General features: G+C 43.3%; 5 protein-coding genes across 5 annotated transcripts in view; all 5 read right to left on the minus strand.

Moving 5' to 3' along the window:
* Positions 1-4,906, minus strand: part of skap1 (src kinase associated phosphoprotein 1) — a 59,738-nt gene extending 54,832 nt beyond the window's left edge. The window contains exons 1-2 of the mRNA XM_084323046.1: positions 4,829-4,906; positions 2,909-3,014 (exon numbers count right to left, since the gene is read on the minus strand). Coding sequence (XP_084179172.1) covers positions 2,909-3,014; positions 4,829-4,868 — 146 coding nt within the window. The 5' untranslated portion in view covers positions 4,869-4,906. The remainder of the gene's footprint in view (positions 1-2,908; positions 3,015-4,828) is intronic.
* A 27,770-nt stretch (positions 4,907-32,676) lies between these two features.
* On the minus strand, positions 32,677-39,041 carry hoxb1b (homeobox B1b; the record flags this gene model as incomplete). The annotated part of the gene is made up of 4 exons (XM_084323047.1): positions 32,677-33,276; positions 35,878-36,036; positions 37,902-38,155; positions 38,483-39,041. 4 exons carry the CDS (start codon positions 39,039-39,041, stop codon positions 32,677-32,679), a joined length of 1,572 nt encoding a protein of 523 aa, XP_084179173.1.
* Positions 39,042-49,769: 10,728 nt separating this feature from the next.
* hoxb5b (homeobox B5b) lies at positions 49,770-51,184 on the minus strand (the record flags this gene model as incomplete). The annotated part of the gene is made up of 2 exons (XM_084322685.1): positions 50,561-51,184; positions 49,770-50,017 (listed from the first exon to the last, which is right to left on the minus strand). The coding sequence occupies exons 1-2, from the start codon at positions 51,138-51,140 to the stop codon at positions 49,770-49,772; spliced, it is 828 nt and encodes a 275-aa protein (XP_084178811.1). The 5' UTR covers positions 51,141-51,184.
* A 1,372-nt stretch (positions 51,185-52,556) lies between these two features.
* On the minus strand, positions 52,557-53,980 carry hoxb6b (homeobox B6b; the record flags this gene model as incomplete). Its single annotated transcript, XM_084323338.1, has 2 exons — positions 52,557-52,816; positions 53,530-53,980. The coding sequence occupies 2 exons, from the start codon at positions 53,978-53,980 to the stop codon at positions 52,557-52,559; spliced, it is 711 nt and encodes a 236-aa protein (XP_084179464.1).
* Positions 53,981-59,929: 5,949 nt separating this feature from the next.
* On the minus strand, positions 59,930-119,352 carry ttll6 (tubulin tyrosine ligase-like family, member 6). Its single transcript, XM_084323900.1, is given in 16 exon segments — positions 59,930-60,604; positions 62,402-62,597; positions 64,766-64,999; positions 72,318-72,480; positions 84,980-85,168; positions 86,174-86,352; positions 94,103-94,322; positions 94,583-94,668; positions 96,961-97,104; positions 99,101-99,257; positions 109,875-110,005; positions 113,500-113,618; positions 116,839-116,875; position 116,879; positions 117,471-117,671; positions 119,255-119,352. Coding segments are annotated over 16 exon segments (2,706 nt in total). The 5' UTR covers positions 119,311-119,352; the 3' UTR covers positions 59,930-60,011.
* Positions 119,353-126,458: the final 7,106 nt, after the last annotated feature.

Raw genomic sequence — 126,458 nt, forward strand, 5'->3', positions numbered from 1 at the left:
TTGGATGATACGAAATTGGGATGGGAGAAAATATAGAAAAATGGGAGAAAAAGTGGATAAAAAAAAAAAAGAGAATCTGCATGCATGAAATGGGCCATGGAGCGCGGCGCTCCCCCCTCCCCTCCTGCACCCAACGGTAAACAGCCACACACAGCACACACAGATAGCTTCAATCGCGGGAGAAAGAAATATCAGATCAACGCAAGATTGGATATATAGAGTCCTTCCCTGGTCTCTGATGTAATGCAAAAAAAATTATCCAATTATGTGATCGCCATTCCAGTTATCCACAGCGATCCTGTCTCTTTATTGGGCATTGCACATGAACGGGCGGGCGGAGACGGTTGTCCAAGCCATCCCTACAAGCGCATGTTTTGCCGGAGTGTTTAGGACCCGCCACCCACGCCGCAGATCGGTAGAGAAAATAAACGACAGTTTCTAATGGAGTGCAATAGCGGCCGAAGGCGTTAAGAGGGCGGTATAAGACCGTCTGCTAGCTCAGACACATTCAGAACAGTATGCACAAGGTGCCCCGCTGAATTATGAATGGCAATAGCGAATAAAAGAAATACCGTGAGAAAAACTTAGATCTACTTTTCCGGCACTCAACCGTCGGGCGACAGAAACATAGTTCTACGTGACCGGCACCCAAAGGGTTAAGCTAAATTAGTTCCTTTCATACTGTGTCGTTTTTAAGAACGCAACAAATGGCCAAGATAAGATCACCTACTATGAGGAATAAGAATTGTGTTAATAACATGTTGTGTATAAAGCTGCATTTTAAATAGGAAAGTAGGAATAGTCAGTGACATCACAGGAGTCAAGACATTGGTGTGAGAATTCTTACCAATCAGGTCAATGTTTTCCATCTCCTTTAAGCCTCTTTGTGTTCTGCTCCCAGAGGTCAAAACATAGCCTACCCAGTAGGGCTATCCTTGACTAAAGAAGTTCGACAAAAAATCGACAAATCTGTAAAACGAGTTTCCCCCACATAGGATCATGCAAAAATAACCTCCTTAAATGTTGTGTTAATTTACCAGAGCGGTGCTAAATGAATGAATGAATGAAAACTTTATTTAACAGATTGCAGAATGGGTACAATACAGTACGGCTCAATACACACAATTGTTAAGGGGATGCAGACCAGAGAAAGACGTGTGTCTTGTTTACATCAGGGTCCCCCATTTTCAATTCATAGTGATAGTCAAACATTAAAAATTATTAATCAACAGTAAAAGGTTTACTTGACTAGGACCAAAACCACTGATAAGTTAAGAGGGGTAAGGGTCAGCCCTTCTACCTACATTGGACCCCTCTGAGGTTGTTCAGTAGGACATCCCATTGTCACCACTGTTCTCCTGTTACCATATTTACACAGCAGCCATTTTGTGGAAAGGAACCCAACCTGAGCATGACACTGAGCAAAATGGCCACCGTGTGAATATGATCAATAGCCTACCTGGTAGTGCTCGTGTGAATATGGTCAATAGCCTACCTGGTAGTGCCCGTGTGAATATGGTCAATAGCCTATACCTGGTATAGTGCTCAGAGGTATACTGGATATGAACATAATGGGTGTGTCCCCGACTAAGGATTTAGATAAGTCAACTATGATTGGCCAAAATTTGCCATCAGTCGACTATTAGTCGACTAAAAGAAATGTGTAATTTTTTTTTTTTTTTTTTTTTATCATTCCATTTGGGCTGTGGGGGGTGCTTAATGTCTGAAGGAGTCGATTGGTCCACTGATGGATACATCTTGATATTTGTCTAGTCTAGTGTGTTCATTAGATGGGTGAAATCCTCTTTCAGTGCCTCTGTGCCTGTTTTCTTAGGCAGTTAGCCTCTGGTATGCGTGCCATTAGCGTTAGCCACGCTTCTAGGCCTCTTTTCTTTTGGAAAGAAAAAAATTTGTTTTTAATTCATTATAAAAAAAAATTTATTCAACTAAGAGGTTGGCAGTCGACTACGGCTCCTTTCGACCGATTAGTCGGCTAATCGACTAATAGGGGTCAGCCCTGTAACTGTTCTTGTGGCTCAATGAGACATTTTCATTCAAGTTCCATCTGGATATTCTTGCTTCCAAGCTGCGACAGAAAATTGGCTTCCTGTACAGAAATAGATCCAGCTTTCCTGTGATTAGTAGAAAGACTCTTAAACTCTTAAACCACTGGACTCCACCATCACTCTGCCCTCAGATTTATTACTGGTGACACATATGATACCCACCACTGTGTCCTTTATGAAAAGGTTGGATGGCCTTCTCTGGTTGAAAGGCATAACTATCATTGGTATTTGTTTATTTTTAAAGCCCTTATTGGTAAACTTCCCCCTTACATCATAACACTGTTGGAATTAAATCTATTCTACACTTTCAAATTACTGTTGGTTCTTTGCTCGGAACTAGGAAAAACTGCTTTTTCCTTTGATGCTTCCAACGCCTGGAATGCCCTTCAACTGACTCTGAAGGTTGTTCCCATTTGCTGCATTTAAAGGTATCATCTCCGACCACTGTGTGTCAATTTGTCTTATTTTTTTATTAATTATTCTTATTTATTGTGCCTATATGTATGAAATTGCTGATAAATTTATTTTGTAAGCTCATCGTTGCTGTAAATCAGGGTAGCCTCAGTGTCTTACGAGTTGAAATAAAGGTTTGAAATTAAATAAAAAATGTATCAAAAACCCAGCCTTGCAGTAAAAGAAAAAGTGAAAAAAATACTGAAATACATAAAAAGGTTTTTAATTTGTACTGAAAAACATATACCATCAAATTTGAGAAAATAATATTGTGATATGCGATATGAATATTGTGATATTATATTTTGCTACCTACAATGGACTGAAGTTATTCAGTAAGGCGTCCCCTGTGCCACCACTGTTCCTGGAGGTCAAAACAGAGCCTATACCTGGAGTGGACCACTCTGAAGTTGTTCAGTAGGACGGCCCGTGTCTCTCTGGCCTGTTCACTTAGGTTCTCATCCTGGAGGATTTCTGATACAAACAGCTCACAGTCTGAGGGGGAGATAAGACAAGATAAGATAAGATATTCCTTTATACCGTCAGCACAGCAATTCTGAGACCATTTGGACCTGTAACTTTTGACCAGTACATGTGACCAAGCCAGAGAACACGTGTCCTTGCTAGGCTACATTTTTATCGCTGGCCTAAATATTAGAGATGCATGCTTGTGAACGGAAGCAGCGGCATCGCCAGACCCTTTTTGAAGCCCACCTTTAAATTATTTTAGCCCCCCTAAAAAGATTTTCCCCATTAGCCGACTTCCCTGTTAGCCAACCTTTTATAAGCTAGCACGGCAAGGTAGTGGTATCATATGAACCTAGACAACCTAAAAGGAGTCCAGCACGTCATGCTAGCTTATTATTATATTAGCCTATTTATATAATACTGCAATTTTGAGACTGTAAAAAGATATGTGTAAACTATAGACTCATCAGTCGCAGTCAACCAGTACCTGCTAAGTTCTAATGGGTCGGACCCTTTAGGTCAACTGGTTGACGCGGCTGTTGCGGAGCAAGAGCTCACGAGTTCAAATATCTCGGTTACATTGGTGGCAGCGGTGGGATTCTGCTTCCTGGTAGTGGGATTGTAGTAGCATGTGAAACCATGAACTAGCAGTGTCACATGGAAGGGGTGGGATCTCAGTGCCTTAACCCCTGGGATGGTGGGCATGGGGACGAAAGATTATCTGGGGGGGGATGTATGTAAACTATAGAATAATCAGTCGCAGTCAACCAGTACCTGCTAACGGGTCGGACCCTTTAGCTCAACTGGTTGACACGGCTGTTGAAGAGCAAGAGCTCACGAGTTCAAATCTCTCGGGTTACATATGTAATGTTTGTAAACATTAGAGTAAAGCGGACCTATTTTCTCATTTACAATGAGATAATAAAGTTCCAAAAAGCTTATTTCTAATCTCCAAATCAGAGTCTAAATTTGTATGACCAAATATTTTCCAATTGGGGCTTTAAATCATCAAGAATGCGGCATTCATTGGCGACAAACCTTTATGATTAGTAACTTTCACCATGACAATTAAATGCTAGGTTACTCACGTCAAAGGGGGGTATTCCGAACTACTGTTGGGCCTGTTTTCAGGATGCCATGGGTGAAACACGTTAGCCTGCCAGTACATCGCTTGCGCTATCCAATTACATTTCTTTATGTCCTGATATTACACAATGCAATGACACATGCAAATATTTGTCCAAAGGTTCGGTCTGACGTCCTGGTGCGACATGCAAATGCTCACATCAGTCTCCATGTGCCTTCGACAGTTTGTCTCGGCACGCCACGGTGAGTGAGATGGCAATCTATGGAAATGTGGTATTCTGTTTGTTATGTTCCCTGTGGTAAAGCCCAAAATGTTCCTCCCATGTAACAAAGACTTCTGTACAGGCTTTGACAGAAGACAGCTTGTTTTCCGGTCTATAGATGTATTTGTGACCCACAACATCAGACACACCAACCACATGTAGTGCATTTACACGTCTGTTTCTGCTGTTCATTTATATACCTTAACCTCCCAGGCCACCCACCACAAATAACCTACCGACTTGTGGGAAACACCAGAAGATATAGGTTTGACTATATTCACAGAGAACGCAGAAAAACAAGGCAAATGTGACAAAGTCAACGGAGGAAAATACATTCAAAAACATTCTCAGCTGACACTATGACCCTTAATATTGGAATCATGTCCTTCCTGGAATTTCTATACTTGTACATGTACAATGACAATGTTAAACTAAAATCACATTATATTGCAGTAACAATAAAAAGGTAAGAGAGAGAAATAGTAACATTACCATCCAAAAGTCTCCTGATGTCATCCGAGATTGTCCCCATGCTGAGTTTGTCCCCTGTATAAAGTTCTGATTTATTACCCAGACATCTGATATTTAAAGTTTTCCGATATTCCAACCTCTTCTCACTTCGTTTTTACACTTAGTGGAGTTGGATGAGGTCGGGCAGACTACACAAACATGACCCCAGTTCTCCTATTGTCAGAGAGCTCACTGTCAGAAAATAAAAGCTGGGCTTCACACAGCACCTGTGTGACCTAGTACTGTTCTAAATCTAAACGTCCGTGTGTGTATCTACATTTGCACAAAATGGGGAGGAGCAGGTGCAAAGATGACAGCTTCCTCAGAGCTTTGCTTTCACTATGACCTGTCTGACGACGGTTTTTAGATTGACAGGAGAGGAAACCCCACTGCCTGAACCACCAGGGTCCCACCACGTAGAGCTGGGTGGCGTGGCCAAAATATAATTTCAACGGTATTTAGGTTTCCAGAACAAAATACAATGTGATATGACTTTCTTTTAAGTCTTTATCTTGTAATACAAGTTGTCATGGTGCCATTTAATTCAAAATTGGCTATTTTTATTTACATTTTTTATAAATACTGCTGGAAAACCTTTTCAATTAACTTAAAAAGATACAGTATGTATTTATTTCTTCTTTTTTATTACAATATGTATATATACAGTATATATATCTTGGACAACGGTACAGTATAAATCTATATCTTTACAAGGATCCATGACATATACTATACCTTCATATTCGGCATACCTCCCAGCCATGGCCATCAACCACGCTACAGGCCGTGATATCATACACAGCAGGTACGTTCTTTACACAGTGGAGATGGACAACATACAGTCCATCTCCAGCAGCAGGAATGGAAATCAGTGACTTGGACATAGATCATAAAATAAGATCATAAAAGCATCATAGAAATACTGCTGGTTATAGCTCGCTATCTACATTGTCTTAAAATTGCAGCTCCTTAATTGAAGAGTCCCTCAATTAAACCCGAGTAATAAATAAACAGTAGAGTTCCATTTATAATACTAATGTATGTGCTATGTATACAACAGATATAAATATAAAACACCTGAGAGGTATTTTTAGAGAATCTTTTGTATGTCTGTGTGGTATTTGTGTTAGAGATAACCTAGTCTCCTATGTGAACAACATTGATGGCCTGCTGGTAGGAGAGTATACTGTAATCCTATTCTTCTATGTAGGGATGCACAATATATTGGTGACCATATCGGTATCAGCTGATGATAGTGCTTTTTTCATACATCGGTATCGGTCTGATGAGCAAAACTGGGCAGATGTATATCAGCAAATATATATATATCAGCTGGTGATAGTGATTTTTGTATTGATTGCATCGGTCCGAGGAGCAAAACTGAGCCGATGTGGACAACTGATGATTATTTCTCTGTCTAGCTGCCGTTGTGTGTGTTTAAATTTTTTTGGCCACGTAGTTTGTTTGGGTAACATCACTTACATGAGACAATGATTGTGGGCTAACATTGTTTCAGAATGGACAAAATTGTATGATCATAGAAAGGTGTTTTATTTATACAGATCATAACGACATTGGTAATATCTGTTATCGGCCATAACAGAAATAGTTATTGGTTAATATCGGTTATCTGTATCGGCCAACATTTTCATATCAGTGCATCACTACTTCTATGTATTTCAGTAGTTTAGATTGTCATGTGACTATGATCATCCATTACACGAGAAACCAAATATCTTACCCACAACTCTTTTAAGATGTCACCGGGATATAGGACTACAATCTGGGGCTACTCCATAAACTTCACCTCATTTGGTTGTAAGAGCACACAAAAACATTTTATAGGCCAATATTCATGATTCACTTCATTGTCTATGGAGTAAAGTCTATGGCATAGACAATGAAGTGGATAGTGAATATGTTTTGTGAGCCCTTACATCCAAATGAGGTCATGTCACAAGATACACTATACGACCAAGGTACCCATGTACATGTCAAAATACTTCCCAAAGGTCAGTGAATACCACGACCACAACACCAGAGGAAGTTCAACAAATCATGTTAAACCCAGATTCGGCTCAAACAAGGGACTAAACACGTTTCGCAATTATGCCACATCAATGTGGAACGCCCTACCCAAAGCTGTAAAGGAATGTGAATCCCTACCCACATTCAAAACCGCTCTTAAAGAGCACCTACGGGAGGCTGCAATTCGAAACTGGCCACCGTAAATGTCCAAACCCCCCACCCCCTCCTAATAGATAGTCTCCTCCCCACCGCATGTATATATTCTCTCCCCGCCGTATGGATATTTCTCTCCCACCCACCCCCTCCAAATGTACAGTCTCCTCCCCCACACACCCACCCCCTCCAAATGTACAGTCTCCTCCCCCACCCACCCACCCCCTCCAAATGTACAGTCTCCTCCCCACCGTATGTATATTTCTCTCCCACCCACCCACCCCCTCCTAATGTACAGTCCCCTCCCCATCATATGTATATACTCTGTCAGGATCTATGAGTAACAGTACTGTATATTTGAATACCGTTTATGTCACAAATGTATCAGTACTAAATACCTGTATGTCCCTATGCCATAAATGTCATGTATGTTGTGTATGTCATTGTAGTGGATGTCCCTTACGGGCATCCATAGCTGTTGCTGTAAGGCGTGGCGCAGGCGCAGTTGTGTTAGATGAATAAAGACGTTACTTGAAATGGCCACGCTGTCTGAAGGCGCTCCCATAGTCCAGCAGACTGTACACAGAGCAGACTCCGCGGAGGTCCGCGCGGACTCTTGAGCTTTGATCTCAGCGGACAGCAGACCCACAGGTGGGAAGCTCCTATTTTCTGACGCGCGGACATCCGCGCCGCTGACTTGGTGTCACACAAAACGCTGCTCAGCGTTTTGGTTGACATCGAACTGCATTTAATGTGACGCCGATCTGCATTTTACTCTGAACACTCGCTCTGTGCCAAGAGAGATGTTTGAATGGCTTTTCTAAATGAAGTGTGTAAAATTGCCAGTTTTATTTCGAAATATTGGAAACGGAGATAACATAGAATGTTATCTCCGTTTCCAATATTTTGAAATAAAACTGGTGCTTTTATTTCATGCAATGCGTGTCTTTTCAGCACCACGCGCTGTCCACCTCAAGCCTATACATTGCATCTCGCTGCCTATATACCTGTTATTCAAGTGCGTAAAACTGCCCGTTTTATTATCGAAATATTGGAAACGGAGATAACATACTCTTTATTTTGACATCGGATGACGACGACATGACAGAAGTTGAACAGCGTGGGGACAATTGTGTAAACTGCCGCGTGACATGTAGGAAATTGGTCCGCGGAGGTCCGCTCGACTATGAAGGCTCAAAGAGTCCGCGCGGACCTCCGCGGGGTCTGCTCTGTGTACAGTCTGCTCGACTATGGGAGCACCTTGAGTCCTTGATATGAAACACCACCTAAGCTTTACCACATGGTGTCAGAAGTGTTCAACTAGAGATGTTCCGATACCATTTTTCCCTTTCCGATCCGATTCCGATACCTAAGCTTTGGGTATCGGCCGATACCGATATTTATCCGATACCAGTGCATAAAAAAAAATTAAAAAAAAATTATATAAATTATACCTTTTTTTTTTTTTTTTTTTCAGATACTGTTATACTGTTTTTTAGTAATAACTAGAACGTATGGTATTTATTCAACAACAGGTGATTGTATAGATTTGTATTAGTATCATTAATCAATGAGTATGGGCTGCAGCACTGCAGATATACCCTACTCCAATGATCCACACGGACATTAAACGGTGTTGCACTCGCTACTCAGTGGCTCTGCAGATATACCCTATTCAGTCTGTAAACTAGTGGCAGATAGAACGTTCATGTTGTGGTTTTTGATGCAAAATAAATATTCAACATTCTCTTTTGAAACTCCGCCTCAGACTCTTATCCTTTGGCACTTGCTGTACTTTGCTTGCAGGTCTGCAGCCATTATTGCTGGATTATGTGAATAGCACCAACTTTAGACACGGTAACGTTATCAAGCTAAGCTAACTGACCTAGCTCGCCTTCCCGCATCGACATTAAGATAACGTTAGTAATAGTCAGCTAACGCTAGTCCGTAGCTACTTAACTTAAATACAATTCACCGTGGGTGCATTATTGTAGATAGACGGTCACGGACAGTGTTAGGTCCTGGAGAAAGGACAGGCGATCATCTGATTTGATGTAACGTTAAAAGCGGATGTTGTTCCAACTAGCTATCTTTCCAGCTAATGCTATCATAACACCAGCCAAACACATCCCGATTCCCGTCCGAGCTCCCCGTCACACCGCACTGTCGGGGACAATGGAATTTAAGAAAGTGTATCTGCTGTTAAAATGACACAGCATCACACTTTAAAACATGTTCATTTTATAATCCTCACTCTCCGCAGGACTCGGCAGGAGATAAATTACATCATGGGATCGGAGGCTAGAATTTACGTGTACTCGCCGATACCGATACTAGCATTTTAGGCAGTATCGGCGGCATTTCCGATACTAGTATCGGTATCGGAACAACTCTATGTTCAACCCATGTCAGAAGGGTTAACCCGTTACCTAGGAGACGAAGAGAAGAGACTGGTCAAGCGGCGAGAGAGATATTACAGGCTATTACAAGAGATAGCACAACATCTAACGTTAGCTAACTATGTCGGACGGCGAAGGGGCACCAGCACCGGCAGCAGGTCGCGCGCAGACGGACAGTTTCCATGTCAGCGCACCGGAGAAGTTTGACTGCACAGACGGCAAGAACTGGCCGAGATGGATCCGGAGGTTTGACAGATATCGTGTCGCATCGGGACTGGAGAGGAAGGGAGAGGCTTTCCAAGTCAATACGCTGATATACTTCATGGGAGATGAAGCGGAGGACATTCTAAATGCTACTCAGCTGAGTGCACAGGAAAGGCTTGTATATGCAACTGTGGTTACGTGTTTGGAAGAACATTTCGTAGGGCGACATAACGTCATATTCGAGCGTGCGCAGTTTAATGTACGTAAACAAGAGCCAGGGGAAGCCGCGGATAGCTTCATAACGGCAGTGCATAAACTCGCAGAACACTGTAACTTTGGGGTGTTGAGGGAGGAGTTAATCCGGGATCGCATTATTGTCGGGATAAAATACCTGGCCCTTTCAGAGAAACTGCAGCTAGACGCTGACATGACATTGAACAAGGCTATCAGTCAAGTGAAACAGCAGGAAACGGTGAAGCAGCAACAGACTGTGATGCGGGGCGGGGCTACACACACAGAGGAAAGGAGAGAGGTGGATGCGATCTCTCGTCCATTCAAAAAGAAAGAGGCATATGGTCACAAACAAACAGGGTATACCAGAACAAGACAGACAGAGACAGTCAAAAACACAGAGAAATGTCAGAAATGTGGTCGATTTTCCCCCCATAGCTGGAGAGAATGTCCAGCTAGCAATGCAGAATGTAGAAAGTGCCACAAGACAGGGCATTTCGCTGCAGTGTGCCGTTTCGCACAGCCAGTGTATGAGATGCTAGAGGAGGGAGAGTTACAACAGGACACCCTTTTTCTAGGAGAAGTGAAGGATCATGTCTCTGGCTGGCACACAGACATAGAACTCAATGGAGAAGTGATCTCTTTTAAAATAGACACAGGAGCAGCAGTCACTGCTATCGCCACCAGACTATATAAATATAGCAGAGACGGCCCCTTGATGGCAACAGATAAGAAGCTATATGGGCCCAATAACATGGTGCTGCAGGTAGCAGGGCAAGTCATATGCCAGCTCAAGAGCAAAAGTGGAACGGTTGCCCAGTCGGTATTTGTAGTAGATTCTTTAGTCAGACCCTTATTAGGTCTGCCAGCAGTTGAAGCCTTGCGACTGGTAGAGCGGGTTGATGAACTGGAGGACCCAGGGGACTTTTTCAGGCGTAAATTCCCCACAGTGTTCGCAGGCCTGGGGAGGCTAGAGGGGGATTACTGCATTCGCCTGAAGGAGGATGCAGTACCATACGCACTCACTACTCCACGCAGAGTGCCTATACCAATAGCAGACAAAGTTAAGGAGGAGTTGGAGAGAATGGAAAAAATGGGAGTAATTTCAAGGATAGAAAGGCCAACGCCGTGGTGTGCGGGTATGGTACCCGTGATGAAGCCCAACAAGACAGACATCAGGATCTGCGTGGATCTGACTAGACTCAATGAGGCGGTATGTAGAGAACGACACATACTACCATCGGTAGAGCAGTCATTGGCTCAATTGAATGGGGCAAAGATCTTCACTAAGCTAGACGCACGCTCAGGGTTCTGGCAGATTCCCCTATCAGAAGAATGCAGAGAGCTCACCACATTTGTTACTCCATGTGGCCGCTTCTGTTTCAATGTCCTGCCGTTCGGGATCAGCTCTGGTCCAGAACATTTTCAGAGGCGCATGTCGCAGCTCTTGGACGGGCTGACGGGCATAATATGCCACGCAGATGATGTGCTGGTATGTGGCGTAGATAGGACCCAGCATGATGAGAGGCTCACTGCGGTCCTGTCCAGGCTTCAGGAAGCCGGCCTGACCCTAAATGAAAAGTGCATGTTCGCACAGACAGAGTTGGTGTTCGTGGGCCACAAAGTCAGTGCAGGGGGCATAGCGCCAGACCCAGAGAAAGTGAGGGCAATAGTAGACATGCCCGCTCCACAAAATGTTGCAGACGTGAGACGGTTCCTGGGCATGGCCACATACATGGGAAAGTTTGTACCTCTTTTCACAGACACTACCAAACCACTACGGGATTTACTGGTGAAAGAGAATGCCTGGGTGTGGGGAGAGGTGCAGCAGACAGCCTTTGAAAAGGTGAAGTCTGATCTGGCCTCAGATAGGGTGCTAGGACAGTACAGGCCAAATGCTAAGACAAGAGTGTCTGCAGATGCATCATCTTTTGGAGTGGGAGCAGTCCTCACCCAAATGCAGGACAACAAGGAGTGGCGCCCGATAGCCTATATCTCACGCAGTCTCTCTGACACAGAGCAGAGATATGCCCAGGTGGAGAAGGAGGCGCTGGCAGTAACATGGGCATGCGAAAGGCTCAGCTCGTATATAATAGGCCTTCAATTTACCATAGAGACCGACCACAAGCCACTGTTGGCTCTGTTAGGTACGAAGGCACTAGATGACTTACCCCCAAGAATCCAGCGCTTTAGGCTTAGGCTACTGAGATATACATACCACATAGTATATGTCCCAGGGAAAGCGTTGATAACGGCAGATGCATTATCAAGGGCCCCAATCGTGCGCACACTGACAGAGGAGGAAAGAGAGCTGGAAGGAGAAGCACAGGTGTTTGTTGAGGCAGTACAGCAGGGCCTACCAGCGTCTAAGGCAAAGCTGCAACAGATTGCTGAGGAACAGCAAAAGGACTCTGTCTGCAGACAGCTTATACAGCAGTGCAAAAAGGGGTGGCCAAGACAGGAGGAACTGCCACAGCAGCTAAATCCCTACTGGATCTACCAGAGTGAGCTATACTGTGCAGGAGGCCTTTTAATGAAAGGACGGAGGATAGTAGTACCAGAGACTTTGCAAACAGAAATGCTGGCACGTTTACATGAGGGACACATGGGGATATCTAAGTGCAGAGCGAGAGCAGAGCAGTCAGTGTGGTGGATGGGCTTAAGTAGTCAGATCGCTAAGGTAGTAACACAGTGTGAAACATGTGTGAAGAGTCAGACACGCCATCCAGAGCCAATGATACCATCGGCATTGCCTCAGCGGCCGTGGCAAAAGGTAGGGGTGGATATGTTTTACCTAAAGGGCACCACCTACCTGTTAGCAGTAGACTACTATTCAAGGTACATTGAAATAGAGAAAACCCCCATTACCACAACTAAAGGAGTGATCGAGGCGTTAAAGGCCATGTACTCCAGACACGGGGTCCCAGAGGTCCTACGGAGTGATAATGGTCCACAGTTTGCGTCAGCGGAGTTTGCCGCCTTTGCCACAGATTATGACTTTGCTCATGTGACAAGTAGCCCGTACTTTGCCCAGAGCAATGGAGAGGCAGAGAGAGCTGTCAAGACGGCTAAGTCACTGTTGAGTAAGAATGAAGACCCACACAGGGCACTGTTAGCGTACACAGTCACACCATTGCAGCATGGACCATCACCTGCTGAGCTCCTGATGGGCAGGAAGCTTTGCTCCCCACTGCCACAGGCGCCGGCCCACCTGAAACCACAATGGCCCAAAACGAAGGCCTTTCAGGAAAAGGACTACCAACTGAAACTGAGACAGACGCAGAACTTTAATGAGAGACACCGGGCCACACAGAGGCCGGAACTGAGACCGGGTCAATCGGTGTGGATCTCCACCTCAAAACGGCCAGCTACGGTGCTCAGGAAGGCTGACACGCCACGCTCCTATGTGGTCCGGGCAGGAGAAGAGGTGGTGAGGAGGAACAGGGCTCATCTGCAAGCTCTCCCTGAGCCACAAGAGACACCGACTCCACAGGAGGAGCAAACAACAGAGGAGGAAATAGTGCCAAGCGCCCTGACTAGAGAGAGAGAGAGTACAGAGACTAAAGTGAGAGACGTTCCGAGACAGCAGATAAAGCTGCCAGAATGGCTCAAGGACTACGTTCAGTAAAAAAAGAAAAAAAAAAAAAAAATGAGTGCTTCACCTTACAGCTAGAAGGCACTTACCTGTATTATCTGTGCAGGGATGTTATGTAATGTTACATCATTATGGTTCTCTTTAGAGTATTTCAACATATACTTGAGGATGTTAGGTCTTTTCCTGGGAGAAGGAGAGATGTAATGGATGTCTGTAGTAGATGTCTGAATATACTGGAGGATGTTTATACTTGAGGAGGTTAGGTTTATTCCTGGGAGTGAATGAATGAATGAATGAAAACTTTATTTAACAGATTGCAGAATGGGTACAATACAGTACGGCTCAATACATACAATTGTTAAGGGGATGCAGACCTGAGAAAGACGTTTGTCTTGTTTCCATCAGGGTCCCCCATTTTCAATTCATATAGACATATATGACATACATGACATACAGATAGTCAGTACTGCTACATCTATACATTCATGACATACCAGATTTGCAAATACAGTACTGTTTGTGATACAGAAGGAGTCAAGAAAAGGGAGTATATACATTTGACGTAGAAACTGTACATTGGAGGAGGTTGGGTGGGGGGGGTTGGGTACATTGGGATATTGACAACCATACTGGGTAATTTACATTGGAGGTGGTTGGGGGGGGGGGGGGGCGGGGGGCACACTGTATAAACAAGTAACACTGTACATTGAGGGGGGGGGGAGGAGACACTGTACAAACAAACACAATTGTACATTGAACTATTGACAAAACCATACTAGGTAAATGACTGTACATTGGAGGGGGTTGGGTTAGGATATTTACAGGGGCCAGTGTTGAATTGCAGTCTCCCGTAGGTGTCCCTTGAGAGAGGTTTTGAAAGTGGGTAGTGATCCACATTCCTTTACAGCTTTGGGTAGGGCGTTCCACATTGATGTGGCATAATTGCGAAACGTGTTTAGTCCCTTATTTGAGCCGAATCTGGGTTTAACATGATTTGTGGAGCTCCCTCTGGTGTTGTGATCGTGGTATTCACTGACCTTTGGGAAGTATTTTGACATGTACATGGGTACCTTGGTCGTGTAGTGTATCTTGTAGACCAGGCCCATTGCAAGTTGTTGTACTCTGTCGTCTACTCTAAGCCATCCTAGGTTGTCGAAGTGGGCAGGGGTGAGGTGGGTTCTAGGAGTAAGGTCAAGCAGTAGTCTGACCAGTTTGTTTTGAGATGTTTGTAATTTTGTTTTTAGCGCCTTTGAGGTGCTTTGGTACCATGAGGTGCAAGCATAGTCGTAGTACCCCTGAATGAGTGCTCCTGCCAGAGTCTTCAGGGTGTTCTTGTTTACCAGAGAGGAGATCCGGTACAAGAATCGAGTTCGTTGGTTGACTTTTTTTATTACATTGGATGCCATTTTGTCACAGGAGAGATTAGCCTCTAGGATGGAACCCAGGTAGGTAATTTCATCTTTCCTTGTGACAATATTGTCACCCACTGTAACTGAGAAGCCGTCGGTCTTGCTGAGTTTGTTATTTGAACCGAAGAGAATGGACTCTGTTTTGCCCATGTGTAATGATAGTTTGTTATCAGCGAGCCATATGCAGATTCTGCCTAGTTCCGAGCTGAGGGTTTTTTCAACCTGTAACTTGTTCTTGTCAGAGACCAGCAGGGCTGAGTCGTCCGCAAACAGGAACAAGTTGCAGTCACAAGCTGACGACATGTAATTTGCATAAATTAGGAACAGTAGCGGTCCTAGTATGCTTCCTTGTGGAACACCACAGCTCACTGTGAGGGGGGGGGATAGGGTACCGTTTACCTCCACCATCTGTTCCCTCCCCTCAAGGTAGGATTGCATCCAGCTCACTGATAGACTATCAAAACCAATTGCTTTTAGCTTGTCAATCAGAATGGAGTGATTGACCGTGTCAAAGGCCTTTTGTAGGTCCAGCATGACCATGCCGCAGTATTTGCCTGCGTCCACCTCTTGTTTGATGTGGTCATTCAAATAGAGAAGGCATGTGTCAGTGGAGTGGGATGTTCTGAAGCCAGATTGGAATTCGTAGATTAGATTTTTTTCCGCTAGGTACTTTTCGACCTGTTCGTAGACTATTTTTTCCATGACTTTCGAGATGGAGGTGAGAATAGAAACAGGGCGGTAGTTGCCTGGGTCTAATTTGCTGCCCTTTTTGTGCAGAGGGGTCACCCTCGCAATTTTGAAGTCCTTGGGGACGTGTCCCTGTTTTATGGAGAGGTTTATTATGTGTGTGATGATTGGTGTGATGGCGGCTGCTGAGTCTCTGAGGAATTTGGAGGGGATGTTGTCATGGCCAGTGGCCTTGTTAGGTTGGAGGGCGCTCAGTTTATTGAGTACCTCATCTGTTGTTACCATTTCCAGCTTGAAGTCGTCCTTGCGGACCCCTAGGTTTTTGTAGTAAGCTACTATGTGTTCTACCCCATAAAGCCCTGAGTGGGAGGGTAGTTTGTTTACCAGTGTTGTGGCTATGTTTGTGAAGAAAATGTTTAAGTAATTGGCTACATCCAGCTTGTCTGTGATGAGCGTGTTGTCAGTTTTTATGTTTATGTTTGAGAATCTGGTTTTAAGTTTTTTACTGCATCCTAGTTGATTATTGAGTAATTTCCAAAGTTCACGTGGTTTGTTTTTGTTTTCCTCAGTTTTGTCATTGATGAAATTCTTTTTTGCAGTTTTGATCATGGAGTTTACGTCGTTTCTTAGTCTGTTTCTTTCTAGTTTGAGTTCAGTCACGTGGGCTTGGAGTTCACTGCTCGTGCTTTTAGTAAGCTTTGACTGACTTTTACGAAACTCAGAGCATTTTTTGTCTCTGGTTTTCATAGCGGCCAGTATTTCGGAGTGCATCCACGGCTCAGCGCGATTTTTTACCCTGGTGGTTCTTAGGGGGGCCATGTCGTTTAGTATTGCTGAGAATTTGGTTTTGAAACCAAGCCATGTTTCGTCAACCAGTGTACCATTGAGTTCATCTGACCAGTCCAGACTCTCCAGTTCAAGGTTGAAGGCCTCGCTAGAGTAGGTTTTGAGGTCTCTAGATGTGACTGTTTTGTGGCAGCCAGCCTTTTGTTTTAGTTTTTTTCGGGTACAGAATATCATATAATGATCACTTAACCCACATGCTATAACCCCTTTATTTGAGATCTTGGACTTGTCGGAGAAGGGGAGATGTAGTGGATGTCCCTTACGGTAAGGCGTGGCGCAGGCGCAGTTGTGTTAGATGAATAAAGACGTTACTTGAAATGGCCACGCTGTCTGAGTCCTTATATGAAACACCACCTAAGCTTTACCACAGTCATAAATGTCAATATGAATTGAAAATGAGGGACCCTGATGTAAACAAGACAAACGTCTTTCTCTGGTCTGCATCCCCTTAACAATTGTGTGTATTGAGCCATACTGTATTGTACCCATTCTGCAATCTGTTAAATAAAGTTTTCATTCATTCATTCATTCATGTCTAAATTATGGTTAAAACCATAGCAATACTATACAATAAACCTAATTTGGCTGTGAGAACTCAATTTAACATGTTATGTCTCCACAAAGTCAGTGCTCCTTTGGAGCAACCCCAGATGTAACCTCCAGGGCCCCGTTCCATGTACCGGGATAACCGAGTTAGCCGGATAACTTTATCAGGCTAACTGTGTTAGCCTGACTTTCCGATTTCATGTACCTGGATTTCCCAAATCACCATGACAACATATCCAAAAGTTTGAGCCTGCTCGAAAGCAGAGTTCAAGTTCAAGTTAGCCTGAACTATCGCCACGCCCCCGCAAAGAAGTGACAGCCCGTTTCCTGAAACTATTCCCACAGTCTACGATCTGCATTATACCATTCTGAATTACGTTTTTGTGCTCCATTCTTCCAGAGGGGGCTTTTGAAATGTAAAATAGACCCAAAATGCTGATATTAAATTCACTTTGTCCTAAATAATGCACGTTATATATACCGTGGCGACGGTGGCGCTCGCTCGTGCGATGTACACATGATGTGGTTATTTTAATTGTAACTGGGATTAAGATGTCTGATGAGATGCGCTGTTTGACGGATTTGAGAAATTGAATGAGCCGTTGACGTCACATTAATGAATGAGTATAAAGAGATAAACTTCATTCAAAACAACGGATATTCTAAACACGGGTCTCTCGTTCATTAATGTATAAACAATGAATTTATCCCATCTGGCCCAGTGGCCCAGCGGTAGTGCTCATCCCTGCCAGTTCAGCGACCGGGGTTCAAATCCCCGTGTTTCCAATATGATTTTTTTGAATATAATATTAATGATTATACGCCAAAGTAGCCTGGTTTTAAGTTAAAATATTATAAATCTACATGCATTGAGGATGTCATTCTTTATATAGCTCTCAACGTGCACCAAATTGAATTATTCCTATATTGCAAAAAGAAGGAAAAGACTAGGGCCTTGAACCCCGGTCGTCCGTGTGAAAGTCAAAAGAAGAACCCGTTACACCACAGAGAAGATAAGTAAAAGATTGACTATACATCAATCAATGGGTAAGAGAGCCGTATCGTAATTCTGTATAACAGTTAACTAATAATATTCGCTAGCAAGATCTCATTTGATTATTCAATCCAGCAGGCAAGTTTAAAGAAATATAATCTGATTGATTGAGGTAATGAGGGACTTAGAATTAGCCTATAGATAACGCATTTAACTTGTCGGCGAGGCGATTGAGCCTATTGCAATCTGTCAATAAAGTCTTAAATCAATTAATCAATCAATGCCGTTGAGAATCAGGGTCTCTGCCATCGATACGTGCTGGCTTTCCACCTAAAACGGGAGCGCGCATCTAGCCTGACTTGAGCCTGACTCTCAAGTCTGGCTTGAGTTAACGAGACTGAATCCTCCTTTGTGAAACAGGAAAATCCCGGCTTTGAACATCGGGTTAACTGAAGCTGGATAATGGACATGTTGATCGACTTAGTTGAACCACGTACATGGAACGGGGCCCTGGTGCATGGTACCATCACAAACTGTAGGGTTCCTTCTTGATTTATATATTTTAGGAGTGGTGCGTGTTAACTGAAAAGATTCACACACACACTGTGAATTATTCAAATGGTTGACATCCCCGATCCCCCTCACACGAATGCTCACCACGATAAAGACTTGGTTTCCCTTTTGAGTGTCGTTCCAGGTCGACCTAAGCTTACTCACCTGCATGTCATTTGTGGAAATGTTACAGTCGCTTTCACATAGAGTTTTGGAGGACTCGGTGCGGTTCTGGGGGTGAAGTTGCAACATTGTTGCATTCTTCATTTGGTTCGCCTGCGTTCACATAGAGAAATCTGTCAGCGCACCGAGACCTTCTGAACAATGTCACGCGGTCGAAAAGGGCGCTTGTCTATTGGACAGTGGAAATGTGTGTGTGGCTGCAAGCCTGTGTGTGCGTGTGTGTGTGTGTGTCTGTGTGGACTACGAGTCCTCCAGATCAGCGGAGCCGAGTTTTGACATGGCATTGATCCATTGTTCTATTGAAATTTGAAGCACATTACCACCATCCTCTCGCTAAACAACTTGTAGACCAATAATAATAATAATAATAATAATAATAATAATAATAATAATAATAATAATAATAATAATAATAATAATAATAATAATAATAGTATTGACGTGGCATTGATCCATTATTAATGCCGTGCGCCTCTGTAATAATAATAAGCCGCGTTTTTCTTCCTTCTTCCCAAGATGCACACTTAGATATATAGATAGATAGATAGATAGATAGATAGATAGATAGATAGATAGATAGATAGATAGATAGATAGATAGATAGATAGATAGATAGATAGATAGATAGATAGATAGATAGATAGATAGATAGATAGATAGATAGATAGATAGATAGATAGATAGATAGATAGATAGATAGATAGATAGATAGATAGATTAGATAGATAGATAGATAGATAGATAGATAGATAGATAGATAGATAGATAGATAGATAGATAGATAGATAGATAGATAGATAGATAGATAGATAGATAGATAGATAGATAGATAGATAGATAGATAGATAGATAGAGAGATTAGATGCAGTGTGCTTGTTTTGCAGTGAGTGCTGCAAGCAGTGGTAATAATAATCACTTCCTATATTTGGTCCGCTGAAGCCGAACCGAGACCTACGTTTTCAGGCGGACCAGAGTTCGCCTGTTTGGTCCGCGGACCGAGTTCGACGCGCATTCACACAGACCCGAAAAACCGGACTATCGAATTCTGGTCCGAAAGTCCGGACCAAACAGCCCCTATGTGAAAGCGACCCGACCTCCAAATAATTAAGCTATCCAACATTCAACCTACCAACAAAAAAAACATTGAGGACGCACATCTGAGATTGTAGTAATAATGTAGCGGCTTTTAGTAAACAGGGCGCCATTAAAGTGTACTAATACTAACTAAAACAGACTAATACCCAACCGTCCAAAGGAAACAGTCATTTACCACAACTCCTGGGTTCTGCACGTCACGTGTAACATCTGGTGACAGCATGAAAACATCATCCTGAGTGAGTTCTTCCTTCACCGTGTCTCGGTTCCATGTGATCTGGCTACTTGATTGCTAAAGGCAAATCCACCCTAAATCAGAATGTACATTGTGCTATTCCAATTATCTTGGACAGTTTAGTTATAATAGACAACTGTCTCCCTAATATGTAAATAAGAGCAGAACATATCATCTGTGATGTCATCAAGTGACTTTTTGGAGTTTGTCTTTTCATGAATGAATGAATGAATGAAAACTTTATTTAACAGATTGCAGAATGGGTACAATACAGTACGGCTCAATACATACAATTGTTAAGGGGATGCAGACCTGAGAAAGACGTTTGTCTTGTTTCCATCAGGGTCCCCCATTTTCAATTCATATAGATTCTATATTCATCAAAATGTTAAATAACATTCTTACCGCTCTGAATCAGAAAAGGTGCCCATGCCCCAGTAAAATCATCATGGGTAGGTTACCGTAGGTAGGTAGCCCCCACTGACACTGTCATGTCCTAGCCTAGTAGTTGTTCCGCCATTCATTGTCTATGGCGCAGCTCCAGGATTTGTCTTTTTGGTGTTCATCATCTTAAGGAGAGACACACACATCGAAACTGAGTACAGTAGTATAGAACATTATATCATTTATATTTTGGGGTGGATTATTCCTTTAATTCTAGAAGTGCGTGCATTGATAGACCTACTGCCAGTAGGGGGCAAACATCCACAGGTTAGGGTCTGCTTTTTGTTTGCAGCAGTTAAAATGACTTCATGTCCAATCATTGATTGATTGATTGAAAAGTTTATTAACAGATTGCAGAATGGGTACAGTACAGTACAGCTCAATACATACAATTGTTAAGAGGATGCAGACCTGAGAAAGACTTTCGTCTTGTTTCCATCAGGGTCCTCCATTTTCAATTCATCATATGACACACACGACATACAGATAGACAGTACTGCTACATCTATACATTTATGACATACCAGATTTTCAAATACAGTACGGTTTGTGATACTAAAAAAATCCAGAAAAAGAGTGTATATACATTTGACATAGAAACTGTGCATTGGGGGAGGTTGGGTAGGTGGGGTGGGGCTGTACATTGGAGGGGGGGGACACACTGTACATTGGAATACTGACCTACATTTGACATAGAAACTGTACATTGGAGGAGGTTGGGTAGGTGGGGTGGGGTTGGGTGGGGCTGTACATTGGAGGTGGGGGGGGGGGGGTTGGGTACTGTTACATTGGAATACTGACAAAGCCATGCTTGGTATTATTTTTTTTTGATCCACTGATTCTACTGCGCAGGCGCACCAACCGACTTGTAGGAGTCGCTTGTTCACAATGCCCGATCCCCACCCTTCAGTTTACCTCCCCGTAATACGGCCAATGTGTATTACTGCGGACGACCAGCTAAACTGAAAACAATGTGGAGAGCTGGATTCGAACACGCGAATCCTAGCGTCTCCACACTGGTGGCGAGTGCCTTGCCCACTACACCACCTAGCCGCCCGAAGCCATGCTTGGTCTTTATTGTACAACTGGGTTAGGACATTTGTAGGGGCCAGTTTAGAATTGCAGTCTCCCGTAGGTGTTCTTTGAGAGTGTTTTTGAAGGTGGGTAGTGATTCACATTCCTTTACAGCAGGGGTCAGCAACCTTTTTGACATGGAGTGCCTGTTTGAAATATAGTTGTAACTAGTGTGCCTCAACAATATTCCATGCATCGTAAAAATTTGTTCTCATAATCAGGTCTTTTTAATGATCATTTTTACATTATTACATCATTATTGTTATTGTTATTATTAACAATATTATTATGATGGTTGTATCAACCCTAAATCTGAGTTGGGGGGGGGGGGATGCAATGCAGACAAACAGCTGCATACAGTGCGACCATTTCACTCACATTTGCCCATTCATTTTTGGACACATCACACACCATTGGTGTGTGCACTGTACGTGTGCTGTCATAGCTCCACCTACAGGCCTAATGGAGAACACCAGGATGTGAATGGAGGGTGAATGTGAGGTATATCGTGCAAATAAGTTTTGATTGATCGCAAGACTACACTGTAAAAAGAAATATAATAATAAGTTACCAGAACTTAAAAATATTGAGTTCAGTTACTGTGCATTAAGGTTTTCAGTTTTCAATCCATAATAAGTTAACAGAAAAATAAGTACACAACCACATTATTTCAACCTAATAAAACTATGTTTATTGTCATTGTTTTAAGAACACAAGTTGACTTGGTAATACTCACATTTTGAGTAAAAAAAGTGGCTTTTAACATGTGCAATGTTCAATGAAATAGAAAAATAAATAATACAATTAGTTGATTAATCCCACTGGTCACAATGGTGACCGTAATAATGTTTTTGTTATAAGGCTCTGCAAATGTTACTGAATGATGTAGCAATGTATTTCCAGCTAAATTGAAATAATAAACAAATAAAGGGTCTCAATTAAATATGTGGTAGTAGAAAGAACCTGTGGGAGGATTTCAACAAGATAAATGTGACAACAGTGCAAAATATTTCACTATAATATAAAAAAAAAAAAAAAAAAAATGTTAATGCTGCCCCCTGTGCCTATGCAAATGCCCCCGCGTGCCTATGCAGGCACGCGTGCCTAGGGTTGCCTACCCCTGCTTTACAGCTTTGGGTAGGGCATTCCACATTGTTGTGGCATAATTGCGAAACGTGTTTAGTCCCTTGTTTGAGCCGAATCTGGGTTTTACATGATTTGTGGAGCTCCCTCTGGTGTTGTGATCGTGGTATTCACTGACCTTTGGGAAGTATTTTGACATGTACATGGGTACCTTGGTCGTGTAGTGTATCTTGTAGACCAGGCCCATTGCAAGTTGCTGTACTCTGTCGTCTACTCTAAGCCATCCTAGGTTGGCAAAGTGTGCAGGGGTGAGGTGGGTTCTAGGAGTCAGGTCAAGCAGTAGTCTGACTAGTTTGTTTTGAGATGTTTGTAATTTGGTTTTTAGTGCCTTTGATTATTATTTACATCATATTATTTACATCAACCTCCTCTTGCCAAACTCGCGTATCTGTGGTGTATGCAAGCTAGCAAGTGATTGTAGTTCATGTCATACATTGATTGATTGAATTGATTGAAAACTTTATTAACAGATTGCAGAATGGGTACAATACAGTACAGCTCAATACACACAATTGTTAAGGGGATGCAGACCAGAGAAAGACTTTCGTCTTGTTTACATCAGGGTCCCCCATTTTCAATTCATCAGGACATATATGACATACATGACATACAGATAGACAGTACTGCTACATCTATACATTTATGACATACCAGATTTGCAAATACAGTACTGTTTGTGATACAAAAAGAGTCCAGAAAAGAGAGTAGTACATACTAGGTAAGGCGAGAGAGAGAGAGCGGATTTATGTTGTACAGGATGACAGGCCTGGGTATTCTGACAGAAGTGGCTCTTAATACAACATTTGAAATTGCATTTAAATCTAAAGAAAATGAAAGACTGGTTTATATGTGTCATGTCTGTCTTCTTGACCCCGCCATTTTCATCTGCCATTGACCTCACATTATTGGATTATATCTCCCGGGTCTGCTGCTTGCTTTTGTGCCTTTAGGCCGACAGGAAATGGGCAATTTGCACACTGGGGTCACTTTTCATAACCAGCGCATATAAACCAGCCTCAAAGACATTAAAGGAAAAAAATAGAAATGTAGAAAATGTAGTTTTTAAGTATTCTAAATCATTCATTGATTTCTCACTGTTTTATATATATATATATATATATATATATATATATATATATATATATATATATATATATATATATATATATATATATATATATATATATATATATATATATATATATATATATATATATATATATATATATTTACTAGAGCTAAAATGGGGAGAGAGAAAAATCAATTAATGTGTGTGTGTGTGTGTGTGTGTGTGTGTGTGTGTGTGTGTGTGTGTGTGTGTGTGTGTGTGTGTGTGTGTGTGTGTGTGTGTGTGTGTGTGTGTGTGTGTGTGTGTGTGTGTGAGTGTGAGTGAGTGTGTGTGTGTGTAATGCATGCTATAATTGACCCCAAATGTCCACTTTACATTTTTTTATTTTTTTTAATTAATTACAGTATATTTGCTATTTTATAGTTGTGTGTTTCATGTGACATGGTATTTCATAATGGTGTCCCTCCCTGCCAATCCCCCCACAGGAAGCCAACGGGGTCAGGGCGAGTTGAATCCCATGTCAAGATTGTCCTCACGTTGACCTGTGCCTGACTGCCCTCCCAGCTAAAAAAGCCCCTGTGAAGGTAAGAGGAACTGGGGGTCCCCTCCCCTGGAACTGGGGTCCCCTCCCCTTGACAGCTTCACAGAGCCCCAGCCACCTGCCCTGCTGGGCTGTCCCCATATGAAAAGGGAAGCCCTTTGTAATCCAGCAGGGATTACACCGCCCAACAATACAGCACTGAAAGAGCGACAAAAGCCCTGTATCAAACGGCGCTGACGGGGGAGCACGGCTATGATCTCCCCCTACTACTAACTGTTGACTCCTCCGCCACCTCTCATCTCCCAGAGCCCCCCCCCCCCTTAGCATTCACTCCCTCTGTCCTCCTTCTCCCCTCTCATCTCTAGGATCTGGCCTTTTATCAGTGCATTCCTTTTCATTTGCATTGCAGCGTGGGGAGGGACAGAGGGTCCCTCTGATCTGATAGAGTTAGCACAGAGAGCCAGGAGATACCCGAGGGCATGGTGTGTGTGTGTTTGTGTGTGTGTGTGTGTGTGTGTGTGTGTGTGTGTGTGTGTGTGTGTGTGTGTGTGTGTGTGTGTGTGTGTGTGTGTGTGTGTGTGTGTGTGTGTGTGTGTGTGTGTGTACGTGTGTGCGTGTGTACGTGTGTGCGTGTACGTGTGTGTGTACGTGTGTGTGTGTGTGTGTGTGTGTGTGTGTGTGTGTGTGTGTGTGTGTGTGTGTGTGTGTGTGCACGGTGACATGCACACACTTTACACTACAATGCATTCTCAAGAAGGCCCTTTTTGCAGTTCAGAGGGGTGGATTCAGAAGTATCCTGTATTTCAGGCTCTCTAAAGCCTAAAGCCGCCTGCTTATAGCTATCACTGCTATAGGAATGAATGTATTTTAATCTCAGATCTAGCAAAGAGGGTGAAGAGCTATAGTCGAGGCACAAGCCTGTGTTTTATTTGCTCAATCTGTCCTCCCTAATTTAAACACTTAACCTGGCCTTGATGGAAAGGTGTTTGAACGGATACGGTCTGCTGTAAATGTTTGTGCTGCTCGAGCAGATAAAAAACAGGTAGTTTACTTTTGGGATTTCCTAGAGGGATCATTGTATTCCACACCCTCCCCGTTGCTCAAACATATGTCAGAGAGGGAAGGTGGGGGGTGGTCTTGGCAAGGTAAAAAAAAAGTGATGATGAATTGAGGAGACAAAAGACAGAAGAGCAAATGTGAAGTGTTAAAACCCTCTGTCAGTTTAGACACTGGACTAGGGGGTACCTGGCCTTGGCTCGCACTCACACACAAATGTGCTTTCTCAATGCACAGAATTGAAAAGCTTTTTTTCTAATAGCTTTACGCTAGAATATATGAGCTGTCTCAAAATATTAATTCAGTATTATTCGAGTTGTCTGTTTTAAAGATAGCAGTTACGACCAGCGGTGTCGTTGATTCGACTGAGCGATCCCATACCTCTATTATAGATGATGTATGGGCTTATGAGAAGGACCTATTCTTCATTACCAAGACATTGTCCCCAGGGGGGCTTTTCTTTTTTTTAAGAAGAATCTACAAATTATCCCCCGTGGAACAACCCTTGTCAGGAGTTGAGGAGTGAAGGAAAAGAGAGGGGAGGGGAGGGAAGAGAAAGAGAGAGAGAGAGCATAGCAATGCAATGCACTAGAGTATTGACAGTAGAGGGATGGAGACAGCGCCAGAAGAATGTGTCTCTGCCTTCGCCTGTGATCCTGAATATCGCCGCTCTCTCTCTCTCTCTCTCTCTCTCTCTCTCTCTCTCTCTCTCTCTCGCTCTCTCTCTCTTTCTCTCTCCTCTCTCTCCTCTCTCTCTCTGTCCAGTTAATTGGAATACAAAGCAGAGCTAGGTCGATGAGGGAGCCGGGATGTGGTGGGGGTGGGGGGGGAGCTGCTGCTGTCTGTCTTACAGCCAACACTCAACCTTCACTGCTCGCTGGGAATTGACTGGGGAAGCAGCAAGCGAGACCGACACACTGTCAGTGGTAGAATGAACTGTCACCTCGCATTTCTCAACCCTCTGGCAGCATCGAATTGGCTGCTTTGAACCATGTGACGTGACACTGATTGAGTTCTGGATCGCCCCCACCATACCCCCCCACACCTCCCTGGGCTCTAAGGAATGAGCCAGTTTAATTTCAAGTGTACGGCCTACCCATGCAAAGTACCAAGCTACAGCGGCTGATGAGTTCAGCATCTTCGTCCGTGCTCCACACACACACACACACACACACACACACACACACACACACACACACACACACACACACACACACACACACACACACACACACACACACACACACACACACACACACACACACACACACCGAAATCTTTCACAGGCGTCATACTCTTCTCTTCCTCAGCTCCCCCCCCCCCCCCCCCCCCCCCTCCTCATCATTTCATTACGCTGCTTCGTTACTCTGCCTCTCAGCTGCTCTTGTTTTTCTTACGCCACGCCGTCATGGCGGTCTGACAGCCGCACAGAGGAGGAAAACTATTAGGGGCAGCCATTTGGATCCTGGAGGCAATCCCGGGGAGTATTAAGACGTTAACCCTGGCCAAGTCACTTGTCTCTCTCGGTTACCATGCTGATGGGGAAGCGGGGAAGGATGCAGGAGGACCCCAGAGGCTCTGCTTCCAGGTTGGCCGGCGCTTCCAGATCCAATAGAGCCTGACTCTGGTGGGGGGATGGTTTGTCACCAAACTCCCGGCCGTGGCTAAGAGGAGCCTCTCTGCCATAACAAAGGAATGAGGAAGCATACCACCACGCACAACTAGGTAGCATTTCTCACCCAGGCCTCGCTGAACAGTAACCGTGGACGTGCCACAAATTGAAGTCATCTTCTCCTCCCCGCCGCCACCCCCTGCCCTGAAATTATATTAATTTTGTGACATTGAAACCCTGTGTTTCAGCGTAGCAATCATACAAATTAATCCGATTTTTATCTGTTTAATATCCCACCTTGTTGCAGTTTCACGTTTCCTGTCGTTGAGTCAGTACGTATGGTGTATCTTGAGTTAATATCAAGAGCACGGTTAGAAATCTGTCAATAAAGAAAATTTGAATCTCCTCTCCTTAGATCACCCCCCCCCCCCCCCCCGCTCATTCTCCTCCTCCTCTTCCTCCTCATGCCATGAATACTGTATCTGATGTTCCTTTGAAGCCTGGGGTCCCTGCAGAGTGACATGTGACAGGGGAACTGGTAGAAAAACCAAGGAAGTGAGCCTGTCAATAGACCTGCAAAAGAGCCTGCAACAGCATGGGGGCACAAACAGCACCGGGTTGACCTCCAGTGGAAAGGTGCAGTGGAATGGCCATGCAGCTCAAAGGATACCTAGGACATCTTAAGAGAAGAGTTGTGCATGCTATAGGGCTTGGGAAGCGGACGTCACATTTCTGGGGCAAACTGCCATTTGTAGTGGATCACTCCGGTTGACTGTGTGTGTTGAGAGATGGAGTTGTGTGTTAAAAGATGGTTTAGAAGTCTTGAAAAGCTGCAGCAGAAAATCTCATGACCGTCACGGGAGAAACTATAACCCCACTTTTTCTCCATTCCTACCTCCTGTTTTTTTTGTGACATTTCTCAAATTAATAAGTATGAGTGATCCAACAAAGGTGGTGGCCAGCATCCATAGTGACACATAGCAACCATCTAACTTCCCACCCACTTACTAAGCCCTATTACCATCACCTTATCGCGGTGGAGAGGTTTGCGTGTCCTTAGGATCCTGAGAGCTATGTTGTCTGGAGCCTGGTGCTCCTGGTAGGGTCACCCATGGCAAACTGGTCTCAGGTGAGGGAACAGACGAAGAATGGTTCAACCACTGCCCGGTGGGCCTGAGAGGGCAAAGGGCTAAGGGAGCACTACCCTTAGCCCTCTGGGTAGGCCAATCCCCCGCTCAGAGGTTAACTTTTGATTACGAAAACACTGACAGATAACTTGAGCGCAAGGTCTCCCGGTGGTGGATCCTAAATGGAAAATATGACGTCTGCTAGCCAAAGCCTCTGGGAAGCTAGGAGATCGAATGTCCTCCCAACCAGGAAACCTACAAAGATTGGAACATGGAACGTGCGCACCATGTACGAAGCAGGGAAAGCTGCCAACATTGCAAAGGAGATGCAAAGTTACGGCTTACACATGATTGGTTGATTGATTGAAAACTTTATTAACAGATTGCAGAATGGGTACAATACAGTACAGCTCAATACACACAATTGTTAAGGGGATGCAGACCAGAGAAAGACTTTCGTCTTGTTTACATCAGGGTCCCCCATTTTCAATTAATCAGGACATATATGACATACATGACATACAGATAGTCAGTACTGCTACATCTATACATTTATGACATACCAGATTTGCAAATACAGTACTGTTTGTGATACAGAAGGAGTCAAGAAAAGGGAGTATATACATTTGACGTAGAAACTGTACATTGGAGGAGGTTGGGTGGGGGGGGTTGGGTGCATTGGGATATTGACAACCATACTGGGTCATTTACATTGGAGGTGGTTGGGGGGAGACACACTGTATAAACAAGCAAAACTGTACATTGAGGGGGGGGGAGGAGACACTGTACAAACAAACAAAATTGTACATTGGACTATTGTCAAAACCATACTAGGTAAATGACTGTACATTGGAGGGGGTTGGGTTAGGATATTTACAGGGGCCAGTTTTGAATTGCAGTCTCCCGTAGGTGTCCCTTGAGAGAGGTTTTGAAAGTGGGTAGTGATCCACATTCCTTTACAGCTTTGGGTAGGGCGTTCCACATTGATGTGGCATAATTGCGAAACGTGTTTAGTCCCTTATTTGAGCCGAATCTGGGTTTAACATGATTTGTGGAGCTCCCTCTGGTGTTGTGATCGTGGTATTCACTGACCTTTGGGAAGTATTTTGACATGTACATGGGTACCTTGGTCGTGTAGTGTATCTTGTAGACCAGGCCCATTGCAAGTTGCTGTACTCTGTCGTCTACTCTAAGCCATCCTAGGTTGTCAAAGTGGGCAGGGGTGAGGTGGGTTCTAGGAGTAAGGTCAAGCAGTAGTCTGACCAGTTTGTTTTGATGTTTGATGTTTAAATGAAACAAGATGGATAGGTTCAGGAGAGAGCAGATTAGCATCCGGAAAACAGATACTGTACTCTGGACATGAAGAAGAAGGCGCCCCCCACACACAGGGGGTAGGCATCATGCTCTCAACACAGGCGGAGAAGGCTCTCATTGGATGGGAACCAGTCTCCTCTAGACTCATCACAGCAAAGTTCAGAACGTCTCATCCAAGAATCACACTCAGGATCATTGTGGCATACGCACCAACCAACGATGCCACAGAAGAGTCAAAGGAGGAGTTCTATGGAAAACTACAGAACACACTACTCAAAGCAACGGAAATGGAGGTGGTTATACTGATGGGCGACATGAACGCCAAAGTGGGAAAAGAAAACAACGGATACGTACCAGTCATGGGACAGCAAGGAGTGAGCTGCAGAAACGAAAATGGGCAGATGTTTTTGGACTTCTGTGCAGACAACAGCCTGGTAATTGGTGGAACCTTTTTCCCACATAAAGAAACTCACAAGACCACATGGGTGTCCCCTGATCAGAAAACATGCAACCAAATCGATCACATATGCATCAGGAAGCAGTTCAGACGATCTCTGCTCGATGTGCGAACAAAGAGAGGTGCAGATGTGGGATCAGACCACCACTTAGTCATAGCAAAGGTACAACTGAAGCTGAAAAGGGGGACCCCAGGAAACAGAATAACAAAGTATGACACCAAGAAACTGGAAGAAAAACTACACCAGAAGCACTTCCAGATCACACTGAGGAACAAGTTCCAGGCCCTGGCTGAAATGGGCAGTGGGGAAGAAGAAATCGACGAAAGCTGGGAGAAGATCAAAAACGTGTGGCAAACAACCTGCGAGGAAAGTCTGGGAAGAAGAAAGAAAGAAAACAAAATGTGGATCACCCAAAGAACATTGGACAGCATGGAGGAGAGGAAAGAGGCAAAGGACCACCTCAACAATGCCAGGACGAGAGCAGCCAAGGAGAAGCACACAAAGGAATACAACAGGATCCATAAAGAAATAAAGAAAAAGGTCAGGGCGGACAAGAGATGCTACTATGAAGAGCTTGCTACACAAGCAGAAGAAGCAGCGGGACAGAGAAACATGAGAGAGGTATACAACATCACCAGGAAGCTCTCGGGGAGAAGGATGAGATCAGAGAAGCCCATAAAAGACAAGGCAGGAAACACACTATCCACAAAGGAAGAACAAACAAGGAGATGGGTAGAACATTTCACAGAGCTGCTCAACAGAGCACCAGCGAGCATCCCAGCAGATATACAAGCAGCATCATACACCCTCCCACTGAAAATGACCCCCCCAACAAAAGAAGAAACTAGGAAAGCAATATCACAATTGAGAGATGGGAAAGCAGCAGGACCAGACACCATTCCGAGTGAAGCATTCAAGACCGACATCACTACAAGCATCAAAGCACTCCATCCCCTCATGAGGAAAATTTGGCAAGAAGAAAGGATACCCAAAGATTGGAAAGAAGGCTACATAGTGAAGATACCAAAGAAAGGGGACCTTGCACTATGCAAGAACTACCGGGGGATCACGCTACTTTCAACCGCCAGCAAAGTCTTCAACCGGATAATTCTAGATAGGATGAAGACTGCCGTTGACATGCTCCTCAGAGACCATCAAGCAGGATTCCGGAAAGAAAGGTCATGCATAGACCAGATCACCACACTGAGGATCATCATCGAACAGTCCCTGGAATGGAACAGCTCCTTATACATCAATTTCATCGATTTCGAACAGGCCTTTGACAGTCTAGATAGGAACAGTCTGTGGCACCTGATGGAGCACTATGGAATCCCACCGAAGTACATCAACATCATCAGAGGATCATATGACTTATGACGGGATGACAAGTAGGGTACTGCACAGAGGGGAGCCCTCAAACCCGTTCGAGATAAAGACCGGAGTGAGACAAGGCTGCCTGCTGTCCCCCTTCTTGTTCCTGCTGGCCATTGATTGGACCATGAAGAAGACAACAGAAGGAGCCAGAAACGGCATCCAGTGGACACTGATGCACCAGCTTTAAGACCTCGATTTTGCAGATGACCTAGCTCTCTTATCACACAGTCACCAGCAAATGCAACAAAAGACCAACAAACTAAAGGAAACAACCTCAACTCTAGGAATGAAGATCAATAGGGTAAAAACCAAGATTATGAAGATCAACACGAAGTGCCAGCAAAACATTGAACTAGAGGGAGAGGCCATCGAAGAAACTAACTCCTTTACCTACCTTGGGAGCATAGTAGATACAGAAGAAGACATCAGAGTGCGAATCGGAAAAGAAAGAACGGCATACAACCTACTTGGTCGAGTATGGAGGTCTCGCAAAATAAAAACCAACACAAAGCTGAGGATCTTTTTAACTCCAATGTTAAATCAGTCCTCCTGTATGGCTCGGAGACCTGGAAGACAACCGTAGGGCTGAAGCAGAAAGTACAGTCCTTCATAAATTCCTGCCTCCGCCGCATTCTAAGATGGCCAAATGTCATTACAAATCTGGACCTGTGGGAGTGCTCAAAACAACTACCCCCGCCAGAAGAAATAAAGAAGAGAAAGTGGATGTGAATAGGCCATACCCTGAGAAAGGAAGACACAAACATCACCCGGCAAGCCCTACGATGGAACCCACCTGGAAAGAGGAAACGCGGCAGGCCTCGAAACACCTGGCGCCGTTCTTGGGAAGGGGAAATGAAAGAGGCTGGACTGGGATGGCACAACATCGTTCGGGAGGCCAAAAACCGTGCAACATGGAAAGAAATCGTCAGTGGCCTATGCTCCGCAGGGAGTGCAAAGGCTTAAGTCAAGTAAGTCATTACCAGTAATGGCACCGCATATTTGTACATTGGTTGCATGTTGTCCCTCGCTCTCGACTCAGAACAAAAGGTGATCATGCCTTTTGAAGTGACGGCTCAGACTTTGTGGAACGCTCTTTCTATAGGCATACGGTCTGCAGTCTCTGTTGACGCCTTTAAAAAGCAGCTGAAGATTAATTTATTCAAACTGGCCTTTGTCTTGTAATTGTGAGTGTTTCTGTTTAAGGTCTTTGTTGTTTGTTGTTTGTTTTCTTATTTGACTATTTCATGGTCTTATTTATTCTTTTTGTATTTTATTAAAAATAATTTTTTTATTCTTTGTGAAGCACTTTGTGACTCTGCTCTATGAAATGTGCTATATTAAATAAACGCACTTACTTATATAAGCACTTAAGCGTTTCCCTTGTGATTGAATATATCACTTAATATAAAAGTAAGTAGCATTCTGTCATCTTTACATTGCAGCTGAGGGAACAAACACCCTTTATATCATGTCAGTGAGACTTGAGATATAAATCAAACTAGTTTCATACAACCCGTAGTGTAGGTCATTATGTCTGTCCTTCACCTGGCTCTGTCTGTCCTTCACCTGGCTCTGTCTGTCCTTCACTTGGCTCTGTCTGTGTTTCACCTGGCTCTGTCTGTCCTTCACCTGGCTCTGTCTGTCCTTCACCTGGCTCTGTCTGTCCTTCACCTGGCTCTGTCTGTGTTTCACCTGGCTCTGTCTGTGTTTCACCTGGCTCTGTCTGTCCTTCACCTGGCTCTGTCTGTGTTTCACCTGGCTCTGTCTGTGTTTCACCTGGCTCTGTCTGTCCTTCACTTGGCTCTGTCTGTGTTTCACCTGGCTCTGTCTGTGTTTCACCTGGCTCTGTCTGTCCTTCACCTGGCTCTGTCTGTGTTTCACCTGGCTCTGTCTGTGTTTCACCTGGCTCTGTCTGTGTTTCACCTGGCTCTGTCTGTGTTTCACCTGGCTCTGTCTGTGTTTCACCTGGCTCTGTCTGTGTTTCACCTGGCTCTGTCTGTGTTTCACCTGGCTCTGTCCCTCTGTGTGCAGAACCACTTTCTGTTCCCACAGGGATCCTGCCTTTAAAAATAAGAACAACAAGGTTACCATCTCTTTTCTTTATCCAGATTCCTGTTGTTTTTGTTGAAGTAAAAAAAACTGAAAAGTACAGCTGTAGTAAGTAAGTATGTCTGCATATCTCACTCCTTTTTGATTACATTATTTACTTGCACTCCTCATATTTAATTTATAATAAAACACAAGATACTTGTGCCCTAGTGATAAGGATAAGCGTTCAATGAAGAAACCCAATCCCCTTGCCAAACATCTATGCTACTCATTGTGTGTGTATGTGTGTGTGTGTGTGTGTGTGTGTGTGTGTGTGTGTGTGTGTGTGTGTGTGTGTGTGTGTGTGTGTGTGTGTGTGTGTGTGTGTGTGTGTGTGCGTGTGTGTGTGTGTGTGTGTGTGTGTGTGTGTGTGTGTGTGTGTGTGTGTGTGTGTGTGTGTGTGTGTGTGCGCATGTGTGTGTGGATAGGATACAAACCCGGTTTAGGATAAGGGGTGTAGGGGTAGGGAATAGGATACAAACCCGGTTTAGGGTAAGGGGTATAGGGGTAGGGAATAGGATACAAACCCGGTTTAGGGTAAGGGGTATAGGGGTAGGGAATATGATACCGGTTTAGGGTAAGGGGTGTGGGGGTAGGGAATATGATACAAACCCGGTTTAGGGTAAGGGGTGTAGGGGTAGGGAATATGATACAAACGAGGTTTAGGGTAAGGGGTGTAGGGGTAGGGAATATGATACAAACCCGGTTTAGGGTAAGGGGTGTAGGGGTAGGGAATATGATACAAACCCGGTTTAGGGTAAGGGGTGTGGGGGTAGGGAATATGATACAAACCCGGTTTAGGGTAAGGGGTGTGGCGGTAGGGAATAGGATACAAACCCAGTTTAGGGTAAGGGGTGTGGGTGCAGCAGGGAATGGTTAAAATGTGAGCTTGAGGTATTGACATGTCATGCTGATAATATCAAACTTAGATCTTTTAGATACTTTTAGATACTTAATATCAAAATTAGAATCAGAATCAGAATTTGACTCGAATTTGACAGTAAATTGACTCAAGTCAAATTACTGTCAAATTCTGATTCTAATTTTGATGTACAGACACAGTGGAGCGATGAAAGAACCAACCTCCACCCCACACCGCAACACGTAACAATATACAAGATCTATGTGCAAGCTGTTCGTTTTTCCTCCCCATCTCTCTTCCACAGCTTCCAGTAGCAGGGGATCGAAGTACAAACAAATTACATATTAAGTAACGGGCACACTGAAAATGATATGCTGTAATGTTAAACGTCTTCATAGTCCTGTTAAGAGAAAGACAATTCTACACCAGCTGAAACACTGTCGGATATAGCATTTCTACAGGAAACCCATTTATCTGATGAGGAACATGAAATGTTAAAAAAAAGTCTTGAACAGATAAAGTATATTACTCTTCACAGCAATCAGGAAAAAAGAAGGGAGTATCCATACTTATACAGACAAATCAATTTCACATAAACATTTGGTACATAAAGATACTGAGGGGAGCTATATTTTGGTTAATGGATTAACTGATGGCGTGGAAGAGTCCCTCATAAATGTATACGCGTCCTAATGAAGATGAGCCCGGCATCATCAAGACACTGTTCAATATGATATTACAGTATAGCTCTGGCCTGCTGCTGATGAGAGGATATCTTATATAATGTTGAAGCTAATGGATCGACAACCTGCCTCTAATGCTCTCTCTGTCTAGAACGAGCAGAGCACTCCAAACATCGATCTGTAGAAGCAGGCCCTTGTGGATATATGGAGAAGCAAGCTTCCAAGAAGCAGGGGGACTTTTTATTCAAGCAGACACACATCCTATTCAAGCAGACACACATCCTATTCAAGGATTGACTATTTCTTTGAGGACATTGAGATAGGGCTGGGTGATTAATAGAGTTTCAATTTCAGTTACGATTTTGGCTTCCCACTATCATGAAAACAAGATAATCGAGATAAAACAATGATTGTGCCACATTGTGATTGTGCTCTCATTTTGGCTGGTGTTGTAAATGCAGCACACCCTTCCTTCACAGCAGTGCCACAAAACCAGATACAATAGCAGAGTCCTTTGAGTCTTTAGAGATTTAGAGTTTCTAAATCACATGAAACTTAACTGAAGAGGCCTATATAGCACTGCATGTTTGTGTAGTTCTCTTTCTTCTTGTATGGTTGCCTGTAACCATTGGTAACCACTTTCAAAAGAAAATGTCTAATTTCTGTGCAGTGGTAGAGATAAACACTGTAAAAGCATGTGATTTGTTTACAAGATCCAGTAATAAGACTGGAAATGATAATGTTCTTGTTGATGTATTTCTCATATAATAATAACGCATATCAACTGTTGATGTTGTTTTGCACATAGCAACGGTTGCTATGTTACAGGCAGCCATGCTGGAAGACCGAGAACTATAAGCATTCCATGCAAGAAACCACGGAGCTAGATGAGCCAATTGAGGAATGGGAGATCAAGCCTGGGTGCCAGATGGATATATTAATGATTTTTTTATGAAACCTTTAAAGACTTTGTTGTCTCCCCTGTTCTCAAAACCATTTTCCAGCCCTCTCTTCTCCTTGCCAGCTCACATTCTCCAGTGAAGCGGAGTGCCACTCTGATTCGATGGTGAAAAACATCCTCCTCCTCCTCCTCCGCCTCAGCTGAACATCTGTCTCCGAGGTGTTGGCTCCAGCACTGTCTCTGACACCTCCAGATGGAACGCCTGCTGGGATCTCTTGAGGTATTACCTACATAGATGGCAGGGATCGCACCTCCGGAATGAAGTCCCGCACTTGTTTTTTCAACCATCCCCTTTTTTTGGCGCTGGATCTGTCACTTTTCACCACAATCTATAGTCCTTGGCCTTGTGTCTTTGCCGTCGCAGCTTTTGGTTTGTGAGTGTGTGTGTGTGTGTGTGTGTGTGTGTGTGTGTGTGTGTGTGTGTGTGTGTGTGTGTGTGTGTGTGTGTGTGTGTGTGTGTGTGTGTGTGTGTGTGTGTGTGTGTGTGTGTGTGTGTGTGTGTGTGTGTGTGTGTGTGTGTGCGTGCCTGTGTGCCTGTGTGAAAAAATACATGATGCATGGTGGCAAACCACAGAACCCCTTACTAATTTACCCAAATTGGCGGTGGGGTATTTTCAACTGTAGTTTGCTATTTGGTGGAAAACATATTCATTATTGATATAGTGGTGAGAGACGGGCAAACTGATGCTGCTTCAAGTGCTTGTGTGTGTTTTAATATCCAGCCTGCCTATTCACATCACTGGAGCCTATGAGTTATTGGGACACCACAAGCTAAATAGTGGAAAGAATCTTTGAATGTCCTAAAGTTTTGGTCCTGATTAAAATATACGTATATATTTAAACAAAAAGAACTTGCTGCAAAAATAAAGTGAGAGAACCCTGAGAGTTGATTTCAGGAATGCATTCTGGTGTCTCTCTTGACAGATTGACTCTGAATTCATTTGCGGCCTGAACTCTGCATGAACCTCAGCTTTAGGGAAAGGGCACCGACAGGCTAGTGCTGCTTGGGCAGAAAGTCTGTGTGCAAACCTCACACACCCAGTGCAAATATTGAAACTGCTGCCCCTATACTATCAGATGCAGTCAACTCTTTCACATGTTTAGTGAGGGATGAAGGGAAAGAAAGTAGTACAATGTTAAACTATCTGTTTCTTCCTTGTGGGTTCTTTCCTATAAGAAATGTAAAGAATTAACTGTGAAAATCATTCTCAAACTTGATGGATTAAAAAAAAAAGCAATGGGGAATAGAAGTGGGAGTGAGAACGTGTCAGTTGTATCCAAATAGAATTTGGGTAACAAATCAAGTGTGAAACCTGGCATCCTGGAGTTTGTTGTCATGTTTAGATCCCCTGGAGGTATTTGGAGGTGAAGAGGTCACTGGGAGCTACCCCATGTGTGGTGAAAGATTCCTCTTGTCACATTATGCAAGAGTTTGGTGAAACTACAAACTGGTGGCAAATATGGGCCATTTTCTGTGTTGTAAATGCAACCTAAAACTATTCTGATTCAGGAAAAATGTGTTACATTTGTGTGTGTGGGGGAGGCCAGTTGCACATTAACATAACTTAGAGAAAACAAATTATTCCTGACTTGAAAAAGATTTAAACTGACAGTTATAGTTTGTATTTATATCACCATCCTTCCTTTATGAACAACACTTAAAGCAAAACGTTCTGAAACCATGTTCTTTATTTGTATTGTATATTATCATAGAATAAGCTAAACAATCGGAACAACTGTTGGAAAATACCCTGTAAATAAATAGTGCAAAACAGCTGCACTGATAATAACACCAGTGCTAGAACACAAAACACAATACATTTTATGGACAAGGACATGTTACAACTGCAAAAAACATCTGAGAAAAACTTATCACCAAGTATCTCGGCATCCAATTCAGATACCAAATGAATGCACTATAGCACATAAGCACAAAATAGACCCTTTTTGTTCCAGATGTAGTCCACAAGCCTTTTTCAGTTTGTCTGGAATGATATGGCAGCAGGGAGGACATTGGAGATTGCTATAGCCTACTACTGCAAGCCACAGACTCGTCGCTGTTCTCCTTGGGAGAAGTGTCAGGGGAAAATACTTTCATAGCAGAGTTGTCCACAGGCGCGTGAGCATTTACACCTCCAGCTTTCTCGCGCTTCTTTTGCTTCATCCTGCGATTCTGGAACCAGATTTTCACCTGAGTCTCGTTGAGCTCGAGACTCGCGGCGACCTCCACGCGCCGAGCCCGGGTCAAGTATTTGTTGAAGTGGAACTCCTTCTCCAGCTCGGTGAGCTGCTTGGTGCTGAAGTTGGTGCGAATCACGTTCTGCTGGCCGTATTCAGACGAGAGAGCTGTGTGGGGGAAATGGATGAATGACGAATGAGTGGATAGAGAAGCATGAAACTATAACGTGGCTAATGAAGGGAATTGTGGATGTAAATATGAGAATGAAAAGTTACATCACAAATACGATTAACAAACAGTCATGTCAAACTAAATACTTTATACATGTACTTTCAGCCACTTGGGTCATATTTCCAGTGAATGCAATGACTGGAAATTCAATAAATGTGGCATTGCACTGTGCTCTAATACACACATACATTCGGGTGTTTTACAAGTGTATTTTGACAAGTGTTATCCCTCTGTCCCTGTCTCTGTGAGGCTGAAGAACAGACCTGTTTTGGGTGGATTCCTCTTCACTTTCATCCAGTCGAAAGTTTTAGAAGTCTGTTCTGCATGATCCAACTCCTTCTCGCCACTCTGTGGAGGCAGCCTCGAATAAACACTTTCTGAATAGTCTTGTTGCCTCTGTTCTCCGAAATTTAGATATGGGCTACTCTGCGTTACTCCAGGCCCACAATTGTCCCCGGCATAGGGAGACATGTTTGTCCCAACGGCAGAAACAGGCGAATGAATGAACCCTCGTTCTTGCTCGTGACTGAGACCGTATTGGTGATGTCCGTATTCCAAAGTTGACCCAATGTGCGCAGCAAACATGGAGTTTCCCGGTGCTGTAAACTGTAGATCTAAGTTGACATGTGTCTGGTGGAGAGGGTGGCTCGGAGTCTGATGAGGAGCCGTGGGAGTTCCGATGGATCCGTAACTATCACTTGTTGCGCACGAATTGGAAGGTAAAGACGAGATGTATCCATGGTTTAAATTATGGTATCCAGTCTTGGCACTGAATATATTCGTTCCTCGGTTACAAACTTGGTAGTCTAAGTAAGAGTTCATCCTGTGTTGTTGTTGTTACAGCGGAATTGATGAAGAGTCAAGACCTAACAGTCATTAATTGGTGCTCCCCTTGCCCTAACCTCTAGGTAGTATGTCAAAGCTGTAAAACTGCCTTCCAAGCTCATATCACCTTCGTGACAGACCATGTGACTCACTTCACGCCAATGGCAAGGGACCTATAGCAGTTTGTCAAGTCTGTAGGGTCGTCCATCAAACGTCTCGCATTTACATGACAAATGCTTAAATCAAAATGGCCCATCAATCTGACAAGAATACAAACACAAAGCACATTTAGGTTACAACCATTCACCAAGTATTGTAAAACAATAAAAAAAAGAAAAGAAAATAGAAAATACTGTAAGTGTATCAATTAGGACCAACACTTTCTTTGGCTGGTCTTCCATCATTGCAATATAACGTTGTTGTAGGCTAATTGTTAATAAATATTTACAAAATGTGTTAAATTGTTACCATAAATGCATCGACTTAAATATACTGACACCAAAGGGGATTTTATTTTAAAGATAAGTTAGGCAATGTTGTTGTCATAGTTTATTCTCCTAATTTTATAAATTCGCTTATACGCTAGTGGTTTTATTTTTCAATTCGGTTATGAAATGGATCTAGAGGACATTATTTATCTATTGAAAATGCGAGTGTGAGAATGAGAACAAAAATACCTTGCCTTTCGAAGATTTCTGCAGCCACATATGTCGAAAGCAGACACTATGTAGACGAGAGCAGTGCAATTAATTCAGTGATCAATCTTTTGCTCTTTTAAAAGATTGACAGCTTCTGTTACCCAATTTAGGCTACCCACGAGAGAACAAAGACGCATTGGCCTTGTGCCTCTGAGTTGGAGAGCTATAACTCAGGCTGTATAGGTTATCTTTAAAAGCATAATAAGTAGCCTAATCAATTGCCTATATCGAAATGCTTATAATTGGAAAAGAGGTTATCTGGCCTGAGTATGCGCTATAGGTCTTCATAAAACATGGAATAAAAATAGATTATGCTTTATAGGCTATTTCAGGTTTGGATTGTATTGTATGAAAGGCCCTTATTACATTTCTTATTTTGGTTATACTCGGAGGCTCAATTCGACTATAGTGGATTTAGGTTGGAAATGTAATACAAATTGCACGTATTAATATCATATAGGTGATCTTTTTATTTTAACTGAAGATATGAACACTGTTCTAATCTATGTGAATAGATATTGCAAGGGAGCAAAGAGCCTATATATCGTTAATTTGTGTGCATACGTTTTAAGGTGTGGGCCTATTCTTGAATATTCAAAAGCTTCGTTCAATGAAGTCAAATAAATAAATAAATAAATATTTAAAAAATATATTATAATAATAAATAAATACCGGTACATACATATATTTTACCCCAAAATTCTAATTGTTCATGCATAAAAGCATTCTCTTCTTTGCACATTATAGGCCTTGGGCCAATAAGTCTTCCATTGCAACCAGTGAAGTCTGATTTCACACTTTTAAACATATTCATATATATATCTCCTGAATTGGTTATGGCCACACAAGATGCAAAAGTGTTGGAAACAGCTAGACCTACATCATGGACATCTAATCAGGGACAGAGTCAAAAACATGTTACAAATGAGTCAGTTTTGGAGCTTGCATGATCCTCTCCTGAGAGCAGTAGTTTTCTGAGAAAAATGAAGCGTGTAGATCACTTAGGCCTTGATCTGGAGTTGGTGTTTGTGAAGTGGAGCACATGGCATTGTAGTTCACGTCGTATTGTGAACCGTTGGTGAAATGATCCTGGAGACCTCGAGGATCACATTCTGAATATTTCTGTTGGAATGATGAGTGTGCTTTTGTCGAGTTTGGGTAGACTGTTGGAATGAGCATTTTCTGCGGGGGCTTTAATAATGGTGGGGAAACCGTCTCATAATCGTTGCTCAGGTGAACATAACCCAAACTCGAAAGAGTCGGGCTATCGGGAGAGGAAGAGCATGCGAATCCTTTTGATTTGTCGTCCTTCTTCTGCTTCATCCTCCTGTTTTGAAACCATATTTTTATTTGCCTCTCGTGGAGGTTGAGCGAGGTGGCCATCTCCACGCGCCTCGAGCGGCACAGGTAGCGATTGAAGTGGAATTCCTTCTCCAGCTCCACCAACTGCGCGCTCGTGTACGCGGTGCGCGCCCTCTTGGAAGCAGCGGTCGTGGTTGGGCACCTCTCTTCATCAGAGCAGTCTGTCGAAACACAAATAAATACACAAGAACAAGATTAGATTGCTATAATGCAGAATAAATAGCAGGCCGTTTGAATGGAAAGACATGTGGGGGCAGACATTTCTTTAATTATCTGACTGTGTGATTTAATTATTACATGTGTTATTTTGGTGAACTTACAAAAAAGGCTAATGTCAAAACAGTTGTCAGGCTATTATTGTGTTTTACACAATTTACCCGTATACACACCTACAATTTCGTTGCTCTTTTTGTGATTTGCTTGCCTGGACTCTTTCATCCAAGGGAATATGTTTTTTGTGGTGGGGGTTTTCTGTTTTGATTTCCGGGGAATCTGTGTTTTGTTAGCAAACGATTGCTTTGTGCAATCAAATACACTTCGGTTGCTGCTGCTCTCCACTTGCGCCAAATGTTGGGAAATGTTGGGTAGGCCGTTGCATCGTGAATATGCAAATCCATTGACCTCCTCTCGGTCGTCTTCAAAATCGCTTATGAAGTCGTGGTGAATGCTGTCGTAGGTATGTTTCTGCATTTCCATGAAACGTGCACAGGGGCTCTTTTGACCTTCTGACAGAACATTGGCAACCAAATGTCACGTGGCAGCTTTCCAAAGACCTCTTCGTTGAGGGCCTGACAGGATATAGAAAAAAGAAGAGACAAAAATCAGGGAGGTGACTGCACGATCCATCTTATCAATTCAATAGTGTGGTGACATGAATAGCAAGCCTCTCTTGGCCACAGAAGCAATGTGAAAAGTGTTCAAGAGCTTGGGGAAAATATGCGCCACACAGTCTAACCTGGGGATAATACTCTGTTTATTTACTATGGTCTACCATGACGCAAAATTATCTTTCTTGGGTGAATATAGTATATATGTATTCACGTATAATGGCTGATTAGTAAATTATAAATAAATATAAGCTTTAGATTTCTATGCTATTTGGAAATAAAGTAATTTTCAAGCAGGGAATTCAGGTTCTTTCTCGGTTGACTCTGAAAGCAAAGGGGGAAAACAAAAGATAATAACATGACTATATACACTGATTACTATATGCTATTCCAGACAACACAACACACAATTAAAACCCAATGGAATCGTAAAATCAAAGACATCCTTCTCGTGCTTCATCCAGTTACATTTTAATTTATTTGTTTTCATCCCTTTTCCACCTTTTATTTAATCCTCCTCATATATCATGATCAGTGGGCCTAAATAACCAGTTTGATAATCCATCTAATGGCATGTAGCCTACAAACTTGACAATTCTAATAAAAAAAAGGTCTAACGAGAATAAAGCAAACATTCTATACACATCCATGAAATGATGTAACAAAAACAACAACAACAACAAAAGTATTTGTGATTTGTGTGAGGTTGTCTTATGAAATATCCTCTTTAGTCTTGACTCTTTACCAATCAAAACATCCAAGGCTGAATTCGCTAAATCCGAAATCACACTGACCAAAAAAAGTGATTAATCTGAAGAGTTGTTTTGGAGCAAGAGAGAGAGAGAGAGAGAGAGAGAGAACGAATAAGTACGGAGGCATGCGGCTATATGAACTCTGGTTGAACCGTCGCCGGAGTCAGGGTCGTAAATCATAAAGACACATAGCCTATCCACAGCACAACACGCTGTATTTCCGACGCGGGCTTGCTTACCTTCGATACGTGGAGCAGCGCACGACATTAATTTCACATAAAAATCCCGTCTGAAACAAATAACGATTACTCTCTCGCCTTTCGAAAATATCGGGGAATATTAATCCGAGTCCCTCCTTGCATTAGCTCATCGGGTGGCGTGGCCGTGCAACCGAGTGGTCGAAACGGGGAATGGACACTCTTTTCTGCAGCTCAGTAGACCAGCCCTAGACAGAATTTCTCCTGACACAATTGTCTACATGGGAAAGCCCTTTTCTCGCTGATCATGCATGCTCACTGCCTCATATCGCATGAGGTGATATAGCCGTGGCATAATAGGCCTACTTAAGATAGGCTATTTTAGCACCTGGCTATTTTAGCTAAACGGATTTCCTTTTACATTTTGTGGAGGAATTAGGTCAGCAATTTATCACAGTGTAAATTATGCTAATCCAGGGGAGGAGAGGGTGGACGAGCTTTTACATTGGTGCTTCGATATAAGAAGGGCGCCATGTCATCTAACATTTTGGCTCTGAACCCTAACTTGTCAAGAGGGGGGGTTGGACGAGGGAAATGGGTTATTAAAAAGTTCCAAACCTATTTATTTTGGTTTAGTCCGTCTGCCCTGCAATACATTACTTGGCATAAACATCCCTTTCCATCTCGACTTTTCTAACCATTCTTCTTTGACAGAGTTGGTGTCATGAAGGAAAATCAAGTTTTACATTCTTTGACTTGTACATCTTTGTAGCAATCGCGGTCCTATATGAGATGGAGCGACTAACAACCACATCTCTATTTCGCTCAGACACTCCTGGGAAATAGTTCAGCCCACGATAATGAATTCCAACATGGCCGAACGCCATGGGATATTTAGGACTATTGCCAGAGATGTCATAAATAGCTTTGCCAGGGCCCTTTAAGAGTTTAGTCTCTATAGACTATAGCATTTTGAGTAAGCAGCTCTTTTTTAAATGAGGTCCCTCTACACCTATGCCTATTATTCAACTTCCGAATTAATTAGGTTATATATCAAAATGCTATAAGAATGTATATGTAATGTTATCTCATTTAAAGGAGCAATTAAGTGTGCCTGAGTAGGGACCATATAGTCTGCCGAGATATCGCCCCTTTTTTCAGTTTTGGGAAGATACTGTTGTTTATTTCTGAAGTTGTGGTGTTTTTTTTAATTAGACCAATAGCCTATGGTGCATGATGATCAAAAATGCCGCCTAATTGCTGCAGTGGATCGATACGGTCTGGCGGTCCTTTGATCTCTCGTGTTCATCTTTCAATTGAGGATACTCAATGACTTCGATTGGTTGCATATAGAGAGAGCTAGTTGGGTAATATTTAACTAAATGAACACAAAGCTACACAAATGAATGCCTTTGACCACTGGACCATATACTGTCTAAAGAAAGTCGAATAGGGAAAACCACAACATGAAATAGAATACAAAATAAAATGTGCCTATATAACCTGGTTATGATGCAGATATCCTAAACGCCATTTTGTTTCTCAATTCCATATAATTAATTCATAAACATGGCCCAGATTACACTATGGCCTACACTGGCTTTACTTGGTGTATACATTTTGACGTTGTATTTAATCAGTATGTATGTATGCTATTTTATATAACATCATTATTCTGTGTGAAACCAGGATGAAAACTTTAAAAAAGACAGATTTCCATTTGATGTGCTCACTGTTCTCTGTTTATTCTGTTGTCATAAACCAACACGATAACAATTCACAAAACCATATAAATTGTCATCTATAACTTCAAATATGCATGCATGAGGTACAGGAGTGCCATATATCCCAATAAGACAGATAGTGCGCATATAGATAAAAAATAAACTGCTATAGAAATACATTGTCAGTCAGCAGCAATAACACTAACTTGAACTATCACATTAAATCAAAACCATCCTCTGTTTTGAAGGTACATTGATACAATACTCAAGACCATTGCATTAATGCACTCGTGATCCCTAGTCTATACTCTATATATCAGATTCAGCACAGTCATATACAGTATAGTTATGTCATATAGCATTCGTCTTTGGCCATATACAGCTGTACTTACATCACATCATCATAATCACAGCCTACTCCCATCCAATTGCTATAGGGTCTTCGGGCTATCTCTGTCTTAACGGTGATGGATCTCCCCAAGTCTGTGGGATTGAGTGGAAGGATGTAGGCCTGACGAATGCACATCAGTGCTCTTCCACAATTAGCTAAAGGAATCACGTGTCAGAGGATCTATTGCAGTCAGTGGATGTTTGGCGGCATACATGAACAGAAACTTTACTTAATAGCTCATAAAACAACTTTCCCCGCGTATAAGGCACAAATCGTGGTTGCGTGGCCTCAACCTCCATAAGCAATCAATTGTCACTGTTTCTAAGAGTTTGCCTCGTTTGGAGAAATGTCAATATCAAGGAAATATATCTTTAAAAAAAACTTAAATGTAGAAAAATAAATATTCAAGAAACACATGCATGGTATCTCCGTTAATGCTCATCAGATATTGTGTATCAGGGTCACAGTATACTGACAGTTCACGCACTCATCAAAGCAAAGCCTTAATTCTCAGTGACTCAAGAAGTGCATACTGTCTTTGTATATTTTAGTCGTTACCGTCGCTGGTTATCTGTTGTGCAAAAATATATATAGGCTGTATGGAATACGACTTACTTCTTTCGTTTTCATCTTCTGTTTATGGCCGTTTCACAACACAGTTATGCTGTCCTCACTGAGTCTTGTGAAAGAAGATGTTAAGATCCTCAATTTTCCCCGCTAACTCCTCCTATTATTTCCTGCATGGCAACAGGCACTCTGTTCAGAACAGAGGATAAGATAAATGATATCCTGAACAATGCCTACATTGTTGACCTCTCCTAGAGCTCACGATGTCATATTAAGAATGTTGGCGTATATGCCTATAAGGCAGACACGTCACAGTTATTATGTGTAGGCCAGTGTACAATGTTTAGACGCTATTAAAATAAAGTGGTTTCCCATGCTTTCCTTTTGTCCTTAAGTGCGTGCGTGTGTGCGTGCGTGTGTGTGCGTGTGTGTTGTTCGTCTGTTCCATAAGGTCTTGAATCTTGATCATTTTCAGGTGTGACGAAGTGTCATCAACTACATACTCCCCAAGACACGAATTTGTGACTGTTAGTAAGTTTACACAAATTCGGATCTACAGGGTGTATATAGATGACAGGTGGTCTGCACTCAGCATCTCAAAACGTCGACAAAAGCATTGACAAAAGCATTGAAACCAACAGAAAGTAATAATGTGCTTTTCATCTTAAAATGTTGTAAGTGTTGAAATCTGTAATATGGACTTTTTATGCATTGAGCCTATCACACAGGGAAGGGGGTGTAACTGTTACACAACACATTATGTTTAAGTTTAGTTATTAAATTAGACATTTACAGAGGTACTTTGATCCATGTTTATAGGTTTATTTTTGTGCTTCTTCTTCCCCCTTCCTCGAAGTCCATGTTAGAGAATCTCTCTAGAGATATTGAATAGCCTCCAAGGATTGTTGTTAAATTATATATGTATGCAGATGTAGCCTATATGATCTCTGATGGATCCATTTCTAATGCACTGTGCACAACGGTTTTTATTAGCAACGGGGTCCATCACAACTCGAATAACATTTTTAACATTTTTAACATTTGGTGACGATATGAGCAGAGCATCATCCCTGCTGAAATAACAATCTCTAACCGATGTATATGTATGGTAACACTGGATGTCGGTCTATATCGTTATGTTGCCATCAGAGTGGGGGAGGACAGGGCCATGTACATGTTTCCGTTCCAAGTGTCTGGTATTAGTCGTGTGCCCACGGCTTCCTCCTATACTTGAAGAAGCCATGCTCCAATAGACATGTGCTGTCTTGTGATCTGTTGTAGCCTTGATAAAACCAAATGATAACAGCCATGGTCGAGAAACGATCCATCAAATGCCAAACCGGTCTGAGGCGCGCTCTGGTGGCGCTATAGGGGCGTTACATCATCATGCAGCAAATGGCAGACGGGACGTTTGCAGGAGATCTTGAGAGACACAAATCACATATTTGTATTTGTGAATAATACAAGCTGCAATGTTAGGCTATTTATACAAATCTTAGCAAAAGTATAGCAATTGTTTATGTCTTTTGATCCCGCATCGTGAATTTATCATTCTGTATTAAATAGCAAAAGCCAATCATTAATTAGGCGTATATGCTATGTTTAAGAGACAATGCAGCAGCAAAGTGGACATTTTCAGAAAATAAATTGTATTAAAATAATAGTCGTTTTATGGGCATTTACCACCATCGTATAGACCTCTCGTTTGAAAAAGAAATGGTATGCCTTCCAAATATATCTAATTGTCCTATTTAGGACTACACCTTGCAGTGTCCCTTAAAAAGCCGAAGGCTAAAGCACAGCTTATTGTGTCTTGTAGCTTGTAGGCCTCCATCACATTGCACTAGATTAGAGTCTCGAGGATGACAGTGGGAAAAATCCTTTGAGCCAAGGCTTCAGCTTCCAGATGCATCTGTATCCACTATAGTGGTAGTCATATCGTCTACTGACCTAGCGATGATCCCGTCATCATGAATTATGCATGAGATCCGGGTACAGATTACCCCTATCAATATGCAATACTCATTACACTGGTTAAATTGCAACTTAATGAATATGTGAAAATGTCTGGACCCTATATAGGCTATAGCCCAGCATTGGTTTTGTGCAGAAAGTGCAGAAAGAAATGAGTTGTCAAGACTTTCAAAATAGTGCAAACGTGTATTTTTGAGTAGGCTCGTTTTTATTATTATTATTATTATTATTATTATTATTATTATTATTATTATTATTATTATTATTATTATTATTATTATTATTATTATTATTATTATTATTATTATTATTATTATTATTATTATTAATTTATTTTATTTTATTGATAATGCAGATTAAGTTTTTATTGGCTACGGATACACTAGCGACTAGCCCATAGCTGTATTAATTTAAATTCACTGAGGCCCGAGTGCAAGTTGTCCGAGATTTCACCTCTGACCGCTCAGTGACTTGATGGGTTCAGGACAAGAGCGCCTTGCTCAAGTTCGTTCAGTGATAGCCCCATAAAGGCTCCCTTTTCCTACTATATATTACATTTCATTTCGGATATAAAACACTTTAAATGTCCTTTATTATAAGGCGAGAAACATATTGCGCGAGGGGCTCATATTTCAGATTAATACAAACCGTGAAGCCATGTTTAAAGTTGACATAGTTGTATCGCTTTTATAGAAAATCATAAAAACTTTAAAATAATAATCCTTCCTCGCATCTTATATTGGTGAGTGTTTCTGTCTGGAATTTGGAATTGTGGGCTAAATGTAAATGAAAGACACTGGAAACTATAATGTCAGCAAGCCCATAAGTAAATATTTTGAGTGTAGAGAATTTTAGATGCATGGTGAAGGGTATTTTTTGTAGAAACAATTAGTCCAACAGTTTCCAACAGAGGTCCACAGTGCGAGGTGTCTGTAACTGGACAACACTTCCCAGTCCACCCTTCCGAATCCCATCGATGCAGTTAAGCCGTCACTTTCATTCAAGGTTGTGAATTATATAGTACATTGTCTACTCCCCAAAACCATAAAACCAACTTTATGGACCTCACGTGACTTTTCAGAGTCTGCAATATAGGCCTATACAATCTTTGGTAAGGAGGATTTTTTACCAAGTTCGTGCCCATGCCTATACCTGTAAGCCACTGTTTTGGATTTTATCAGCAGACTATTCCTAACAAGCCAACACGCGTCTTGTGCCATATAAGAGGTCAAAAGAGGTAAGTTTAAACGTTAAATCTTTCTCTCTTTCTTTTCCTGTGGAAATGGTGGCCTAAAAGAACCCCAGATGGCATTAAATAATTTGGCTTGCCATTATATTCAACATATGACACTAAAACTCTTCTTTGGGCTAATCATTAACAAATCTGAACCGCAGGCCAATCAGACCTTAACTTAGGCTATATATTTTAAGTTCCTGCCGCCAAGTATAGGCTATACATAGATGTCGTTCCCATAGCCTGCAACTTTGACCCACTTTTGTTTCCAGTAATGCTAATCGAGAAGAGTCTTATGAATACATTCAAAGTAATTGAGAGAAACTTTATTTCAAGCGCTATGAGTTCACTTACAAATACAAAAAGCTTATTGGCAAAAATGCTTACATCACTGTTGTCTATATCCACAGAATAACCCTTTGCACTAAAAAATTATCACATTGACAGGTTGAATACATTTACATTGCTCATAATTAGTTCTAAACAATAGATGCACAAAAATGTTATCTATAGCTACACATTGGCTTGTTTATGAAAATTATGGTCTGGCCACAAGATTAACCATTAAAATAGCATTAAAACGTACACTAAAGCGCTTTGAATGGCCCCATCATACACTAGGTTTACATTCAATGAAGAGCAGCATATGGTTTGAAAACTTTTAAACTGTACACTGAATTTACTCCTGATAGACCGTCAAGAAGTCACACATTAAAGAGCTCAAAGTGAAACATGGCAACCTTCAAACAGAGCAAAGATCATGACATTAATACCCCCAATAATATTTACATCTCTTATTATTTTCAAATAATGATAACTAAGCTATCATAATACAACGACAGTAAACTAAAATTGTGTTTTTCTTTTAAGACCACAGAATACTTTTTTTTTCTCCGTCTATCACAATAACATGCTGAAAGGTGCTGCGCTTTCAATGGGTTTTACAGTACTCATGGATTTTTCTCAACGCCCATCTCTTTCCCCAAGTTATTCCGAAACTCAGTTGTGGAAGGCGCTTCCTCCCGTCACGAGACTCATGCTTTTCAACTTATTGTCCTTCTTCCATTTCATCCTGCGATTCTGGAACCAGATTTTGATCTGCCGTTCCGAGAGACACAGCGTGTGGGCTATCTCTATCCTCCGCCGTCTAGTTAGGTACCTATTGAAGTGAAATTCTTTCTCCAGCTCTAGCGTCTGGTAGCGGGTGTACGCAGTCCGGGCCCTTTTCCCATCAGGTCCAGTCATATCTAAATTTCATAGAAAATCCAAGAATTAGCAACGGCCATCACTGAACAATCACAGTGGAAATTATACTGCTGTACTTTTAGGCGACACAAGGATGAAGACTATATGGTCATATAGGGGGTCATTGTGAAATGCGCTTAAGGGGTAACATGCACGATCCAACACATTCGCGCGCGCGCACACACACACAGACACACACACACACACACACACACACACACACACACACAAACACACGTACACACATTCGATGCATGCCTTTTAGTAACCAAAATCTACTATATCCGATACCAATTGCAACATTTTAATGCAACATTCCAACAACTCGTTTCCCATCTTTTGGCAGGCTATTCTATTAGCTGCACCAAAGATCCCACAAAATATCTGCCACATAAAGACTTTACAAATATTGCCTTTCCTCTCGTCCTCACTGACCTGCACGGGCTACTCATGCATTACTTGACAGATTTATGACACTTTTCGCCAATTTGTGTCACCAATCGCAAGCATGACACTCTAAAACACAATAGGATAATTATATATACCATGGCTTATGTGCAGTTTCCGCATCCAAGGGAATATCTGTGGCGTTTGGCAATCATTTGTTGTTGGAGTGGAAGAGGTGGCGTTGGATTCCTGGTGTTGCTGCGCTCGAGGTGCCGCGCTGGAACTGCTGGTGTGTGCACCTTCCTCGGTCTCGGAAGCAACGCTGGTGTCCTCTATCTCCGTGAAGTGAGAGCTGTTGCCTTTGTTGAGATTGTTGCTGCTCGAGGTCGTGCTCCGGTCAGACCGGGGAGAGGGGCTTTTTAGTTCCAAAGGCTCGTGGCTGGCCGTGGCGCACGGCACTGAATCTGGAGAAGCGAGCGAGCAGTTGGGCTGTCTGTACCGAGCATCGGGCCCGAAACCACGGGCTTCATCTCCAACCGCCCCGAAGTGGCTGCTGGTGTTGGTGCGGTTTACGGTCAGGTCCATGCCATTGTAGTTGTAGCCGAAAGACCCGGAGTGCATGGTGCCAGGGTCCCTGAACGAACCGTTCACAGCGCCGTTAGTCCCATAATTTAGTAACTGATAGTCGGAGCCATTTGGATAGCGCCCTGAGAACGAGTTTACAAAGTAAGAGCTCATTTGCTTGGTTTTAAAGCCTCGATTTGTAGATCTTTGTCGCTATAATCCTGTGCTTGCACGATTTATGATGCAATCATGAATTATAGCAATGAAGCCCTACTGTACTTTGCCAGGTATGCGGCCAAATATGGGAGAGCGTTCAGGAATCACGTGCCTTTGTTGACCAGTCGTAAATTCTCACTGATGACTTCAAGAGGTAATTCATGCTCTATGGTTACAAATGATGACGAAATGATGGTCGTTAGGCTCTAGTCAATGGTGCCTCCCCATTGCGCCCTGTGATCCATATAGGTAGAGAGCGCCATCTTCTGGCCTATCGGGGTAGCTTCCCGTGCGAGGATGGTCTCTGAGGCCTATCTCCATTTATCATTTATGTAACACAGAGATAATGTAGGCCACAAAGGGATCAGGTAACTCATAGTGAAACTGCCACTAAACTGTTTAACTGTGCAGTATATCAGATGGCACTTTTTTTGCATATTGAACAGAATAGAAACATCGTATATTAATCGAGGAGTTAGTGGTAATAATAATAATAATAATAATAATAATAATAATAATAATAATAATAATAATAATAATAATAATACAAAGCTTTTTGTTTACGGTACCAATAACACAGACAAAAAACGGATTTCCCAATATATTTACACAAAAGCCTTTATTTGTATGTACAATCAACTAAACAAAATATTGCACACGATATCCATGTGCATTGAACACAGGCGAACAACAATAAATAACACATAAGACCTCTATACAAAATATTTTTTAAAGACACAAATGTAAACAACAAGCCATAGCCTATAACAGCTAACCTACAACACACAATGTACAGTGTATCGGCCAAAGCCATTTCAGGTGTACGATTTCATCATGTAGAATTTTTAGAGCTAAACATTTAAATGATGATGTAACAACAGTATAGCGTTGAGAGCTATGCAGTTTCTAGAATTCCAAGGTAGAATTCCGAGAATATATATATATATATATATATATATATATATATATATATATATATATATATATATATATATATATATATATATATATATTTATTTATTTATTTATTAAAAAAAACTGAAAGGGTTAATGTTAAGGGAAAACAACGTACTATAGGCATATGATGATGAGGTAACGACATTGTCCAAAACTAATAAAATATTTACATTTGGCAGATTGCATATAGTCCCATAAACGCACGAGCACAATAACTAACAAAATGAGGACCTGTTTTAACCTACAGACATTATCGTGCATATATTAAATTAGGTCTATTATTTACTCTACAAATCTCATATGATATCTATGCAGCACCTGCACTTATCTACAACGAAATTATACAGCATCTTCACATTTCTGAACGTGTTGGATATAGGCTATAATGTTTTTAATGCACAATATGCCATGAGTCCTTTAGCTCGTCTTCTTTTCCGTCTCTTCTTCTTCTTCGCTTGGTTTTGAAGGGTTGAGTAGTTTGTTTTCTTTCTTCCATTTCATTCTACGGTTCTGAAACCAGATCTTGATCTGACGTTCCGTGAGACACAGCGCGTGCGAAATCTCAATCCGGCGACGCCTAGTGAGATACCTATTGAAGTGGAATTCTTTCTCGAGCTCGAGGGTCTGGTACCGGGTGTAGGTCTGTCGGCCCCTGCGTCCACTGTTGCCAAACGTACCTGCAAAAGAAAGGTCAATCAAAAGTCAGCCAGGCTTCAATAAAGAAAACCATGGGATGTCATGTAATACTTTTCTAGATGAGGCCTTTCTGATATATGTATGCCTAATGTATATAAATACTTTCAGATAAATGACCTAATCTTAAAAATATAGCGTATTACAGTGATCCGATATGATTTAGGCTTATGCACAGCTACAGGCCTCCCCCCTCTGTGTGTGTGTGTGTGTGTGTGTGTGTGTGTGTGTGTGTGTGTGTGTGTGTGTGTGTGTGTGTGTGTGTGTGTGTGTGTGTGTGTGTGTGTGTGTGCGTGTGTGGTGTGTCTGTGTGTGTGTGTGTGTGTGCGTGCGTGTGTGTGTGTGTTTATGTGGCCAAAGTCCCGGGGCATATGAAGACGTTCTAATACTGCTATGAGACACGCTCATCATTAATAACCTTAAACACCCGTATGGTTGATGTCAACGTTTAATAGGCGAACATTAACCGCTTTTGTTAATGTTGCTGTGCCCTTTGAGATGCTTTGCCAAGTTGATAAAATATTGTAAGTCAAGCTTTCCACTATACGTCCAGGCAAGTAGGCAACATAACTCAGGATGCTTGCTCACCTCACCGCATCACGACACTGCACACATGTAGTCCAGACAACGTGACATAAGATGCGCCCAAATAAATATAGAATCACATTAAAAGATAAGAACGTGCACTTTCACTCACCGGCGGAACAAGCGTTCATCCTTTGCATCCATGGATAAATCAGAGACGAAGACTTGTCGTCAATGCTACTGCTCATGTTTACATTCTGCTCCGGGCACTCCGTCTTGCGCTGGTGGTCCTGAGTTACGAAAAGCGGCTGCTCCTCTCGGCTCGTGAAAGCGCACGAGCCCTCGCTGTCCTTGTAGAAAGTGCCCAATGTGTTGTAGTCGCACGGCGCACTGCCGTTGGCTCGACCGTAGATAGCAGCGGCAGCAGCGGCACTCGTTTGCTGGTAATATGATGCCGGATAAACCTTTTCTTGCATGTTGGCTGCTCCATATGTGGCAGCATTGGAATAGTGTCTTAAAGGATCCGTGTATCCCGAGGAATATAAAGGTATCTGACCCAGGAGAGAGTCCTGTCCTCCGGGCAGAGAAACAGGAAAAGTTGAGTTAACAAAATAGGAACTCATTGGATGGACAACGGGTATACTCCGGAGGAATATGATTTGTTGTCTTTTATAGTCCAAGTGGTTTTGCCATTACTTTATCGGAGATTTGGTTTTTGCTGAAGGGGGTTGCGAGGTGCCACTGAATACAGAGGGGAACTGTACCATCTGATCAGCGTCTGGCCAATCATGGGCTTCTGTGGTTGCACTATTGCACCCATGGGGGGCTCTTGTTGCGCACGGGGTCCCCAGCGACTCGAAATGAAGCGCTCGAGCTTGTCGGTCTTTTCAAACACAATGAGATGCTCGGACTCATACAGAATGAAAACATTCTTTATACAATTCCATATGAAATCGCAAATAATTTTCGTTGAGCGTAAGTGTTACCAAATGTTACAAGTTGCAAAAAGAATGGCAGAAGTCCCCTCCATAACGTATACGCACAAATTAAGTGTTTCATTAGCAAATGGAAAACATCGCGCAATATGTTTCACTTTACGCACAAATTACGCACGACGATCTGTAAGGGAATAGCGTCTCTCTCTCTCTCTCTCTCTCTCTCTCTCTCTCTCTCTCTCTCTCTCTCTCTCTCTCTCTCTCTCTCTCTCTATCTTCCTCTATCTTCCTCTCTCTCGCTCTCCCTCTGTCTCTCTCTTTTTCTGTCTCTCTCTCCTATATCTCTCTCCCTCTCTCTCCCTGCCCCCTCTCTCTCCCCCCCCCCCCCCCCCTCTCTCTCTCTCTCTCTCTCTCTCTCTCTCTCTCTCTCTCTCTCTCTCTCTCTCTCTCTCTCTCTCTGTCCCCCTATTCCATCTCTTTCTCCAGGTGTGTGGTCATTCTTACCTGTATTGTAAGCACATTGTATTTTCGGCCTGCTGCTATCCACAAAATATTAAAATTTTACAATCAGGAAGTTGCTATAGCAGAAATGAAAGGTTTCGTCCAACCTTTGCTAAAACATTTATGTACTCATTGACGTGTGTCCTGTGTTGCTTGTGATCTCCCCTTAAAAACTATAGAGCAAGATGAAGAGAGAGACTGGGCAGGGGGAGAGCACGCACACCTTCCAAGATCATGCAAGACATGCGGACTAAACCAGTCAGTGGCGAAATGGACACTGGTTTCATATTTCCACATATTAAAAATCTCTTGTGAGTAAAACAGGGTAATTTGAACCTATTTGAACACGGTAAGCTATATTTGTTTGGATACTGGCCTGCTCATGCATTATTGGAATATAGTATTTATATAATGAATGTATACTCAAATTATTATTATTGTTATTATTATTATTATCATCATAATCATTATTGTTGTTGTGTTTGTTATATTATTATTATTATTATTATTATTATTATTATTATTATTATTATTATTATTATTATTATTATTATTATTATTATTATTATTATTATATTTATTATTATTATTATTATTATTATTGTAAAATAGATCAAGCACGTGTGCCTCTGCATTCTGCATGGGGTTAGGCCTAACTGGTTACTGATATGATATTGCAGGCTTGTTGCACGCAAACATAGTTTGTAAGGCTGTAGGGTAAATGAAAAACGTATAACATGAATACGTTATTTGATATTTTAGTCATGGTTTATTTAGTCAGATCGGATCTTGACTAAATAGAATTTCAGACAACCCAAAGCTCAATACTTGACTCCTAATGAGCTAATATTATGAATAATGCCCTTTTACTCAAATGTTAGGTGACAATACAATGTTAAGATGCTAAATGGTACAAATCACGAATTTGTGAGCAGTTGAATGCAAAACAACACAAACATTAGGTTTTCAGTCACCTTGTTATCCATTCGAAAACTGGATCAGTTTAAAACAAGAAATCATCTCGCTTTTCCTTTAATGGTCTCTTGGAATTCTATAGTACATAGCTTTTGTAGTTATTGTGACATCTCCATTCGAATGTTCAGTTCTAAAGATTCATGGCATTATGAGATCGCACATGCACCTGAAAGGGTTAAGTAGCCCATCCAGTCCTATAACAAACTCCTTTCAACTTGGTATCTATGAATCACATCCATCTCCAAAAAAAAACATTTGGTTCATATAAGCTAAATCATAATGTGTAGCTCTCTCGGCATGACTGCATGGTTTCGTTAGATCTATAATTGGTGAAGTGCAATAAAATAGGCCCGCTTGCTATATGGACTATAGAATGGATGGAGGTGTATTCAACAGAAAATGACAAAACGGCCATAGTAGGCCTACAAATAAAACAAAAAAATTGGTATTATGTCATTATTTCGTTTGAATACAATAAAACATATGAAAACAGAAAATGAACGATATCATGCAGCATCACAATCCTTTGGAAATAGGTTGAAGCAGCTGATGAGGCGTTTTCCTTTTGTGCCATTGCCGTATAGGCTACTGTTTACCATTTTTACCATTTTGTAAATATAAATACATTAATAGATACAAAATTAATAAACAAACACAGAGAGAGGAGAAAATCCAAGTCTTTCTTTGACCGGATCCAAACGTTGATAAATATATTAGCCTTATATGCCATGGCGTATTGGCAGCGTAGGCCCTCATCACCACCACCACCATCAACATCATCATCATCATAGTCAAGCTTGCATGGCCTTATATTGTAGTCATTTTAGATGATCATTCAGCCAGTCCTCTAGGCCTCGATACAACGTCATAACGTGAAATGTCAATTTTCTTCATTTTTTTGCCCATAATGTAGGCCTCTATTTGGGTTTATGAAAGCTAATATGGCGGCGCCTCAGCAGCCCAGTATGCATATAGTCGCATAGCCTGTTATAACCGTTTTAGAATGGCCCGAATAGCACCTGATGCCATTTTCTTATATTACTCTTGCTCTCTCGAGGAATTTCTTTTTGTTATTTTCAGATGATAAACAATACACACAGTATTTAGCTCCAACACCACGACTGGGCCGTGTTGGTCGTTGTTGGCAACGATTAGAAACATGGTGCTCTTACCTTTGTTGATAATCCATCATTTCGAGTGGGGATGCCATTCTGAAGTAAGTCCTCTCGCTTCTTTGCTTTTCCCTGTCACGTTTTCCTGTAGGCGATTGTTAAACACCATGACCATATACTAAGTGATGTTTGTAAAGCAATTCCAACGTCCTGGAGTATATTGATTCTTCATTTTCACGAGCATAGCTGAGACTAGCCACATTAGCATGGCGTAGGAATGAAAGATTGCGCAGTGGCTCGCACTGCTCAGGTTGGAACCTTACGCACGTAACTGACCCTCTCTCCATTACATAACGCACCCGTATTGCATAAACAAAGACCCATAACCTTGTTACCAGTGTTAACTGAGTGAGCAGTTGAAAACAGCAGCTGCAATATAACCTCATGGGAAACAAGTTCCCATGTCTAATGTCCACATGACCAACCTCAACCAATCCTTGAGCCTAGCAAGTCGTAAAGTTCCATCGCAAAGTTGTAAATTTTCATAAACAGCACCCGTTTTGGTCCTTTCAAGAATTCTCTGCGTGTAGGACACGTTTTTCAAATCGCCATTTTTTTTGCTTTGTTTTATTTTCGTTTTCGGTTGATGCCTGGATTTAAAATTTAAATAAAGATTGTGCAAAATACAAGCTGATCAAGGAAACAAAAGGAGGAGCTTCATTTTGAGGTTCTTATATTGCGCGAGCGCTTTGGTTCGTAAATATACATTTGGTTCAAATAGGCTAGTTTGATCCAAATTAATATTATGAATGAATGAATATGTTCGATACAGGCTATTGTATACGGTTATAATCAGAGCAAGGTCTATGCGACAAGGCGTCTGTAAGCCCATGTCTTTTGTATACATGAAGGAAAACAATATATATATATCATTATTTGGATATGTAGCCTATATAGTTTTTTCGAGTGCCGGGCCATCTTCCTTTTGAATATGATTGTGTGAGTTCATAGACCCAGTGGTCTTTCAGTTTTCAAAAACAGGTGAGGTGGATTTTCTCTATTTCCAAGTGATTATGTTCAACTTTAGGTTAATAGACCCCGTGCATATATAGCCCAAGACTGTCTGCCTGCATGTCTGAAAATGACACGTGTTTCAATCAGTGCAGATCAAGTTGGCATTGCCCATATACTGGTATAGCCCAGGCCTTGGTGAGAGTTGGAAATTGTGTTATAGGCCGATTATGTTATATGAAAAGTGGTTGGGTGTATACAGAAGCCTGATGTTGTCTATTTTTTCTGTCAACACTTTGTTAGTTAGGCCTGTTGGCCCTCGCCCCAATGAGGTGGTGAACATTTAGCCTATAACCATAATAATTTAACAGCAACAAATTAAAAGCGTTGAAAAACAATCTAATTACATATTCAGTTAGAAAAAAATAAGCTGTTGTTTTTCAGTTTGATGTACGTTACATTTCGTTTCAATTGAGGAGTATTTCCGACATTTATGGACGCAATAAAAACATAAATACCTCAGTTTACTGGTTAATCTGAGGCCTATAACACCTATACTGCTCCACCAAAGCGAATGTGTTCAAACCTAACACTTTGCTCATCTATGGCTGTAACTGTGGAAAACATTGTTATTATATGATAAAAAGGTGGCATATACAATGTGTTAAAATTCTATAGTAGGCCTATAGTAGATCACAACGAATTAAAGCCCCAAGGGTTTTGCAAATGCACCCATAAGAACGAAAATAATATAAAAAGGCGACGTTATATTATTTTAGAGCCTCGTGAGTGATTTTGTATAACCAATTCCCTTACTGTGTTGCAATGGGCTGTCATTTTTAGTGAAACTATTCTTTCATTATATATTAGCCATATGAAATAGACTAGTATTATAGGCAAATTATACTATTAATATTGGGCTAATAGCTAATAGCGAGATTACTGCCTATATACTTTTTTAATGCGAAATACTACCCAGCATTGACTATAGGCCATAGCTATACCTACAAATAAATATAGCCTTGAAATAACGATAACAGCAACATTCTTTCTACTATTTATGTTGGAAATATTGTAAATCTATGTGTTCATTGATTCCATATAGTATGTGTGCCGGTGGCATAACATAATCCACCAATTAAATTTACTCTAGGATATTTTTAAAATCCTTGGTTTCCTTGATTATTAATTAATTTTTATAGCCTTCAGGGTAGCCTATAATGGGACAAAATAATATACCATCCACATTCTGCGAGTTCATAAGAAAATAAAAGTTAGGCTTAATGTTACAGCCAGTAACATGCAGTGTTATTTAGTTTTTCATTAGACGCGTGCGCGCAAAGGGCGGCGGTTCTTCAAACAAAACAAACAACTACGTCGACAAAAAAATTATATATTAAATTGTAAATCGTTGTCAAACGATGTGGCCCATTTTGTAAATATATCTGGCATTTGCTTGATTTTCAAATGCGCGCATAATCGCCATGGAAGGCATGCGTAACAGAAAACAGAGCTTGTTTGGCTTGGAGAAGTTTTATGCCTGCTCTAAAAACCAGACGTAGAATTGGATGTTATAAAATTTTATGACCTCTTTTCCTCCGCAAGCCCCCACTCTCCCTCACTCTCACAACCACCCATTTGGTCTGATGGAGGTTGGCTGGCTAATCGAGTTTAATGCAAATAAATATGTGTGTATCCAAAACATGTTTTTTTTTATCAAAAAACACCTAACTCATCGTTTAAACCATAGCTTTAACATATTTCAATAACGATTAAGTTATTACAAAATGTTTAAATTCTTGATTTATGCCCAAATAAATGCCAAAGAGGCAATATGTTTAAAATACCCCCCAATTTACAGAGTGTAATGATGAACCCTATACGAATCCAGAATGGTTTTGATTTTATTGTAATTCACATTAATAATGCACGTGCAACACTTTACATTTCTTCCCATTACACACCCATGTACATCCTAATCAAAATCCAATAACAGGCCTAACAGTGAGTCTGTACAAATTGGACTCTTTTATGTGTCAACATCTGCTTCCTCTCTTACAAAACATTGGCACCAAGTGACAGCCTTAATATACAAGCAAGGACCATATGTGGTCTCAATGTCAAAACCTGATATTTTCATTGTTCAAAGTCACATAAGGCTTTGCAGGTCTCAAAAGATCCCTGCCTATACTTATTTCATTCTGAGCAGGTACAAAACAAGGAGGTTGAGTATAATATGTCTTATTGAGGGACAGGTTGCGACCTAGTGGCCTTGTCCATGCTAGGGATCTTTGCACGGGGAGCTGGATGGTGTGACCCAGGCCGGGCCTCCTGACCAGGGGGGCTGGAGTGGAGCGGACAAACAGGCCTTGGAGATAGTTGGGGTCATTATGGGACATGTGAGAGAAGTCCAGGCGTCCTTGCGGGAGATGGTTGGCGCTTGACATGCTGCTGACACGCGCCCGGGTGTCCGTGTAGGAGCTGCTGGCCTGCCGAGCAGCCCTGGAGCCGCTGCCTCGGAGGCCAAAGGGGGAGTTGGGGTCATCATGGGACATGTGAGAGAAGTCCAGGCGTCCTTGCGGGAGATGGTTGGCGCTTGACATGCTGCTGACACGTGCCCGGGTGTCCGTGTAGGAGCTGCTGGCCTGCCGAGCAGCCCTGGAGCCGCTGCCTCGAAGGCCAAAGGGGGGAGGAGGAGAGAGGGGACTGTATTCTGAAAAAGATATCAATGGAACTGAAGTAACAGGAATAAGTCTTCATGGTTTATGGTTTCATCCTTAATTGTTTTCCCCCCCTTATTATCGTATGTGTGTGTGTGTGTGTGTGTGTGTGTCTAATGTTTGTTTGGCAGGAGCCGGTTAGCGGATCACGTTTCTTACATTTCAAGTCAAATTAAATCACTCTTGCTAATAAAAAAAAAGGAAAACAAAAACCTCATGCTTGTATATTAGTTAAAAACTATCCACTTCTTTCCCATTCTCAAGATAAAAGATCAACTTTATTAAAAAGAAATTCAGGTGGCCACAGAGGACAATAATATACATATGACCAATGTCAAAGACACACACTGGCACTGAATTAAAAAGGCAATAGGCTCACCACTCTGCTGGGCTTCCATCTTACAATATTGCATGCGTCAAGTATGGTAAATAATAATTTGCACTAATCTCTATCAATAACTACACACAACAAACAGGCTACTGAACTTCTGGCAGAGGGACTAACTCTCCTTCTCACAAGTCTTTTAAGCGAGTGGAATTATGGAAAATTATTTCTTTTGTCTTTGTATGGATTTGGCAGTCTGAAATGTAATTCAGGCACAGGGGGAAATTACACAGTTGCTGTTTTGGCCAGGGGTTTAAGTCTACAGATTAATGAGCCTAAACAAGTTTTTTGGAATTATTGCCATTTGTGATGTCACAAGGGGGACACAAGCAACGAATAGAGTTGAGAGGCCTTGTCGTTTTCCTTCTTCCAGTATGGCTGCCTGTAACCATTGGTAACCACTTTCAAAAGAAAATGCCAAATTTATGTGCAGTGATGGAACAGGTAAAACACTGGAAAAGCATGATATTACTGTCATGTGATTGGTTTACAAGATCCAAACTATTGTTGTTTTAAAAATGTATTATTTATATTTATTATATATATTTGTCATATATGAACACATAGCAACCATTGTCTCCCCCATTACCATATATAAAACAATGGTTGCTTGCTATGTTACAGGGAGCCATGTTGGAAGACAGATAAGTACACAAACTCAATTAACTGCTTTTTGGAACCATGGAACACTGTCTACCTAATGTACCTTTGCCCAGTTTGTAAACACTTCTACTCTTGGGTGTGGAGCAGCCAGACGGGAAAGGAAATAATTAATTGAAAATGTGGTGTGTGAAAGGTACTGAAAAATAAATAATTAAAATGAAATGTAGACTAGTTTCTTTGCCAAAAATAAATTAATACAAACAGGATCCACAGTAGTGAGTCTTGTCCTGTGAATGGGGGTATTTCACAATACTGGAATATGCAGTTTAGCCATATAATCTTTCAAAATAAATAATTTAATTGAATAACTTCTGATCTTTTCTTCATAATAACAATTGTCAATATATGACAGAATCACATTCCTAAACCTATATATTCAAGTTTAGTTTCACAGATTCAAACCCAAAACCTCAAGATATAGTTAAATATATTTTCAAAGCTATCTGGCTAACCTGCTAATCCTGCTTTATAAAGTACACTGTTGTGGAGGATATGATGTGTAATTCAGGGTTGGGCTCAATACACTTTCACTTATCAATTCAAAATTGAAAACATAATTTACACGTTTTCTTGCTGATAAAAAGAACATCAATTTACATTTTCTCTTCAGTGTAGTAGTAGAACCTTTTCATGTCAAAGGTTGTTCAATATTTCAAAGAAAATCCTAATGAATTAATTGGATTGAGCACGAGTTTAGGTCAAGCCGGATGCATCATGCACTGTAGTAAAGAGGAGAGCTCACCTGGACAGAGGACCCTCTGAGCACTCTTAGTCCTCCTTATTCCAAGGGGTCTGTTGTGATCCATCTCTGCCTGGCTCCCCTCAGACTGGTACTGCAGCCCCACAGACTCAGCCTGCTGGTCCTTCTGCTCCAGGGTGGTCCCGGGCCAGCAATGGGGGTGGATGTACTGCAGGCACGGCTTGGCCCCTGGGGGAACCTGCAATTATAGTTTACAGTAAATAAATCAGTTGCTTCTCTTTATCCAGAGTGTCTCACAATAACTGCAAATGTAGAATAATTGTGTGTAGCTTAATCTTTTAGTGGCCTTGTAATAAAGTGAAACAGGCAATAATATAATGCTATAGTAAAGAATACATATATAGAGAGAGACATAAACATTGTAAATGGGCCCTGTTGCAGTGTTTGTTAATTAATACAGTAGCCGACACGAAATAAATGGGGGCCAAAGTTGTTCCCCAAGTAACGGAATTCTTCTGAAAAGGTCTTATATATATATATATATACACAGTATACATAATAAAAAAAATTAAATAATTTTTTTTATATGACACTAGTAAATAATATGTAATTGAATTGATTGATTTTAAGTAAGAGACGAAAGGGAGAGCTAAATTATGCGCAGATAATATAATAATGCAGGACTTAACTCAGAAGTCTTTATTCGGCATGCAACGACATGCAGTGATGGGCGGCACACACAAACAGGAACACACACACATGCACTGTTTTTTTAGGGTCGCCGATGCGATTGAGCTCTGCGCTTGAGCTCTGCGCTTGAGCTCTGCGCTTGACCCATCCCGTCGTCCTTCCCCCCAAGGGCAGCCGGGAGCAGACAGGGCGTCGGCGTGGTACCGCGCCCGGGGACCAATGCAGGTGCTCCTGCCCGTCTTCGTCAGGGACGCGACAGCGTCAGCGATCTATTGTGCATGTTTTTCCATTGGATTTCTCTTATCGGGGGGGGGGGGGGGGGGGTACCTGGAGACGCGGAAACCTGGTCCCCAAGCGGGAATCGAACCCTGGACCTTCTTGCTGTGCGGCGACAGTGTTAACCACTACACCACCGTGCCGCTATAAAGGATAAAGGAGTGCACCTGAACTTAAATGTATTAATTTAGTGTTTTGTGGGACAGAGTGCACCACATAGTGTTTGGGTCATATACGGTTTGCTTTCAAAATCCATTCATTCCAAATCAAGGGTGTAAATTCCAAATGAATTACATTATATATATCCATCTTCTTTCCTTTCATTCATTTCTTTTTAACATGATATTCATAATTCAGTATTTAAAAAAATAATGCTATTATTCTGTATCTGGTGCAAAATGTGTCTCAATGTTTAGCTTTTTGAAGAAGATCCACCCCCTGTACTGATTGTAGCATATAACTAGAATGTGTAGAAAGGGTCTTTCCTAGAGTTTCATAGTAATCTCTTTTGGGGCACTATAACCCTTTCACTACCACACTACAGAATGTTAACCCTTTCACTACCACACTACAGACGGTTAACCTTCTGTAGTGTGGTGGTGAAAGGGTTAACCCTTTGTCGTGTGGCAGTGAAAGGGTTAACCTTATGTATTGTCGCCGTGAAAGGGTTAACCCTTTGGTAGTGTGGCAGTGAAAGGGTTAAGATGGCTGCCAAGAATTTTGATAATACCATAAATGGAAACGTATGTGGACAGTGCATGAGATTCAGAAAGCTAGAATGTTCAACACAACCATCACTGGATTGTTCATCCAAATTGGTTCTTTTGCCATGGTAACACACCAACTTTCTGAGTCTCGTGCACCAAACCAACATCGGTTTTCCATGAAAAGCATTCTATGGCAGCCATTTTATGGTGTACCAGACATATGACCATTGCGAACGTTGATTTGGAAGGGAATGACCGTTCTATCAATTCAATCAATCATAGCGTGATTCTGCCAGTGCTGTTTGGGTCTCCATGACAACTCTATCAGTGAAACCAGCTGAAATGGAAGCAAAGATGTGCGGATTGGACAGTAAGCATAGTATTTCAATCCATTGGCAACGAACTTGACTGCATCTACTGCAACAAACTAAATGTTCTGTCAAAAAAAGTATATAAATATTATAAAAAAGATGCTGTGCTTATCTTTATAGATAGGTAGGTAGATAGATAGGTAGATGGATAGATAGGTCGATTTCTACAGCAAAAATAGAGATGACATACAAAACATTTCCTTCAAAACTAAACCACCACACACGTTAACAGATAATGTTAACGGATCATGATTGCAGTAGGAAGCTAGGAACTACGGTGATACATGGCCGTAGCACGACACGTCAGAACGGGAGAGCGACACAAGCTATGCCTCGCAGGGCTAACCTGGCAGGTGTCTTACCTTGCTGGTCCGCTCCTGCCTCTGGGAGGCCTGTTGGCTCTGCTGCCGACTGAGGCCCTTGGGGGTCGGCACGCATCTGCCCTGCAGCAGCTCGTCTGCCAACCCCAGCTCTCTGAGCAGCTTCTCCCGATGGAGCAGCCCACTTAGCCGCTCCCTCTCCTCCTCCTCCTCCTCTTCTTCCTCCCCCTCCCTCTCCCCCTCCTCCTTCAAGATTTCTATGACTGTGGGAGTCAACTAGAGAGAGAGAAATAAAGGAAGAGCAGGTGAAGAATCCATATTTTCATATAACTTAACTACTTTAAAAAATAAAGAGAAAAATAATACAATATAATTAATGACAAAAATATGTGGCAGAATATTATATTGTATGTGATGATAATATTCTTATGACGGTACATTAACAGGTGTCTGGCAGTTATATGACCCATATGAACATAATGCTGTGAGACCATTATCCTGGGCTCCATTCTGAGGACTACAATGGAAAAGATGTGTGGCTCCCTCGTGTGGTTTGTACCTCACACTGCAATTCAATGTCTAATTTACCCCACCTGGGCAATAGCATAAAACTGCAGTGCCGCAGCGCCTGTACGTTAATGCCAAGCAAGCAGTGCAAAAATGCTTCCGCATTCGTCACCGCACGCTAGTGCGGTAAAGCGCCCTTCTTTTCAGACAAATGCTACCGTGCGTGCACCGGCGGCGGCGTGCTCGCTCAGGTGCGTGCGTGCGCCGGCGTGCTCGCGCGAGGTGCCCGCGCATGCGCATGAGATCCCGCCTTGGTTGGAGCTCAATATATATAAGTCACCGCCTCTTATTCACTATCTGGCACTAGCTCAATTGGCAAGGACACATGGCTGTGGATCCTATGGCTTGTTTGCTGGCGAGTTCGAATCCCATCGAAAATATTTTTTAACGTGATTTTTTTTTAACGTGTATTCTTTCGCCGGTTAAGGTTAGGCATTGTTTCGGAGTTGGTTAAGGTTAGAACGGTTAAGTTTAGGCGCTGTTAAGGAGCTGGTTAAGGTTAGAGTTTGTCAAAGAGAATGGCAATATAATTTCTATGGTTAAGGTTAGGCATTGTTTCGGAGTTGGTTAAGGTTAGAACGGTTAAGTTTAGGCGTTGTTAAGGAGCTGGTTAAGGTTAGAGTTTGTCAAAGAGAATGGCAATAGACAGCCTATTTCCACGCGACCTGGGCGCTGGGCGGCGGAAAATGAAAGGCGCATTACTGCATGCCACTACGGTAAGTTTTTGCACTGCTTGCTTGGCATAAAGCTACACGCTGCCGCAGCCCCATACATAGGAGGGGCCTGTACTGTGTGTTGGGGGCCTGTACTGTGCGGTGCACTACTGCGCATGCGAGAAACAAAGTAAAGTAATTCTAATCTAGTCTAAGGGTTAAATTTAGGCCCTCATCCAGAAGAGGTTAAGCTTAGAGTAACAGTCAGGGCTGGTAATCCAATTGATATTCAGTTTAAAATAAAAAATAATTCTATATACAATTGGTTGCATTGAATGCTTTATTTGTTTACTCCTAATCCAATTGATATTCAGTTTAAGACAAAAATATTTTGGACATTAGGTCCTATTTTCCGTATGTTACTTTATGTTCTGTATGTTACTTTATGTTTCTAGTGTCCTATATTATATGTTACTTTGTTTCTCGCATGCGCAGTAGTGCACCGCACAGTACAGGCCCCCACCGCACAGTACAGGCCCCAATGCACAGTACAGGCCCCTCCTATGTATGGGGCTGTGGCACTGCAGATATACCCTACTCCACCTGGGTCTTTTGATCGTTGAATTGCCAGAATGCATGCTGAGGAAGGGCGTCTTGCCCCAAACCGTCTGTGTGGCAATCTATCATTAAAAAGTGGAATTGGAGTACTGTCCTAGTCTCTTTTTATGAATCTTATTTATCTACAATATTTATCCAATACAAATCTGGGTAGGCCTATAGCAAATACCTTTCAGGAATTAAGAACAACTGTAAATTTGCATCGACTTAATACCTTTTTGAAATGATTGTGAATGGGTTTCCTTGGCATTAGGACAGGTTATATATCGTATAGCTTACGCTCTGCGCTCTATTGGAACAAGCGCTCGCTATACTCATATAACTATGGTTATAGGATAACCGTATGTTCATGAAAGCTACTGAGCACATAAAGGGCCTCGTCACATTTCAATCCAAGAAAAAAAACAGATCTCTTGACAACGCTATTGTACAACTGCTTCGATGTTAATTTATACAATACCGGCTCATCGTTATCATTAGTTCACTAGGTGAAGCACTAACACTGCCATGGCCAGATGTTTGATTCTTGCTGGGCCACCCATGCAAAAACATTATATATAATATATATATATACACTCCAGGGTTGTTTAATTCAATAAAATCAGAAAGACGATCTTCTTTATAATTCAAAGCGTCCACCAGGTGGAGTATGTAATGTATGGGAGGTGTAGTCTGAGGTCACTTTAGTTTTCCACACGGTCCACCCGTATAGGGATTTATCATTGGGAAAATGTATTATCGGCTATTGTAATAATTCTGCAATTTGAACATTGGCAAGCTTTCCATTTTGCACAAAATGAGTTCCCTTCTATCACTAACATTATTGTTTAAGCATTTTTGGTTGAAATAAAATTTGTTATAAGGTTGTTTAATTTGTCCTTAAAAAATAACGAAGGTTATCCTATAACCCTAGTTATGTGATTACTGGCAAAGTGCCTTGCTTCGCCTATTGGACTACGTTCGCGTCTATGGCGCACACTGAAAGACTTTCCCATGCACCTTACATTTACTTAGCCAGAACGGGAGGGGTTCTCAGGGCCGAAAAGCAAGACGCTTTGCCAGTAATCATATAACTAGGGTTATAGGATAACCTTCGTTATATTTCATACTGGCTCCGCCTCTTGCTCCGCCTATTGGACTAATGGGCGGAGCAAGGCACTTAGCCCTGATAAATGTACCCCCTGAGGTCCCCTTAATGACATCAAAAGCGGGGTGGGTCCTAGCCCCCACACTCGTCCTAACGAGGAGAGGAGGGATAAGACTCCGACCATGTGTAATAGGGCGCAGCTACCCCAAAAACACACAAGGTGAGTAGACCATGCGTAAACCCGCCGTCTACCTCACCGTGCATCCCGCCAGCAGCCTAGCAATGGGATACAGAAGAGGTTCCAGCCCTGAGGACCGCACAAGAGACAGAGCTCTCAGCCAGGTCCACGAGATAGAACCCGACCAAAGGGCCTGATGAGGACCACAAAGCCGCAGCATACGTGTCCTCCACCAAGGCTCCTCCAGGCAGGGCAGCAGAGGCCGCCACCCACAATGTTTGGCACAAAGACTGGGTCGGGTCCACAGAGTAATACCCCCTGTATATAGACAGGTACTCTGGTTGACCCGAACGAGCGTATAACTCACCCACTCGTCTAGCCGAGGTGATGGCCAGGACACGCAGTCTTTGAAAGACAGCTGCTCCAATAGCTTACGCTCGGGAGGTTTAAAAGACACCCAATAGCCTAACCAGGACTAATTGGAGGTCCCGGTTAGGGGACAAATCACGTTTTAACAGGCTTGAGATGCTATGCACCCAGCAAAAAAACGTTTTCCCAGAGGGCGGCGGAATAGAGGTTGCGCCCTCGAAGCTTATGACATGGGGACATAGCAGCAGCATATACCCCTACTATCGGAGCCGAGGGCCTATCCAAGATAGACTGAAGGAAGGATAGAACAGAGTCTAGAGTACATAACATCAGGTCCAAATCAAAATGAGCGCGCCCCGCTAATGGTATCAACGTCAATACCTATTTATTCCAAATGACCTCTCAGCGATCAGGCCATCAGACGCTGTCTAGGCCAGGCGGTTGAAACACCGCACCGTGTGCCGAGCGAGGGCTCCTGAGACCATGGGCATAGACCCTGGCGGAGCCACTAGGCGTTGGATTGGAACGGGGAACCAATAGGCCGATCCGGTCTGGCGCAACCAGGACAAGTCCTGTGTCCCGACGTACCCGCCCCGATAACTGCCGTGTGACCACAGGCATATCGAGGAGGCATCCACTCCCAGAGGGTTGCTCCTTTGACTGTGAACCACAGGGGGCGCTAGAGGGACTGACTGCTCGTAAGCAGCTCCATGGTGGCCCACCCACTGGGTGGGGACACCCCTGTGATGTCAGGTCTGCCCCCTCATTTCCTCCCGGAAATGTGGAGGGCCCTCAGGCTAGCAGATTGCGAGAGCAGAGCTAGACTGTTGCCTGGTGGAGACGCACTCCTCCCCATCTGTCCGCATAAACGCTGTTATGCTGTCTGTCCAGACTAGGACATGCCGTTCCCTCACGGTAGTGCCATAAGCACCCCAAGGACCAGATGCACAGTCTTCTAATTTCCAATACGTTGATATGTAGGGAGGCAGAGCAGGCCGACTGCTCCCTACTGTGTTGGCCCGACACACCCCGCCCCGTGAGGGGGGAGTCGGAGAAGACGGTCACGTGAGACGTGACGCTGCCCACAGGTCCAGTGGCCGAGGCCCCTTATCACTGATATAGGGGCTCTCAGATGTCTCCGCTCGTCCTTTGCAGCGTCAATTCCTATGCTGGAAAAACTACCTCTGTATTTTCCTCATAAAAGAGGAGGCCGAGCGGGGTCATGGAGTGGGCAGACGTCATCCCCTTTAGCAAAAAACTCTGAGCACACAGAGACTACTTCTCCAGTGCCGAGAGTTGCCCCCATAGACCATGTTTTCAGGATCAAAGTTAACCAGTTCACAGCGAGGCCCAGATCTAACAGATGTTGATGTCAGTTCCACCCACCTGGTCCGGGCCTGGCAGATTCCTCCGACTGGCTAAGGACCACCAAGCACTTGGTACAAGTGCAAGGGGCCAGAGAATAGCCGAACGGGCCTCTCTCGTATTCTTACGCTAGAAAAAGCGCAGGAATCCCCTATAAGGAGGGAAAATGGGGATGTGAAAATACGCATCCGTCAGGTCTATGCAGTTCACCATACTGCACTTCCGTAGCCATATGCGGTAAAGGTCGCAAAGCAGCCTTGCGGCCAATCGGCGCTGACCCGGCTAAAAACTGTAGGCAAGAGGTCCCGGTCCCTTCCGCCGTGCACTATGCCAGCTGCACCCATGGGGGACCCAGACAGAAGGGAGGGGTTTTGAACCAGGGGAACACCCGACGTAGTCTCCGTCTCAGAGAGGGTGACTGATTGAAAATGTTATTAACAGATTGCAGAATGGGTACAATACAGTACAGCTCAATACACACAATTGTTAAGGGGATGCAGATCAGAGAAAGACTTTCGTCTTGTTTACATCAGGGTCCCCCATTAAAAAATGTCAACGCCGTTCTCCAGCTGAGCTAGGTCCCGTCTTCATGACACACTGGGGATTGCTAGCTCTGCGGCTTGACACACAGTGTACAGTGTAATCTTTTTACTCTGATTACTTTTAAACTGTAATCCTGTGATGATATTACTATCATCCAAATTACGAGTGCTCCAAACACCGCTGCCTCTGTTAGGACACGTAGTCTGGACGGGGGAAGCACAAACATACACACGATGTGCGTCACAACTTTGTGTTGAAGGGCACGGGGAATCCCCCTGCGACAAGTGAAGGTAGGGAATAATCGCTCTGTCGCCATGTCTGATGTCAGGTCATTCTGACAGGGCGGGACCCACACGTGCAAACGACATCGCGTTGAAGTGTACGGGGATTCCCCCCCCGTTGACGAGCGAAACCTGGGGAGGTTTGCTTGTCATCACCATATCCGACGTCAGGTTTGTCTTGACATGAAAAACCCCTCGTTTTAGAAGGATTTCTCAGCCTCGTGTAAAACGTACCCATACGAGTCTCTTTGGGCCCCCGAGAAGTAATGTGAAAACTGTGCATGGGGATTCCCCCCTGTACATTATCACGTAGACTTCACAGGTCGTTGGGGTCTCTGGGCTACGTCTGATCAGACAAGCCACACAAGCCCCCACGACTCAACTCACAAGGGAGGGGTCACCAGATACCACCCCGTTGTCGTGCGTTCGTTCGCTCCTAGTCAATCTGTCACATGACAAATTCCTGACCCGTCAGGGACCGACCGAACGCACCATAAGCCCCGGTCCGTGTGAGGACCTGGGAGGCCAGCTGACGTTACACCGGAGAGAAGACCAGGCCTTTCGCCATCTTTTGACATTAGTAGCGCGGCCAGACGATCAAGGAAAAAACAGAGCCCCTAGCAATGCTAGGCGATGAAATGGCGAGTATACACAGCAGAATGACGGCGCGATCCTCTCTCTCAGGACATGCACATCATGTTTACACAAGCACACACCTGGGGTCTGTCGCTATATCGGGCACACTCTCAATTAAGGGAAAGAATAAAAAGTATTCTATTTTAATGAATGGGTAATGCCGTTCGGCCGAACTATGGGGTTCCCAAACTTTTCAGGCCGCGACCCAAAAATAACGGGGTCAGAGCCGCGACCCCCACTATTATAGGAGGGGGAAATAAAAAAATTATTATTATTATTATTATTATTATTATTTTTTTTTTTAATAAATGGAAATGTATGGTTGAAACATGCACACGTTCAAACGCACACACACTAATAAGCATTGGAGGCTTTTAACCAGGGCCGGACTGGGGAAATCATTCAGGCAAGGAAATATAGTGCAAAATATAGCCCCAGTCAGGCCACTTTTTAAGCAGGGGGTCTGGGGGTCCCCCACCAGGACATTTCTTGTTACAAAGACTTCATTTCCTGCATTCTGGTGCAGGCATTTTTTTTTATTTGTACCCTTTAAATGCCAGTGTTTGTGATGGCATCACAAATTATTGTTAAAAAACAGGCTATATGTATGATTAGCAACAACACTGATTTTGATGGATTTTCTGTTTTTTTGTAATGTCAGATTGAAAATAATACAATCTTTTATTCAACTTCAGCCCTGATCATAACACCACATATTAATTTTATAATTCTAAGTTTCTAACCCTTTAAATGCCAGTGTGTGTGATGGCATATATTTGCAATATATCAAATGCAAAGTAGATTTTTGTGGGGGGGATTATTACAGGCTGTGTCAATGATTAGCAACAACAGTTTTTTGTAAGGGTCCCGCCTCCACCAATCACATGCGGCTCCTTTTGTGTGTGTGTGTGAGAGCAAGAGAGAGAGAGAGAGATAGTTCTCCAACTTGTGTGAGTTGCAGTGATCTCCTGGTTGTTCCTCACCTAGGTTATCTAACTATTGCGCTGCTGCAACTAGAAACACTGTCCTGGCCTGCTTCTAAGTTCAATGGCCTGATTGCAAAAAATTATTAAAAAAAACGTTATTTTTTGGATTTTTTTGTCGCGACCCCGACTTTGGGAACCCCTGCACTATGCCAATGTTCATGCTTTATTTGTTTTAAACGAGACGATTTAGAAATGTGTCCATTGGAAATACATTGAAATTTCAAGTGAGGTGGACCGCGCAGGAAACAACAATGACGTAACCACTACACCTCCGACACGGACACGCCAAGCAAGTTGATTGGCGATCTCACCATTGCTGGTTGGGAGCCAGACTGTGAGTCAGCAGGGCGTGGTTTAGCTCGCCGTGGTTTGACTCTCTCTCCTTCAGACTCCCCCTGTAGGTCTCTCCTCCGGCCTCCGTGCTGATACCTCTCCTTCTGTTCTTGCTTTATACGCAGCTCCTGCAGCTGCTGCCTGTACACATGTAAAAAAAACTTGAGCTATCAATTTACCTTTACCCATCTATTTACCTTTATCTATCTATTTACCTGTATATCTATTTACCTGTATCTATTTATTGACCTTTATCTATCTAATTACCTGTATCTATTTATTTACATTTATCTATCTATTTACCTTTATCTATGTATTTACCTGTATCTATCTATTTACCTGTATCTATTTACACGTATCTATCTATTTACCTTTATCTATGTATTTACCTGTATCTATTTATTTACATTTATCTATCTATTTACCTTTATCTATGTATTTACCTGTATCCATCTATTTACCTGTATCTATCTATTTATTAACAGATGGCAGAATGGGTACAGTACAGTTCAATACATACAATTGTTAAGGGGATGCAGACCAGAGAAAGACTTTCGTCTTGTTTACATCAGGGTCCCCCATTTTCAATTCATCATAACATATATGACATACATGACATACAGATAGACAGTACTGCTACAAAGAGTCTAGAAAAGAGAGTATATACATTTGATGTAGAAACTGTACATTGGAGGAGGTTGGGTAGGTGGGGTGGGGGGGTGGGACTGTACATTGGAGGTGGTTGGGTGGGTGGGGTGGGGGGGGGGACACTGTACAAGTGAGTAGCTCACCGCGTACCTCGAGCGCTATTTCGGCGCCGGGGACAACCGTGCTCGTCACGGATCTGGGGTAGCAAGTTCGATTCCCGGACAAAGCCGTAACTTTCTCAGAGTGTCTTCCCCCCATCTCTACCCCCATTCAACCTGTTTCTGTCGGTCATTCTTGACCAGAGAAAAAGCGATAAACGCTAAAAGAGCCAGCGGAATGGCCAAAGTTTAAAAAAAAAAAACTGTACATTGGAATATTGACGAAACCATACTTGGTCATTTACTGTACATTGGAGGGGGTTGGGTTAGGACATTTACAGGGGCCAGTTTCGAATTGCAGTCTCCCGTAGGTGTTCTTTGAGAGTGGTTTTGAAAGTGGGTAGTGATTCACATTCCTTTACAGCTTTGGGTAGGGCGTTCCACATTGATGTGGCATAATTGCGAAACGTGTTTAGTCCCTTGTTTGAACCGAATCTGGGTTTAACATGATTTGTGGAGCTCCCTCTGGTGTTGTGATCGTGGTATTCACTGACCTATGGAAAGTATTTTGACATGTACATGGGTACCTTGGTCGTGTAGTGTATCTTGTAGACCAGGCCCATTGCAAGTTGCTGTACTCTGTCGTCTACTCTAAGCCATCCTAGGTTGTCAAAGTGGGCAGGGGTGAGGTGGATTCTAGGAGTAAGGTCAAGCAGTAGTCTGACCAGTTTGTTTTGAGATGTTTGTAATTTTGTTTTTAGCGCCTTTGAGGTGCTTTGGGGTACCATGAGGTGCAAGCATAGTCGTAGTACCCTTGAATGAGTGCTCCTGCCAGAGTCTTCAGGGTAGCCGTGGTTCATGGTAAAAAGATGGATGGGGTAGGAGAATTAACGTTTCAAAATCTTTCGATCAAGAACACATTGTTGTAAGTGGTAAAGAAAGGGGAGTCGATTTTAGAGCTGTTGTTGGTTCCCCGACCACATATAAGTACGGTGCTACGCCTAGCCCACTCACACTTGCTAGGGGCTCACTTAGGGGTTGAGAAGACCCTAGATCGGATTAAGGCCATTTTCCTGGCCGGGAGTGAAAAGAGCGGTGGAGGACTATTGTCGGCCTTGCCCCAAGTGTCAGATGGTTGCTCCACGACCCACTGTGCGTAACCCATTGATCTCCCTGCCCATCATCTCTGTTCCCTTCAGCAGGATTGGGATGGACCTTGTGGGTCCCCTACCCCGCAGCGCCAGGGGCCATCAGTACATCCTGGTGATCATGGACTATGCCACCCGGTACCCTGAGGCCATCCCTCTCCGCACCATGGCCTCAACAGGTATAGCCAGGGAGCTCATGTTACTGATTACAAGGGTGGGAATCCCGGACGAAATTCTAACAGACCAAGGCACACCATTTATGTCAAAAATAATTAAGGACTTAGCAGGATTACTGAAAATCACCCATCTGCGCACGTCAGTGTATCATCCCCAAACTGATGGGTTAGTTGAGCGGTTTAACCGTACCCTCAAAAGTATGCTAAAAAAAACGAATGGAATAAGAAACTATTGGGAATAGATAGGAGCTAATAAATGAAATAGTAGGATATGAAATACCCCAGACAGGTCTAGTACTATACCTAGGGAACTTGTCACAGAAAGACATTCAGGGAGAAGACAAATATTTGATTAAGATACAATTAGTAGCAGCCAAGAAAGCATTGACTAAACTGTGGTACAGGGTAGAAGCACCGACGAAGGAACAATGGACAGAGATAATAGAGGGGATACAGGAAATGGAGAGAATCACATATGCTGAGGCTGCAAGAGGAGACATTTTAGTCAAAATGGGAAAAGTGGGAGAAATATAGGAAGAAAAGGAACCAAGAAAATAAATTGAAATGTAAATAAACAATGTAAAAATAGAATTGTTTTTATTTTTATTTATTTTTGATATTATGTATTTATAGTTTTGTATGTCAAAATGTATTGTCTATGTTGTTTATAAATCAAAACTGAAAATAAAAATGTAAGTTAAAAAATAAAAATAAAACGAAATGGAAGCCGACGGGAGGAACTGGGACCAGCTTCTCCCGTACCTGATGTTCTCTATCAGGGAAGTTCCCCAGGCCTCCACAGGTTTCTCCCCCTTCAAACTTTTGTACAGGAGAAGACCGAATGCTGGATATAGCCAAAGAGGCCTGGGAACACCAGCCGTCACCGCACCGGAGTTTGGTGGATTATGTAGAGGAGATCCAGGAGAGGATGCACTGCACTACACCCTCCAGCATCTGGAGACCAAAAACAGATATGCACGGATACTTTTCATTGACTTCAGCAGTGCCTTCAACACCATCGACCCCCTCATACTGTTTCAAACCCTGGCCAACATGAACATTGCCCCCTCCCTCTGTTTCTGGCTGCTGGACACAGGTCCTGAGAGCAGCTGAAAGGAAGTATAGAAAGTCACGCCTCACTGCTGACATTGACACATATCACAACCTCTTGTTAACATTCTCCAAAACCATTACTAATGCCAAAGCTTCTTTCTTTCACCATAGGATCGAGGCCTCTGCCAAGAATTTTCGCAAACTGCATGCTACCATGTCCTCCCTCCTCACTCCCCCCCCACCCCCCCCCCCTCCCTCATCTTTCTCTGCCGAAGACTTTGCGATCTTCTTTGAGGAAAAAGTGGAGAACATCCGCAGCTCCTTCTCCCAACCCCCACCCATTCCAAATGCTGAATCGAGAACCTCATCCTTCACTCTGTCATCTTTCTCTCCCATTACAGAAGCCGAGACCCTGACACTGGTAACGTCGAACCGTCCGACTACATGCCAGCTGGACCGGCTACCCTCCCCACTCCTCCAGACCATAGCACCAGACATCCTCCCATTCCTAACTGCAACCATCAACTCCTCACTCAACTCGGGGGTGGTCCCCACCTCCCTAAAACAAGCCAGAGTCACGCCCCTTGTAAAAAAAACATCCCTGAACCCTACCGTCATAGGCAACTACCGTCCTGTCTCTCTTCTCTCCTTCCTTTCTAAAACACTTGAACGTGCTGTATCCAACCAACTTACGGCTTATCTCTTACAGAATGACCTCCTAGACCCTAATCAGTTAGGCTTCAGGACTGGTCACTCCACAGAGACAGCCCTCATTGCGGTCACAGAGGCACTTCACTTAGCAAAAGCGAAAGGCCTCTCCTCTGTCCTGATTCTCCTAGATCTATCTGCAGCCTTCGACACAGTCAACCACCAGATCCTCCTCGCGGCCCTCGCAGGAATGGGAGTGGCTGGCTCTGCGCTGACATGGCTGTCATCATACCTCAATGACCGCTCCTACCAAGTGTCATGGAGAGGGACCCTGTCGGCCACCCGCCCCCTGCGGACGGGTGTCCCCCAGGGCTCGGTTTTAGGACCCCTTCTCTTCTCCCTCTACACTATATCACTGGGTAACATTATCACGTCTCATGGCTTCTCCTACCATTGTTATGCCGACGATACTCAACTCTTCCTCTCCTTCCCTCCCTCAGATATCCACGTCTCTGAGCGGATCTCGGCCTGTCTGTCCGACATCTCCGCCTGGATGACGACCAACCACCTCAAACTGAACCTAAGCAAAACAGAATTGCTCCACCTGCCGGCCAAATCCTCCCCCCTGACCGACCTTTCCATCACAGTCGAGAATGCAGCTGTGACCGTGTCCCCGACCGCCAAGAACCTTGGTGTTGTCCTCGACGACCAGTTGAACTTCTCTGCTCACATCGCAGCGACAACCAGAACCTGCCGATTCCTCCTGAGCAACGTCAGAAGGATCCGCCCCTTCCTGACAAAAGAAGCCACCCAACTCCTCGCCCAATCAACAGTCATCTCCCGCCTCGACTACTGCAACGCACTGCTCGCTGGCCTCCCGGCCACTGCCACTAAGCCTCTTCAACTCATTCAGAACGCGACTTGAAACCCATTTTTATGGGAATGATTAACAACTTTGGACGCAACAAGGCACTTCCTCAAACAATGAGCTTGGCAAACATCACAGTACTGCATAAAAGTGGTAAGGATCCACTAGACTGTTCATCATACAGACCTATAAGTCTTTTAGATCATGATTATAAGACTATCACCAAAGCATTAGCGAAAAGACTTGAAACCATCACGCCGAAATTGGTAAACCCAGATCAGGCTGGATTTGTTAAGGGAAGATATGCTACCGATAACATCAGACGGTTATTAAATATAACCAATCATTTGAATCTAAAACAGAGGCCCTCTCTACTCCTATCTCTGGATGCAGAGAAGGCTTTTGACAGAGTCGAGTGGAACTTTCTTTTTAACGTGCTGCAAAAACTTAATATCGGGTCAAATTTTATCCAATGGATTAAAGCAATTTATCAAACTCCAAAAGCAGCAGTTATTACTAATGGCAATACATCTGATCCGTTTCTCTTAATGAGAGGAACAAGACAGGGGTGCCCAATGTCAAGCTCATTATTCGCAATAATAATAGAAATTTTGGCTGCATCTGTACGAGACAACATTAACATAAAAGGAGTGTATATCGATAAGGTTGAACACAAAATATCTTTATATGCTGACGACATTGTTCTATACATTGAGCAACCAGAAAACTCCTTATTACATCTGTATAACACAATCGAACAATTTGGAAAGTACTCAGGATACAAGATAAATTATAATAAATCTAATGCATGTCTCCTACATATGAAACCAACAAAAGAAATGCAGAAATCCTACCCATTTCGATGGTCACCAGGAGGCTTCAAATACTTGGGAGTACACTTTACACCGCAATTAAATGATTTATTTGAAAAAAATTACACTCCTCTTACAATTGAAATTAACACAGATCTAGGTAGATGGGACAAACTACCCCTATCCCTTCTAGGAAGGATAAACGTCATCAGGATGAATATCCTTCCGAGATTGAACTTTCTCTTTCAAAATGTACCCTGCTACCTATCTATAACATATTTTAACATATTGAATAAACGTATCTCAAAATTTATTTGGTCCAATAAAAAACCAAGGATTAAATTACTGACTCTTATGAAACCTGAGTCCATGGGTGGTCTAGGTCTTCCCAATCTCCAACACTACTACTGGTCAGCCCAACTTCGAACTATAGTATCATGGTCATTGGGAGGACCAGACTCACACTGGATACAGATAGAAGCGGGACAGGTTGATCCTTTACCTCTAAACTCTCTTTTTTTTATAAAGAATTTTGACAAAATAGAAAATATAAAGCAATATTTCACGGTTGTGAATACCCTATCTGCATGGAAAGATTGCTCGAAAAAGTTTGGCATAACTAAATGCATCTCTGTTTATTCACCTATTCATCAAAACCCTGACCTAAAAAAATATTTTCATTCAACTGATAAACAAGTGGAGACACTTGGGGGTAACTCAACTTAAAGACCTTTTTCATAAAAACTGGAAATTAAAAGCATTTCAGGAGCTAAGAGAAGAATACAACATTCCTAACTCAGACTTCTTAAAATATATGCAAATTCAAAGCACTTTAAGTTCACTTACTAAAGAAAACAAGTTAAGCTTTGAAATGACAGAATTGGAAGAAAAACTAACTACCTCATCCACAATTAAAGGTAAAATCAGTGAACTATATGAAATTCTAACTAATGAATGCCAAACAGTCTTCCCAGCTCTATTAAGATGCTGGGAGACGGACCTGGCAACGAAATTTGAAGAAAACAATTGGCAAGATATCTGTGATCGAACTTTCTTTCCCTTTACAAGCAATAAGATCAAAGAAAGTAATTTCAAATTTATTCATAAATTCTACCTTACTCCTGTAAAAATGCACAAAATCTCGAAAGAAAACTCACCAAATTGCCCAAGATGTAAAATTAAAGAAGGAACATTTCTGCATATGTTCTGGCAATGTAGCAAATTGAAGCATTTCTGGAACAAGATCCACTTATTTACTAAATCTGTCATGGAGTTGGAATTTGAGTTATCACCATGTGTCTATCTATTAAATAATATAACAAACTGCCACTTAGACCAAAAGAAATGCAGACTGTTGGTATACATAACATATTTTGCAAAGAAATGTATACTTCTTCTATGGAAAAATGAAATCGCACCAACATTCAATATGTTCATAGAACAAATATCTCAGTTTCTTCCCTTAGAAAAGATAACGCTTGAAAAGCACAACCAGGGTCACTTATTTCAAGAACTCTGGAATCCACTCTATACTCAACTGGAAACTCATAATGTAGTCCTATAAATGTGTCATATCTAAATAACAGACGTGGAGTTTTAGCAGATTAGATTAGCTGATCTGTTGAGGCTCTTTGTCTGCGTGTAAGTGCCTGGTTGCCTGCGCATGGCTGTCAAACCCTGCCCCCACGGGGTCGGGTCTGGGAAAGGGAGCTGAACACGCAGCGGCCCGGACCCTTCTCTGTCGGAGTAGCTATCGATAAGCGGGTGTGAGCAACTGGGTGCTATAAAATGTCACTGTTTACAATACCGACATTTGCACTTTTATTCCTTATTCCTTACTTACTTATGATTTACCTACTGTCCCTTTATTTTATTTTATTTTACTTTATTTTTATTATTATTATTTTCTTTTTTTTGTTGTCTAATTGTTTATTTGTGTGTATGTGGGCAAGTGTATGTGTGTATGTGTGTGTGTGTGTATGCCTGTATGCGCGTGTGTGCGCGTGTACGTGTGAGTATGTCCCAGTGTGTGAGTGTGAGTGAGAGATGGGAGAATGGATTGAGTGGGGAGCACAAGGAAAATTGTTAAAAATTGTTCATGAGAGTGACACTGAACATTCTGTAGATCTGTCGATTGAATGTGAAACCTCATGAAAAATAAAAAGATTTAAAACAGAACGCAGCGGCCCGCCTGATCTCAAACCTACCGAAGTCGGCCCATGTCACCCCACTTCTTAGGGACCTGCACTGGCTCCCCATTGCTGCACAAATCCGCTTCAAGGCCCTCAACCTAGCATACTGTGCGGCAAAAAGAACCGCTCCCGCCTACCTCCAGTCAATGGTCTCTAACTACACACCCTCAAGACCCCTACGCTCTGCATCTTCTGGCCGCCTCAGACCTACTCCTATCCAAGCTCCGGGAGGGTCATCAAAGAGAAGTCGCCTATTCTCAGTCCTTGCCCCACAATGGTGGAATGAACTACCCACCCCAGTTAGGACAGCCGAAACACGTCCAATCTTTCGCCGTCGACTAAAGACGCACTTCTTCAACCATTATCTGAAAAAAATAAAAATAAAAAATCTAACCCTAACTAACCGTACTGTCATGCACTTGTCCTAATAAACTAACCTACACTGTAGCATTCAACACTTTGATAAACATTGTTGCTCAGCTGATAGAGTTGTGCCCTTCCTGATGGCTTGTCGTACAGAACTTGTAAGTCGCTTTGGATAAAAGCGTCAGCTAAATGACTAAATGTAAATGTTTAAGGGGCGCAAACAAGTAGTCCTCTACAATAACCACACCTCTCTCCCTCTGACCACCAACATCGGAGTACCACAGGGGTGTGTTCTTTCCCTGTGGCTATTTTCCCTCTATACCAACAACCTCCGATCAGCATCCCCCTCAGTCAAGACGCTGAAATACACGGACACTACCATCTTAGGGCTGATCTCCAACAACAAGGAGGATGACTACCGGTTGGAGGTGGAGCGGACACTAACGTGGTGCAGAGAACACAACCTCATATTAAATGAAAGCAAGACTGTTGAACTTATCATTGACTTTAGGAAAACCACACCCACTAAAACACCCATGCTCATCAACAATCAACCCATTTCAGCCACATTCAAATACCTAGGAACATACATCAGCAATAAACTAAACTGGGACCATCACACCACTCATCTACTCAAAACAGCCAATCAAAGACTATTTCATCTCAGACAACTCAAGAAATACAAGGTTAGGAAGAACTTAATGGTACAATTCTACACAGCCATAATACAAAACATTATATCATTATCCATCACTGTATGGTACGGCAACACACCCAAACACACACTACACAGACTAGGATCATAAAAAGGGCATCCAAAATCATCAACTGCAAACTCCCCACCCTGGACTCCATACAAACATCACACCATCACACGCGCAAAGAAAATCATTAGTGACCTCCTGCACCCAGCTCATCACCTCTTCCAACACCTCCCCTCTGGTAGGAGGTTTAGGTCACTAGGTAGTCGTACTGTAAGGTTCAATAATAGTTTCTTCCCCAAGGCCATACAACTGCTCAACAAATGCACCCCTCGTTTGGCTATCACATAACAAGGACACCAACGCTAGAGTCAGCCGCTGGTTCCCATCCTTACAGCCTTTTGTCTTCTCAGTCATCCACAGGTCGGGCGCAGCACACGGGAACGTGGATGCATTGTCCAGAAGAGAAGCACTGGGAACGTGGTCCACCCGAGAGGCTAGGGGGGGGGGGGGGGGGGGGGGGGGGGGGATATGTGGCAGATATTACCCTCCCTCTCATGGATATGTGAAGGATGGGAGATATTATTGCCACGGAAGGAGTAGAAACAATTAGGTAGCTGATTAGTACTGATAGAACACACCTGTGCATCATTAGTTCACCCACATCTCACGTGCACACACCCCAGACACACATACAAATACACTAGGTTAGTCAGAGGTAAGTTGAGTGGAGGTGAGGTTGGAGTTGTGACATTGAGAATGAGATTGGTTTATACTGAGTTTTGTAAGGTGAGAGGTAGTAAGAGGAGAGGAGAAAGCGAGAAGGTGTTCATTGTGTACACTGTACTGGACCCTAGACTGGCTGAGAAACCCCCTTGTGTACTGATCCTGGACCGGACGACTACTCTGAGTATTGAACAATCCCTTATTTTTGTACGAGAGCCTGTTTTGTGTTTTGACCATCGGACTGTATTACGATCATAATCAATAAATATTCGTATTGATTGATATTGCTTGTGTGGACATTCAAATGTTTGTTTTTGAACCATGGCGAGTCTGAACACCACCAGGCTCGTCACACTATTTACCTATATCCATCTATTTACCTTTATCTATCTATCTGTATCTATTTACCTGTATATATTTACCTGTATCTATCTATTTACCTTTATATATATTTACCTGTATCTATATATTTACCTGTATATCTATTTGCCTGTATCCATCTATTTACCTTTATCTATATATTTACTTGTATATCTATTTACCTGTATCTATCTATTTACCTTTATCTATCTATTTACCTGTATATTCATTTACCTGTATTTATCCAATTTTCTTTATCTATATATTTACCTGTATATCTATTTACTTGTATCTATATATTTACCTTTATCTATCTATTTACCGGTGTCTATCTATTTACCTTTATCTATCTATTTACCTGTATCTATCGATATTTACCTGTATCTATTTACCGGTATCTATCTATTTACTATCTATTGAGAATCCCATTAATGTTTGTAGGTGTGGAGAACACAGGAGAGTGAACCCCATGAGAATAGTCATATGTTATACATTCTTTCATTGTGCTAACCTCTAGAAATGATTAGTGATATTGAAATTCGCCATTTTCTGGGGACCCCTTGGAACCCCCTCAAGGACCCAAAATGTTCTCATATTAAGGAGTTGGTTCTAACTATGTCTACTGAAACTGAGGGGCATTTGAATACCAATATAAAGGCAGCCTGAAGGAAGTCCTTACACACCATCACAGCTCGATAGTCATTAACGCTTAATTTGTGTAGCGGTTATTTGAATGTACACTGTATTTTTTGCTTTTCTATATCAATTCTGCTAACCTGCAATTGAATTGTCTCATTGTAGGTCATTCCCTCCTCAGGCAGGTGAGCAGTGAGCTGTGGTGTTCCACAAGGAAGCATACTAGGACCACTACTGTTCCTAATTTATGCAAATGACATGTCATCAGCTTGTGACTGCAACTTGTTCCTGTTCGGGGACGACTCAGCCCTGCTGGTCTCTGACAAGAACAAGTTACAGGTTGAAAAAACCCTCAGCTCTGAACTAGGCTAAATCTGCACCTGGCTCGCTGATAACAAACTATCATTACACCTGGGTAAAACAGAGTCCATTCTCTTCGGTTCAAATAACAAACTCAGCAAGACCGACAGCTTCTCAGTTACAGTGGGTGAAAAATGACAATATTGTCACAAGGAAAGATGAAATTACATACCTAGGTTTCATCCTAGAGGCAAATCTTGGCATCCAATGTAATAAAAAAAAGTCAACCAACGAACTAGATTCTTCTACCGGATCTCCTCTCTGGTAAACAAGAATACCCTGAAGACTCTGGCAGGAGCACTCATTCAAGGGTACTACAACTATGCTTGCACCTCATGGTACCAAAGCACCTCAAAGGCGCTAAAAACAAAATTACAAATATCACAAAACAAACTGGTCAGACTACTGCTTGACCTTACTCCTAGAACCCACCTCACCCCTGCCCACTTTGACAACCTAGGATGGCTTAGAGTAGACGACAGCAACTTGCAATGGGCCTGGTCTACAAGATACACTATACGACTAAGGTACCCATGTACATGTCAAAATACTTCCCAAAGGTCAGTGAATACCACAACACCAGAGGGAGCTCCACAAATCATGTTAAACCCAGATTCGGCTCAAACAAGGGACTAAACACGTTTTGCAATTATGCCACATCAATGTGGAACGCCCTACCCAAAGCTGTAAAGGAATGTGAATCACTACCCACTTTCAAAACCACTCTCAAAGAGCACCTACGAGAGACTGCAATTCTAAACTGGCCCCTATAAATGTCCTAACCCAACCCCCTCCAATGTACAGTAAATATCCTAACCCAATAATACACGAGACCCTCTTCTTGGGACCAAGTAAGGTTCGTCGATAATCCAATATACAGTTACCCCCCCCGCCTACCAAACCCCCCCCCCCCCGCCCCACCTACCCAACCCCCCCTCCACCCCACCTATCAACCTCCTACCTACCAACCTCCTCCAATGTACAGTTTCTTCGTCAAATGTATATACTCTCTTTTTTAGACTATTTTTGTATCACAAACAGTACGGTATTTGTAAATCTGGTATGTCATAAATGTATAGATGTAGCAGTACTGTCTATCTGTATGTCATATATGTTATGATGAAATGGGGGACCCTGATGTAAACAAGACGAAAGTCTTTCTCTGGTCTGCATCCCCTTAACAATTGTGTGTATTGCGCTGTACTGTATTGTACCCATTCTGCAATCTGTTAATACAATTTTCAATCAATCAAAGTTGACTCTCCTGATGTAAAATATTGAGATAAGAGGGAACCTACTGCACTGTCCCAAGCGTACCGGTACTTTCTTATTTAAATAACAGGTTCAGGCATCATACTCACCACTGTGTCCTCTATGATAAGGTGGGCTGGTCCTCTCTGGCAGAGAAGCATAATGATCATTGGTATTTGTTTATCTAAGGCCATTTTCTAATCTGTGTCTTGCTTGTATTTTATTGTTTAGGTTTTTATTGATGAATCATTTTATTGATGTGCAAATGTTTTACAGATTTTCTTCGTACCTTTAGATGCATCTGTTTTAACTATTCATTTGAACTGTCATGTAACTCGACACTGTTAAAAACGAGGGCAACTTCAAGTGATATTTTGAGTTTAAATAAAGGTTTGAATGAATGCGTTGATAAACTGAGGCCATCATTTCACTGATCGCTTTAGTAGTGAGAAACTGTGCCACATCCTCTCACCAGGCTCTGATCCAATCCAACGGGGCAAGTGTTTTAGGGGTCCTTGAGACAAGAATATTATAAGACAGGAGTCTGTAGCCTGGTGTGAATGAATCTGGGGGAGAACCATTGGACTAGTTAGGTACCTGGCACACTCCTCCCTGGCCTTGGAGGCTGCTGTCTCCTGGAAGAGGGAGCTGCTGTGTTTGAAGTACTTGTCATACTTCTCTCCTCCCTCTCTGGGGTAGACCCTCTTGAAGCCTCCCAGGTGTTTGGCTTCGTACTTCTCCACTTGAACCACGCTGGCCGCCTGCGACTGACGCAGCTCCTCCGACCTGATGGAATCACACACACACGTCACAGGCATTTGTGAAACCACACACACTTGTTTTACTATACTTGATTTACACTAATTCACTAGCCCTTTACCCTGACCATAACTTTTTTTTATCCTCTTTTTCTCCCCATCCCAATTTAGTCGTTATGCCAATTCCCCCCCCTCCCCTACCTGGTTGTTGTGCGCATGTTCCTCCTACTGGTCGGTACAAGGGAACCCTGAAGTCCACCACATGCTTCCTTCGACACATGTGGAGACAGCCAGTGGCTCTTTTTTCACCTGGCAGCGAGGACTCTCATTGGTGAAGCGTAACGCGTGGGAGGTCACACTGCCATCACCATTTCCTGCCTTTCGCTGAGCAGGTGCCCAGACCTGACCTGTAGGCGTCGCTGTCCACAACGCCAGATTACCACCCACGACTTCCCTCCCCCTAACTCAGCCAAACAAGTTAGTATGATGACCGCCTCAAGCCGCAGGGCAATGCTGACTCCGGGAGTCGAGACTGCAGCCTCTTGCATTGGTGACGAGCGCAATCTCCGCTACGCCACCCGACCATAACTCATTCTAACCTTAACCTTTTTTTTGTCGATTTTTATTGTTTTTCTCCGGCCAGTTCGGCAGAGAGAGAGGAAGTATGGGATAGAGGGGGAAGACATTCGGCAAAGGTCGCCGGGGCCGGGAGTCGAACCCGGGACGGCCGCGTTGCACTGCAGCGCCCCACCTAAGTCTAATTCTAAACCCATCATTTGCATTTTTTGGTGTGAGGACCCGTCAAAATGTCCTCACAACCCCAAAATCTCCTCGCATTAAAGGGTTGGTTCTAACAAGTATAGTTAAACAAGTACAGACACACACAAAGTAACCTGGTATATGATCCCCACTAACTGAGTCCAAGTGTAAGTAAAGGCTACAGCAAAGGGGACACTTTGTACTCAACTACTATCGCAAATCCCAATGAATCTAGGAATGAAAAACATGGTTGACGTTGAAGAGAACCTCATACATTGCTTCTCTCGAGCGATTCTGGCGCAGCCGGTCCATCGCCCTGCGCCTCTCCTCCTCCGTGATCTTACGGCGGTCGCAGGCCCCCAGGTTAATGAGAACCAGGGTGTCGTACAGCAGACGGTCCTTCACCTCTCGGTCCAGCTGCGAGTCTGTGGTCAAACTTGGGGAGTGGTTCACCTACACACACACACACACACACACACACACACATCCATCCTGTATGATGAAGTTGGGTGGTCCTCCCTGGTAGAGAGACGTGACTTGCACTGGCATCTGTTTCTGTATAAAAGCCATTACTGATGATCTTCCATCCTACATCACTTCATTACTGGACTGGAACTCTGGATCATACTGGCTCTGGTGATTGGCTTACACTTAAGGTCCCCAGAGTTTGCACTGAATTGTGAGGGCTGTGGGTGTGTGTGTGGGTCATGAGCAGATAATAGGGATTCTTAAAGTTATACGTAAAACGGATAACCACTAACTGCTTACGCAGACGTTTTAGGAGAAGGGGAAAAATAAACAACACAAAACAACCTTTACAGGTGGAAGCCTCAAAGTGAGTATTCAAGAAAATAAGTAATGTCCAAAAAAACAGGACGACACTCATTAAAGAGGTATTGTAGAGAAAATAAATAAGCCACAAAGGCAACTCCTAAAAACAGAGTTTATATTGCAAACATAAAACAATAAACCTCCACCAAGGGAGTTTATGTGCAAAGAGCAGTTCCAAAAGAAAACACTACCATAAAGGACTCAGCCTTTATAAAATAAAGTGTAAACTAAGCCAGTAGACGGAAACGAGTATAGGTACAAAAGAAGGCTAAATGCTGAATAGGGCAGCACTACACTTAAATATAAGAAGCCTGACCAAAAGTATAGCCAGCACAAGGAAAATGAAAAAGCAGTTGACACTGCAATCTCCAAACTTAAATAGACTCCACATGGCCATAGGCACAGCTGCACTGCATCAGGTGCAATCAAGCCCACACACCTGCCGACCCATGAGGCAATTAACCACAGGGAACAGTGATTGACAGCTATCCCTCACAGAGAGGTGAAATAAAGCAAAAATAGACAGCTGTCCCTCACAGAAAGGTGAAATAAGACAAAAACCATGACAGGACCCAGACGGACCCTCTGAGACACGTCTCCGAAACTCCTGAACAAGCTCAGGGTCCAAGATGTCCCTGGCCGGAACCCACGTGCGCTCCTCTGGCCCATAACCCTGCCAGTCCACCAGGTACTGTATACCCCTACCAACCCGCCTACTGGACAGGATACGCCGTACAGTATACACAGGTTGGCCATCAACGAATCGAGGGGGAGGTGGAGGTCTCTCTGCAGGAACCAACCTGCTCCTCCGAACCGGCTTAAGGCGGGATACGTGAAATGTAGGGTGTACCCTCATCGACGAGGGTAACCGAAGACGCATCGTGACTGGGTTTATCTTGCGAACAATAGTGAAAGGGCCCACAAAACGGGGAGCGAGTTTGCGCGACTCCACCCGTAATGGAAAGTCGCGTGTGGAAAGCCACACCTGTTGGCCCACACGGTAGGAAGGCGCAGGGCGACGGTGTACATCCGCCGACCGCTTGTGCCGGGCCGCAGCACGCACAAGAGCCGAACGCACCCTCTTCCATGTCGCCCGAGACCGACGGATAAACGCCTCGGCAGATGGCACCCCCACGTCCCTCTCCTGTTCAGGAAACAGTGGAGGCTGATACCCAAACTGAACCTCAAATGGGGAGAGACCAGTGGATGCATTGCACAATGAATTATGTGCATATTCTGCCCATGCCAGTTGGTGACTCCAAGTGGTCGGATTGGAGGCCAAGCAGCGAAGCGTACTCTCCATAGACTAGTTGGTGCGCTCTGTTTGCCCATTGCTCTCCGGGTGGAACCCTGATGACAGGCTAACCGTCGCACCCAGTATAGCACAGAATGCCTTCCAAAACCGAGCAGTAAACTGGGGTCCACGGTCCGACACCACGTCCTGGCAGATGCCATGAATTCGGAAGACATGGTCAACCACCAGTTGAGCGGTCTCCTGAGCAGATGGCAGCTTGACCAGCGGAATGAAGTGAGCTGCTTTGGAGAACCTATCCACCACCACCATGATGACGCTGTGACCATCAGAAGGAGGCAGACCAGTCACAAAATCCATGGCGATGTGGCTCCACGGACGACTAGGAATGGGCAAAGGATGAAGCAGCCCTGGTGGTGACTGTGTAGAAACTTTGTTCCGTGCACAAACGGGGCAGGCTGCCACAAATTCCCGAATGTCCTTCATCATACCAGGCCACCAGAACCTTCTGGCCAAGAAGTCACAAGTTCTGTGCACTCCGGGAGCTGTCAGCCGAGAGGAGTGGCCCCACTTCAACACCCGAGAACGAATGCCGTTTGGTACAAATAACCGACCCGGGGGCACCCCACCCGGATCTGGTTCCAAACGTTGTGCCCTCCTCACAGCAGAGTCAATGCTCCATGTCACAGGAGCTAGGATCTGTCCTGAAGAAACAATGGGCTCAGGAGGACGGTCCTCCTCTGATCCATCATATAACCGGGAAAGAGCATCCGGCTTGATATTTTTAGACCTGGGACGGTACGTCAGGAGGAAATTAAACAGAGAGAAAAACAGTGACCAGCGAGCCTGTCGCGAGTTTCTCCTCTGAGCACCCTGGATATATTCCAAATTTTTATGGTCTGTCCAGACTGTGAATGGGTGTTCAGCTCCCTCTAGCCAATGGCGCCACTCCTCCAATGCCAACTTGACCGCCAACAGCTCTCTGTCCCCAACATCATAGTTTCTTTCAGCCGGCGAGAGCCCACGTGAATAGTATGCACATGGGTGTACCTTACCGTCGGACGATGAGCGTTGAGACAGAATAGCTCCGACTCCAAGCTCAGAAGCATCCACCTCGACGATAAATGGCAGGGACGGGTTAGGAGTAATGAGGATAGGCTCAGAACTGAACCTTCTCCTAAGCTCAATGAACGCTGCCTCAGCCTTGGGAGTCCACTGGAAATGGGAAGGTGCTGTCTTCCTGGTGAGTGCAGTGATAGGTGCTACCACTGAACTGAAATTACAAATAAAACGACGGTAGAAGTTTGCAAATCCTAGGAATCGTTGCACCTGCTTGACCGAGACGGGTGTAGGCCAGTCTGTCACTGCTGACACCTTCTTGGGGTCCATTTGAATCCTCCCCTCAGATACAATGAATCCCAGAAAGGACACAGAGCGGACATGGAAGGCACACTTCTCAGCCTTCACAAACAACCGTGCATCCAAAAGGCACCTCAAGACCTGCCTGACATGTTTGACATGGTCAGAAATGGACTTGGAGAATATCAGAATGTCATCTAAGTAGACGAAAACAAACTTTTCCAACATCTCCCTGAGCACGTCATTGATTAACGCCTGAAAAACTGAAGGGGCATTAGTAAGACCAAATGGCATCACAAGGTATTCGTAGTGACCATTATGAGTAGGCATTGCGGAGATCAAGTTTGGTAAAAATGGATGCCCCCTGGAGGCGTTCGAACGCCGAGTTCATCAGGGGAAGGGGATACCGGTTTTTTACTGTAATGCTGTTCAGACCTCTGTAGTCGATGCAGGGTCTCAGTCCTCCATCCTTTTTTCCCACAAAAAAGAATCCAGCACCCGCAGGTAAAGTGGAAGGTCTAATAAAACCGGTAGCCACAGCCTCCTTGATGTAGGTGTTCATAGCTGCGCTTTCGGGGACCGACAACGAGTACAAGGAACCACGAGGGGGAATAGAGCCCGGCTGCAATTCGATGGCGCAATCATAAGGTAGGTGCGGTGGCAGGATGGTGACCCTTTGTTTGCTAAACACCTAGCTGAGGTCAGCATAGACAGTGGGAACTCCCTCTGGTAACGGGTGTGACTCCACGCTCATGATGTTGGTGCTCTCCATGAGGGGGTCAGCTGTACAAGTAAGCGAGGAGAAGTCCTCACACAGAGCCTCTAAACTGTCTAAACTGTCCTCCACCAGAACCTCCTCACAGAGGGAGTCCCAATCAAACTGTGGATCCCATTCCAAACTCCCATCCTGATCGACAGATGGCTGGGAGTGCAATGGTTGAGAGAGTGGGCTCTGGAAACCAAGACCGCCCACTGCTTCAACAGGATCACAACCGCTCACTAAACTGATCATAACTCATGGGTGACAGAGGAATTTGGAAACAACGGTGACGGCATTGGGAGCCCCACTGCATGACAGTGTCCCTCTCCTCACCCCAATTTATCTGTGGCTTGTGTTTACTAAGCCAAGAATGGCCCAGCACAATGGGATACGTGGGGGAATCCACCAAAAAGAATCGAATGCGCTCAGAATGGTTCCCATAAGCAACCCGCATAGATAAATAATTGGTTCTTTTGGTGACACTGCCTGTACCCAATGGCCGTCCATCAAGCGCGGTGACACTACAGGGCTTATGGAGGGAATGTACAGGTATTTTAGAGTCCTCAGCCCATCTGGAATCGATGAAACTGTCGACTGCCCCCGAGTCTAAAAAGGCGTCAACCTTAACAGACTGCCTATTCCAGCCTAAAACCACAGGCAAAAAGGTTCGAAAGGGGGTGATGTGATGTCTCACTAGTGTCTCTCGGCCCACTAGCGAGACTGACCGTTTCCCTTCAGTTTCGGACACTCCACCCTCGTGTGACCTTTTCTACTGCAGTACCGGCACCAGTCCACATGAGAACCAGTCTGCCTGGAGTCACGCACAGAAGTGCTGTCCACCTGCATAGGTTCAGACGAGCTGGCCACTGAAGGTTGTGGAGGAAAGGACGAAACCTCCTCCAGCGGGACACGAAAACGTTGGCCGCGCCTCTCACGCTCACGGTCTCTGATCCGGTTATCAACGCGTATGGCGGTAGTGACCAGTGTGTCAAAATTGTCTGGAGATCCCACAACCGCCAAAGCATCTTTAACCTGATTAGATAACGCATTGGTGAACAAAGTGATGAGTGGTCCCTCAGGCCAGCCTGTAGCCCCAGCCAGTGTCCTGAAAGCGATGGAAAACTCAGCTACACTACTGGTGCCCTGGCGCATGCGCGTCAGCTTCATAGCGACCTCTTTATCGTAGAGTTCATGATCAAAAACGATCTCCATCTCATTCATGAGTCCCTGTGAGTCTTTTAAAACTGGAGCCTGAGCCCGTATGAGTGGAACAGCCCAATCGAGGGCAGGTCCCTCCAACAGGGATAGAATTAGGGCAACACGTGAATCCTCAGACTGAAAACGAGAAGGCTGGGCTCTGTACACTATTTGGCATTGTGCCAGAAAACCACGGCATTTACCTGACTCCCCGCTAAAGCGCGAGGAGAGCTGAACTTTAGCCTCAGGAGGAAATGGCTGGGGTACTGTGTGTTGTGCTTGAGGGACGTTAGGAGATATTTGGGAAGATACTTGTGCATTGGCTATGCTGTCAGCCAGATTACGCATGGAACCTTCCATCTTGCACAACCCTTCATACATCTCCCCATGCTGTATCACCATGAGGGCTTGTTGCTCTTGTAATTGTTTGATAGCTTCCATATGTGAAAGTAATTCTTGATGCTGTGCAGCAAGTGCACGTTCGAGACCAGTATTATCCGCTGACCCATTCATGGCTTTTTCATTCTGTGAGGGCTGTGGGTGTGTGTGTGTGGGTCATGAGCAGATAATAGGGATTCTTAAAGTTATACGTAAAACGGATAACCACTAACTGCTTACGCAGACGTTTTAGGAGAAGGGGAAAAATAAACAACACAAAACAACCTTTACGGGTGGAAGCCTCAAAGTGAGTATTCAAGAAAATAAGTAATGTCCAAAAAAACAGGACGACACTCATTAAAGAGGTATTGTAGAGAAAATAAATAAGCCACAAAGGCAACTCCTAAAAACAGAGTTTATATTGCAAACATAAAACAATAAACCTCCACCAAGGGAGTTTATGTGCAAAGGGCAGTTCCAAAAGAACAAAAGAAAACACTACCATAAAGGACTCAGCCTTTATAAAATAAAGTGTAAACTAAGCCAGTAGACGAAAACGAGTATAGCTACAAAAGAAGGCTAAATGCTGAATAGGGCAGCACTACACTTAAATATAAGAAGCCTGACCAAAAGTATAGCCAGCACAAGGAAAATGAAAAAGCAGTTGACACTGCAATCTCCAAACTTAAAGGGGAACTCCAACATTTTGCGAAATTAGCTTATTTAACATCTTCCCTGGAGTTAGACAAGAAGATACATACCTTTTTTGTCTCTGTGCGTGCATTTTAGCTTTGGGAATAGACGCTCCGTTAGCATAGCTTAGCTTCATCACTGGAAGTGAGGCAGGACAGTAGCCTTACAGTGCCTTACAGTGTATTGCAAGGTCTGACATTGACCAAACTTGATATGCATGACCTTGGTGGGCTCTAGGTCAACTCCTGAAAAGGGGGTCAATGTCAGACTTTGCAATCAAAAGTTAGGGGGCTAATAACCCTTGCCATAATTTCAGTGCGCCCCCTAACTTTTGATTGCAAGGTCTGACATTGACCCCCTTTTCAGGAGTTGACCTAGAGCCCACCAAGGTCATGCATATCAAGTTTGGTCAATGTCAGACCTTGCAATACACTGTAAGGCACTGTAAGGCTACTGTCCTGCCTCACTTCCAGTGATGAAGCTAAGCTATGCTAACGGAGCGTCTATTCCCAAAGCTAAAATGCACGCACAGAGACAAAAAAGGTATGTATCTTCTTGTCTAACTCCAGGGAAGATGTTAAATAAGCTAATTTCCCAAAATGTTGGAGTTCCCCTTTAAGTTTGGAGATTGCAGTGTCAACTGCTTTTTCATTTTCCTTGTGCTGGCTATACTTTTGGTCAGGCTTCTTATATTTAAGTGTAGTGCTGCCCTATTCAGCATTTAGCCTTCTTTAAATAGACTCCACATGGCCATAGGCACAGCTGCACTGCATCAGGTGCAATCAAGCCCACACACCTGCCGACCCATGAGGCAATTAACCACAGGGAACAGTGATTGACAGCTATCCCTCACAGAGGTGAAATAAAGCAAAAATAGACAGCTGTCCCTCACAGAAAGGTGAAATAAGACAAAAACCATGACACTGAATTAGGAAAATCTGCTTTAGCTTCCGTGCAAAGCACTTTAAAACTCAGTACTTTACTATCCATTAGTCAGTTTATTTTAAAGCTATAAATAGCCAACCATTTCACCTCAATCTCTATTTTTTTTTAATTAATTTACGTTGTTTAATTGATTTACTTTTCGGTTTCTATATTGTTTTTATATACTGAATCTGAACACCACAGCCTCCACCACCACCACCCCCCAGCCTCCACCACCACCCCAGCCTCCACCATCACCCCAGCCTCCACCACCATCCCAGCCTCCACCACCACCACCACCACAGCCTCCACCACCACCACCCCAGCCTCCACCTGCTTTGGTTCTACTGTATTGTATGCAACTACTCAAGAGTTGTACTCCCTATGGGGGATTCCTCTGCAGTGCTCCCTGCTGTTCAGTTTCAGTTTGCCGTTATGCTTTATCTTCTGTGTAAGTTGTTATGCTTTAACCTCTTGCAGCAGGGAGCAGCTCTAAGAGTAGATTCACAGAGCATGTACACTGTACAGTATATGTGTGTTTTTCAGCAATGCCCTGCTTCACACATTCACACCTGGCTGACCTGGGAGCTGTACAGTACAACCACAGTCTGACACTGTTGGCCACTGAGCAGCTCCACTGGAGCAGTTGCAGGTTAAATGCTTTGCTCAAGGGCACTTCAACTTATCCTGGTGGTCTGGAGATCCAACCGGCAACCTTCTGGCTTCAAGCTAGTTTCTCTCACACTTTTGATGCAGAATCTACACGTCAGTAAGACTGGGCCACTGTGACGAGCGGAACGGATTCTCACCTCCAGGAGCCACGGCTTGAGTCTACGGTCCAGAAGCACGTCGAAGCCCAGGATCTCGAAGCAAGCCGTGGCGTGGTTGGGGAAACAGGTGTGGTAGGTGTGCTTGAGGATGGGGTTTGCGGAGATCAGCGTCTTTATGATCACGTCCTCGATGTCGCTCCACATCTTCTCTGTGTCGTAACACTTGGCCTTCAGGTGTTCATTCAGCGTCGACAGCTTGCTGGAGGAACCGAGAGGGGGTAGTTCCCAAAGTGGGGTCAGAGGTCTTTGATCTACTTCCTCAGCAAAATCACCATTATCTCAATCACTAGGCGATACTAGAGAACCTAGTCCATGACATAGATCTCTAGATCTATCTGTGGCATATATGAGCGGCACAGAATCGGATAGATCTGAGACTGATCGGCTGGGCACCGGTTGACCGATCGGTGCATCTTTGCTAATAATATCACAATCAAAAACAGACAATCATTTGCATACCGTTTGCTACCAGTGTCATCGTCATGGACAAAGTTCTCACTGTTCTTGTTGATGGCGTAGTTGGTCAGATGCATGTGGACGTTATCCTTATTAAGACAGGAGGTGGGAAGAGAGAAAGTGGAAAGTGGGCCATCAGTCTGTACTCCCAACAGTTCCATTTCATCGGTAACATATACATGATATTGATCATTAAAGCAACATGCCAACATTATGGCAAGTGTGCTTACCATCTTCTCCAGTCACAAATTAATGGAAGCGGATATGGACCAGCTAGCCTAGCTGTTTGCCAAAAACACCTCTCCCGGAGTTTTAAGCTAGGCTAGTGGTCTGTATCCGCTTCCATTCATTTGTGCTAAGCTAGGCTAGCTTGCAGCCGGATAGGTTTCTACTGAACGCACAGAGGAAATTGGAAATTGAAATTCTTGTCTGACTCTGGAGAAGACAATAAGCGCATTTCCCATAATGTTGGCGTGTTCCTTTAACAAAATCTGATTACAGTTCTTAGATAATATGCAATAAAAGTGCATCCATCATTTGATGAAATGTAAACAGGTTTTGGAGACACCAGTGATCACTGGAAACTCGTCATCATTCCATATTCCATTGTAATGTGGTCCAGTGAAGCCTTTTGACGCATGTAACTGTGATCAAGGACTACAAATAAACTTCTTTATAACTATATAACTGATCTTTCGGAATTTTCATTTTGTTTTGTGGAATTAATGGAAGCGGATATGGACCAGCTAGCCTAGCTGTTTGCCAAAAACACCTCTCCCGGAGTTTTAAGCTAGGCTAGTGGTCTGTATCCGCTTCCATTCATTTGTGCTAAGCTAGGCTAGCTTGCAGCCGGATAGGTTTCTACTGAACGCACAGAGGAAATTGAAAATTGAAATTCTTGTCTGACTCTGGAGAAGACAATAAGCGCATTTCCCATAATGTTGGCGTGTTCCTTTAACAAAATCTGATTACAGTTCTTAGATAATATGCAATAAAAGTGCATCCATCATTTGATGAAATGTAAACAGGTTTTGGAGACACCAGTGATCACTGGAAACTCGTCATCATTCCATATTCCATTGTAATGTGGTCCAGTGAAGCCTTTTGACGCATATAACTGTGATCAAGGACTACAAATAAACTTCTTTATAACTATATAACTGATCTTTCGGAATTTTCATTTTGTTTTGAAAATTGTAGTCCATATCTTCACAGTTAGTGGGTTGCTTGGAAAGGGAAAAGGTCTGTTATTGGTGAAGGTTGCATGGTGGTGCAATATCACTGGACCATGTTGGCTAAACCTAAAACAGCTGTGTAGCTCAGCCAACGTTAAATAACTAGCCAGTTGTAACATTAATGTATCAAAGCAAAAGCTCTGTGCAGGGATGAGCTAGTGGTCAAGACGCCCTGCTTCAGGAACTACATCCACTGCTGGCCTAGGGTTGAATCTCCTGTGTCTCCCTTCTCTGTCTCCCTCTCAGCCTTCCTAATGTGTCACCGTTCTGTCACGGTTGGTGGTATAGGATAGGACCCAAATGCAAACAGGTGGATAAGGTTTTCAGTCCAGGGTATTTAATACAAACAAACACGGAATAAACGTAACATAAACACAAAACTCAAACCAACACGGCGAACACTTACTAGACGGGGCGACAGGAGACAAAGCAACAGATAGCACACGGCAGGGCAAGACAACCAGGGAACACGACAGCAAGACAATGAACACACACAGAGACCAGGCAACACAGAACTAATATACACAAGGCTAGACAAACGAGACACACAAGGGCTGATTACAACGAGGAACATCTGGGAGGGGAAATAGACTGACAAAGACTACAAGAACTACAACAATAGCAGACAAGACACACATGGGACAGAACATGCAAACTATAGACTAAGACTAAACAGATAACAATACAAGACAAGAAGTGTACTTAAACCAGACAGGGGAACATGAAGGGCAAGAGGTAGACCGGGAGACAAAGCAAGAGGGGGAGAACACAAAGGAACATAGATATACTAAACAAACATAAATGGACGAGGAGAGTCAGATTAGGCAAGGGGAGTCCATGAGCAGATGAGGGGAATTGTCCATGAACCGGTGGGGGGAGAAGTCCATGTATAGGTGGGGAGATGTCCAAGAACAGGTGGGGGAAATGAGCAGGGCCAGGTGGGATGTGACATAATGTCTCAATAAAGAACCTTCTCTCCTGTGTCTCCCCTACTCTGTCTCCCTCTCAGCCTTCCAACTGTCTCAATAAAGAACCTTCTCTCCTGTGTCTCCCCTACTCTCTCCAAAAGCTGTCTACGTGTCAACAAACAATGTGTGGACTTTCGTTGTGCATCGACACAGCTTTTAAAAGGCATGCAGTCCTCACCACATTGTCGTTAGTGGGTTCAGTGTAGAGAGAGGTGCAGAAGCGAGCCAGTCCCTCTTTGTACATGAATATTCTCAAGGGGTCACATGACGTCACCAGGACATAGATCCGCAGGTCGAACTTGAAACCATCCATTATGAATGGCTGTGGGGAGGGGGGCATAAAACATAAAACATAAAGCTTGTTTACAGGTAGAATCTGTAATGCTTCCAAAGAGTGACCTCTAGGCACCAGTGCTCCTCTTGGTATTGCACTGTTTACATGTTAAGTTACAATATAGCTATAATATGGTGTGTATATATATATTAAGGCTGTCAAAGTTAACGTGTTATTAACGCAAAATTCGTTTAACGCCACTATTTTTTTTATCGCGAGATTAACACATTAACTGCCACGCTTATATCCATCAATGTATGATCACTGCCACCAGTCTAAGCCTATGGAGATGTTTACCTTCTTTATAGGGCTATAACTTTTTTAATTGTATTGCTAAATTTACATTACTATGGCCCATTCAACATCGATTATCTATCGTTCAGGATGTAGGAACGTTTTACTTTTTCATTCATATTCATATGAAAATACCGTCTAGAATATAAATATGTTTTTATCGTTTTCTGCAGTAATTCCTAGAACGCTAGTTATAGGCATAAACGCATATATAGATTATCAACTGCCGTTTGTTGGCGATACACGCTATATTAAAAATTTCAACTGTACATGATCCTAAACGTTATGACTTATCATGCGCGGATAAACGGGGGGGGGGGGGTCGTTTATAATTCCGTGATCGTCAGTAAATGCTTTATGTAGTATGGGTGATATATTGATCAGAGCAGTTTGCATGAATAATAATAAACAAACGCGCTGAAAATGACGTCAGCGTCCTCTTACCGTTCGCCGATGAGACTGGAGGAAAAAGATCCCACTTATTTGACGGCGATCTCCTAGATCCATTTCCGGTTTGTATAATCATAATAAACGCCCAAATCATATCGATTATTGCGTTATGGCAGCGATCGCTACACGAGGACGTGTGTTTAGAGTTCCGCAACAATATGTGAGTGCCGGACGCATTTCCCCGGTGCACCGAGATCGACTCGATCCATTTCCGGTTGTAACTCGCCGATCATCCACCAGGCGGCAGTATTGAAGCGTTACAGAGTTGTGCAGGCTCCCACTGTATCAGACCAGGCTCCGTGAGGGCATTCTGAATACCATGGCGAAAAAATTAAATATGATCTCAATAACGTCGTACGCCGTGGAATGGCAGAATTAGCATGAACTTGAATACGACGTTTTTGGCGCAGGATGTGTTAATGTTTAAAAAATATATAGGCCTAGTTCTTTTTTTTCACTCAGGTGTGTATTATTGATACTCTCATTGATACTATGTTTCTTTCTGACTCAAAGTGTGTGTGTGTGTGTGTGTGTGTGTGTGTGTGTGTGTGTGTGTGTGTGTGTGTGTGTGTGTGTGTGTGTGTGTGTGTGTGTGTGTGTGTGTGTGTGTGTGTGTGTGTGTGTGTGTGTGTGTGTGAAAGAGGGGGGGGGGGTGAGAGATTTTTTGCATAAAGCAAGCATTTGTCGACTCTCATGTTGATATTAAAACTTGAAAAATATCAGTTTAAGGTAGCTTTAGAACAAATATTAAATATGCTATCAATTTGCGATTAATCACGAGTTAACTATGGACAATCATGCAATTAATCAGATTAAATATTTTAATCGATTGACAGCCTTAATATATATATATATATATATATATATATATATATATATATATATATATATATATATATATATATATATATATATATATATATACACATCATATACCATATATGTTACACATACAAGGACTGGGCTTGGAGCTTGCTCACACAAAGAAGAAAACAACACATCTAGAATAATATAGACCTTTTCTAACTTGACACCATAAACATTCTAAATAGGCTCCTTTGTATTTCCTGTTGCAATGTTTGTTAATACAGTTACTGACAAACGGGCCAAAGCAACAGAATAGCAACAGAATACTTCTGAAAAGGTCTATGATAAATAAAGAGATTAATAACAAATGTATCTAACTTATGAACGTGTGTGTGTACAGTATGTGTGTGTGTGTGTGTATCTGAACCCTTACCCGGGAGACATAGACCTGGCAGATCATATGCTCTCCAGGTCGAACGTCTTTGCCGGACTTGGTGAGGAAGATTCCACGGCCCTGGCAACCGGAGTCAGGCTTACAGATGTATGTCTTGTGTTTTTTGGCCCTGGCGTACGCCTGGAAATCACTGAAACTATATGAAGAAGATTTTAGACAATGAGTTAGCATTCAGGATTTGCACCAAGAACGCAACACAGCAAAGCGATGTTGAAAAATGTAAACTCAAATATGAGAAATAGTACTAGAATAGTAATAGAAAAATGTACATCCTAGACACCTACAGTACTTGGTAGGTGCTGGAGCACGTATTAAAGCCACAATGATTTCTTCTTTTGACAATATCAATGTGGGGTATAGACCACTGCACTTCCGCGTTATATTGAGCTCATGGAGGAGATGGCGGGGGGGAGCAAATTAATGAATGTGGATGAGAGCCTTGATGTAAGTGGTTGTAGCTACAGCTGTGGGGGTGCTAGAAACATGATCGAATAGACTTTTATATGCCTGAGTCTCCTGAACACGGCACGACCAATTCCAAATCGATCGGAACTTAATCGGCCGAGCTATAGTCCCTTTTTCAGCACCTACTCCACATACGCATGCACAGATTGCCAAAGGATTCTGAAGCCGCGCGAAGCCAGGATGGAATGTTCCATCAGAGGGGGGGGGGGGGGGGGAGCTTGTGGTGGTAATGTGAGCGGCTATAGACCACTGCACTTAAATATAAACATTAGTCTACCTGGAGACTCAACCCCCCCTTACCTTACTCGCCTAGTCCACCCTCGTCCACTCCCGAATTACCACACCCGGTCAGCCACACATATCCTGGTAAACGCCCCCCATGCCAACTCCTCACAAGGCCGTTCCTCCTTTCAGTACGCAGCTGCTGATAGCTGGAACACACTACAAAAAACCTTAAATATGGAAACGTTTATTTCAATTAGATTGTTTAAGGAAACTTTAACAAACTCCCTAGAGCACTCATGTAGATGTTTCTCCGTGTGCTAACACCATGCTGCCACTATTGTTCTGTTGTCCGCCAGTTGTTGTTGTTCAGTTGTTGTTGCTCTGTATGTATGTCCTGCCATTTTAATGTTCCTTTGTGTTTTATTTTTATTTATTTTATTTTAATCCCCCATCCCCTTTCCCCTAGGTTTTTTTTTACCCCCAAATAGGGCGTTATTGAAAATAAGAACTTGTTCTTAATTAACCTGCCTATTCAAATAAAGGTTTGATGATGATGATGATGAGGTAATTGTAGATGTCGCCATAAGACACGTCTGGCCATTGAGTGGGATAATTTTTCCCTTATCCTGTTCGGCTGAAAGGACACTGGCCACCGAAGCAGGCACAAGCTTCCCCCCACTGATGGAACATTCCAACGCGGCTTCGGCCGATTAAGTTCTGATCGATTTGGAATTGGTTGCGCCGTGTTCAGGAGACTCTGGCGTATAAAAGTCTATTCGATCATGTTTCTAGCACCCACACAGCCGTAGCTACAACCACTTACATCAAGGCTCTCATCCACATTCATTCAAGTCAAGTCAAGTCAAGTCAAGTCAAGAGTTTTATTTGTCACGGCATACAAGTAGTGAAATGCAGGGGGTCTTGCCCGCAACGATTGTGCAATAATACAATAATAAGAATCCAATAGGATGAGAATAAGACATTTGTGCAATAATACAAGTAATAAGAATAAAGACATATCAGGTATATGTACATGAAGTTTACAAAAAGCATGGTAAGACATGCTAGGTCCTGCAATAGTGCAATACACTGTTAGCTACGGATGAGGCACTGGGTCTTATGTACACTACTATACAATGCTATACTATACAATCTACAGTTATACTATGTGTCCTTATGCTAGCTTGCTATCCATCTATTTACTATACAAGAACCACTCCCGTTCTTGTTTTTAAAGTGACCTTTCATTGTGTAAAGTGATCATGAGTGTGAGCGTGTGCAGCATGTGTGTGTGTTCATGTTAAAGTGACTGCTAGTGTGTGAGCGTATACAGTGTGTGTGTTGTGTGTGTGCTCATGTGTGCTTGTGTGTGGAGAGTTCAGTGTTCAAGACTCTGAGCCGAAGTCTCAGAGTCTCAGCGTTTGCCTGACCGCAGCGGCTTGAACAGGCTGTTGTTGGGGTGGTGAGGGTCTTTCATTATTCTGCAGGCTCTGCAGAGTTGCACCGCTTGTTATATAAGACCTGCAGGGGTGGTAGTGCAATACCCGTAGTACGCTCAGCTGAGCGCACCACTCTCTGTAGGGCCTTCTTGTCCTGTGCCATGCTGTTTCCATACCAGGCAGTGATGTTTCCAGTCAAGATGCTCTCTACAGCTCTGGAGTAGAAGGACTGGAGTATCTTCCCAGATACTCTGAACTTCCTTAACTGTCTCAGGTGGTAGAGGCGCTGCTTCGCCTTCTTTACGACTGAGTCTATGTGTGTTGTCCATGTCAGATCCTCTGAGATGTGGACCCCCAGGTACTTGAAGCTGCTCACCCTGTCCACGGTAGCCCCGTTTATCCTCAGTGGTGTGTGTCCCCTGCTGTGTTCTCCTAAAATCCACGATCAGCTCCTTGGTTTTACCAATGTTCAGGAGCAGGCTGTTGTCCTGGCACCAGCGTTCCAGTACCTCAACCTCCTCCCGGTAGGCCTTCTCGTCGTTGTCAGAGATCAGCCCCACCACCACTGTGTCATCCGCAAACTTCACTATGGAGTTGGAGCTGAACTTGGCCACACAATCATGTGTGGATAGTGAATACAGCAGGGGGCTCAGGACACAGCCCTGGGGGGACGCGTGTTGCTTTCTAACAGCGGAGGAGTGCAAGAATGTGACAATTTGACCATGTGACCGCGGCAGCGCGAGAGAGCGGCAGTGCGGAAATAGGCTGTCTATTGCCATTCTCTAAGACAAACGCTAACCTTAACCAGCTCCTTAACAGCGCCTAAACTTAACCGTTCTAACCTTAACCAACTCCGAAACAATGCCTAACCTTAACCTTAACCTTAACCATGCCTAACCTTAACCTTAACCATAGAAAGAATATTGCCATTCTCTAAGACAAACTCTAACCTTAACCAGCTCCTTAACAGCGCCTAAACTTAACCGTTCTAACCTTAACCAACTCCGAAACAATGCCTAACCTTAACCTTAACCTTAACCATGCCTAACCTTAACCGGCGAAAGAATACACGTTAAAAAAAAGATTTGATGGGATTCGAACTTGTCAACAACGGACCGCAGGACCGCAGGATCGCTGCGCTGCCAGGTGAGCTGAGCTTCGAATGAAAATCATGGCGGATTAGGGCTACATAATGCCGCAAGCTCTGCCGCTCCGCTCTGCGGTTGCCGCGCCTGCCGCGGGGCGTGTCGCAGCCAATCAGGGAAAACGAGGAAGCAACGGCAGCACTGCTCCGCTGTTAATAAGCAATAGGCTGGGGGGACCCGATACTCAGGGTGATGGTGTTGGAGGTCTGACCCCCCACCCTGACCGCCTGGGGCCTTTCACTCAGAAAGTCAAGTATCCAGGCGCTCAGAGCAGAGCTCAGACCCAGCTCGATCAGCTTGTCCACCAGTCTGGTGGGGACTATGGTGTTGAACGCTGAGCTATAGTCAATGAACAACAGTCTCACATAGCCCCCCTTCTGGCAGTCTAGGTGAGAGGGTGTTGTGCAGTACTTGGGAGACCGCATCGTCAGTGGACCTGTTTGGCCTGTATGCAAATTGCATAGGGTCCATATCGCTGGGGAGGGAGGCACAAATCTAATCCTTAACCAGCCTCTCAAAACATTTCATGGCCACAGAGGTGAGTGCCACTGGTCTGTAGTCATTAAGACCTGTTGGGAAGGCACAATGCCACCTTCATGGAAAGAGGCCATAATTACTACAATTCCAAAAGAAGGGAAAGATAGAGAACTGTGTAGTAGTTTCAGACCTGTGTCCATACTTAATGTAGATTACAAGATGTATACATCAATAATATCCAAAAGATTTGAGACATTTATGACAGATATAATAGACAAAGACCAGACTGGATTCATTAAAGGAAGGCAGACACAGGATAACATAAGGAAGACAGTGCAGATAGTAGAGGAGATACAAAAGGAAGGAGGAAGTGCAGTATTAGTTAGCCTAGATGCAGAAAAAGCCTTCGATAGTGTAAGCTGGTTATTTCTATATAAAGTATTAGAGAGATTTGGATTAGACAAAAACACTATGAAAACAATTAGGGCATTATATCAAGAACCAACGGCTAGGATTAAGGTGAATGGTAGTCTGACGGACCGGATTAAACTAGAGAGAGCTACCAGACAGGGTTGTTGTCTTTCGCCGACGCTCTTCGATGTATTCATCGAACCACTGGCCCAACTAATTAGACAGACCAAAGACATCAAAGGGGTGGAGATAAGGGGGACGGAACATAAATTGGGATTATTCGGAGATGACGTGATAGTATATATGAGACAACCAGACACAAGCTTCCCGACACTGATGGATCTGCTGACAGAATATGGATATTACTCAGGGTATAGACTTAATGTGACGAAGACACAGACATTAGCACTGAACTACACACCAACGATAGAGATCAAAGAAAAATACAAAATCAAATGGGACATGGACAGGATCAAGTACCTAGGGGTGAACATCACAAGAGGGGGGAGGGGCTATACGATGCAAACTATACACAGATAAATCAGAAAATCAAGAGAGATCTAGAAAGATGGACGGTGATGCCCCTAGATTTCAGTTCAAGGATCGAAATCATTAAGATGAACATATTACCAAGGTTACTATACCCTTTCAATCCCTACCTATATTAATACCACAAAAACAATTTAGGGAATGGGATAGACAGATATCAAGATTCATTTGGGGGGGGAAAAGGCCAAGGATCAGATATGTGACTCTACAATTACCAAAGGAGAAAGGAGGGATGGCAGTACCCAGTTTAGAAAGCTATTACTATGCAGCACAGCTTAGAACAGTAGCATGCTGGTGCAATGTGAACTATGAGGCCAAATGGAAAGATATAGAAACCAAAAGAGAGGGATTCAAAGTGCAGGCACTGATAGGAGATAGGGAGCTGTTCAGAAGACAGGAACAACTACTAGATCAAATTACCAGATTCACTATAAACATATGGAACACAATAGTAAAGAAATACAAGCTAGAAAAAGAATCTAAGATACTAAGATGGATAGCACACGACAACAAATTCAGACCAGGGATAGAAGATCATGGGTTCAAGAGGTGGGAACGGGGGGGTATAACAGCAATGTGCACGATGACAGAAGGAGGGGAGATGCAGACTCTACAAAAATTGAAAGAAAGATACGGACTAGAGAATAGGGACCACTTTAGATATTTACAGATTAGGGACTACTATAACAAGGAAATAAAGCAAGATAGAGACAAAGAACAGAATGGGGTAATTAAGATAATGGTAAAGTCATACGAAGGACGGAAGGGGAGGGTGATATCAGCACTATATCAGGCAATAATGGACAGTAAGGGAAATACAACATTGTATGTGAAAGAAAAGTGGGAAAGAGAGTTGGAAATAGAGATAACAGGAGGAGGAGGAATGGTATGACACATGTAAGACACAACAAACAACCACAGGATCAAGGATATGGAGGGAGTTTGGGTGGAAAAATATAATTAGATACTTTATAACACCAGAAATACAGGGCAATTACACACCAGCAAAGAAAACATGTTGGAGGGAGTGTGGACAGGAAGGGGCGAACCATACACACATATTCTGGGGATGTCAGAAGATAAGGCACTACTGGGAAGAGATAGGAGGGATAATAAATGAAATAATAGGATACGAAATACCCCAGGGAGGCCAAGTGTTATATTTGGGGAATCTGTCACAGGAAGGAATCCAAGGGGAAGACAAATATTTGATTAAGATATTGATAGTGGCAGCCAAGAAAGCTTTAACTAAACTGTGGTACAAGGTAGAAGTGCCGACAAAGGATCAATGGATAGAGTTGGTAGAGGGGATACAGGAAATGGAGAGAATCACACATCTGCTGAGGCTGCAAGAAGAAAAGTTTGAATGGAAATGGGGAAAATGGGAAGAATACAGGAGGGGAAGTAACGACATCACAGAGGTTTGAAAAGGATACAAGGAAATGAATAAAAATGTAAATAAATAATGCAAATGTAGAATGGACCGAAGGACCCATGTCACACTTTTTCTTTACTCATTTTTTGTCTATTTGTTTTAATTTATGTACTGTGTATTGTCTATGAATGGCGGAAGAATGGCGCTGCTCCGACCGGCTGCCTTTCTGTTCGCTCCGTCGAGACTGTGCTTACTTTTGTTAATATTTATAGTTTTAAGAGTTTTGTCTGTACCAACAGTAGGTGCATTTAATGTGTATGACCGTCAGTCACTTATAGACACTTATAGACATCGGATTACGGGAAACTTACCGATTGGATTACTCACTGGATCAGCTTTCCGAACCGCAACAATGGCCTGTGGAGATTCTCAGGAAAATGGGACCAGATCCCGACCCCAGGAACAAAGGAACCAGACGGCGTGGGAAGAGAGCTGGGATCCGTAACAGGCTGAGATCCAGACGACACCGAACGCCATTACCCAGTATATTGCTAGCCAATGTACAATCAATTGACAATAAACTGGATGATATCCGAGCAAGGATTCAATACCAAAGGGACGTTAGAGACTGCAACGTTCTCTGCTTCACCGAAACGTGGCTGACGCCGGACGTCCCAGACCACGCTATCCAACCGGCTGAACACTTCTTCATCCACCGCAAGGACAGGTCAGCAGAGTCCGGCAAACAACGTGGAGGAGGTATCGCCTTCATGTTTAACAACAATTGGAGCGATCCAACTAACGTGAAGGAATTATCCAACCACTGCTGCCCAGACCTGGAATATATAACCATCAAGTGTCGTCCTTTCTTCCTCCCGAGGGAGTTAACGGCGATCGTCCTGATCGGAGTGTATATTCCACCGCAAGCCAGTAACAACGTTGCGCTCTCCAGACTCCACGACGAGGTAAATAGAATACAAGCGGCGAACGTTAACGCCGCCATTTTAGTGCTGGGTGATTTCAATAGCGCCAATCTGAGAAAGGTATTACCTGACTTCTATCAGCATGTGACTTGCAACACCAGAGGCATCCTAGATCACTGTTACACGCAATTTAAGGGTGGCTACAAGGCTCATTCTGCTAGTGGCTTTGGTAAATCAGATCACGCGTCCATTTTCCTTTCACCAAAGTACAAACAGAGAATCAAAAGCACTCCTGTAGTCTCGCGAGAGGTGCAGAAATGGGATTTGACGTCAGAGGAGATGCTCCAGGCTGCGTTTGACTGCACAGACTGGAACGTGTTCCGCGACACAGATAACATTAATGTCTACACAGAGACAGTGCTGGACTATGTTTGTACATTGGTGGAAGAAACAATCCCCACTACCAAAATGAGAGTTTACCCAAATCAAAAACCCTGGGTAGACAAATCCGTCCGTGAAGCTCTGAGAGAGCGCACCAAAGCATACAACGACGGCCTAGTGGCAGGCAACATGAATGACCACAAGGTGGCGCGATACAACGTAAGGAGGACAGTGACAGAGGCCAAACGGCGCTACAGGGATAAAATTGAACTCCAGTTTGAACAAGCTGACTCTAGAGCTATGTGGCAGGGGCTCAAAACGATGACAGACTACAAAGGCGCCTCCCTCAAACTGAACAGTGACATCTCCTTAGCAAATGACCTCAATACCTTCTATGCGAGGTTTGATGCTGGTAATAACAACACCAGCCCACAAGCCACGGCAATGGGGGGGGGGGGGGGGGGGTCTGCTGCTGATGGAGACTCAGTGTTCAGGGTAACAGAGCATGAGGTGAGGCGGACCTTTAAAAAAGTGAATATCAGGAAGGCAGCAGGTCCGGACGGCATCCCCGGCCGCGTCCTAAAAGTCTGTGCCGACCAACTAGCCCCGGTATTCACTGACATATTTAACCTGTCCTTAGAACAGGCTGTCATCCCCACCTGCCTGAAGAAGTCCACTATTATCCCTGTACCCAAAAAATCCAAGCCTGCTTGCCTCAACGACTACCGCCCTGTAGCTCTCACCTCCATAGCCATGAAGTGCTTTGAGAAGCTAGTAAAGGGCTACATCTGCTCCTCCCTCCCCATCAACATGGACCCCCTGCAATTTGCATACCGCCCCAACAGGTCCACGGAGGACGCCATAGCCCATGTGCTGCACACAGCAGCATCACACCTGGACAAGAGGCAGGGGAACTATGTGAGAATGCTATTCATCGACTACAGCTCGGCATTCAATACCATAGTCCCCTCCATACTCATAGCCAAGCTCAGGGACCTGGGCTTGAACTATGACCTCTGCCAGTGGGTCTTGGACTTCCTGACTGGCAGACCCCAGGTGGTGAGAGCAGGCAACTGCACCTCCTCATCCATCACCCTCAACATAGGGGCCCCCCAGGGCTGTGTTCTGAGCCCCCTCCTCTACTCCCTGTACACACACGACTGTGTGGCTCAGCGGAGTAGCAATACAATCATCAAATTTGCTGACGACACAGTGTTGGTGGGCCTGATCTCTGCCAACGACGAGAGGGCCTACCTGGAAGAGGTCAAGGTCCTGGCGGGATGGTGCCAGGAAAACAGCCTCTCCCTGAACGTCAGCAAAACAAAGGAGATGATTGTGGACTTCAGGAGGTCGGGGGTCAAGGACTACAGCCCCCTCAGCATCGACGGGGCACCGGTTGAGAGAGTCAACAGCTTTAAGTACCTCGGAGCCTACATATCCGAGGACTTGACATGGACCACACACATTGACAGTGTTGTGAAGAAGGCACGACAACACCTCTACTTCCTCAGGCGCCTAAGGAAGTTCCAAGTCAGTCAGAAGATCCTTAAGAACTTCTACTCATGTACAATAGAGAGCATCTTGACTGGCAACATCACCTCCTGGTTTGGGAATAGCACTGCACAAGACCGAAGCAGACTACAAAGAGTGACACGTTCAGCCGAACGCACAATTGGAGGGGGGCTCCCCACCCTCCAGAACATTTACAACAAGCGTTGCAAGGGCAAGACTAAGAGAATCATTAAAGACTCCAGTCACCCGAACAACTGCCTCTTTGAACTGTTGCGGTCAGGCAAGCGATACCGGAGTCTCAAGGCGAGAACAGAAAGACTCAGAAGAAGCTTCTATCCCCAGGCCATCAGACTGCTAAACGAACAATGAACACTACACAACAACAACCACCAAACGCACATAGCACACACATCCACACGCACACACTCACTTTAAACAGACACACTGTAGCACCCACTCCACACACTTTATAGCACACACCCACTTTAAACAAACACACTGTAGCACCCACTCCCCACACTTTATATTTATTGATGAAGGATTGCACTACAACTCGTACACCTTACTGTAAATTGTACCTAAATTGTACCTCATCCCATTTCTGCTTTGCACTATATAGTACTGTACATTAGTACACTGCATAGTATTGTATATTATATGGTAACTCAGAACATTGTACATATGTCTATACCGAACACTGTGACCTCATTTTCTTCTTCTAAATTACATGTTATACTATGTTATTTGATACTATCTTGTCTAGCACAGTCTCTGGAGCGTAACAGTAAGAAGCATTTTGTATGAAAGTATTCTGTACTTCTGTATGACAACTATTAAAGAAACTTGAAACTTGTCTATGTATGTTGTTGAAAAAATGAAAATAAAGATTTAAGTTTAAAAAAAAAAAATACCTGTTGGGGAGGATTTCTTTGGTACCGGGATTATAGTAGACACCTTGAAACAGGCAGGGACCACGGACTCCGCCAGGGATAGATTAAATATGGTGGTGAACACTGGGGCTAGCTGGTTAGCACAGGACTTAAGTATACGTCCTGTTATCCCATCTGGGCCAGCTGCCTTTCTGGTGTTCATTTGCTCCCCCACGATCTCCTCCATGATTTCAGAATCCCGGAAGTGTTGCAGTGGTCTATATTTAGGGATGGGAACTGCAGGGACATCCTGATTCAATACTATTATGATACTAGGGTGTATTGTGATTCTTCAAGTATTATGATTCAAAACTAAATTGGAAATAACTAGGCTGGCAAGCTACGTTTGTCTGCTTCTAGTCCCCAAACCGGCAGTGACAAATTGGACTTCTGGTATTGATTTTTAATGTGGTTTGGTCTCTATCATTCAAAACGATTAACTAACATATTTTCCATTTATTTCCATCTTTCTTATCATCTCCTGGTGGTGGCTACAAGTTAGCTGCTAGCTGGCACCAAATGGACTTTTCTTTCTTGGCTTGATCAAACCCTGCCTCATGACACATTTGAATGGATAGAAAATGCAGAAAACAAAGAGAAATGTTTGCTAGTGTCTGGAAACATGGGCTGTGGAGTGGACGCAGCGAAATGCCTCCCAAATGAAACACCGGAATACGGAAAACAAATCTTTTGTTCCACCAGGCTACTTTGCGCATTGATTTGAGAGGCACTGTGGCAATATCAAATCTTCACAAGCGGATATGCCTGGTTAGCCTAGGCATTGTCCAACTAACACCTCTCCCGAAGGCTAACCGGTTCTTTTAAGATAATCTATTTTTGGGGGGGGGGCTTTAATCCATCAAAGTAGAAAAAGTCTGAACTGTGGGTTCCCGTTGCACTGGGTCCTCTAGTGAAGACTCACTCTGTGGGGAGGCACCACGTTCTGGGGAAGATGTTGTAGTCTTCGGGGAAAAGCTTCTGCATGCGGTTCATGTTCCGCGCCAGTAGATCCTTCCGGCAAATCTCGCTCATCCCTGGGAAGTGGTTGATTTTCTGTGAAGAGACCAAGAGGGCAACATGATTGGTGGATTTTTACCTCACTCTAGGGAATGCACTGATAGCTACACTTAATTATATAATTTGACCAGATATTATTCACAAAGGTGGACAACAGAGTCTTTGATTAAGGATAGAGTTTACTGACAGAATGACATGTTGCAACATGGAGACCTAGGTTACAGCAATTGCGAGTTAACAAAGTATTTATACAGGAGAGTAGACAAAACAAGTGGAGCATTGACATATATAATGTGAATTATAGATTATAGATATGATGTACGGAGATATCTGGATAATGACATATACTTATGAGAAGGCTGTGTGTGTGTGAATATGTGTGTACAAATTGAAGGCTATGTGTAGAGAGAGTGAGAGTGAGAGTGAGAGAGAGAGAGAGAGAGAGAGAGAGAGAGAGAGAGAGAGAGAGAGAGAGAGAGAGAGAGAGAGAGAGAGAGAGAGAGAGAGAGAGAGAGAGAGAGAGAGAGAGAGAGAGAGAGAGAGAGAGAGAGAGAGAGAGAGAGAGAGAGAGAGAGAGAGAGAGAGAGAGAGAGAGAGAGAGAGAGGAGAGAGAGAGAGAGAGAGAGAGAGAGAGAGAGGTAGTGTGTGTAGATAGATATGTCTGGGAGTGAAGGCTATGTGTATGCGATTGTGCATGTTAGAAAGAAATGGCCAAGGTGGTGGATGTCTCGTGGTGATGGCCAAGGTGGTGCGATCTTCTCTACGTCGCCCCCATACTTCAAATGGATCAGAGCGGAATACATACATACATACATTCATCCAAATGAAATATGACTGATATTTTGAGCTCCGAGCCTTGACATTTAGCCTTTATCTTATTTTGATACCAGCACTCGTTTCACTATGCTTTTTCTTTTGTTGTTCTTAGCTCTATTTTATTAGAATTTAAAAAAGATTATATGTGTTTTACATTCATGCCAACTATTCGCTTGTTTTATTCTCCACCCATCTATCATCGATAGCAACACTATATTATCACCGACATCCAAGTTGGGGGATCCCCCTTTGAACGGCCCATCTGAGGTTTCTGTGGTGCTTTTCCCCCCTATTGCTAGGTTTTTAGTGAGTTGTTTGGTTCCTCATCTTCATTTGGGAATGTGTGGGTGTCGCATATTTGGATTTTATGGTGGTTTTTTGTTCTTGATTTATTCTAATGTTTGTTCTTGACTTGTTCAAGAAGACTTGTACAGCCCATGGGGACATTACCTTGGGATTTCGGGCTTTAGAAATTAATCTGATTTGATTTGAGAGAGAGAAAGAGAGAAGTGTGTTGGTCAATACGTACAAAAATTTTCAGTCCTTCCTAGCCTTTTTCTACCATTTAAATGTCCAGTCTGTGGAGGATGGGGAAGGTCAGCGGGGGAGATAATCCATGGACCATCGGTGGTCCACTCAACTCCATACAGTAGGTATTAAATGTTCTCCTATCCCGTGGTGTCGGGTCATCTAATGTGGCCTGGCCTTTCTGTGTGGCACAGGATTAAAATCAAATATTCATGCGTTCCATCGTCCACTCCGTAGGAGATTAGTTTAGATTGACAGTAAACAGTGCTGATAGTAACTGTAACTGAAACTATTAAAACGCTGGGTCACATGTATATACATGATACACACATAATAACATGACGAAAATGAAGGCAACTGTAATCCGCTCAGGATTGTGGTACTTTTGAAAAAGTGTATAGTGTTGCTGTGATTTTATATTTTTCTACTTTTTCTCCTCCTTTTTTCTGTGATTTTTCTCCCCATCCCAATTTACCTCTCGTGCCAATTCTCCCTCCCCTGTCCTGATCGTTGCTCGCATATTCCCCCCACTGGCCGGTTGTAGGGAGGATAGAAGCCTTGCATCACATGTCCCCTCCGATACATGTGGAGGCAGCCTGTCACATCTTTTCACCTGCCAGCGCGGACTCTCATTTGGCGAGGAGTAATGTGTAGGAAGCTCACACTGCCCCCGCCATTTTCCTGACTTTGCTGTGCAGGCGCCCCAACCGACCTGTAGGAGTCGCTGTTCACAACGACCAGACTATCACCCTTCGACTTCCCACCCGCTAACTCTGCCAATTGAGTTAGTATGACGGCCAGCCCAAGCCGGAGGCAACGCCGACAGCTGGATTCGAACCCGGTGTCTCTTGCGTTGGTGACGAGGGCAATGTCCGCTGCGCCACCCAGCCGCCCCGTGTTGCTGTGATTTCTGTTACTTATTCAGGGGGTTACACTCTGACTAAAATCAAATCAAATATATTTGTAAGGCCCGACAACACACGTTAATGTCCCCATGGGCCGGACACGTCTTCTTTAAACAAGTCAAGAAGAAACATCACAATAAATCAAGAACAAAACAAAAACACCATAAAGTCAATTTTTCTTTTTATAAATGCAACACTCCCAGACATACCCCACGCGAAGGTAAGGAAAAAGTCACTAAAACCTAGCAATAGGAAAAAATGCACCACAGGCAATGTGGAGGAGAGAAACCTTAGAAAGGCCATTCAAGGGGGGATCTCCCTTCTTAGATGTCGGTGATAGTAGTGTTGCAATAAAACAGGCAAAACAGTTGGTAAGCATGCACTCATAAGTGTAATGAAACACCGATAAGTGCATGCGATAGCAACTGAACATTTTGAAAGATTAAAAATAGAGCTGATGGCGGATCTATGCGGCAAGGGGGGCGGCGCAGAGAGGGCCAAGTTGCAGTGTTTGCTAATATAAAAGGTGACAGGAAATATACTTGAATTCCCCAGAAAAAGTCTAAAATAATTAAATAATAAATTTACTTTAACAGTAGAAAATACTTCATGTAGCTGGTGTGTATGCAAATCATTCTATCGTCTTAGCTGTGATTGGTCAGATCATCTGTTCAAGTTTGTTTATTATTTGTAACAACAAAATACAGAATACTTTATGATGAAATGCTTGTTTCTGTATGAGCCCCTGAGAGTGTGCTACATACAGTAAAAAGAAAGTAAGTACAAAAGTAATTAAGAAGTAAGTCAAAAGTATGTAAAGTCAATATACATATACAATATACAATACAGAGTACAGGATATACGTGTTGTATGTACACTGCAATTCTGGACATCTGTACACATTATTTGCACCTGTACAACGCAATTTGTAACAAGTTTATTTTCTACACAATAAGGCAAAACGTATTGGCAAACCTGCCATTCCATAAATCCTGCACTTATTTAATTTCTTACTCTGTTAACGTGACAATGGGATCCACTTTGGAAGCATGAAAAAGGTGTGCAGACTTTACTTTTAACATGAATCAGAAGAAACATTATTCTTCTCCAGAGGGTTAGCTGAGTGATGAGTGTAGCCTATTCCATACTTTTCAGAAGTTAAAATGTTGAAATGCAATTAGAAAGAGCAGGGCAGGTTAACCACACGTCCCCCTGGTTCCAGTCATAAGGCACATATAGGGCTATACTAGGCAGCTGTCTTGTAGAATAGAAGCGGAGTACCTGGTAGCGCTTCATGTCCTTGACACGGTCTAGTGAAACAGAGCAGTCTGTCCAAAACAGAGTCCAGTCCTCACCCTCCATCGCCTCTCGGAGGCCATATCTCAGGGCAGCACATCGCACTGAGAGAAGGGAACACAGGTTCAGTCATTTTTAGAAGCCTACCCTATTGATCACTAATGAAGTCCCCTATGTGAAAATGTGTTTTTTCCGCTTTCTAAATATAGATACTGGAGATGTGCAAACAGGCTTTTCAGGCCAAGTGCGTGGACACTGCAATGTGATTTCACAACTTCAGATCAGATCTCAAACATCACATTGAAATGAGTGCAACTGTAGCCTGTTTGTACTATATGATGATTAATTGATTCTATACGAGCAGGGCTTGAAATGAATACTAGTTACCAGCCAAATGCAGGTGAACTGTCTGTTGTTGACCACTGTTTCTTTTAAAAGAGGACTAAAAACGTACTTCACAAAAGCCTTCTCTTAGTTTTAACCTTTTTATACATGTCTTTGTGATTGCCTATGTTTTTAAAGCCTATGTTTTACCCTGTAGAACTCTGAGATTTGGTTTCCAAATGTAGAGTGCACTAGAAATTGAATGTATTATTATTATTATTATTATTATTATTATTATTATTATTATTATTATTATTATTATTATTATTATTATTATTATTATTATTATTATTATTATTATATTATTATAATAATAATTATTATTATTATTATTATTATTATTATTATTATTATTATTATTATTATTATTATTATTATTATTATTATTATTATTATTATTATTATTATTATTATTATTATTATTATTATTATTATTATACTGGACTAGCCACTTTGGCAGGTAGCCTCTTCATCTTCAATGACACTTTTCTATGCTAAGGAATAACATTTGCTGGTGAAATTCTGAATTCTCTCTTGTCTTCTGGTGGAAAGGTTAGTTTCGTTGCCTGTGTATAACTAAAGAGACTGTAATAAACAATGGCTGGATTGTTGTACAGTGTAATTACCTTTTATTTTATTCTACCATAATTGTCTAGAATTATCAAATGACCAAATGACCTAATCAAATTCCTTGTATGTGTAAATTACTTGGCAATAAAGACCTTTCTGATTCTGATTCTAATTGAAGAACACAAGATGGCAAGATACAACGTCAGGAGAGCAGTAATAGAGGCAAAACGGCGTTACAGGGATAAAGTTGAACTTCAGTTTGAACAGGCTGACTCTAGAGGCATGTGGCAGGGCCTCAGAACAATGACAGACTACAAAGGAACCCCCCTCAAACTGAACAGTGACATCTCCTTAGCAAATGATCTCAACTCCTTCTATGCGAGGTTTGAGGCTGTGAATAACAACACCAGCCTACAAACCACGGCAATGGGGGGGGGGGGGTCTGCTGATGGAGACTCAGTGTTCAGGGTAACAGAGCATGAGGTGAGACGGATCTTTAAAAAAGTGGATATCAGGAAGGCAGCAGGACCGGACGGCATCCCCGGCCGCGTCCTAAAAGTCTGTGCCGACCAACTGGCCCCGGTATTCACTGACATCTTCAACCTGTCCTTGGAACAGGCCGTCATCCCCACCTGTCTGAAGAAGTCCACCATCATCCCTGTACCCAAAAAATCTACGCCCGCTTGCCTCAACGACTACCGCCCTGTAGCCCTCACCTCCATAGCCATGAAGTGCTTTGAGAAGCTAGTGAAGGGCTACATCTGTTCCTCCCTCCCCATCAACCTGGACCCTCTGCAATTTGCATATCGCCCCAACAGGTCCACGGAGGACGCCATAGCCCATGTGCTGCACACAGCAGCATCACATCTGGACAAGAGGAAGGGGAACTATGTGAGAATGCTGTTCATCGACTACAGCTCAGCATTCAATACCATAGTCCCCTCCAAACTCATAGCCAAGCTCAGGGACCTGGGCTTGAACTATGACCTGTGCCAGTGGGTCCTGGACTTCCTGACGGGCAGACCCCAGGTGGTAAGAGCCGGCAACTGCACCTCCTCATCCATCACGCTCAACATAGGGGCCCCCCAGGGCTGTGTTCTGAGCCCCCTCCTCTACTCCCTGTACACACATGACTGCGTAGCACAGCGGAACAACAACACCATCATCAAATTTGCTGATGACACAGTAGTGGTGGGCCTGATCTCTGCCAACGACGAAAGGGCCTACCTGGAAGAGGTAGAGAACCTGTCACAGTGGTGTCAGGAGAACTGCCTCTCCCTGAACGTCAGCAAAACAAAAGAGATGATTGTGGACTTCAGGAGGTCGGGGGTCAAGGACTACAGCCCCCTCAGCATCGACGGGGCACCAGTTGAGAGAGTGAACAGTTTCAAGTACCTCGGAGCCCACATATCCGAGGACTTGACATGGACCACACACATTGACAGTGTTGTGAAGAAGGCACGACAACGCCTCTACTTCCTCAGGCGCCTAAGGAAGTTCCAAGTCAGTCAGAAGATCCTTAGGAACTTCTACTCATGTACAATAGAGAGCATCCTGACCGGCAACATCACCTCCTGGTTTGGGAATAGCACTGCACAAGACCGTAGCAGACTACAAAGAGTGACACGTTCAGCCGAACGCACAATTAGAGGGGGGCTTCCCACCCTCCAGAACATTTACAACAAGCGGTGCAAGGGGAAGGCTAAGAGAATTATTAAGGACTCGAGCCACCCGAACAACTGCCTCTTTGAACTGCTGCCGTCAGGCAAGCGATACCGGAGTCTTATGGCGAGCACAGAAAGACTCAGAAGGAGCTTCTATCCCCAGGCCATCAGGCTGCTAAACGAACAATAATCGCTAAACGAACAATAATCACTATGCAACAACCATCAAATGCACACAGCACACACACCCACACGCACACACACACTCACTCAAACAAACAACACACTGCAGCACCCACTCTCCACACTTTAGATCACACAAACACACTTACACTTTATGTTTATTGATAAAGGATTTGCACTACAACTCGTACACCTACTGTGAATTGTACCTAAACTGCACCTTGTCCATTTATGCCTTGCACTATATAGTATTGTATATTAGTACACTGCACAGTATTGTATATTGTATGGTAACTACGTCTACGAACATTGTACATATGTCTAAACTGAACACTGTGACCTCTTTTTTTTTCTTCTAATTTTTACTATGTTTTTATTTCATACTTATCTTGTCATGCACAGTCTCTGGAGCGCAACAGTAAGAAGCATTTTGTACAAAAGTATTCTGTACTTCTGTATGACAACTATTAAAGAAACTTGAAAAAAAAAACTTGATTTGTTATTCTTGCCATCCCAAACTTACCACTCTCGTATTTACAGTTGGTGAGGTTGATCCACAGTCATCTGGAAGAGAAGAAACAGAGAGATGGACAGACACATGCTTTGCTGACAGGTCCTGTGGATCCCGCCTTGCTTTCCACTTCCTCTCCGAGGCTGTGAGGAGGAGTCAAGCGAGAAGAAGCAAAGAGCCTCCAGGACAACTATTGCATTCATAACCGTAACCTTGTTTCGTTGGCTATACAGAGAGCTCCATAAGAATTTGGTCAACGTGTATATTTGTGTGTATATGTATATTTACATCACATTAATGTACCCGATGAAAGGTAAATGGCCTGCATCCATATAGCGTTTTTATCCAAAGTGCCATTCACTCACTCGCACGCATGCACTCACGCATGCACGCACGCACACACGCACGCACGCACGCACACACGCACACACGCACACACGCACGCACGAACAAGTCAAGAACAAACAGAATCAGAATAAATCAAGAAAACGGTTCACACGGTTCAGTGTCTTGCACACCGCCGGGAGCAGCTGGGATCAAACCGGGAACCGTTTACGATTACCAAGCAAACATCTCACTACACGGACCTACACTAGTGCTAGTGCACTAGTGCTAGTACACTGGTGTTCCATAAAGTAGCCTACCTCTTTCTCTTTTTCTTCTTCCTCTTGCTGGTGGGCGGAGGTGTAGAGATGGAAGCCTCAGGCTGGCTGTGGCTCCCCTCTTCCTCCACGTCTGGTTCACATCTATACACCCCGCCTGGTTGACATCTATACACCCCGTCTGGTTGACATCTATACACCTCCTCGTCCACAGCCGCAGCGCTCTGAGTGGGCAGACCCATCCTGGAGAAGCACAGAGAAACACACACTTGTCATCTACCAGGGCAAGGCGGATAATATTGTTCAGCTGATACAGTCAAACCAGTAGTATTATCAGACAATATTGACCTTTTACTGATATAGTGTTATTGGCTAAAGTGACAATGCTGATTGAATTCCTAATAGGAAAATAAAGGCGTAACCCTTTGGCGTGTGAACAGTGTTTTTGCTCGAATACAACATGCAAGGTGCCAACCTGCTCATCAGGAGTAATTAGGGGTTAAGTGTCTTGCTCAAGGACACATCGACACGCTGCCCGGGAGGAGTGGGAATCGAACCGGGAACCTCCGGATTGCCAGACAGCTGCTCTACCTCCCGAGCCACTGTCGCCCCTCTATATACGTATCCAAATGAGCTTTATTCTAGTAGTGGTCTGTAGAGTGTATAGTTCGATTTTTTGTGATAGTAGAGTTCTAGCACTCTAGTTTTTGTATTTGGGAGAGAGTAGCTCATTCTCGCTAATATTTTTTTACTGTCTTAGGACCACCAGAGGAACAACATGTATGAATTCTGAAATTGGACATAGTTCCCCTTTAAAGAAAAGGTATATCGGCAGGTACTGTATAGTGGTTATCTAAAATTTAAGCTCCCAAATATTTAAATCAGTATCAGAGCCAAAAAGTCTAGCTAGCCCTATCGTCTGCTTAAATCGACAGTATGAGAAGATGAAGATGGTATCCATCCTGTTTAATATTTAATTTGCATTGGCCGGTGATGAGAAAGGCCTCTGGAAACTGCAGCAAACTAAATTGACATTTATCCGGGCGGTTGCCGCTCTTGTTTTCCAAAGCTCACTCGCATAGTACTTTAATAGGACGCGTTCCCCCGCTGTGAAATTGAATGGAGCGGATTACAGTAGTAGTGATTAGATGTTGTAAGTGCACGCATGGAATCATGTTTCTGTTTCCATTTCTCTCTTCAGGCTAGCGCTCTGGCTGTCGGGTGTTCCATCGCACGTTGTCATTCAAGACCTATTGTAGCGGGACAGACGCTGGCGTCAACACACAGACTTTAGTAGGGATTGAGAGTTTGGTGATTAAACAATCGGGAGCGACCTTATATTAGCTGTGTGTATCCATGGAAACAAACAGACACAACACTCTCCATTAAATAGTTGTTTTTATTATTCAGGTGTTGCAAGGAGACTTTGGAGACCTGAGATAAAAAATAAATAAAAATGAATTCCCATTTGCAAGATTAAAAACATGAGGGAATCTAAGTGGTCCAAATATACTTTTTTTGTTTAATCTTGCAAAAATATGCTTTTATGGATAATGTGTCTGGTTGTCAACATGACCATGGCCTACTTTTTCCATTGGCTTCTCCTCCAGCTAATGCAAAGTAACAAACAATTGACAAACAGGCCACACAGATGAACACAAGGACACATTTTCACACAGTGAAAGACAACAAGGAGAAGAAAGAAAAGTACTATAGTCTGTCTTAAGTCCTCTTTAAGTGTCCGTTTACACTTTGACCCTATTGTGGTGTGACCGACAGCACGTTACACCTCTCCAACTCATGGATTCTGTTCCTCCATACTGTACCTGTGGTAGGGTGAAAGGTGAGGCTGGGTGATGGGGCGGGGGGTGGGGGGGGACATCCCAGGTAGGCTGTGCGGGAGGCTTGGGTGCCAGGTAACAGTATTCTGATCCAGTGATCTGGATAATCCTGCCCCTGAACTCTTGGCTTTGCACTCGGCCATGACGGCCCAGTGACCTCCCTGAGGATATGGTTACAGCTCATAGGGTTTCTCTAGAGGACCGTCCTCCTTGCGAAACAACAACAGCGGAGCAAGGAAGAACGCATCTGTACATTGTTATTGTTTGTAGGGAAATAGTGGAATTCAAGAATAATGAATATGTCAAATGTATGACATTGCATGCCTACCTTGCATACATGATACAAAAAAGACAAAGTTTGCAATTGTATGTGCACATCATTCAAATAACACCCATTATCTACTTGCATTAAAACAATAATAGCCTTGTTCATTGCCAGCTCAGGGACACAGGCCTATAGCGACACAATGTGTCAGATCTTAAACACCTTTCTCCGTGAAAGTGACTGGTTGCTATTTCCATGTGAGAAAAGAGGATTACTTACCCGTGTACCTTACATGTAGGACTGCTGGAGGTTGCTACGGTAGGCGCGACTGCTGGATGATGCCCCCCACTCTTCCGCCTTGCTGCAGGACCCCTCGGTTTCAAGAGCCCGTCAAGTCGCCATCTCCCTCTGCAGAAGGCAGACCAATGAGCAGGATCTCAGCCTCCTCTTTCTGTACAGTATGTCCCCCTAATCCTTGACAAAAGGAGAAATTAGGCATCATCAGCACTCCGGTGGCCCTTTCAGATTGATTTACATCCTCTAATAGGAGGCCCAGCGGTGGTGGATCAGGTGGCCAATTAGAAACTCTGGGGACAAACACCTGATCCGAGCTGACATGAAGGAGGGAAAATGAGCAGAATAACTGAGCAGGGAGTGAGTGAAGAGGGATAATCCCTGATATTTGTTCACTGAAATGGGAGAAGTGCTTTTCACCACCTGTTAAAATCTCTGCGAAAAGCACTGCAGCTTCCAGCTTCCCCCAATGACACCTCAGCAGACAAACACACGTGAGGCAGAGACGAGAGGAAGGGAACCGAGGGTCGCAACCATGACGACCAACTCAACGTGGGACTCAAACATCTCGACGCCCGATAGCCGGCTGGCTAGCATAGCCAGGTTAAACAACCATGAACAAAGGACCGGTGGCATGCTAGCTAACGTTGCTAGCAGTCGTCCCAGGACAAAGGATACCCCCCATCCCCCCTTCCCTCTCACGGACCAAACATCAACAAAGCCCCCCCTCCCCCCACCGCAGGACCGGACAGAGGAACAAAAATACTTCCAGCCTGACGACATCAATCAGATAACCAACACAAATGGACTTCATATATTTCACTTAAATACAAACAGCCTGAGACCTAAACTGGTTGAAATCAGACAATTGTTTTTGAACGGTAAGGCTAACATATTGTGTTTGATTGATTGATTGAATTGATTGAAAAGTTTATTAACAGATTGCAGAATGGGTACAGTACAGTACATCTCAATACATACAATTGTTAAGGGGATGCAGACCAGAGAAAGACTTTCGTCTTGTTTCCACCAGGGTCCCCCATTTTCAATTCATCATAACATATATGACATACATGACATACAGATAGACAGTACTGCTACATCTATACATTTATGACATATCAGATTTGCAAATACAGTACTGTTTGTGATACAAAAGTGTCCAGAAAAGGAGTGTATATACATTTGGCGTAGAAACTGTACATTGGAGGAGGTTGGTGGGGTGGGGTTGGGTGGGTTGGGTGAGGGCTGTACATTGGAGGTGGGGGGGGGGGGGGGGGGGGTTGGGTAGGGGACACACACACATTTTACACTGTACATTGGAATGTTGACAAAGCCTTACTTGGTCATTTGCTGTACAACTAGGTTAGGACATTTGTAGGGGCCAGTTTCGAATTGCAGTCTCACGTAGGTGTTTTTTGAGAGTGTTTTTGAAGGTGGGTAGTGATTCACATTCCTTTACAGCTTTAGGCAGGGCGTTCCACATTGATGTGGCATAATTGCGAAACGTGTTTAGTCCCTTATTTGAGCCGAATCTGGGTTTTACATGATTTGTGGAGCTCCCTCTGGTGTTGTGATCGTGGTATTCACTGACCTTTGGGAAGTATTTTGACATGTACATGGGTACCTTGGTCGCGTAGTGTATCTTGTAGACCAGGCCCATTGCAAGTTGCTGTACTCTGTCGTCTACTCTAAGCCATCCTAGGTTGTCAAAGTGGGCAGGGGTGAGGTGGGTTCTAGGAGTCAGGTCAAGTAGTAGTCTGACTAGCTTGTTTTGAGATGTTTGTAATTTGTTTTTTAGTGCCTTTGAGGTGCTTTGGTACCATGAGGTGCAAGCATAGTCGTAGTACCCTTGAATGAGTGCTCCTGCTAGAGTCTTCAGGGTATTCTTGTTTACCAGAGAGGAGATCCGGTACAAGAATCGCGTTCGTTGGTTGACTTTTTTTATTACATTGGATGCCATTTTGTCACAGGAAAGATTAGCCTCTAGGATGGAACCCAGGTAGGTAATTTCATCTTTCCTTGTGACAGTATTGTCACCCACTGTAACCGAGAAGCCGTCAGTCTTGCTGAGTTTGTTATTTGAACCGAAGAGAATGGACTCTGTTTTGCCCATGTGTAATGATAGTTTGTTGTCGGCGAGCCATATGCAGATTTTGCCTAGTTCCGAGCTGAGGGCTTTTTCAACCTGTAACTTGTTCTTGTCAGAGACCAGCAGGGCTGAGTCGTCCGCAAACAGGAACAAGTTGCAGTCACAAGCTGACGACATGTCATTTGCATAAATTAGGAATAGTAGCGGTCCTAGTATGCTTCCTTGTGGAACACCACAGCTCACTGTGAGGGGGGGGGATAGGGTACCGTTTACTTCCACCATCTGTTTCACAGAAACAAAACTACTCATCTGTACAGGATCCAGAGATTAAAATCGAAAACGATTCAATAGTCAGGAGGGATAGAAATCAGTATGGAGGTGGCGTCTGTGTGTATATTCACAAAGATACCAAATTCATCAACCGTACTGACCTTAACACTTTGATTACCACTGGTGAACATGGTAAAACGTGGTTAAATGCCAGCACCCACTTCAATGATAGCGTTGTGAACGCATAATCTGTTTTAAATTATGGCTATGTGTCTAATCTGTCCGTCGTTTATCAATGACTTGTTTGCAGTCAACATTGTCGAAACAGATAGTTTTTTTTTTTTTTAAATCGGTTCATTTCCGTTTTATAGCATTTTGAAAAGCACTCGTTTTTCAGGAAAATATATAGATTCCGTGATAAACGGCATTTACTGGAATATTCTGGCATACACAAAAACGTTGTAATTTTTCTGCCTATTTATGAATCGTTTTCAAATAAACGCTAGATTATCGATAGTATATGTGTACTTATGCACGCTATAGAAGCGGGCTGAAATATCGATTCTCTCATTTCCTGATCAGCGCGCACACAGACACACACACACATAGGGACACGTTGATATATCTGTGAAAAAAAGCTCTGATTACCCCAAGACTGGTAAAATAGATTCCTTACCTCAGATCAGATGTTATCCAAAAAGATTATTCCAATTCCTGATCGCCATTCCAAATATCGATCGCGTTTATTGATTCAGCGTTGGGTACTGTAAATACGAACAATGAACACTACACAACAACCATCAAACGCACATAGCACACACATCCTCACTTTAAACAAACACACTGTAGCACCCACTCCCCACACTTTATAGCACACACTCACTTTAAACAAACACACTGTAGCACCCACTCCCCACACTTTATATTTATTGATGAAGGATTGCACTACAACTCGTACACCTTACTGTAAATTGTACCTAAATTGTACCTCATCCCATTTCTGCTTTGCACTATATAGTATTGTACATTAGTACACTGCATAGTATTGTATATTATATGGTAACTCAGTTACGTCTATTATGCATCGAACATTGTACATATGTCTATACTGAACACTGTGACCTCATTTTCTACTTCTAATTTACATGTTATACTATGTTATTTGATACTATCTTGTCTAGCACAGTCTCTGGAGCGTAACAGTAAGAAGCATTTTGTATGAAAGTATTCTGTACTTCTGTATGACAACTAAAGAAAGTTGAAACTTGAACTTGAAACATATTTCATGCGTTTTCCGGGCCGGCGATCAACTTGGGTCTCTTCAGTTGGCTTGACGGAAAAGTTAAATGAGGAAACTGGCCCCCCCCCTTCATCAGTCTAAAGTTTAAACTAATGGGGTGCAGTTACACAGGGAGAGACGATAGGGGGCGGTATCTTCCCAATTGAGCTCAGAGAGACTCTGCAACACTAGCGTGAGGCTCGATTGATGAAATATGAATTCAAATCAGCAATAAATAAAAAAAACGACATAAAAACGCTATATAGCATTGGTGGCATTCAAAGGTCGGCATGAACTAACGACAAAACGCGTCGCTGGCACTCAAAGTGTTATCCATGACGAAATTGAAACGGTTTGGATTGAAATCTTATTTGAAAGGGCGAAATCAGTACTAGTAGGCACAATCTATAGACCACCAGAACAGAGTGGCTTCTATGACACACTTGATGGGTGTTTAGCTGGGGTGGAGGGTGTAGAAAAGATTCTTATTGGGGACTGGAACACGGATATGCTACGTAAAGCAGCACCCGTCTTCAAGGCCTTCAGTAGGTTTTGTGATCTGCACGGCCTCAGCCAGCTAATCACCCAACCCACAAGGGTATGTGATTCAACACAAACCACCATTGACCTCATTCTGACCTCTGACAAGTCCATGATCTCCAACAAAGAGGTGATAGCATGCGGGTTAAGTGATCATTATATGATTTTCTGTACCCGCAAAAAGCTAAAACAAAAGGCCCGGCTGTCACAAAACATTTCCTCCCTCCCTCTTGCCGAGAGCAGTCACATATTTCTTTCCTCTCCCTAGACCTCCAAGGTCATTCCTCTCGCCGGCCCTAACTGCCTCCCTGACGGCGTGGATTCTACTTTCTTCAACAGACTTGGCTCCCTACTCAACTACAATCAGGGAGCAAAATTAAAGCCCGCCAAGCGCCATTTGCGGGCAGATTTTACCTTTGGCGGGTGGGACTGAGAGGTCTGTCCGCCATGTGGCGGCCAACGAAATAGTCATGTGAAAACCGATCGAATAACATGATCCAATTCTTAGCGGAGTTCTCACTCGCTGTCTCAAGCACACAGACATGCAAGGCGCTGCTCCTCCCTCCTCCAGCCCCTCCCAACCCTATGTAAACAGAGAGGCTAGAGTCGGGCCGGGCAGTCTGCTGACTGCTCTAACGTTAGCTACCATTACAAAATGACCCAGTCAACTATTCACTTTTAGTTTAATACTGAGGCATTGTCCGTTATCTAGCCGGCTAGCTACTAACAAATGCTCCAGCAAGTCTAGTAGTGCATAATACCTCCGTTGGATAGGTAGCTACCTAGTACACGTTAGCTCCAGTAGGGTCCAGCTGCAGCGCCGGAGAATCCTTGCTGGAGCTGGAGGCTACTCGAGTATACACACAGACAGTGGAGCTGTTTGCAGACAGCGAGGTGGCGATGTCTCGCAGATAACACAATCACAAGTATGATTATATAATATATATATTTTATTAAAAAAAAATTATATAAAATAATAATTTTTTTTTATAAAAAAAAAAAGTTGGCAGGTAAGAAATATGCTTGGCGGGTAGATTCTTCCCATCTACCCGCCACTGGCCGGTGAGTCAAAAAGTTAATTTAGCTCCCTGACTACAATGGATCAACTAGTAAGCTGGTCATTTGCAGCAATTGATCGAATTTTCTCTTCAAGGAAGCAGAACGCAGCTGATCCGCTGTGTCCAATCGGGACATATCAAGCGGGCTTTGCGATTGACAGTTGGAATAAATGGCGATCAATATGCCTGTTTTCTCTTGAAATTGAGGATGTTGAAGATGTGTACATCATCACAATCCTGCTGATCGGCTTGGGAGCGATCGCAATCTGGATCTGGATTTGTACAAGAATAATCGGGAAAAGAGATGAACAAAAGGATGATAACCGTGTGGACCGCTGCCCGACAGCTGTGGCCAGACTGGAAGTCTCCCACATGGAACTTGTTAAAACCCACATGGAACTTGTTAAAAGACTCGCTGTCCATTCATCTGACGAACAATTGAGAGGTCAAGTCCTGCTGGGGGTCGCGCAGGACATTAAGAGCGCGACGGATCGAATTTGAGTAAAAAACTGTGCTTTTAGGAATCATTGTCTACTACTGCACTGTTTAACTACTCAGTTGTTGATGCAGCCTGACTATCGCATATGGCGTCTCAGGCATTCTGTAGATGACATGTGTCAACAAATGTACATGTCTGTTTGAATTTATGCTGTGCCGTTGTTACTGTAAAAATGTAATGATTGTGATGTTGTTATTATTATTAATGAGACGATGAGCTGTATGTGTGTGTCGCTGGAATTTCCCCAAGGGGATTAATAAAGGAATATCTTATCTTATCTTATCTTAACAGTCACATCTAGGGACCTCAAAACCTACTCTAGAGAGGCCTTTAACCAAGAACTGGAGAGCATGGACTGGTCAGATGAGCTCAGTGGTACACAGGTTGAAGAAACATGGCTTGGATTCAAAACCAAATTCACAACAATACTTAACAACATGGCACCCCTAAGAACCACCAGGGTTAAAAATCGCGCTGAGCCATGGATGCACACTGAAATACTGACCGCTATGAAAACCAGAGACAAAAAATGCTCTCAACCAGGGTTCAAAATTAACGGGGGCTTGGGGCATAATGCCCTTGAAAATGGACAAAATGCCCTCGAAAATCAGTTAAGGGGGGCACTTAATGCCCCCGACAGTTTACTAATTATATATATATATTTATCCGGTAATGGAGCGTCTGTGTATCGTACGGTTCAGATGACGCGCAAATAAAAAAATTCATTTGGCGGAGCCGGTATTCTGCACTGGCTGCAGGCAGCAGCAGCAGCACTGCAGCCAGGTGCTAGTCAGTTTGTGTAAAAATGGCACGCACAATATAAATCAATCTTCATTACGACTTTAAAAACATAGCCATTAACATTACATAGGCCTACACACATCTTGCCATA

This window comes from Notolepis coatsorum, assembly GCF_963971535.1.
Source record: "Notolepis coatsorum genome assembly, chromosome: 10".
NCBI lineage: Eukaryota > Metazoa > Chordata > Actinopteri > Aulopiformes > Paralepididae > Notolepis > Notolepis coatsorum.